The following is a 143,070-nucleotide window of genomic DNA, read 5'->3' as shown; positions in this document are numbered from 1 at the left end:
CAGATCCAAACCCCTTGGATCTTAAAACAAGGAGAAATAAACCATCCCCCCTCCTTCCTCCCACCAACTTCTGGTGAATACAGATCCAACCCCCTTGGATCTAAAAGAAGGAGAAATTAACCATTCCCCTCCTTCCTCCCACCAACTCCTGGTGAATCAAGATCCAAACTCCTTGGATCTTAAAACAAGGAAAAATCAATCAGGTTCTTAAAAATAAGGCTTTTAATTAAAGAAAAAGGTAAAAATCATCTCTGTAAAATCAGTATGGAAATTAACCTTACAGGGTAATCAAACTTAAAGAGCTCAGAGGACTCCCCTCTAGTCTTAGGTTCAAAGTACAGCAAACAAAGATAAACACTCTAGGAAAAGGTACATTTACAAGTTGAGAAAACAAAGGAAAACTAACACGCCTTGTTTGAAATAGGAGAGACTTGTTTAGAAAGATGTGGAGAACCTGGATTGATGTCTGGTCCCTCTCAGTCCCGAGGGCGAACACCCACACAAACAAAGAACACAAACAAAAGCCTTCCCCTCCCCAAGATTTGAAAGTATCTTGTCCCCTTATTGGTCCTTTAGGTCAGATGCCAGCCAGGTTACCTGAGCTTCTTAACCCTTTACAGGGAAAAGGATTTTGGAGTCTCTGGCCAGGAGGATTTCTTAGTACTGTACACAGGACAGCTGTTACCCTTCCCTTTATAGTTATGACAACCTCAAACCTTCAAAGTGTCAGGCCAGCAGCAGGACATTAGCACTTCAGGGTTTGGTTGGGTGTGGCAGTGACATCACAAAGGCCTTTTGCAGGATGTCAGCTTATTGGTCAAATGTGTTAGGGAGGTGGTGACCTCAGAGAGAGATGCTGACATCAGCCTGGCAGGACAGGAGCACAGGGCCAGGGAAACCTCAGAGACCCTGTGGCTTTGCTTCAGCAAGTCTCCTTCTCGGGGTCTTTCTTTGAGGACTGAGAGAGTATTAGGGTTCACGTACGTGAGTGCGTGCAGGAGCCTCTTTCGAGTTTTCTCCTTTCCTTTTACTGATTTTACTAGAAAACAGACGTCCCTGTTTAGAAGGTAAGAGCCTCCAAGAGGTTTTGGCAGCTGCTCAGTCTGATCCACGTGGTGCCAGCTGAATTCTAGGCATGGAAAACAGTAGTTTAAGATGGCAGAATTTTATTCCATCCCTTGGATTTTGTGCCGTAGAATCACTGGGGACATTAGGGTTTGTCCTTTTTGTTTTACCTTTTCCTCCATCCCTCCTTCCTTTCTCTTCATCTCTTACTTGTTTTGTCCTTTCTCCTGTTCCCCTCCCACCACCAGGAGTGGTGTGTGTGTCTGTGTGTGTGTGTTGGTGGGGGTGCTCATCACCTCTCCTTGTGGGAAGTTCATCGAAAACTGTGGGGTTGAAATAGTGTTTGGACTCCACTGACACTAGATGCTGCCATCCTGTGGCTTAGCATTAGTGTCTGGGATGACTTGGGTCAAGATCTCAACTTCCCCGCAACCCACTTCACTGCTGCCAGAATCCCTCCTGCCCCCCCTGCTAGAAAACCTGTCGTATGAAAAGAGATTAGAGGAGCTCGGGTTGTTTAGTCTGACAAAACGAAGGCTGAGGGGGGATATGATTGCTATCTTTAAATATATCAGAGGGATAAATACAAGGGAGGGTGAGGAATTATTTCAGCTGAGTACTAATGTGGACACGAGAACCAATGGATATAAACTGGCCATGGGGAAGTTCAGGCTTGAAATCAGACGAAGGTTTCTGACCGTCAGAGGGGTGAAATATTGGAACGGCCTTCCGAGGGAAACGGTGGGAGCAACGGACCTGTCTGGTTTTAAGATTAAGTTGGATAAGTTTATGGAGGGAATTGTTTAATGGTAAAACATAGTAGCCGAGGAAAACCAAGCAATGGTACGTAAATAGCATAATGGCAAACAAGGGTCAGGCTAGAGACTCTTGCCTACATGCTCGGGGTATTACTGATCGCCATATTTGGGGTCGGGAAGGAATTTTCCTCCAGGGTAGATTGGCTGAGCCTCTGGAGGTTTTTCGCCTTCCTCCGCAGCATGGGGCAGGGATCACTAGCAGGAGGGTCCCTGCCGATTGAAGTCACTAAAACACAGGATTGGGGACTTCAACGGCACAGTCCAGGGAAGGGTCTTGTGGCCTGCAGCATGCAGGGGGTCAGACCAGATGATCATAATGGTCCCTTCTGACCTTAAAGTCTATGAGTCTATAAGACCAAATACCATCCCTGATAGACATTGATCTAACCTACTCTTAAATATCTCAAGAGATGGAGATTCCACAACCTCCCTCGGCAATTTATTCCAGTGTTTAACCACCCTGACAGTTAGGAACTTTTTCCTAATGTCCAACCTAGACCTCCCTTGCTGAACTTTAAACCCATTGCTTCTGGTTCTATCCTTAGAGGCTAAGGTGAACAAGTTTTCTCCCTCCTCCTTATGACACCCTTTTAAATACCTGAAAACTGCTATCATGTCTCCTCTCAGTCTTCTCTTTTCCAAACTAAACAAAGCCAATTCTTTCAGCCTTCCTTCATAGGTCATGTTCTCAAGACCTTTAATCATTCTTGTTGCTCTTCTCTGGACCCTTTCCAATTTCTCCACATCTTTTTTAAAATGCGGTGCCCAGAACTGGACACAATACTCCAGCTGAGGCCTAACCAGAGCAGAGTAGAGCGGAAGAATGACTTCTCGTGTCTTGCTCACAACACACCTGTTAATACATCCCAGAATCAGGTTTGCTTTTTTTGCAACAGCATCACACTGTTGACTCATATTTAGCTTGTGGTCCACTATAACCCCTAGATCCCTTTCTGCCGTACTCCTTCCTAGACAGTCTCTTCCCATTCTGTATGTGTGAAACTGATTGTTCCTTCCTAAGTGGAGCACTTTGCATTTGTCTTTGTTAAACTTCATCCTGTTTAACTCAGACCATTTCTCCAATTTGTCCAGATCATTTTGAATTATGACCCTGTCCTCCAAAGCAGTTGCAATCCCTCCCAGTTTGGTATCATCCGCAAACTTAATAAGCGTACTTTCTATGCCAATATCTAAGTCGTTGATGAAGATATTGAACAGCGCCGGTCCCAAAACAGACCCCTGCGATACCCCACTCGTTATGGCTTTCCAGCAGGATTGGGAACTATTAATAACAACTCTCTGAGTACGGTTATCCAGCCAGTTAGGCACCCACCTTATAGTAGCCCCATCTAAATTGTATTTGCTTAGTTTATCAATAAGAATATCATGCGAGACCGTATCAAATGCCTTACTAAAGTCTAGGTATACCACATCCACAGCCTCACCCTTATCCACAAGGCTCGTTATCCTATCAAAGAAAGCTATCAGATTGGTTTGACATGATTTGTTCTTCACAAATCCATGCTGGCTGTTCCCTATCACCTTACCACCTTCCAAGTGTTTGCAGATGATTTTCTTAATTACTTGCTCCATTATCTTCCCTGGCACAGAAGTTAAACTCACTGGGGTCTGTAGTTTCCTGGGTTGTTTTTATTTCCCTTTTTATAGATGGGCACTATATTTGCCCTTTCCAGTCTTCTGGAATCTCTCCCGTCTCCCATGATTTTCCAAAGATAATAGCTAGAGGCTCAGATACCTCCTCTATTAGCTCCTTGAGTATTCTAGGATGCATTTCATCAGGCCCGGGTGACTTGCAGGCATCTAACTTTTCTAAGTGATTTTTAACTTGTTCTTTTTTTATTTTATCTGCTAAACCTACCCCCTTCCCATTAGCATTCACTATGTTAGGCATTCCTTCAGACTTCTCGGTGAAGACCGAAACAAAGAAGTCATTAAGCATCTCCGCCATTTCCAAGTTTCCTGTTACTGTTTCTCCCTCTTCACTAAGCAGTGGGCCTACCCTGTCTTTGGTCTTCCTCTTGCTTCTAATGTATTGATAAAAAGTCTTCTTGTTTCCCTTTATTCCCGTAGCTAGTTTGAGCTCATTTTGTGCCTTTGCCTTTCTAATCTTGCCCCTGCATTCCTGTGTTGTTTGCCTATATTCATCCTTTGTAATCTGTCCCAGTTGCCATTTTTATATGACTCCTTTTTATTTTTTAGATCATGCAAGATCTCATGGTTAAGCCAAGGTGGTCTTTTGCCACATTTTCTATCTTTCCTAACCAGCGGAATAGCTTGCTTTTGGGCCCTTAATAGTGTCCCTTTGAAAAACTGCCAACTCTCCTCAGTTGTTTTTCCCCTCAGTCTTGATTCCCATGGGACCTTACCTATCAGCTCTCTGAGCTTACCAAAATCTGCCTTCCTGAAATCCATTGTCTCTATTTTGCTGTTCTCCCTTCTACCCTTCCTTAGAATTGCAAACTCTATGATTTCATGATCACTTTCACCCAGGCTGCCTTCTACTTTCAAATTCTCAACGAGTTCCTCCCTATTTGTTAAAATCAAGTCTAGAACAGCTTCCCCCCAGTAGCTTTTTCAACCTTCTGAAATAAAAAGTTGTCTCCAATGCAGTCCAGGAATTTGTTGGATAGTCTGTGCCCCGCTGTGTTATTTTCCCAACATATAGCCGGATAGTTGAAGTCCCCCATCACCACCAAATCTTGGGCTTTGGATGATTTTGTTAGTTGCTTAAAAAAAGCCTCATCCACCTCTTCCACCTGGTTAGGTGGCCTGTAGTAGACTCATAGCATGTCATCTCCCTTGTTTTTTACCCCTTTTAGCCTAACCCAGAGACTCTCAACACTTCCGTCTCCTATGTCCATCTCTACCTCAGTCCAAGTGTGTACATTTTTAATATACAAGGCAACACCTCCTCCCTTTTTCCCCTGTCTATCCTTCCTGAGCAAGCTGTACCCATCCACACCAACATTCCAATCATGTGTATTATCCCACCAAGTTTCAGTGATGCCAACAATGTCATAGTTGTGTTTATTTACTAGCACTTCCAGTTCTTCCTGCTTATTCCCCATACTTCTCGCATTTGTATATAGGCATCTAAGATACTGGTTTGATGTTTCCTCCCAGTTTTGTCCTGACCCTCCTTTCCCTCTGACAATATAGCCCACACTCCCTCTCGTTTTTGACCCATCTCCCCGGTCTCCATGTTCCCCACTTACCTGTGGGCTTTGCTCACCTGTCCCGTTCGAACCTAGTTTAAAGCCCTCCTCACTAGGTTAGCCAGTCTGTGTCCAAAGGTACTAATAACTTGAGCTGTGGTTTGGAGGTGGAACAGCTGTCAAGGGCACTGAGGGGGAGATAGCAGGAGCTCATCCTTCAAGGAGGGGGGTTGGCACTGGAGGTTACTAGAAAGGACAAGAAGACTCCATTCTGGGGTTCAGGAGGTGAATTTATCCCTCAGTGGTGGGCAGGTGATGGGTGGAAGTAGTGCTGGTTCCAGGTGCCCTTAATTCCCGCTGATTCCTCGGGGCGTTTGAGTCTCTGACAGGTTCTCGTTCCCTTGCAGCAGGAGGACGTCACGGCCAAAAGTGATGCACCAGCTCCGCATCGTCCGGCACTTGCGCCAGATTCCTGAGACACTGCAGGGGCTGTGCCTCTGAGGCCATCAGCAACTCCCGCTCCCTGCTGCAGGTACTGCTCTGGCTCACTGTAAATGGGGAGCTAGTGGAAGGGGAAATGGAGCCCCCTGGCACTCACTAAAAGGGAAAGTGGTGGATTCTCCATCTCTTGATGTCATTGAAGGAAGACTAGATGCCTTTCTGGAATGTGTGTGCCCAAAAAGTAACTATTGTACTATACAGCAAGCCTATGGTATGCAAGGGGTTAGATGAGATGCTCTAAAGGTCTCTTCTGGCCATAAAGTCCCCTAATTTTGGAAACACTGAGTGTAGCATTGGGAGCAGCCTCTGATGTTTTACCGTCTAGCCGGCTTGCTTCCTAGAATGAACAGGCATTGAGTGGGGTGATCCACAGAGAGTAGCTGAAACCTTCAAAGTGTCAGGCCAGCAGCAGGACATTAGCACTTAAGGGTTTGATTGGTGGCAGTGATATCACAAAGGTCTTTTGCAGGACCTCAGCATATTGGTCAAAGGTGTTAGGGAGGTGGTAACCTCAGAGAGAGATGCTGCCATCAGCGAGGCAGTACAGGGGCGCATGGCCAGGGAAACCTCAGAGACCCCTGTGGCTTTGCTTCAGCAAGTCTCCTTCTCGAGGTTTCTCTTGAGGACTGAGAGAGTATTAGGATTCACGTATTTGAGTGAGAGCAGGAGCCTCTTTCGAGTTGTCTCCTTTCCTTTTACTGATTTTACTAGAAAACAGACGTCCCTGTTTAGAAGGTAAGAGCCTCCAAGAGGTTTTGGCAGCTGCTCAGTCTGATCCACGTGGTGCCAGCTGAATTCTAGGCATGGAAAACAGTAGTTTAAGATGGCAGAATTTTATTCCATCCCTTGGATTTTGTGCCATAGAATCACTGGGGACATTAGGGTTTGTCCTTTTTGTTTTACCTTTTCCTCCATCCCTCCTTCCTTTCTCTTCATCTCTTACTTCTTTTGTCCTTTCTCCTGTTCCCCTCCCACCACCAGGAGTGGTGTGTGTGTGTGTGTGTGTGTGTGTGTGTGTGTTGCTGGGGGTGCTCATCACCTCTCCTTGTGGGAAGTTCATCGAAAACTGTGGGGTTGAAATAGTGTTTGGACTCCACTGACACTAGATGCTGCCATCCTGTGGCTTAGCATTAGTGTCTGGGATGACTTGGGTCAAGATCTCAACTTCCCCGCAACCCACTTCACTGCTGCCAGAATCCCTCCTGCCCCCCCTGCTAGAGCCGCCTCCCTGGCCAACCTGGGTGGGGGTGGAGAACAGTGTTTTTTTCATACGTTCATAGATTCTAGGACTGGAAGGGACCTCGAGAGGTCATCGAGTCCAGTCCCCTGCCCGCATGGCAGGACCATGTAACGGACTTATTAGATAAGGGAAATGCGGTGGACCTAATATACCTAGATTTCAGTAAAGCGTTTGATACTGTACCCCATGAGGAATTATTGGTTAAACTGGAAAACATGGGGATCGATATGAAAATCCAGAGGTGGATAAAGAATTGGTTAATGGGGAGAATGCAGCGGGTCGTATTAAAGGGTGAACTGTCGGGTTGGAGGGAGGTTACTAGTGGAGTGCCTCAAGGTTCGGTTTTGGGACCCATTTTATTTAATCTATTTATAACTGACCTCGGAACCGATTGCAAGAGTGGGCTGATAAAGTTTGCGGATGATACGAAGGGGGGAGGAGTTGCAAATTCGGAGGAGGATAGGGATATTCTGCAGGGAGACTTGAATGAGCTTGTGAATTGGAGTGTCAGAAATAAGATGAAATTTAATAGTGAAAAGTGTAAGGTGATGCACTTGGGGATGACTAATAACAATTTTAGTTACAAGATGGGGACGCATTGGTTAGAAGTAACGGAAGAGGAGAAGGACCTAGGGGTCCTTGTAGACCGCAGGATGACTATGAGTCGACAATGTGACGTGGCTGTGAAAAAAGCCAATGCGGTCTTGGGATGTATTAGGCGAGGTATATCTAGTAGGGATAAGGAGGTCCTGCTTCCGTTGTATACGGCGCTGGTGAGACCTCATTTGGAGTACTGTGTGTAGTTCTGGTCTCCCATGTTAAAAAAAGATGAACTCAAATTGGAACGGGTGCAGAGAAGGGCGACTAGGATGATCAGAGGAATGGAAAACCTGTCGTATGAAAAGAGATTAGAGGAGCTCGGGTTGTTTAGTCTGACAAAACGAAGGCTGAGGGGGGATATGATTGCTATCTTTAAATATATCAGAGGGATAAATACAAGGGAGGGAGAGGAATTATTTCAGCTGAGTACTAATGTGGACACGAGAACCAATGGATATAAACTGGCCGTGGGGAAGTTCAGGCTTGAAATCAGACGAAGGTTTCTGACCGTCAGAGGGGTGAAATATTGGAACGGCCTTCCGAGGGAAACGGTGGGGGCAACGGACCTGTCTGGTTTTAAGATTAAGTTGGATAAGTTTATGGAGGGAATGGTTTAATGGTAAAACATAGTAGCCGAGGAAAACCAAGCAATGGTACGTAAATAGCATAATGGCAAACAAGGGTCAGGCTAGAGACTCTTGCCTACATGCTCGGGGTATTACTGATCGCCATATTTGGGGTCGGGAAGGAATTTTCCTCCAGGGTAGATTGGCTGAGCCTCTGGAGGTTTTTCGCCTTCCTCCGCAGCATGGGGCAGGGATCACTAGCAGGAGGGTCCCTGCCGATTGAAGTCACTAAAACACAGGATTGGGGACTTCAACGGCACAGTCCAGGGAAGGGTCTTGTGGCCTGCAGCATGCAGGGGGTCAGACCAGATGATCATAATGGTCCCTTCTGACCTTAAAGTCTATGAGTCTATAAGACCAAATACCATCCCTGATAGACATTTATCTAACCTACTCTTAAATATCTCAAGAGATGGAGATTCCACAACCTCCCTCGGCAATTTATTCCAGTGTTTAACCACCCTGACAGTTAGGAACTTTTTCCTAATGTCCAACCTAGACCTCCCTTGCTGCACTTTAAACCCATTGCTTCTGGTTCTATCCTTAGAGGCTAAGGTGAACAAGTTTTCTCCCTCCTCCTTATGACACCCTTTTAAATACCTGAAAACTGCTATCATGTCTCCTCTCAGTCTTCTCTTTTCCAAACTAAACAAAGCCAATTCTTTCAGCCTTCCTTCATAGGTCATGTTCTCAAGACCTTTAATCATTCTTGTTGCTCTTCTCTGGACCCTTTCCAATTTCTCCACATCTTTTTTAAAATGCGGTGCCCAGAACTGGACACAATACTCCAGCTGAGGCCTAACCAGAGCAGAGTAGAGCGGAAGAATGACTTCTCGTGTCTTGCTCACAACAGACCTGTTAATACATCCCAGAATCAGGTTTGCTTTTTTTGCAACAGCATCACACTGTTGACTCATATTTAGCTTGTGGTCCACTATAACCCCTAGATCCCTTTCTGCCGTACTCCTTCCTAGACAGTCTCTTCCCATTCTGTATGTGTGAAACTGATTGTTCCTTCCTAAGTGGAGCACTTTGCATTTGTCTTTGTTAAACTTCATCCTGTTTAACTCAGACCATTTCTCCAATTTGTCCAGATCATTTTGAATTATGACCCTGTCCTCCAAAGCAGTTGCAATCCCTCCCAGTTTGGTATCATCCGCAAACTTAATAAGCGTACTTTCTATGCCAATATCTAAGTCGTTGATGAAGATATTGAACAGTGCCGGTCCCAAAACAGACCCCTGCGATACCCCACTCGTTATGGCTTTCCAGCAGGATTGGGAACTATTAATAACAACTCTCTGAGTACGGTTATCCAGCCAGTTATGCACCCACCTTATAGTAGCCCCATCTAAATTGTATTTGCCTAGTTTATCAATAAGAATATAAAAAAAGCCTCATCCACCTCTTCCACCTGATTAGGTGGCCTGTAGTAGACTCCTAGCATGACATCTCCCTTGTTTTTTACCCCTTTTAGCCTAACCCAGAGACTCTCAACACTTCCGTCTCCTATGTCCATCTCTACCTCAGTCCAAGTGTGTACATTTTTAATATACAAGGCAACACCTCCTCCCTTTTTCCCCTGTCTATCCTTCCTGAGCAAGCTGTACCCATCCACACCAACATTCCAATCATGTGTATTATCCCACCAAGTTTCAGTGATGCCAACAATGTCATAGTTGTATTTATTTATTAGCACTTCCAGTTCTTCCTGCTTATTCCCCATACTTCTCGCATTTGTATATAGGCATCTAAGACCCTGGTTTGATCTTTCCTCCCAGTTTTGTCCTGACCCTCCTTTCTCTCTGACAATATAGCCCACACTCCCTCTCGTTTTTGACCCATCTCCCCGGTCTCCATGTTCCCCACTTACCTGTGGGCTTTGCTCACCTGTCCCCGTCGAACCTAGTTTAAAGCCCTCCTCACTAGGTTAGCCAGTCTGTGTCCAAAGGTACTAATAACTTGAGCTGTGGTTTGGAGGTGGAACAGCTGTCAAGGGCACTGAGGGGGAGATAGCAGGAGCTCACCCTACAAGGAGGGGGGTTGGCACTGGAGGTTACTAGAAAGGAGAAGAAGACTCCATTCTGGGGTTCAGGAGGTGAATTTATCCCTCAGTGGTCGGCAGGTGCTGGGTGGAAATACTGCTGGTTCCAGGTGCCCTTAATTCCTCCTGATTCCTCGGGGCGTTTGAGTCTCTGACAGGTTCTCGTTCCCTTGCAGCAGGAGGACGTCACGGCCAAAAGTGATGCACCAGCTCCGCATCATCCGGCACTTGCGCCAGATTCCTGAGACACTGCAGGGGCTGTGCCTCTGAGGCCATCAGCAACTCCCGCTCCCTGCTGCAGGTAGTGCTCTGGCTCACTGTAAATGGGGAGGTAGTGGAAGGGGAAATGGAGCCCCCTGGCACTCACTAAAAGGGAAAGTGGTGGATTCTCCAACTCTTGATGTCATTGATTGAAGACTAGATGCCTTTCTGGAACGTGTGTGCCCAAAAAGTAACTATTGTACTATACTGGAAGCCTAAGATATGGAGGGGCTTAGATGAGATGCTGTAAAGGTCTCTTCTGGCCAGAAAGTCTCCTACTTTTGGAAACACTGAGTGTAGTATTGGGAGCAGCCTCTGATGTTTTACTGTCTAGCCGGCTTGCTTCCTAGAATGAAGACGCATTGAGTGGGGTGATCCACACAGAGTAGCTCAAACCTCCAAAGTGTCAGGCCAGCAGCAGGATATTAGCACTTCAGGGGATGGGTGGGTGTGGCAGTGACATCACAAAGGCCTTTTCAGGACCTCAGCCTATTGGTCAAAGGTGTTAGGGAGGTGGTGACCTCAGAGAGAGATGCTCACATCAGCCAGGCAAAACAGGGGCGCAGGGCCAGGGAAACCTCAGAGACCCCTGTGGCTTTGCTTCAGCAAGTCTCCTTTTCGAGCTCTCTTTGAGGACTGAGAGAGTATTAGGGTTCACATATGTGAGTGTGAGCAGGAGCCTCTTTCGAGTTTTCTCCTTTCCTTTTACCCATTTTACTAGAAAACAGAAGTCCCTGTTGAGAAAGTAAGTGCCTCGGAGAGGTTTGTAACCTGTTCAGTCTGATCCACCTGGTGCCATCTGAATTCTAGGCATGGAAAACACTAGTTTAAGGTGGCAGAATTTTATTCCCTCCCTGGGATTTTGTCCCGTAGAATCACTGGGGATATTAGGAAAACAACAAGGAGTCTGGTGGCACCTTAAAGACTAACAGATTTATTTGGGCATAAGCTTTCGTGAGTAAAAACCTCACTTCTTCGGATGCATAGAGTGAAAGTTACAGATGCAGCCATTATATACTGACACATGGAGAGCAGGGAGTTACTTCACAAGTGGAGAACCAGTGTTGACAGGGCCAATTCAAAAATCAGGGTGGATGTAGTCCACTCCAAATAATAGATGAGGAGGTGTCAATTCCAGGAGAGGAAAAGCTGTTTCTGTAGTGAGCCAGCCACTCCCAGTCCCTATTCAAGCCCAGATTAATGGTGTTGAATTTGCAAATGAATTTTAGTTCTGCTGTTTCTCTTTGAAGTCTGTTTCTGAAGTTTTTTTGTTCAATTATAGTGTCTTTTAAATCTGTAATAGAATGACCAGGGAGATTGAAGTGTTCACATACTGGCTTATGTATGTTACCATTCCTGATGTCCGACATGGGGACATTAGGGTTTGTCCTTTTCCTTTTACCTTTTCCTCCATCCCTCCTTCCTTTCTCTTCATCTCTTACTTCTTTTGTCCTTTCTCTTGTTCCCCTCACACCACCAGGAGTGGTGTGTGTGTGTGTGTGTGTGTGTGGTGCTGATGGTTCTCTTCTCCTCCCCTTGTGGGGAGTTGATCCAAAACTGTGGGGTTGAAATAGTGCTTGTACCCCACTGACAGTAGATGCTGCCATTGTGTGACTTAGCATTAGTGTCTGGGATGACTTGGGTCAAGATCTCAACCTCCCTGCAACCCACTTCACTGCTGGGTTTGTCCTTTTCATTTTACCTTTTCCTCCATCCCTCCTTCCTTTCTCTTCATCTCTTACTTCTTTTGTCCTTTCTCTTGTTCCCCTCCCACCTAGAGGAGTGGTGTGTGTGTTGCTGGGGGTGCTCTTCACCTCCCCTTGTGTGAAATTGATCCAAAACTGTCGGGTTCAAATAGTGCTTGGACTCCACTGACACTAGATGCTGCCATCCTGTAGCTTGGCATTAGTGTCTGGGATAACTTGGGGCAAGATCTCAACTTCCCCGCAACCCACTTCACTGCTGGCAGAATCCCTCCTGCCCCCCCTGCTAGGGCCGCCTCCCTGCGCAACCTGGGTTGGGGTGGAGAAGAGGGTTCTGATAACTTGAGCTGTGGTTTGGAGGTAGAACAGCTGTCAAGGGCACTGAGAGGGAGGTAGCAGGAGCTCACCCTACAAGGTGGTGGGTTGGCACTGGAGGTTACTAGAAAGGACAAGAAGACTCCATTCTGGGGTTCAGGAGGTGAATTCATCCCTCAGTGGTGGGCAGGTAGTCAGTTTAAATACTGCTGGTTCCAGGTGCCCTTAATTCCCCCTGATTCCTCGGGGCGTTTGAGTCTCTGACAGGTTTTCGTTCCTTTGCAGGAGGAGGACGTCACGGCCAAAGTGATGCACCCGCATCATCCGCCACTTGCGCCAGGTGCCTGAGACACTGCAGGGGCTGCGCCTCTGAGGCCTTCAGCAACTCCCGCTCCCTGCTGCAGGTACTGCTCTGGCTCACTCTAAATGGGGAGCTAGTGGAAGGGGAAATGGAGCCCCCTGGCACTCACTAAAAGGGAAAGTGGTGGATTCTCCATCTCTTGATGTCATTGAATGAAGACTAGATGCCTTTCTGGAATGTGTGCGCCCAAAAAGTAACTATTGTACTATACAGGAGGCCTATGATATGCAGGGGCTTAGATGAGATGCTCTAAAGGTCTCTTGTGGCCATAAAGTCTACTAATTTTGGAAACACTGAGTGTAGTATTGGGAGCAGCGTCTGATGTTTTACTGTCTAGCTGGCTTGCTTCCTAGAATGAAGACGCATTGAGTGGGGTGATCCACAGAGAGTACCTGTGTCAAGGCTGTATCCCCACTTTGAAGTTTAGGGTACAAATGTAGGGGCCTGCATGAAAACTTCTAAGCTTAACCACCATCCCAAGGCTAATTTCCTCCCCTGGGTAGCCTTGAGAAACCTTTCACCAATTCCCTGGTGAATACAGATCCAAACCCCTTGGATCTTAAAACAAGGAGAAATTAACCATCCCCCCTCCTTCCTCCCACCAACTTCTGGTGAATCAAGATCCAAACTCCTTGGATCTTAAAACAAGGAAAAATCAATCAGGTTCTTATAAATAAGGCTTTTAATTAAAGAAAAAGGTAAAAATCATCTCTGTAAAATCAGTATGGAAATTAACCTTACAGGGTAATCAAACTTAAAGAGCTCAGAGGACTCCCCTCTAGTCTTAGGTTCAAAGTACAGCAAACAAAGATAAACACTCTAGGAAAAGGTACATTTACAAGTTGAGAAAACAAAGGAAAACTAACACGCCTTGTTTGAAATAGGAGAAACTTGTTTAGAAAGATGTGGAGAACCTGGATTGATGTCTGGTCCCTCTCAGTCCCGAGGGCGAACACCCACACAAACAAAGAACACAAACAAAAGCCTTCCCCTCCCCAAGATTTGAAAGTATCTTGTCCCCTTATTGGTCCTTTAGGTCAGATGCCAGCCAGGTTACCTGAGCTTCTTAACCCTTTAGAGGGAAAAGGATTTTGGAGTCTCTGGCCAGGAGGATTTTATAGTACTGTACACAGGACAGCTGTTACCCTTCCCTTTATAGTTATGTCAACCTCAAACCTTCAAAGTGTCAGGCCAGCAGCAGGACATTAGCACTTCAGGGTTTGGTTGGGTGTGGCAGTGACATCACAAAGGCCTTTTGCAGGATGTCAGCTTATTGGTCAAATGTGTTAGGGAGGTGGTGACCTCAGAGAGAGATGCTGACATCAGCCTGGTAGGACAGGAGCACAGGGCCAGGGAAACCTCAGAGACCCTGTGGCTTTGCTTCAGCAAGTCTCCTTCTCGGGGTCTTTCTTTGAGGACTGAGAGAGTATTAGGGTTCATGTACGTGAGTGCGTGCAGGAGCCTCTTTCGAGTTTTCTCCTTTCCTTTTACTGATTTTACTAGAAAACAGACGTCCCTGTTTAGAAGGTAAGAGCCTCCAAGAGGTTTTGGCAGCTGCTCAGTCTGATCCACGTGGTGCCAGCTGAATTCTAGGCATGGAAAACAGTAGTTTAAGATGGCAGAATTTTATTCCATCCCTTGGATTTTGTGCCGTAGAATCACTGGGGACATTAGGGTTTGTCCTTTTTGTTTTACCTTTTCCTCCATCCCTCCTTCCTTTCTCTTCATCTCTTACTTCTTTTGTCCTTTCTCCTGTTCCTCGAAAACTGTGGGGTTGAAATAGTGTTTGGACTCCACTAACACTAGATGCTGCCATCCTGTGGCTTAGCATTAGTGTCTGGGATGACTTGGGTCAAGATCTCAACTTCCCCGCAACCCACTTCACTGCTGCCAGAATCCCTCCTGCCCCCCCTGCTAGAGCCGCCTCCCTGGCCAACCTGGGTGGGGGTGGAGAACAGTGTTTTTTTCATACATTCATAGATTATCGGACTGGAAGGGACCCCGAGAGGTCATCGAGTCCAGTCCCCTGCCCGCATGGCAGGACCAAATACCATCTAGACCATCCCTGATAGACATTTATCTAACCTACTCTTAAATATCTCAAGAGATGGAGATTCCACAACCTCCCTCGGCAATTTATTCCAGTGTTTAACCACCCTGACAGTTAGGAACTTTTTCCTAATGTCCAACCTAGACCTCCCTTGCTGCACTTTAAACCCATTGCTTCTGGTTCTATCCTTAGAGGCTAAGGTGAACAAGTTTTCTCCCTCCTCCTTATGACACCCTTTTAAATACCTGAAAACTGCTATCATGTCTCCTCTCAGTCTTCTCTTTTCCAAACTAAACAAAGCCAATTCTTTCAGCCTTCCTTCATAGGTCATGTTCTCAAGACCTTTAATCATTCTTGTTGCTCTTCTCTGGACCCTTTCCAATTTCTCCACATCTTTTTTAAAATGCGGTGCCCAGAACTGGACACAATACTCCAGCTGAGGCCTAACCAGAGCAGAGTAGAGCGGAAGAATGACTTCTCGTGTCTTGCTCACAACAGACCTGTTAATACATCCCAGAATCAGGTTTGCTTTTTTTGCAACAGCATCACACTGTTGACTCATATTTAGCTTGTGGTCCACTATAACCCCTAGATCCCTTTCTGCCGTACTCCTTCCTAGACAGTCTCTTCCCATTCTGTATGTGTGAAACTGATTGTTCCTTCCTAAGTGGAGCACTTTGCATTTGTCTTTGTTAAACTTCATCCTGTTTAACTCAGACCATTTCTCCAATTTGTCCAGATCATTTTGAATTATGACCCTGTCCTCCAAAGCAGTTGCAATCCCTCCCAGTTTGGTATCATCCGCAAACTTAATAAGCGTACTTTCTATGCCAATATCTAAGTCGTTGATGAAGATATTGAACAGCGCCGGTCCCAAAACAGACCCCTGCGATACCCCACTCGTTATGGCTTTCCAGCAGGATTGGGAACTATTAATAACAACTCTCTGAGTACAGTTATCCAGCCAGTTATGCACCCACCTTATAGTAGCCCCATCTAAATTGTATTTGCCTAGTTTATCAATAAGAATATCATGCGAGATCGTATCAAATGCCTTACTAAAGTCTAGGTATACCACATCCACAGCCTCACCCTTATCCACAAGGCTCGTTATCCTATCAAAGAAAGCTATCAGATTGGTCTGACATGATTTGTTCTTCACAAATCCATGCTGGCTGTTCCCTATCACCTTACCACCTTCCAAGTGTTTGCAGATGATTTCCTTAATTACTTGCTCTAAGATACTGGTTTGATCTTTCCTCCCAGTTTTGTCCTGACCCTCCTTTCCCTCTGACAATATAGCCCACACTCCCTCTCGTTTTTGACCCATCTCCCCGGTCTCCATGTTCCCCACTTACCTGTGGGCTTTGCTCACCTGTCCCCGTCGAACCTAGTTTAAAGCCCTCCTCACTAGGTTAGCCAGTCTGTGTCCAAAGGTACTAATAACTTGAGCTGTGGTTTGGAGGTGGAACAGCTGTCAAGGGCACTGAGGGGGAGATAGCAGGAGCTCATCCTTCAAGGAGGGGGGTTGGCACTGGAGGTTACTAGAAAGGACAAGAAGACTCCATTCTGGGGTTCAGGAGGTGAATTTATCCCTCAGTGGTGGGCAGGTGATGGGTGGAAGTAGTGCTGGTTCCAGGTGCCCTTAATTCCCGTTGATTCCTCGGGGCGTTTGAGTCTCTGACAGGTTCTCATTCCCTTGCAGCAGGAGGACGTCACGGCCAAAAGTGATGCACCAGCTCCGCATCATCCGGCACTTGCGCCAGATTCCTGAGACACTGCAGGGGCTGTGCCTCTGAGGCCATCAGCAACTCCCGCTCCCTGCTCCAGGTACTGCTCTGTCTCACTGTAAATGGGGAGCTAGTGGAAGGGGAAATGGAGCCCCCTGGCACTCACTAAAAGGGAAAGTGGTGGATTCTCCATCTCTTGATGTCATTGAAGGAAGACTAGATGCCTTTCTGCAATGTGTGTGCCCAAAAAGTAACTATTGTACTATACAGCAAGCCTATGGTATGCAAGGGGTTAGATGAGATGCTCTAAAGGTCTCTTGTGGCCATAAAGTCCCCTAATTTTGGAAACACTGAGTGTAGCATTGGGAGCAGCCTCTGATGTTTTACCGTCTAGCCGGCTTGCTTCCTAGAATGAACAGGCATTGAGTGGGGTGATCCACAGAGAGTAGCTGAAACCTTCAAAGTGTCAGCCCAGCAACAGGACATTAGCACTTCCGGGGAAGGGTGGGTGTGGCAGTGTTATCACAAAGGCCTTTTGCAGGACGTCAGCCTATTGGTCAAAGGTGTTAGGGAGGTGGTGACCTCCGAGAGAGATGCTGACATCAGCCTGGCAGGACAGGAGCACAGGGCCAGGGAAACCTCAGAGACCCCTGTGGCTTTGCTTCAGCAAGTCTCCTTCTCGAGGTCTCTCTTTGAGGACTGAGAGAGTGTTAGGGTTGACGTATGTGAGTGTGAGCAGGAGCCTCTTTCGAGTTTTCTCCTTTCCTTTTGATGGATTTTACTAGAAAACAGACGTCCCTATTTAGAAGGTAAGAGCCTCCAAGAGGTTTTGGAACCTGCTCAGTCTGATCCATCTGGTGCCTGCTGAATTCTAGGCATGGAAAACAGTAGTTTAAGATGGCAGAATTTTATTCCCTCCCTGGGATTTTGTCCCGTAGAATCACTGGGGACATTAGGGTTTGTCCTTTTCGTTTTACCTTTTCCTCCATCCCTCCTTCCTTTCTCTTCATCTCTTACTTCTTTTGTCCTTTCTCCTGTTCCCCTTTCACCACCAGGAGTGGTGTGTGTGTGTGTGTGTTTGTGTGTGTGTTGCTGGGGGTGCTCTTCACCTCCCCTTGTGGGGAGTTCATCCAAAACTGTATGGTTGAAATAGTGCTTGGACTCCACTGACACTAGATGCTGCCATCCTGTGGCTTAGCATTAGTGTCTGGGATGACTTGGGGCAAGATCTCAACCTCCCCTCAACCCACTTCACTTCTGGCAGAATCCCTCCTGCCCCCCCGCTAGAGCCGCCTCGATGCCCAACCTGGTTGGGGGTACAGAAGAGGGGTCTGATAACTTGAGGTTTGGTTTGGAGGTGGAACAGCTGTGAAGAACACTGAGGGGGAGGTAGCAGGAGCTAATCCTACAAGGAGGGGGGTTGGCACTGGAGGATACTAGAAAAGACAAGAAGACTCCATTCTGGGGTTCAGGAGGTGAATTCATCCCTCAGTGGTGGGCAGGTAGTCAGTTTAAATACTGCTGGTTCCAGGTGCCCTTAATTCCCCCTGATTCCTCGGGGCGTTTGAGTCTCTGACAGGTTCTCGTTCCCTTGCAGGAGGAGGACGTCACGGCCAAAGTGATGCACCCGCATCATCCGCCACTTGCGCCAGGTGCCTGAGACACTGCAGGGGCTGCGCCTCTGAGGCCTTCAGCAACTCCCGCTCCCTGCTGCAGGTACTGCTCTGTCTCCCTGTAAATGGGGAGCTAGTGGAAGGGGAAATGGAGCCCCCTGGCACTCACTAAAAGGGAAAGTGGTGGATTCTCCATCTCTTGATGTCATTGAATGAAGACTAGATGCCTTTCTGGAATGTGTGTGCTCAAAAAGTAACTATTGTACTATACAGGAGGCCTATGATATGCAGGGGCTTAGATGAGATGCTCTAAAGGTCTCTTGTGGCCATAAAGTCTACAAATTTTGGAAACACTGAGTGTAGTATTGGGAGCAGCCTCTGATGTTTTACTGTCTAGCCCGCTTGCTTCCTAGAATGAGGATGCATTGAGTGGGGTGATCCACAGAGAGTAGCTCAAACCTTCAAAGTGTCATGCCAGTAGCAGGACATTAGCACCTTAGGGTTTGGTTGGGTGTGGCAGTGATATCACAAAGGCCTTATCCTGGACCTCAGCCTATGGGTCAAAGGTGTTAGGGAGGTGGTTACCTGAGAGAGAGATGCTGACATCAGCCAGGCAGGACAGGAGCGCAGGACCAGGGAAACCTCAGAGACCCCTTTGGCTTTGCTTTAGCAAGTCTCCTTCTCGAGGTCTCCCTTTTTAGGACTCAGAGAGTATTAGGGTTCAAGTATGTGAGTGCGAGGAGGAACCTCTTTCGAGTTTCTCCTTTTATTGATTTTACTAGAAAACAGACGTGCCTGTTGAGAAGGTAAGAACCTTGGAGAGGTTTTTAACCTGCTCAGTCTGCAGTCTGATCCATCTGTTGCCAGCTGAATTCTAGGCATGGAAAACACTAGTTCAAGGTGGCAGAATTTTATAGCCCACCTGGGATTTTGTGCCGTAGAATCACTGGGGACATTAGGGTTTGTCCTTTTCATTTTACCTTTTCCTCCATCCCTCCTTGCTTTCTCTTGTTCCCCTCCCACCACCAGGAGTGGTGTGTGTGTTTGTGTGTGTTGCTGGTGGTGCTCTTCACCTCCCCTTGTGGGAAGTTGACACTGCAAGGGCTGTGCCTCTGTGGACATCAGCAACTCCCACTCCCTGCTGCAGGTACTGCTCTGGCTCACTGTAAATGGGGTGCTAGTGGAAGGGGAAATGGAACCCCCTAGCACTCACTAAAAGGGAAAGTGGTGGATTCTCCATCTCTTGATGTCATTGAATGAAGACTAGATGCCTTTCTGGAATGTGTGTGCCCAAAGAGTAACTATTGTACTATACAGGAAGCCTATGATATGCAGGGGCTTAGATTAGATGCTCTAAAGGTCTCTTCTGACCATAAAGTCTACTAATTTTGGAAACACTGAGTGTAGCATTGGGAGCAGCCTCTGATGTTTTACTGTCTAGCCCGCTTGCTTCCTGAAATGAGGATGCATTGAGTGGGGTGATCCACAGAGAGTAGCTCAAACCTTCATAGTGTCAGGCCAGCAGCAGGACACTAGCACTTAAGGGTTTGATTGGTGGCAGTGATATCACAAAGGTCTTTTGCAGGACCTCAGCATATTGGTCAAAGGTGTTAGGGAGGTGGTAACCTCAGAGAGAGATGCTGCCATCAGCGAGGCAGGACAGGGGCGCATGGCCAGGGAAACCTCAGAGACCCCTGTGGCTTTGCTTCAGCAAGTCTCCTTCTCGAGGTTTCTCTTGAGGACTGAGAGAGTATTAGGGCTGACGTATGTGAGTGCGAGCAGGAGCCTCTTTCGAGATTTCTCCTTTCTATTTACTGATTTTACTAGAAAACAGACGTCCCTGTTAAGAAGTTAAGAGCCTCGGAGAGGTTTGTAACCTTTTCAGTCTGATCCACCTGGTGCCAGCTGAATTCTAGGCATGGAAAACACTAGCTCAAGGTGGCAGAATTTTATTCCCTCCCTGGGATTTTGTCCCGTGGAATCACTGGGGAGATTAGGTTTTGTCCTTTTCGTTTTACCTTTTCCTCCATCCCTCCTTCCTTTCTCTTCATCACTTACTTCTTTTGTCCTTTCTCCTGTTCCCCTCCCACCACCAGGAGTGTGTGTGTGTGTGTGTGTGTGTGTTGTTGGCGGTGCTCTTCACCTCCCCTTGTGGAAAGTTGATCGAATACTGTGAGGTTGAAATAGTGCTTGGACTCCACTGACACTAGATGCTCCCATCATGTGGCTTAACATTACTGTCTGCGATGACTTGGGGCAAGGTCTCAACCTCCCCGCAACGCACTTTTCTGCTTTCAGAATCCCTGCTGCCCCCCCAGCTAGATCCGCCTCCCTGCCCAACCTGGGTGGGGGTGGAGAAGAGGGTTCTGATAACTTGAGCTGTGGTTTGGAGGTGGAACAGCTGTCAAGGGCACTGAGCTGGAGGTAGCAGGAGCTCATCCTACAAGGAGTGGGGTTGACACTGGAGGTTACTAGAAAGGACAAGAAGACTCCATTCTGGGGTTGAGGAGGTGAATTGCTCAAAGGTGTTAGGGAGGTGGTGACCTCAGAGAGAGATGCTGACATGAGCCAGGCATGACAGGAGCACAGGGCCAGGGAAACCTCAGAGACCCCTGTGGTTTTGCTTTAGCAAGTCTCCTTCTCGAGGTCTCTCTTTGAGGACTGACAGAGTATTAGGGTTCACGTATGTGAGTGGGAGCAGGAGCCTCTTTCGAGTTTTCTCCTTTCCTTTTACTGATTTTACTAGAAATTAGTTAGAAGCAACAAAGCACATTTGGGGATTTTTCGATGGTTGGGGTCTCTGGTGATTGGTTCCATATAAGATGGGGAAAAAAAATGGAGTCTCCTTCCTTGGAGGTTTTTAAGGCCCGGCTTGACAAAGACCTGGCTGGGATGATTTAGCTGGGAATTGGTCCTGCTCTGAGCATGGGGTTGGACTAGATGACTTCTTGAGGTCCCTTCCAACTCTGATATTCTATGATTCTATGAAAACAGACTTCCCTGTTGAGAAGGTAAGAGCCTCCAAGAGGTTTTGGAACCTCCACAGTCTGATCCATCTGGTGCCAGCTGAATTCTAGGCATGGGAAACACTAGTTCAAGGTGGCAGAATTTTATTCCGTCCCTTGTATTTTATCCCGTAGAATCACTAGGGATATTAGCGTTTGTCCTTTTCATTTTACCTTTTCCTCCATCCCTCCTTCCTTTTTCTTCATCTCTTACTTCTTTTGTCCTTTCTCTTGTTCCCCTCCCACCACCAGGAGTGGTGCGTGTTTGTGTGTCTGTGTGTGTATTGCTGGGGGTTCTCTTCACCTCTCCTTGTGGGAAGTTCCTCTAAAACTGTGGGGTTCAAATAGTGCTTGGACTCCACTGACACTAGATGCTGCCATCCTGTGGCTTAGCATTAGTGTCTGGGACAACTTGGGGCAAGATCTGTGGTTCTAGCTAGCTTGCTTCCTAGAATAAAGACGAATTTTGTGGTGTGATCCACAGAGCGTAGCTCAAACCTTCAAAGTGTCAGGCCAGCAGCAGGACATGAGCACTTTAGGGTTTGGTTGGGTGTGGCAGTGATATCACAAAGGCTTTTTCAAGGACCTCAGCGTACTGGTCAAAGGTGTTAGGGAGGTGGTGACCTCAGAGAGAGATGCTGTCTTCAGCCAGGGAGGACAGGGGCTTACGACCAGGGAAACCTCAGAGACCCCTGTGGCTTTGCTTCAGCAAGTCTCCTTCTCAAGGTTTCTTTTTGAGGACTGAGAGAGTGTTAGGGTTGACGTATGTGAGTGCGAGCAGGAGCCTCTTTCGAGTTTTCTCCTTTCCTTTTACTGATTTTACTTGAAAATTAGAAGGTAAGAGCCTCCAAGAGGTTTTGGAACCTGCTCAGTCTGATCCATCTGGTGCCAGCTGAATTCTCGGCATGGAAAACAGTAGTTTAAGGTGGCAGAATTTTCTTCCCTCCCTGGAATTTTGTCCCGTGGAATCACTGGGGACACTAGGGTTTGTCCTTTTCGTTTTACCTTTTCCTCCATCCCTCCTTCCTTTCTCTTCATCTCTTACGTCTTTTGTCCTTTCTCTTGTTCCCCTCCCACCTCCAGGAGTGGTGTGTGTGTTGCTGGGGGTGCTCTTCACCTCCCCTTGTGGGAAGTTGATCCAAAACTGTCGGGTTCAAATAGTGCTTGGACTCCACTGACACTAGATGCTGCCATCCTGTGGCTTAGCATTAGTGTCTGGGACAACTTGGGGCAAGATCTGAACTTCCCCGCAACCCACTTCACTGCTGGCAGAATCCCTCCTGCCCCCCCTGCTACGGCCGCCTCCCTGCGCAACCTGGGTTGGGGTGGAGAAGAGGGTTCTGATAACTTGAGCTGTGGTTTGGAGGTAGAACAGCTGTCAAGGGTACTGAGGGGGAGGTAGCAGGAGCTCACCCTACAAGGTGGTGGGTTGGCACTGGAGGTTACTAGAAAGGACAAGAAGACTCCATTCTGGGGTTCAGGAGGTGAATTCATCCCTCAGTGGTGGGCAGGTAGTCAGTTTAAATACTGCTGGTTCCAGGTGCCCTTAATTCCCCCTGATTCCTCGGGGCGTTTGAGTCTCTGACAGGTTCTCGTTCCCTTGCAGCAGGAGGACGTCACGGCCAAAGTGATGCACCAACTCCGCATCATCCGGCACTTGCGCCATGTGCCTGAGACACTGCAGGGGCTGCGCCTCTGAGGCCTTCAGCAACTCCCGCTCCCTGCTGCAGGTACTGCTCTGTCTCCCTGTAAATGGGGAGCTAGTGGAAGGGGAAATGGAGCCCCCTGGCACTCACTAAAAGGGAAAGTGGTGGATTCTCCATCTCTTGATGTCATTGAATGAAGACTAGATGCCTTTCTGGAATGTGTGTGCCCAAAAAGTAACTATTGTACTATACAGGAGGCCTATGATATGCAGGGGCTTAGATGAGATGCTCTAAAGGTCTCTTGTGGCCATAAAGTCTACAAATTTTGGAAACACTGAGTGCAGTATTGGGAGCAGCCTGTGATGTTTTACTGTCTAGCCGGCTTGCTTCCTAGAATGAAGACGCATTGAGTGGGGTGATCCACAAAGAGTACCTGTGTCAAGGCTGTATCCCCACTTTGAAGTTTAGGGTACAAATGTAGGGGCCTGCATGAAAACCTCTAAGCTTAACCACCATCCCAAGGCTAATTTCCTCCCCTGGGTAGCCTTGAGAAACCTTTCACCAATTCCCTGGTGAATACAGATCCAAACCCCTTGGATCTTAAAACAAGGAGAAATAAACCATCCCCCCTCCTTCCTCCCACCAACTTCCGGTGAATACAGATCCAACCCCCTTGGATCTAAAAGAAGGAGAAATTAACCATTCCCCTCCTTCCTCCCACCAACTCCTGGTGAATCAAGATTCAAACTCCTTGGATCTTAAAACAAGGAAAAATCAATCAGGTTCTTAAAAATAAGGCTTTTAATTAAAGAAAAAGGTAAAAATCATCTCTGTAAAATCAGTATGGAAATTAACCTTACAGGGTAATCAAACTTAAAGAGCTCAGAGGACTCCCCTCTAGTCTTAGGTTCAAAGTACAGCAAACAAAGATAAACACTCTAGTAAAAGGTACATTTACAAGTTGAGAAAACAAAGGAAAACTAACACGCCTTGTTTGAAATAGGAGAGACTTGTTTAGAAAGATGTGGAGTACCTGGATTGATGTCTGGTCCCTCTCAGTCCCGAGGGCGAACACCCACACATACAAAGAACACAAACAAAAGCCTTCCCCTCCCCAAGATTTGAAAGTATCTTGTCCCCTTATTGGTCCTTTAGGTCAGATGCCAGCCAGGTTACCTGAGCTTCTTAACCCTTTACAGGGAAAAGGATTTTGGAGTCTCTGGCCAGGAGGATTTTATAGTACTGTACACAGGACAGCTGTTACCCTTCCCTTTATAGTTATGACAACCTCAAACCTTCAAAGTGTCAGGCCAGCAGCAGGACATTAGCACTTCAGGGTTTGGTTGGGTGTGGCAGTGACATCACAAAGGCCTTTTGCAGGATGTCAGCTTATTGGTCAAAGGTGTTAGGGAGGTGGTGACCTCAGAGAGAGATGCTGACATCAGCCTGGCAGGACAGGAGCACAGGGCCAGGGAAACCTCAGAGACCCGGTGGCTTTACTTCAGCAAGTCTCCTTCTCGGGGTCTTTCTTTGAGGACTGAGAGAGTATTAGGGTTCACGTACGTGAGTGCGTGCAGGAGCCTCTTTCGAGTTTTCTCCTTTCCTTTTACTGATTTTACTAGAAAACAGACGTCCCTGTTTAGAAGGTAAGAGCCTCCAAGAGGTTTTGGCAGCTGCTCAGTCTGATCCACGTGGTGCCAGCTGAATTCTAGGCATGGAAAACAGTAGTTTAAGATGGCAGAATTTTATTCCATCCCTTGGATTTTGTGCCGTAGAATCACTGGGGACATTAGGGTTTGTCCTTTTTGTTTTACCTTTTCCTCCATCCCTCCTTCCTTTCTCTTCATCTCTTACTTCTTTTGTCCTTTCTCCTGTTCCCCTCCCACCACCAGGAGTGGTGTGTGTGTGTGTGTGTGTGTGTGTGTTGCTGGGGGTGCTCATCACCTCTCCTTGTGGGAAGTTCATCGAAAACTGTGGGGTTGAAATAGTGTTTGGACTCCACTGACACTAGATGCTGCCATCCTGTGGCTTAGCATTAGTGTCTGGGATGACTTGGGTCAAGATCTCAACTTCCCTGCAACCCACTTCACTGCTGCCAGAATCCCTCCTGCCCCCCCTGCTAGAGCCGCCTCCCTGGCCAACCTGGGTGGGGGTGGAGAACAGTGTTTTTTTCATACGTTCATAGATTCTAGGACTGGAAGGGACCTCGAGAGGTCATCGAGTCCAGTCCCCCGCCCGCATGGCAGGACCATGTAACGGACTTATTAGATAAGGGAAATGCGGTAGATCTAATATACCTGGATTTCAGTAAAGCGTTTGATACTGTACCCCATGAGGAATTATTGGTTAAACTGGAAAACATGGGGATCGATATGAAAATCCAGAGGTGGATAAAGAATTGGTTAATGGGGAGAATGCAGCGGGTCGTATTAAAGGGTGAACTGTCGGGTTGGAGGGAGGTTACTAGTGGAGTGCCTCAAGGTTCGGTTTTGGGACCCATTTTATTTAATCTATTTATAACTGACCTCGGAACCGATTGCAAGAGTGGGCTGATAAAGTTTGCGGATGATACGAAGGTGGGAGGAGTTGCAAATTCGGAGGAGGATAGGGATATTCTGCAGGGAGACTTGAATGAGCTTGTGAATTGGAGTGTCAGAAATAAGATGAAATTTAATAGTGAAAAGTGTAAGGTGATGCACTTGGGGATGACTAATAACAATTTTAGTTACAAGATGGGGACGCATTGGTTAGAAGTAACGGAAGAGGAGAAGGACCTAGGGGTCCTTGTAGACCGCAGGATGACTATGAGTCGACAATGTGACGTGGCTGTGAAAAAAGCCAATGCGGTCTTGGGATGTATTAGGCGAGGTATATCTAGTAGGGATAAGGAGGTCCTGCTTCCGTTGTATACGGCGCTGGTGAGACCTCATTTGGAGTACTGTGTGTAGTTCTGGTCTCCCATGTTTAAAAAAGATGAACTCAAATTGGAACGGGTGCAGAGAAGGGCGACTAGGATGATCAGAGGAATGGAAAACCTGTCGTATGAAAAGAGATTAGAGGAGCTCGGGTTGTTTAGTCTGACAAAACGAAGGCTGAGGGGGGATATGATTGCTATCTTTAAATATATCAGAGGGATAAATACAAGGGAGGGAGAGGAATTATTTCAGCTTAGGGTACTAATGTGGACACGAGAACCAATGGATATAAACTGGCCGTGGGGAAGTTCAGGCTTGAAATCAGACGAAGGTTTCTGACCGTCAGAGGGGTGAAATATTGGAACGGCCTTCCGAGGGAAACGGTGGGGGCAACGGACCTGTCTGGTTTTAAGATTAAGTTGGATAAGTTTATGGAGGGAATGGTTTAATGGTAAAACATAGTAGCCGAGGAAAACCAAGCAATGGTACGTAAATAGCATAATGGCAAACAAGGGTCAGGCTAGAGACTCTTGCCTACATGCTCGGGGTATTACTGATCGCCATATTTGGGGTCGGGAAGGAATTTTCCTCCAGGGTAGATTGGCTGAGCCTCTGGAGGTTTTTCGCCTTCCTCCGCAGCATGGGGCAGGGATCACTAGCAGGAGGGTCCCTGCCGATTGAAGTCACTAAAACACAGGATTGGGGACTTCAACGGCACAGTCCAGGGAAGGGTCTTGTGGCCTGCAGCATGCAGGGGGTCAGACCAGATGATCATAATGGTCCCTTCTGACCTTAAAGTCTATGAGTCTATGAGACCAAATACCATCCCTGATAGACATTTATCTAACCTCCTCTTAAATATCTCAAGAGATGGAGATTCCACAACCTCCCTCGGCAATTTATTCCAGTGTTTAACCACCCTGACAGTTAGGAACTTTTTCCTAATGTCCAACCTAGACCTCCCTTGCTGCACTTTAAACCCATTGCTTCTGGTTCTATCCTTAGAGGCTAAGGTGAACAAGTTTTCTCCCTCCTCCTTATGACACCCTTTTAAATACCTGAAAACTGCTATCATGTCTCCTCTCAGTCTTCTCTTTTCCAAACTAAACAAAGCCAATTCTTTCAGCCTTCCTTCATAGGTCATGTTCTCAAGACCTTTAATCATTCTTGTTGCTCTTCTCTGGACCCTTTCCAATTTCTCCACATCTTTTTTAAAATGCGGTGCCCAGAACTGGACACAATACTCCAGCTGAGGCCTAACCAGAGCAGAGTAGAGCGGAAGAATGACTTCTCGTGTCTTGCTCACAACAGACCTGTTAATACATCCCAGAATCAGGTTTGCTTTTTTTGCAACAGCATCACACTGTTGACTCATATTTAGCTTGTGGTCCACTATAACCCCTAGATCCCTTTCTGCCGTACTCCTTCCTAGACAGTCTCTTCCCATTCTGTATGTGTGAAACTGATTGTTCCTTCCTAAGTGGAGCACTTTGCATTTGTCTTTGTTAAACTTCATCCTGTTTAACTCAGACCATTTCTCCAATTTGTCCAGATCATTTTGAATTATGACCCTGTCCTCCAAAGCAGTTGCAATCCCTCCCAGTTTGGTATCATCCACAAACTTAATAAGCGTACTTTCTATGCCAATATCTAAGTCGTTGATGAAGATATTGAACAGCGCCGGTCCCAAAACAGACCCCTGCGATACCCCACTCGTTATGGCTTTCCAGCAGGATTGGGAACTATTAATAACAACTCTCTGAGTACGGTTATCCAGCCAGTTATGCACCCACCTTATAGTAGCCCCATCTAAATTGTATTTGCCTAGTTTATCAATAAGAATATCATGCGAGACCGTATCAAATGCCTTACTAAAGTCTAGGTATACCACATCCACAGCCTCACCCTTATCCACAAGGCTCGTTATCCTATCAAAGAAAGCTATCAGATTGGTTTGACATGATTTGTTCTTCACAAATCCATGCTGGCTGTTCCCTATCACCTTACCACCTTCCAAGTGTTTGCAGATGATTTCCTTAATTACTTGCTCCATTATCTTCCCTGGCACAGAAGTTAAACTCACTGGGGTCTGTAGTTTCCTGGGTTGTTTTTATTTCCCTTTTTATAGATGGGCACTATATTTGCCCTTTTCCAGTCTTCTGGAATCTCTCCCGTCTCCCATGATTTTCCAAAGATAATAGCTAGAGGCTCAGATACCTCCTCTATTAGCTCCTTGAGTATTCTAGGATGCATTTCATCAGGCCCGGGTGACTTGCAGGCATCTAACTTTTCTAAGTGATTTTTAACTTGTTCTTTTTTTATTTTATCTGCTAAACCTACCCCCTTCCCATTAGCATTCACTATGTTAGGCATTCCTTCAGACTTCTCGGTGAAGACCGAAACAAAGAAGTCATTAAGCATCTCCGCCATTTCCAAGTTTCCTGTTACTGTTTCTCCCTCTTCACTAATCAGTGGGCCTACCCTGTCTTTGGTCTTCCTCTTGCTTCTAATGTATTGATAAAAAGTCTTCTTGTTTCCCTTTATTCCCGTAGCTAGTTTGAGCTCATTTTGTGCCTTTGCCTTTCTAATCTTGCCCCTGCATTCCTGTGTTGTTTGCCTATATTCATCCTTTGTAATCTGTCCCAGTTTCCATTTTTGATATGACTCCTTTTTATTTTTTAGATCATGCAAGATCTCATGGTTAAGCCAAGGTGGTCTTTTGCCACATTTTCTATCTTTCCTAACCAGCGGAATAGCTTGCTTTTGGGCCCTTAATAGTGTCCCTTTGAAAAACTGCCAACTCTCCTCAGTTGTTTTTCCCCTCAGTCTTGATTCCCATGGGACCTTACCTATCAGCTCTCTAAGCTTACCAAAATCTGCCTTCCTGAAATCCATTGTCTCTATTTTGCTGTTCTCCCTTCTACCCTTCCTTAGAATTGCAAACTCTATGATTTCATGATCACTTTCATGCAGGCTGCCTTCTACTTTCAAATTCTCAACGAGTTCCTCCCTATTTGTTAAAATCAAGTCTAGAACAGCTTCCCCCCAGTAGCTTTTTCAACCTTCTGAAATAAAAAGTTGTCTCCAATGCAGTCCAGGAATTTGTTGGATAGTCTGTGCCCCGCTGTGTTATTTTCCCAACATATAGCCGGATAGTTGAAGTCCCCCATCACCACCAAATCTTGGGCTTTGGATGATTTTGTTAGTTGCTTAAAAAAAGCCTCATCCACCTCTTCCACCTGGTTAGGTGGCCTGTAGTAGACTCCTAGCATGACATCTCCCTTGTTTTTTACCCCTTTTAGCCTAACCCAGAGACTCTCAACACTTCCGTCTCCTATGTCCATCTCTACCTCAGTCCAAGTGTGTACATTTTTAATATACAAGGCAACACCTCCTCCCTTTTTCCCCTGTCTATCCTTCCTGAGCAAGCTGTACCCATCCACACCAACATTCCAATCATGTGTATTATCCCACCAAGTTTCAGTGATGCCAACAATGTCATAGTTGTATTTATTTATTAGCACTTCCAGTTCTTCCTGCTTATTCCCCATACTTCTCGCATTTGTATATAGGCATCTAAGATACTGCTTTGATCTTTCCTCCCAGTTTTGTCCCGACCCTCCTTTCCCTCTGACAATATAGCCCACACTCCCTCTCGTTTTTGACCCATCTCCCCGGTCTCCATGTTCCCCACTTACCTGTGGGCTTTGCTCACCTGTCCCCGTCCAACCTAGTTTAAAGCCCTCCTCACTAGGTTAGCCAGTCTGTGTCCAAAGGTACTAATAACTTGAGCTGTGGTTTGGAGGTGGAACAGCTGTCAAGGGCACTGAGGGGGAGATAGCAGGAGCTCATCCTTCAAGGAGGGGGGTTGGCACTGGAGGTTACTAGAAAGGACAAGAAGACTCCATTCTGGGGTTCAGGAGGTGAATTTATCCCTCAGTGGTCGGCAGGTGCTGGGTGGAAATACTGCTGGTTCCAGGTGCCCTTAATTCCTCCAGATTCCTCGGGGCGTTTGAGTCTCTGACAGGTTCTCGTTCCCTTGCAGCAGGAGGACGTCACGGCCAAAAGTGATGCACCAGCTCCGCATCATCCGGCACTTGCGCCAGATTCCTGATACACTGCAGGGGCTGTGCCTCTGAGGCCATCAGCAACTCCCGCTCCCTGCTGCAGGTACTGCTCTGGCTCACTGTAAATGGGGAACTAGTGGAAGGGGAAATGGAGCCCCCTGGTACTCACTAAAAGGGAAAGTGGTGGATTCTCCATCTCTTGATGTCATTGAATGAAGACTAGATGCCTTTCTGGAATGTGTGTGCCCAAAAAGTAACTATTGTACTATACAGGAGGCCTATGATATGCAGGGGCTTAGATGAGATGCTCTAAATGTCTCTTGTGGCCATAAAGTCTACAAATTTTGGAAACACTGAGTGTAGTATTGGGAGCAGCCTCTGATGTTTTACTGTCTAGCCGGCTTGCTTCCTAGAATGAAGACGCATTGAGTGGGGTGATCCACACAGAGTAGCTCAAACCTTCAAAGTGTCAGGCCAGCAGCAGGACATTAGCACTTCCGGGGATGGGTGGGTGTGGCAGTGACATCACAAAGGCCTTTTCAGGACCTCAGCCTATTGGTCAAAGGTGTTAGGGAGGTGGTAACCTCAGAGAGAGATGCTGACATCAGCCAGGCAGGACAGGGGCTTAGGGCCAGGGAAACCTCAGAGACCCCTGTGACTTTCATAGAATCATAGAATCATAGAATATCAGGGTTGGAAGGGACCTCAAGAGGTCATCTACTCCAACCCCGTCCTCAAAGCAGGACCAATTCCCAACTAAATCATCCCAGCCAGGGCTTTGTCAAGCCGGGCCTTAAAAACCTCCAAGGAAGGAGACTCCACCACCTCCCTAGTTAACGCATTCCAGTGCTTCACCACCCTCCTAGTGAAATAGTGTTTCCTAATATCCAACCTGGACCTCCCCCACTGCAACTTGAGACCATTGCTCCTTGTTCTGTCATCTGCCACCACTGAGAACAACCGAGCTCCATCCTCTTTGGAACCCCCCTTCACGTAGTTGAAGGCTGCTATCAAATCCCCCCTCATTCTTCTCTTCTGGAGACTAAACAATCCCAGTTCCCTCAGCCTCTCCTCATAAGTCATGTGCTCCAGACCCCTAATCATTTTTGTTGCTCTCCACTGGACTCTTTCCAATTTTTCCACATCCTTCTTGTAGTGTGGGGCCTGTCGGAGAAAAACAGAGTTCTCACTATTTGTTTAGGTACAGCAAGTCAGATGCTTTATTAACTCTCACAATTGCCCAGAGGGAGAGAGCTAAGCAGGTCTCTCCCAGGTAACTAATTACAGCAAGCATTTATACCTTTCATTACAGAAATAACGAGGGACAGCTGCGTTTTGTTTCTACATAGGCCATCTTGATATCTCATTTCTTCACTTGTTTTGACTCTTGCCAACATACAATATTTTCTATACCTTATCTACACAAGGTCTTCTACACCTTATCTATACCAGGTCATAATGACTTCTTACACAGTTCTTTCTCACCCGCCTCACACATTCCTCGCTTCTACAAATCTCGCGTTATTAGGGTTACTGTTAGCCTAACTCTTGCTAACAAACTGTCATGCATTGCATCCCCTTCCTGTCAGCTCTTTCTCTGCTTCCACAGGCCCAAAACTGGACACAGTATTCCAGATGAGGCCTCACCAATGTCGAATAAAGGGGAACGATCACGTTCCTCGATCTGCTGGCAATGCCCCTACTTATACAGCCCAAAATGCCGTTAGCCTTCTTGGCAACAAGAGCACACTGTTGACTCATATCCAGCTTCTCGTCCACTGTGACCCCTAGGTCCTTTTCTGCAGAACTGCTACCTAGCCATTCGGTCCCTAGTCTGTAGCAGTGCATGGGATTCTTCCGTCCTAAGTGCAGGACTCTGCACTTGTCCTTGTTGAACTTCATCAGGTTTTTTTTGGCCCAATCCTCTAATTTGTCTAGGTCCCTCTGTATCCGATCCCTACCCTCGAGCGTATCTACCACGCCTCCTAGTTTAGTGTCATCTGCAAACTTGCTGAGAGTGCAGTCCACACCATCCTCCAGATCATTAATAAAGATATTAAACAAAACCGGCCCCAGGACCGACCCTTGGGGCACTACTCCGCTTGAAACCGGCTGCCAACTAGACATGGAGCCATTGATCACTACCCGTTGAGCCCGACGATCCAGCCAGCTTTCTATCCACCTTACAGTCCATTCATCCATCCCATACTTCTTTAACTTGGTGGCAAGAATACTGTGGGAGAGCGTATCAAAAGCTTTGCTAAAGTCAAGGAATAACACATCCACTGCTTTCCCCTCATCCACAGAGCCAGTTATCTCATCATAGAAGGCAATTAGGTTAGTCAGGCACGACTTCCCCTTGGTGAATCCATGCTGACTGTTCCTGATCACTTTCCTCTCCTCTAAGTGTTTCATCATTGATTCCTTGAGGACCTGCTCCATGATTTTTCCAGGGACTGAGGTGAGGCTGACTGGCCTGTAGTTCCCCGGATCCTCCTCCTTCCCTTTTTTAAAGATGGGCACTACATTAGCCTTTTTCCAGTCATCCGGGACCTCCCTCGATCGCCATGAGTTTTCAAAAATAATGGCTAATGGCTGTGCAATCTCATCCGCCAAGTCCTTTAGCACCTTCGGATGCAGCGCATCCAGCCCCATGGAGTTGTGCACGTCCAGTTTTTCTAAATAGTCCCGAACCACTTCTTTCTCCACAGAGGGCTGGTCACCTTCTCCCCATATTGTGCTGCCCAGTGCAGCAGTCTGGGAGCTGACCTTGTTCGTGAAGACAGAGGCAAAAAAAGCATTGAGTACATTAGCTTTTTCCACATCCTCAGTCACTAGGTTGCCTCCCTCATTCAGTAAGGGGCCCACACTTTCCTTGACTTTCTTCTTGTTGCTAACATACCTGAAGAAACCCTTCTTGTTACTCTTAACATCTCTTGCTAGCTGCAACTCCAAGTGTGATTTGGCCTTCCTGATTTCACTCCTGCATGCCTGAGCAATATTTTTATACTCCTCCCTGGTCATTTCTCCAATCTTCCACTTCTTGTAAGCTTCTTTTTTGCGTTTAAGATCAGCAAGGATTTCACTGTTTAGCCAAGCTGGTCGCCTGCCATATTTACTATTCTTTCTACACATCGGGATGGTTTGTTCCTGCAACCGCAATAAGGATTCTTTAAAATACAGCCAGCTCTCCTGGACCCCTTTGCCCTTCATGTTATTCTCCCAGGGGATCCTGCCCATCTGTTCCCTGAGGGAGTCAAAGTCTGCTTTTCTGAAGTCCAGGGTCCGTATTCTGCTGCTCTCCTTTCTTCCTTGTGTCAGGATCCTGAACTCGACCATCTCATGGTCACTGCCTCCCAGGTTCCCATCCACTTTTGCTTCCCCTACTAATTCTTCCCTGTTTGTGAGCAGCAGGTCGAGAAAAGCTCTGCCCCTAGTTGGTTCCTCCAGCACTTGCACCAGGAAATTGTGCCCTACACTTTCCAAAAACTTCCTGGATTGTCTGTGCACCGCTGTATTGCTCTCCTAGCAGATATCAGGGTGATTAAAGTCTCCCATGAGAACCAGGGCCTGCGATCTAGCAACTTCTGCTAGTTGCCAGAAGAAAGCCTCGTCCACCTCATCCCCCTGGTCTGGTGGTCTATACCAGACTCCAACCGTGACATCCCCCTTGTTGCTCACACTTCTCAACTTTATCCAGAGACTCTCAGGTTTTTCTACAGTTTCATACCGGACCTCTGAGCACTCATACTCCTCTCTTACATACAATGCAACTCCCCCACCTTTTCTGCCCTGCCTGTCCTTCCTGAACAGTTTATATCCATCCATGACAGTACTCCAGTCATGTGAGTTATCCCACCAAGTGTCTGTTATTGCTTCAGCAAGTCTCCTTCTCGAGGTCTCTCTTTGAGGACTGAGAGAGTATTAGTGTTCACATGTGTGAGTGCGAGCAGGAGCCTCTTTGGAGTTTTCTCCTTTCCTTTGACGGATTTTACTAGAAAACAGACGTCCCTATTTAGAAGGTAAGAGCCTCCAAGAGGTTTTGGAACCTGCTCAGTCTGATCCATCTGGTGCCAGCTGAATTCTAGGCATGGAAAACACTAGTTTAAGGTGGCAGAATTTTATTCCCTCTGTGGGATTTTGTCCCGTAGAATCACAGGGGACATTAGTGTTTGTCATTTTCGTTTTACCTTTTCCTCCATCCCTCCTTCCTTTCTCTTCATCTCTTACTTCTTTTGTCCTTTCTCCTGTTCACCTGCCACCACCAGGAGTGGTGTGTGTGTGTGTGTGTGTGTGTGTGTGTTGCTGGGGGTGCTCTTCACCTCCCCTTGTGGGAAGTTGATCCAAAACTGTGGGGTTGAAATAGTGCTTGAACTCCAATGACACTAGATGCTGCCATCCTGTGGCTTAGCATTAGTGTCTGGGATGATTGGGGCAAGATCTCAACCTCCCCGCAACCCACTTCACTGCTGGCAGAATCCCTCCTGCCCCCCCTGCTAGAGCCGCCTCCCTGCCCAACCTGGGTGGGGGTGGAGAAGAGGGTTCTGATAACTTGAGCTGTGGTTTGGAGGTAGAACAGCTGTCAAGGGTACTGAGGGGGAGGTAGCAGGAGCTCACCCTACAAGGTGGTGGGTTGGCACTGGAGGTTACTAGAAAGGACAAGAAGACTCCATTCTGGGGTTCAGGAGGTGAATTCATCCCTCAGTGGTGGGCAGGTAGTCAGTTTAAATACTGCTGGTTCCAGGTGCCCTTAATTCCCCCGATTCCTCGGGGGGTTTGAGTCTTTGACAGGTTCTCGTTCCCTTGCAGCAGGAGGACGTCATGGCCAGAGTGATGCACCAGCTCCGCATCATCCGGCACTTGTGCCAGGTGCCTTAGACGCTGCAGGGGCTGTGCCTCTGAGGCCATCAGCAACTCCCGCTCCCTGCTGCAGGTACTGCTCTGGCTCACTGTAAATGGGGTGCTAGTGGAAGGGGAAATGGAGCCCCCTGGCACTCAGTAAAAGGGAAAGTGGTGGATTCTCCATCTCTTGATGTCATTTCATGAAGACTAGATGCCTTTCTGGAATGTGTGTGCCCAAAAAGTACCTATTGTACTATACAGGAAGCCTATGATATGCAGGGGGTTAGATGAGATGTTCTAAAGGTCTCTTCTGGCCATAAAGTGTAGTAATTTTGGAAACACTGAGTGTAGCATTGGGAGCAGCCTCTGATGCTTTACTGTCTAGCCGGCTTGCTTCCTAGAATGAAGACGCATCGAGTGGGGTGATCCACAGAGAGTAGCTGAAACCTTCAAAGTGTCAGGCCAGCAGCAGGACATTATCACTTCAGGGGATGGGTGGGTGTGGCAGTGACATCACAAAGGCCTTTTGCAGTGTAGTAGTTCCGGGGTGGGGCTCGTCCCTTCCTGGGGTACCTGGGAGCCAGGCCGCCCCGCTACAAAGCGAATAACAGTCTAGGGCCCAGACCTTTGGGTAGGGGCTGAGCACACAATTAGCAGTTCGGCGCTCAGGCCTTTGTGCAGGGACTGAGCACACAATCAACAGTTCAGAGCTCAGGCCCTTATGCAGGGACTGAGCACACAATCAACAGCTCCGGCCCTGGGTCAGGGCGGGGAACAAACCAGTAGTCAGTCAGCGGCCCAGGCCTTGTAGCAGGAGCTGGGTCAGTTTGGGTTAGCCCAGGCCCTAGGTCAGGGCGGGGCAGCAAACCAATCGTCAGTCAGAGGCCCAGGCCCCTTGGACAAGGAGGAGGAGAGACTGCCACCCAGCACGGGGTGGCAGTGGGGAACACAGGCCCACCCACTCCACTGTGTTCCAGCCCCGGGCCCTATCCGCAGCAGTCCGTCTGCCGCGCAGTCAGTGGGGATCCTGACCGCAACACACTGACATGGGTTCGGGGTCTGCTATCCCCGGGCCACTTCCCATCTCCTCCTCCACGGGTACCTGTTCCTCCTGAGTACCGTCTGCTGGGTCGCAGATCATGGGCTCCTCCGGGCCCCGAGCAGCAGGTAGGTCTGTCACACCCTCTGGGCCCTTGGCGGGGGGAAGCTCAGACCGTTCCTCAGGATACCGGGCTCTCGGCAGGCTCAGGTCCGCGGGAGCTCGGGCACCAGCGTCTGTCCTCTCTCGCTGCCGGCCAGCTACTGAGCGCTGTGGCTTGGCCTTTATACTTCCTGTCCCGCCCCTTGACTTCTGGGGGGTGGGGACAGGCCGCGGTGGCCTTCACTTCCTGGGGCGCCTGGGAGCCAGGCCGCCCCGCTACATGCAGTATCTCAGCGTATTGGTCAAAGGTGTTAGGGAGGTGGTGACCTCAGAGAGAGATGCTGACATCAGTCAGGGGCGCAGGGCCAGGGAAACCTCAGAGACCCCTGTGGCTTTGCTTTAGCAAGTCTCCTTCTCGAGGTCTCTCTTTGAGGACTGAGAGAGTATTAGGGTTCACGTATGTGAGTGAGAGCAGGAGCCTCTTTCGAGTTTTCTCCTTCCCTTTTACTGATTTTACTAGAAAACAGACGTCCCTGTTTAGAAGGTAAGAGCCTCCAAGAGGTTTTTGAACCTGCTCAGTCTGATCCACCTGGTGCCCGTTGAATTCTAGGCATGGAAAACACTAGTTCAAGGTGACAGAATTTTGTAGTCCACACGGGATTTTGTCCCGTGGAATCACTGGGGACATTAGGGTTTGTCCTTTTCGTTTTACCTTTTCCACCATCCCTCCTTCCTTTCTCTTCATCTCTTACTTCTTTTGTCCTTTCTCCTGTTCCCCTCCCACCACCAGGAGTGGTGTGTGTGTGTGTGTGTGTGTGTGTGTGTGTGTGTGTGTGTGTGTGTGTGTGTGTGTGTGTGTGTGTGTGTGTGTGTGTGTGTGTGTGTGTGTGTGTGTGTGTGTGTGTTGCTGGGGATGATCTTCACCTCCTCTTGTGGGACGTTCATCCAAATTGTGGGGTTGAAATAGTGCTTGGACTCCACAGACACTAGATGCTGCCATCCTGTGGCTTAGCGTTAGTGTCTTGGATGACTTGGGCAAGATCTCAACCTCCCCGCAACCCACTTCACTGCTGCCAGAATCCCTCCTTCCCCGACTGCTAGACCCGCCTCCCAGCCCAACCTTGGTGGGGGTCTAGAAGAGGTTTCTGATGACTTAAGCTGTGGTTTGGAGGTGGAACAGCTGTCAAGGACACTGAGGGGGAGGTAGCAGGAGCTCACCCTAGAAGGAGGGGGATTGGCACTGGAGGTTACTAGAAAGGACAAGAAGACTCCATTCTGGGATTCAGGAGGTGAATTCATCCCTCAGTGTTGGGCAGGTGCTGAGTGGAAATACTGCTGGTTCCAGGTGCCCTTAATTCCCCCTGATTCCTCGGGGCGTTTGAGTCTGACAGGTTCTCATTCCCTTGCAGCAGGAGGGCGTCACGGCCAAAGTGAGGCACCAGCTCCGCATCATCCATCACTTGCGCCAGGTGCCTGAGACACTGCAGGGGTTGTGCCTCTGAGGCCTTCAGCAACTCCCGCTCTCTGTTGCAGGTACTGCTCTGGCTCACTGTAAATGGGGAGCTAGTGGAAGGGGAAATGGAGCCCCCTGGCACTCAGTGAAAGGGAAAGTGGTGGATTCTCCATCTCTTGAAGTCATTGAATGAAACTAGATGCCTTTCTGGAATGTTTGTGCCCAAAAAGTAACTATTGTCCTATACAGGAAGCCTATGATATGCAGGGGGTTAGATGAGATGCTCTAAAGGTCTCTTCTGGCCATAAAGTGTATTAATTTTGGAAACACTGAGTGTAGCATTGGGAGCAGCCTCTAATGTTTTACTGTCTAACCGGCTTGCTTCCTAGAATGAAGACGCATTGAGTGGGGTGATCCACAGAGAGTAGCTCAAACCTCCAAAGTGTCAGGCCAGCAGCAGGATATTAGCACTTCAGGGGATGGGTGGGTGTGGCAGTGACATCACAAAGGCCTTTTCAGGACCTCAGCCTATTGGTCAAAGTTGTTAGGGAGGTGGTGACCTCAGAGAGAGATGCTCACATCAGCCAGGCAAAACAGGGGCGCAGGGCCAGGGAAACCTCAGAGACCCCTGTGGCTTTGCTTCAGCAAGTCTCCTTCTCGAGCTCTCTTTGAGGACTGAGAGAGTATTAGGGTTCACATATGTGAGTGTGAGCAGGAGCCTCTTTCGAGTTTTCTCCTTTCCTTTTACCCATTTTACTAGAAAACAGAAGTCCCTGTTGAGAAAGTAAGTGCCTCGGAGAGGTTTGTAACCTGTTCAGTCTGATCCACCTGGTGCCATCTGAATTCTAGGCATGGAAAACACTAGTTTAAGGTGGCAGAATTTTATTCCCTCCCTGGGATTTTGTCCCGTAGAATCACTGGGGATATTAGGAAAACAACAAGGAGTCTGGTGGCACCTTAAAGACTAACAGATTTATTTGGGCATAAGCTTTCGTGAGTAAAAACCTCACTTCTTCGGATGCATAGAGTGAAAGTTACAGATGCAGGCATTATATACTGACACATGGAGAGCAGGGAGTTACTTCACAAGTGGAGAACCAGTGTTGACAGGGCCAATTCAAAAATCAGGGTGGATGTAGTCCACTCCAAATAATAGATGAGGAGGTGTCAATTCCAGGAGAGGAAAAGCTGCTTCTGTAGTGAGCCAGCCACTCCCAGTCCCTATTCAAGCCCAGATTAATGGTGTTGAATTTGCAAATGAATTTTAGTTCTGCTGTTTCTCTTTGAAGTCTGTTTCTGAAGTTTTTTTGTTCAATGATAGTGACTTTTAAATCTGTAATAGAATGACCAGGGAGATTGAAGTGTTCACTTACTGGCTTATGTATGTTACCACTCCTGATGTCCGATTTGTGTCCATTTATTCTTTTGCGGAGGGACTGTCCGATTTGGCCAATGTACATGGGAGAGGGGCATTGCTGGCACATGATGGCATATATGACATTAGTGGATGTGCAGGTGAATGAGTCCCTGATGGTGTGGCTGATGTGGTTGGGTCCTCTGATGCTGTTGCCAGAGTAGATATGGGGACAGAGTAGGCAACGAGGTTTGCTACGGGGATAGGTTCCTGGGTTGGTGTTTCTGTGGTGTGGTGTGTAGTTGCTGGTGAGTATTTGCTTCAGGTTGGGGGGTTGTCTGTAAGCGAGGACTGGCCTGCCTCCCAAGGTCTGTGAGAGTAAGGGATCATTTTCCAGGATAGGTTGTAGATCGTGGATAATGCGCTGGAGAGGTTTTAGCTGGGGGCTGTATGTGATGGCCAGTGGTGTTCTGTTATTGTCCTTGTTGGGCCTGTCCTGTAGTAGGTGATTTCTGGGTACCCGTCTTGCTCTGTCAATCTGTTTCCTCACTTCCCCAGGTGGGTATTGTAGTTTTACGAATGCTTGATAAAGATCTTGTAGGTGTTTGTCTCTGTCTGAGGGGTTGGAGCAAATTCGGTTGTATCTTAGGGCTTGGCTGTAGACAATGGATCGTGTGATGTGTCTTGGATGGAAGCCGGAGGCATGTAGGTATGTTTAGCGGTCAGTAGGTTTCCGGTATAGGGTGGTGTTTATGTGACCATCACTTATTTGTACTGTAGTGTCCAGGAAGTGGATCTCTTGTGTGGACTGGTCCAGGCTGAGGTTGATGGTGGGGTGGAAATTGTTGAAGTCCAGGTGGAATTCTTCAAGGGCCTCCTTTCCGTGGGTCCATATGATGAAGATGTCGTCAATGTAGGGCAAGTAGAGGAGGGGCACTAGGGGACGAGAGCTGAGGAAGCGTTGTTCTAAGTCAGCCATAAAAATGTTGGCATACTGTGGGGCCATGCGAGTACCCATAGCAGTGCCACTGACTTGAAGGTATAAGTTGTCCCCAAATCTGAAGTGGTTGTGGGTGAGGACAAAGTCACAAAGCTCAGCCACCAGGCTTGCTGTGGCCTCATCAGGGATACTGTTCCTGACAGCTTGTAGTCCATCCTCATGTAGAATATTGGTATAAAGTGCTTCTACATGCATGGTGGCCAGGATGGTGTTTCCAGGAAGAACATCAATGCATTGTAGTTTCCTCAGGAAGTTGGTGGTGTCTCGAAGATAGCTGGGAGTGCTGGTAGCATAGGGCCTGAGGAGAGAGGCCAAATAGCCAGATAATCCTGCCGTCAGAGTGCCAATGCCTGAGATGATGGGGCGTCCAGGGTTTCCGGGTTTATGGATCTTGGGTAGCAGATAGAATACCCCTGGTCGGGGTTCTGGGGGTGTGTCCATGTAGATTTGTTCCCGTACTATAGCTGGGAGTTTCTTGAGCAGATGGTGTAGTTTCTTTTGGTATTCCTCAGTGGGATCAGAGGATAGTGGCCTGTAGAATGTGGTCTTGGAGAGTTGCCTGGCAGCCTCCTGTTCATAATCTGACCTGTTCATTATGACTACAGCACCTCCTTTGTCAGCCCCTTTGATGATAATGTCAGAGTTGTTTCTGAGGCTGTGGATGGCATTGCGTTCTGTACGGCTGAGGTTATGGGACAAGTGATGTTGTTTGTCCACAATTTCAGCCTGTGCACGTCTGCGGAAACACTCTATGTAGAGGTCCAGTCTGTCATTTCGACCGTCAGGAGGAGTCCACGCAGAATTCTTCTTTTTGTAGTGTTGGTAGGAGGGTTCCTGTGGGTCAGTGCACTGTTCAGTGGTGCGTTGAAAATATTCCTTGAGTCGGAGACGAGGAAAGTAGGCTTCCAGATCACCGCAGAACTGTATCATGTTCGTGGGGACGGTGGGACAGAAAGAGAGTCCCCGAGATAGGACAGACTCTTCTGCTGGGCTAAGCGTGTGGTTGGAAAGATTGACAATGTTGTTAGATGAGTTGAGGGTACCATTGTTATAGCCCCTAGTGGCAGGTATTAGTTTAGATAACTTACAGTCCTTTTTCCTCTGTAGAGAAGTGAAGTGTGCATTGTAAATGGCTTGTCTCATTTTTGTAAAGTCCAGCCACGTGGAAGTTTGTGTAGAAGGCTGGTATTGTATGAGAGTCTCCAGTTCTGAGAGCTCATTCTTGATCTTCTCCTGTCTGCTGTACAGGATGCTGATCAGGTGGTTCCTCAGTTTCTTTGAGAGAGTGTGTGGCACAATCTCTCACCATACTCAGTGTAGTATGTTGATTGCAATGGATTTTTTACCTTCAGTCCTTTTGGTATGATGTCCATCTGTTTGCATTTGGAGAGGAAGATGATGTCTGTCTGTATCTGTGCAAGTTTTTTGTTGAGGTTGATGGATTTCCACTCCATACGGCTAAATTTAGTGCCTTGCATGGTGTCAAGTATCAGGGGGTAGCCATGTTAGTCTGTATCTACAAAAACAACAAGGAGTCTGGTGGCACCTTAAAGACTAACAGATTTATTTGGGCATAAGCTTTCGTGAGTAAAAACCTCACTTCTTCGGATGCATAGAGTGAAAGTTACAGATGCAGGCATTATATACTGACACATGGAGAGCAGGGAGTTACTTCACAAGTGGAGAACCAGTGTTGACAGGGCCAATTCAAAAATCAGGGTGGATGTAGTCCACTCCCAATAATAGATGAGGAGGTGTCAATTCCAGGAGAGGAAAAGCTGCTTCTGTAGTGAGCCAGCCACTCCCAGTCCCTATTCAAGCCCAGATTAATGGTGTTGAATTTGCAAATGAATTTTAGTTCTGCTGTTTCTCTTTGAAGTCTGTTTCTGAAGTTTTTTTTGTTCAATGATAGTGACTTTTAAATCTGTAATAGAATGACCAGGGAGATTGAAGTGTTCACATACTGGCTTATGTATGTTACCATTCCTGATGTCCGACATGGGGACATTAGGGTTTGTCCTTTTCCTTTTCCCTTTTCCTCCATCCCTCCTTCCTTTCTCTTCATCTCTTACTTCTTTTGTCCTTTCTCTTGTTCCCCTCACACTACCAGGAGTGGTGTGTGTGTGTGTGTGTGTGTGTGTGTGTGGTGCTGATGGTTCTCTTCTCCTCCCCTTGTGGGGAGTTGATCCAAAACTGTGGGGTTGAAATAGTGCTTGGACCCCACTGACAGTAGATGCTGCCATTGTGTGACTTAGCATTAGTGCCTGGGATGACTTGGGTCAAGATCTCAACCTCCCTGCAACCTACTTCACTGCTGTCAGAATCCCTCCTGCACAGCCTCTTAGAGCCGCCTCCCAGCCCAACCTGTGTCGGGGTGGAGAAGAGGGTTCTGATGACTTGAGCTGTGGTTTGGAGGTGGAATATCTGTGAAGGGCACTGAGCAGGAGGTAGCAGGAGCTCACCCTACAAGGAGGGGGGTTGGCTCTGGAGGTTTCTAGAAAGGAGAAGAAGACTCCATTTTGGGGTTCAGGAGGTGAATTCATCTCTCATTGATGGGCAGGTGCTGGGTGGAAATGCTGCTGGTTCCAGGTTCCCTTAATTCCCCCTGATTCCTCGGGGCGTTTGAGTCTCTGACAGGTTCTCGTTCCCTTGCAGCAGGAGGACGTCACGGCCAAAATGATGCACCAGCTCCGCATCATCCTGCACTTACGCCACGTGCCTGAGACACTGCAGGGGCTGCGCCTCTGAGGCCTTCAGGAACTCCCGCTCCCTGCTGCAGGTACTGCTCTGGCTCACTGTAAATGGGGAGCTAGTGGAAGGGGAAATGGAACCCCCTGGCACTCACTAAAAGGGAAAGTGATGGATTCTCCATCTCTTAATGTCATTTAATTTAGACTAGATACCTTTCTGGAATGTTTGTACCCAAAAAGTAACTATTGTACTATACAGGAAGCCCATGATATGCAGGGGCTTAGATTAGATGCTCTAAAGGTCTCTTCTGGCCATAAAGTGTAGTAATTTTGGAAACACGGAGTGTAGCATTGGGAGCAGCCTCTGATGTTTTATTGTCTAGCCGGCTTGCTTCCTAGAATGAAGACCCATTGAGTGGGGTGATTCACACAGAGTAGCTCAAACCTTCAAAGTGTCAGGCCAGCAGGAGGACATTAGCACTTCAGGGTTTGGTTGGGTGTGGCAGTGACATCACAAAGGCCTTTTGCAGGACGTCAGCTTATTGGTCAAATGTGTTAGGGAGGTGGTGACCTCAGAGAGAGATGCTGACATCAGAGAGAGATGCTGACATGAGGGCCAGGGAAAGCTCAGAGACCCCTCTGGCTTTGCTTCAGCAAGTCTCCTCCTTGAGGTCTCTCTTTGAGGAAAGTAAGTGCCTCGGAGAGGTTTGTATCCTGTTCAGTCTGATCCACCTGGTGCCAGCTGAATTCTAAGCATGGAAAACACTAGTTCAAGCTGGCAGAATTTTATTCCCTCCCTGTGATTTTGTCCCGTAGAATCACTGGGGACATTAGTGTTTGTCCTTTTCATTTTACCTTTTCCTCCCTCCCTCCTTCCTTTCTCTTCATCTCTTACTTCTTTTGTCCTTTCTCCTGTTCCCCTCCCACCACCGGGAGTGGTTTGTGTGTGTGTGTGTGTTTGTGTGTTGCTGGGGGTGCTCTTCACCTCCCTTTGTGGGGAGTTCATCCAAACCTGTGTGGTTGAAATAGTGCTTGGACTCCACTGACACTAGATGCTGCCATCGTGTGGATTATCATTGGTGTCTGGGATGACTTGGGGCAAGATCTCAACCTCCCCGGAACCCACTTCACTGCTGGCAGAATCCCTCCTGCCACCCCTGCTAGAGCCACCTCCCTGGCCAACCTGGGTGGGGGTGGAGAAGAGGGTTCTGATAACTTGAGCTGTGGTTTGGTGGTGGAACATCTGTCAAGGGCACTGAGAGGGAGGTAGCAGCAGCTCACCCTTCAAGGAGGGGATTTGGCACTGGAGGTTACTAGAAAGGACAAGAAGACTCCATTCTGGGGTTCAGGAGGTGAATTCATCCCTCAGTGGTGGGCAGGTGCTGAGTGGAAATACTGCTGGTTCCCGGTGTCCTTAATTCCCCCTGATTCCTCGGGGCGTTTGAGTCTCTGACAGGTTCTCGTTCCCTTGCAGCAGGAGGACGTCACGGCAAAAGTGATGCACCCGCATCATCCGCCACTTGCGCCAGGTGCCTGAGACACTGCAGGGGCTGCGCCTCTGAGGCCTTCAGCAACTCCCGCTCCCTGCTGCAGGTACTGCTCTGTCTCCCTGTAAATGGCGAGCTAGTGGAAGGGGAAATGGAGCCCCCTGGCACTCACTAAAAGGGAAAGTGGTGGATTCTCCATCTCTTGATGTCATTGAATGAAGACTAGATGCCTTTCTGGAATGTGTGCGCCCAAAAAGTAACGATTGTACTATACAGGAGGCCTATGATATGCAGGGGCTTAGATGAGATGCTCTAAAGGTCTCTTGTGGCCATAAAGTCTACAAATTTTGGAAACACTGAGTGTAGTATTGGGAGCAGCCTGTGATGTTTTACTGTCTAGCCGGCTTGCTTCCTAGAATGAAGACGCATTGAGTGGGGTGATCCACAGAGAGTACCTGTGTCAAGGCTGTATCCCCACTTTGAAGTTTAGGGTACAAATGTAGGGGCCTGCATGAAAACTTGTAAGCTTAACCACCATCCCAAGGCTAATTTCCTCCCCTGGGTAGCCTTGAGAAACCTTTCAGCAATTCCCTGGTGAATACAGATCCAAACCCCTTGGATCTTAAAACAAGGAGAAATAAACCGTCCCCCCTCCTTCCTCCCACCAACTTCTGGTGAATACAGATCCAACCCCCTTGGATCTAAAAGAAGGAGAAATTAACCATTCCCCTCCTTCCTCCCACCAACTCCTGGTGAATCAAGATCCAAACTCCTTGGATCTTAAAACAAGGAAAAATCAATCAGGTTCTTAAAAATAAGGCTTTTAATTAAAGAAAAAGGTAAAAATCATCTCTGTAAAATCAGTATGGAAATTAACCTTACAGGGTAATCAAACTTAAAGAGCTCAGAGGACTCCCCTCTAGTCTTAGGTTCAAAGTACAGCAAACAAAGATAAACACTCTAGTAAAAGGTACATTTACAAGTTGAGAAAACAAAGGAAAACTAACACGCCTTGTTTGAAATAGGAGAGACTTGTTTAGAAAGATGTGGAGAACCTGGATTGATGGGTCCCTCTCAGTCCCGAGGGCGAACACCCACACAAACAAAGAACACAAACAAAAGCCTTCCCCTCCCCAAGATTTGAAAGTATCTTGTCCCCTTATTGGTCCTTTAGGTCAGATGCCAGCCAGGTTACCTGAGCTTCTTAACCCTTTACAGGGAAAAGGATTTTGGAGTCTCTGGCCAGGAGGATTTTATAGTACTGTACACAGGACAGCTGTTACCCTTCCCTTTATAGTTATGACAACCTCAAACCTTCAAGGTGTCAGGCCAGCAGCAGGACATTAGCACTTCAGGGTTTGGTTGGGTGTGGCAGTGACATCACAAAGGCCTTTTGCAGGATGTCAGCTTATTGGTCAAATGTGTTAGGGAGGTGGTGACCTCAGAGAGAGATGCTGACATCAGCCTGGCAGGACAGGAGCACAGGGCCAGGGAAACCTCAGAGACCCTGTGGCTTTGCTTCAGCAAGTCTCCTTCTCGGGGTCTTTCTTTGAGGACTGAGAGAGTATTAGGGTTCATGTACGTGAGTGCGTGCAGGAGCCTCTTTCGAGTTTTCTCCTTTCCTTTTACTGATTTTACTAGAAAACAGACGTCCCTGTTTAGAAGGTAAGAGCCTCCAAGAGGTTTTGGCAGCTGCTCAGTCTGATCCACGTGGTGCCAGCTGAATTCTAGGCATGGAAAACAGTAGTTTAAGATGGCAGAATTTTATTCCATCCCTTGGATTTTGTGCCGTAGAATCACTGGGGACATTAGGGTTTGTCCTTTTTGTTTTACCTTTTCCTCCATCCCTCCTTCCTTTCTCTTCATCTCTTACTTCTTTTGTCCTTTCTCCTGTTCCTCGAAAACTGTGGGGTTGAAATAGTGTTTGGACTCCACTGACACTAGATGCTGCCATCCTGTGGCTTAGCATTAGTGTCTGGGATGACTTGGGGCAAGATCTCAACCTCCCCTCAACCCACTTCACTTCTGGCAGAATCCCTCCTGCCCCCCCGCTAGAGCCGCCTCGATGCCCAACCTGGTTGGGGGTGCAGAAGAGGGTTCTGATAACTTGAGGTTTGGTTTGGAGGTAGAACAGCTGTCAAGGGTACTGAGGGGGAGGTAGCAGGAGCTCACCCTACAAGGTGGTGGGTTGGCACTGGAGGTTACTAGAAAGGACAAGAAGACTCCATTCTGGGGTTCAGGAGGTGAATTCATCCCTCAGTGGTGGGCAGGTAGTCAGTTTAAATACTGCTGGTTCCAGGTGCCCTTAATTCCCCCTGATTCCTCGGGGCGTTTGAGTCTCTGACAGGTTCTCGTTCCCTTGCAGGAGGAGGACGTCACGGCCAAAGTGATGCACCCGCATCATTCGCCACTTGCGCCAGGTGCCTGAGACACTGCAGGGGCTGCGCCTCTGAGGCCTTCAGCAACTCCCGCTCCCTGCTGCAAGTACTGCTCTGTCTCCCTGTAAATGGCGAGCTAGTGGAAGGGGAAATGGAGCCCCCTGGCACTCACTAAAAGGGAAAGTGGTGGATTCCCCATCTCTTGATGTCATTGAATGAAGACTAGATGCCTTTCTGGAATGTGTGCGCCCAAAAAGTAACTATTGTACTGTACAGGAGGCCTATGATATGCAGGGGCTTAGATGAGATGCTCTAAAGGTCTCTTGTGGCCATAAAGTCTACAAATTTTGGAAACACTGAGTGTAGTATTGGGAGCAGCCTGTGATGTTTTACTGTCTAGCCGGCTTGCTTCCTAGAATGAAGACGCATTGAGTGGGGTGATCCACAGAGAGTACCTGTGTCAAGGCTGTATCCCCACTTTGAAGTTTAGGGTACAAATGTAGGGGCCTGCATTAAAACTTGTAAGCTTAACCACCATCCCAAGGCTAATTTCCTCCCCTGGGTAGCCTTGAGAAACCTTTCAGCAATTCCCTGGTGAATACAGATCCAAACCCCTTGGATCTTAAAACAAGGAGAAATAAACCGTCCCCCCTCCTTCCTCCCACCAACTTCTGGTGAATACAGATCCAACCCCCTTGGATCTAAAAGAAGGAGAAATTAACCATTCCCCTCCTTCCTCCCACCAACTCCTGGTGAATCAAGATCCAAACTCCTTGGATCTTAAAACAAGGAAAAATCAATCAGGTTCTTAAAAATAAGGCTTTTAATTAAAGAAAAAGGTAAAAATCATCTCTGTAAAATCAGTATGGAAATTAACCTTACAGGGTAATCAAACTTAAAGAGCTCAGAGGACTCCCCTCTAGTCTTAGGTTCAAAGTACAGCAAACAAAGATAAACACTCTAGGAAAAGGTACATTTACAAGTTGAGAAAACAAAGGAAAACTAACACGCCTTGTTTGAAATAGGAGAGACTTGTTTAGAAAGATGTGGAGAACCTGGATTGATGTCTGGTCCCTCTCAGTCCCGAGGGCGAACACCCACACAAACAAAGAACACAAACAAAAGCCTTCCCCTCCCCAAGATTTGAAAGTATCTTGTCCCCTTATTGGTCCTTTAGGTCAGATGCCAGCCAGGTTACCTGAGCTTCTTAACCCTTTACAGGGAAAAGGATTTTGGAGTCTCTGGCCAGGAGGATTTTATAGTACTGTACACAGGACAGCTGTTACCCTTCCCTTTATAGTTATGACAACCTCAAAACTTCAAAGTGTCAGGCCAGCAGCAGGACATTAGCACTTCAGGGTTTGGTTGGGTGTGGCAGTGACATCACAAAGGCCTTTTGCAGGATGTCAGCTTATTGGTCAAATGTGTTAGGGAGGTGGTGACCTCAGAGAGAGATGCTGATATCAGCCAGGCAGGACAGGGGCCCAGGGCCAGGGAAACCTCAGAGACCCCTGTGGCTTTGCTTCAGGAAGTCTCCTTCTCGAGGTCTCTCTTTGAGGACTGAGAGAGTATTAGGGTTCACATATGTGAATGCGAGGAGGAACCTCTTTCGAGTTGTTTCCTTTCCTTTTACTGATTTTACTAGAAAACAGACGTCCCTGTTGAGAAAGTAAGTGCCTCGGAGAGGTTTGTAACCTGTTCAGTCTGATCCACCTGGTGCCAGCTGAATTCTAGGCATGGAAAACAGTAGTTTAAGATGGCAGAATTTTATTTCATCCCTTGGATTTTGTGCCGTAGAATCACTGGGGACATTAGGATTTGTCCTTTTTGTTTTACCTTTTCCTCCATCCCTCCTTCCTTTCTCTTCATCTCTTATTTCTTTTCTCCTTTCTCCTGTTCCTCAAAAACTGTGGGGTTGAAATAGTGTTTGGACTCCACTGACACTAGATGCTGCCATCCTGTGGCTTAGCATTAGTGTCTGGGATGACTTGGGGCAAGATCTCAACTTCCCCTCAACCCACTTCACTGCTGCCAGAATCCCTCCTGCCCCCCCTGCTAGAGCCGCCTCCCTGGCCAACCTGGGTGGGGGTGGAGAACAGTGTTTTTTTCATACATTCATAGATTCTAGGACTGGAAGGGACCTCGAGAGGTCATCGAGTCCAGTCCCCTGCCCGCATGGCAGGACCAAATACCATCTAGACCATCCCTGATAGACATTTATCTAACCTACTCTTAAATATCTCAAGAGATGGAGATTCCACAACCTCCCTCGGCAATTTATTCCAGTGTTTAACCACCCTGACAGTTAGGAACTTTTTCCTAATGTCCAACCTAGACCTCCCTTGCTGCAGTTTAAACCCTTTGCTTCTGGTTCTATCCTTAGAGGCTAAGGTGAACAAGTTTTCTCCCACCTCCTTATGACACACTTTTAAATACCTGAAAACTGCTATCATGTCTCCTCTCAGTCTTCTCTTTTCCAAACTAAACAAAGCCAATTCTTTCAGCCTTCCTTCATAGGTCATGTTCTCAAGACCTTTAATCATTCTTGTTGCTCTTCTCTGGACCCTTTCCAATTTCTCCACATCTTTTTTAAAATGCGGTGCCCAGAACTGGACACAATACTCCAGCTGAGGCCTAACCAGAGCAGAGTAGAGCGGAAGAATGACTTCTCGTGTCTTGCTCACAACACACCTGTTAATACATCCCAGAATCAGGTTTGCTTTTTTTGCAACAGCATCACACTGTTGACTCATATTTAGCTTGTGGTCCACTATAACCCCTAGATCCCTTTCTGCCGTACTCCTTCCTAGACAGTCTCTTCCCATTCTGTATGTGTGAAACTGATTGTTCCTTCCTAAGTGGAGCACTTTGCATTTGTCTTTGTTAAACTTCATCCTGTTTAACTCAGACCATTTCTCCAATTTGTCCAGATCATTTTGAATTATCTGTCACCCTGTCCTCCAAAGCAGTTGCAATCCCTCCCAGTTTGGTATCATCCGCAAACTTAATAAGCGTACTTTCTATGCCAATATCTAAGTCGTTGATGAAGATATTGAACAGCGCCGGTCCCAAAACAGACCCCTGCGATACCCCACTCGTTATGGCTTTCCAGCAGGATTGGGAACTATTAATAACAACTCTCTGAGTACGGTTATCCAGCCAGTTATGCACCCACCTTATAGTAGCCCCATCTAAATTGTATTTGCCTAGTTTATCAATAAGAATATCATGCGAGACCGTATCAAATGCCTTACTAAAGTCTAGGTATACCACATCCACAGCCTCACCCTTATCCACAAGGCTCGTTATCCTATCAAAGAAAGCTATCAGATTGGTTTGACATGATTTGTTCTTCACAAATCCATGCTGGCTGTTCCCTATCACCTTACCACCTTCCAAGTGTTTGCAGATGATTTCCTTAATTACTTGCTCCATTATCTTCCCTGGCACAGAAGTTAAACTCACTGGGGTCTGTAGTTTCCTGGGTTGTTTTTATTTCCCTTTTTATAGATGGGCACTATATTTGCCCTTTTCCAGTCTTCTGGAATCTCTCCCGTCTCCCATGATTTTCCAAAGATAATAGCTAGAGGCTCAGATACCTCCTCTATTAGCTCCTTGAGTATTCTAGGATGCATTTCATCAGGCCCGGGTGACTTGCAGGCATCTAACTTTTCTAAGTGATTTTTAACTTGTTCTTTTTTTATTTTATCTGCTAAACCTACCCCCTTCCCATTAGCATTCACTATGTTAGGCATTCCTTCAGACTTCTCGGTGAAGACCGAAACAAAGAAGTCATTAAGCATCTCCGCCATTTCCAAGTTTCCTGTTACTGTTTCTCCCTCTTCACTAAGCAGTGGGCCTACCCTGTCTTTGGTCTTCCTCTTGCTTCTAATGTATTGATAAAAAGTCTTCTTGTTTCCCTTTATTCCCGTAGCTAGTTTGAGCTCATTTTGTGCCTTTGCCTTTCTAATCTTGCCCCTGCATTCCTGTGTTGTTTGCCTATATTCATCCTTTGTAATCTGTCCCAGTTTCCATTTTTGATATGACTCCTTTTTATTTTTTAGATCATGCAAGATCTCATGGTTAAGCCAAGGTGGTCTTTTGCCACATTTTCTATCTTTCCTAACCAGCGGAATAGCTTGCTTTTGGGCCCTTAATAGTGTCCCTTTGAAAAACTGCCAACTCTCCTCAGTTGTTTTTCCCCTCAGTCTTGATTCCCATGGGACCTTACCTATCAGCTCTCTGAGCTTACCAAAATCTGCCTTCCTGAAATCCATTGTCTCTATTTTGCTGTTCTCCCTTCTACCCTTCCTTAGAATTGCAAACTCTATGATTTCATGATCACTTTCACCCAGGCTGCCTTCTACTTTCAAATTCTCAACGAGTTCCTCCCTATTTGTTAAAATCAAGTCTAGAACAGCTTCCCCCCAGTAGCTTTTTCAACCTTCTGAAATAAAAAGTTGTCTCCAATGCAGTCCAGGAATTTGTTGGATAGTCTGTGCCCCGCTGTGTTATTTTCCCAACATATAGCCGGATAGTTGAAGTCCCCCATCACCACCAAATCTTGGGCTTTGGATGATTTTGTTAGTTGCTTAAAAAAAGTCTCATCCACCTCTTCCACCTGGTTAGGTGGCCTGTAGTAGACTCCTAGCATGACATCTCCCTTGTTTTTTACCCCTTTTAGCCTAACCCAGAGACTCTCAACACTTCCGTCTCCTATGTCCATCTCTACCTCAGTCCAAGTGTGTACATTTTTAATATACAAGGCAACACCTCCTCCCTTTTTCCCCTGTCTATCCTTCCTGAGCAAGCTGTACCCATCCACACCAACATTCCAATCATGTGTATTATCCCACCAAGTTTCAGTGATGCCAACAATGTCATAGTTGTGTTTATTTATTAGCACTTCCAGTTCTTCCTGCTTATTCCCCATACTTCTCGCATTTGTATATAGGCATCTAAGATACTGGTTTGATCTTTCCTCCCAGTTTTGTCCTGACCCTCCTTTCCCTCTGACAATATAGCCCACACTCCCTCTCGTTTTTGACCCATCTCCCCGGTCTCCATGTTCCCCACTTACCTGTGGGCTTTGCTCACCTGTCCCGTTCGAACCTAGTTTAAAGCCCTCCTCACTAGGTTAGCCAGTCTGTGTCCAAAGGTACTAATAACTTGAGCTGTGGTTTGGAGGTGGAACAGCTGTCAAGGGCACTGAGGGGGAGATAGCAGGAGCTCATCCTTCAAGGAGGGGGGTTGGCACTGGAGGTTACTAGAAAGGACAAGAAGACTCCATTCTGGGGTTCAGGAGGTGAATTTATCCCTCAGTGGTGGGCAGGTGATGGGTGGAAGTAGTGCTGGTTCCAGGTGCCCTTAATTCCCGCTGATTCCTCGGGGCGTTTGAGTCTCTGACAGGTTCTCCTTCCCTTGCAGCAGGAGGACGTCACGGCCAAAAGTGATGCACCAGCTCCGCATCGTCCGGCACTTGCGCCAGATTCCTGAGACACTGCAGGGGCTGTGCCTCTGACGCCATCAGCAACTCCCGCTCCCTGCTGCAGGTACTGCTCTGGCTCACTGTAAATGGGGAGCTAGTGGAAGGGGAAATGGAGCCCCCTGGCACTCACTAAAAGGGAAAGTGGTGGATTCTCCATCTCTTGATGTCATTGAAGGAAGACTAGATGCCTTTCTGGAATGTGTGTGCCCAAAAAGTAACTATTGTACTATACAGCAAGCCTATGGTATACAAGGGGTTAGATGAGATGCTCTAAAGGTCTCTTCTGGCCATAAAGTCCCCTAATTTTGGAAACACTGAGTGTAGCATTGGGAGCAGCCTCTGATGTTTTACCGTCTAGCCGGCTTGCTTCCTAGAATGAACAGGCATTGAGTGGGGTGATCCACAGAGAGTAGCTGAAACCTTCAAAGTGTCAGGCCAGCAGCAGGACATTAGCACTTAAGGGTTTGATTGGTGGCAGTGATATCACAAAGGTCTTTTGCAGGACCTCAGCATATTGGTCAAAGGTGTTAGGGAGGTGGTAACCTCAGAGAGAGATGCTGCCATCAGCGAGGCAGTACAGGGGCGCATGGCCAGGGAAACCTCAGAGACCCCTGTGGCTTTGCTTCAGCAAGTCTCCTTCTCGAGGTTTCTCTTGAGGACTGAGAGAGTATTAGGATTCACGTATTTGAGTGAGAGCAGGAGCCTCTTTCGAGTTGTCTCCTTTCCTTTTACTGATTTTACTAGAAAACAGACATCCCTGTTTAGAAAGTAAGAGCCTCCAAGAGGTTTTGGCAGCTGCTCAGTCTGATCCATCTGGTGCCAGCTGAATTCTAGGCATGGAAAACACTAGTTCAAGGTGGCAGAATTTTAATCCCTCCCTGTAATTTTGTCTGGTAGAATCACTGGGGACATTAGGGTTTGTCCTTTTCGTTTTACCTTTTCCTCCATCCCTCCTTCCTTTCTCTTTATCTCTTACTTCTTTTGTCCTTTCTCTTGTTCCCCTCCCACCACCAGGAGTGGTGTGTGTGTGTGTGTGTGTGTGTGTGTGTGTGTGTGTGTGTGTGTGTTGCTGGGGGTGCTCTTCACCTCCCCTTGTTGGGAGTTGATCCAAAACTGTATGGTTGAAATAGTGCTTGGACTCCACTGACACTAGATGCTGCCATCGTGTGGTTTAGCATTAGTGTCTGGGATGACTTGGGGCAAGATCTCAACCTCCCCACAACCCACTTCACTGCTGCCAGAATCCCACCTGCCCCCCCTGCTAGAGCCGCCTCCCTGCCCAACCTGGGTGGGGGTGGAGAAGAGGGTTCTGATAACTTGAGCTGTGGTTTGGAGGTGGAACAGCTGTCAAGGGCACTGAGGGGGAGGTAGCAGGAGCTCACCCTACAAGGACGGGGGTTGGCACTGGAGATTACTAGAAAGGAGAAGACGACTCCATTCTGGGGTTCAGGAGGTGAATTCATCCCTCAGTGGTGGGCAGGTGCTGGGTGTAAATACTGCTGGTTCCAGGTGTCCTTAATTGCCCCTGATTCCTCGGGGCATTTGAGTCTCTGACAGGTTCTCGTTCCCTTGCAGGAGGAGGACGTCACGGCCAAAGGGATGCACCAGCTCCGCATCATCCGGCACTTACACCATGTGCCTGAGACACTGCAGGGGCTGTTCCTCTGAGGCCTTAGCAACTCCCTCTCCCTGCTGCAGGTACTGCTCTGGCTCACTGTAAATGGGGAGCTAGTGGAAGGGGAAATGGAGCCCCCTGGCACTCACTAAAAGGGAAAGTGGTGGGTTCTCCATCTCTTGATGTCATTGAATGAAGACTAGATGCCTTTCTGGAATGTGTGTGCCCAAAAAGTAACTATTGTACTATACAGGAGGCCTATGATATGCAGGGGCTTAGATGAGATGCTCTAAAGGTCTCTTGTGGCCATAAAGTCTACAAATTTTGGAAACACTGAGTGTAGTATTGGGAGCAGCCTGTGATGTTTTACTGTCTAGCTGGCTTGCTTCCTAGAATGAAGACGCATTGAGTGGGGTGATCCACAGAGAGTACCTGTGTCAAGGCTGTATCCCCACTTTGAAGTTTAGGGTACAAATGTAGGGGCCTGCATGAAAACCTCTAAGCTTAACCACCATCCCAAGGCTAATTTCCTCCCCTGGGTAGCCTTGAGAAACCTTTCACCAATTCCCTGGTGAATACAGATCCAAACCCCTTGGATCTTAAAACAAGGAGAAATAAACCATCCCCCCTCCTTCCTCCCACCAACTTCTGGTGAATACAGATCCAACCCCCTTGGATCTAAAAGAAGGAGAAATTAACCATTCCCCTCCTTCCTCCCACCAACTCCTGGTGAATCAAGATTCAAACTCCTTGGATCTTAAAACCAGGAAAAATCAATCAGGTTCTTAAAAATAAGGCTTTTAATTAAAGAAAAAGGTAAAAATCATCTCTGTAAAATCAGTATGGAAATTAACCTTACAGGGTAATCAAACTTAAAGAGCTCAGAGGACTCCCCTCTAGTCTTAGGTTCAAAGTACAGCAAACAAAGATAAACACTCTAGTAAAAGGTACATTTACAAGTTGAGAAAACAAAGGAAAACTAACACGCCTTGTTTGAAATAGGAGAGACTTGTTTAGAAAGATGTGGAGAACCTGGATTGATGTCTGGTCCCTCTCAGTCCCGAGGGCGAACACCCACACAAACAAAGAACACAAACAAAAGCCTTCCCCTCCCCAAGATTTGAAAGTATCTTGTCCCCTTATTGGTCCTTTAGGTCAGATACCAGCCAGGTTACCTGAGCTTCTTAACCCTTTAGAGGGAAAAGGATTTTGGAGTCTCTGGCCAGGAGGATTTTATAGTACTGTACACAGGACAGCTGTTACCCTTCCCTTTATAGTTATGACAACCTCAAACCTTCAAAGTGTCAGGCCAGCAGCAGGACATTAGCACTGCAGGGTTTGGTTGGGTGTGGCAGTGACATCACAAAGGCCTTTTGCAGGATGTCAGCTTATTGGTCAAATGTGTTAGGGAGGTGGTGACCTCAGAGAGAGATGCTGACATCAGCCTGGCAGGACAGGAGCACAGGGCCAGGGAAACCTCAGAGACCCGGTGGCTTTGCTTCAGCAAGTCTCCTTCTCGGGGTCTCTCTTTGAGGACTGAGAGAGTATTAGGGTTCACGTACGTGAGTGCGTGCAGGAGCCTCTTTCGAGTTTTCTCCTCTCCTTTTACTGATTTTACTAGAAAACAGACGTCCCTGTTTAGAAGGTAAGAGCCTCCAAGAGGTTTTGGCAGCTGCTCAGTCTGATCCACGTGGTGCCAGCTGAATTCTAGGCATGGAAAACAGTAGTTTAAGATGGCAGAATTTTATTCCATCCCTTGGATTTTGTGCCATAGAATCACTGGGGACATTAGGGTTTGTCCTTTTTGTTTTACCTTTTCCTCCATCCCTCCTTCCTTTCTCTTCATCTCTTACTTCTTTTGTCCTTTCTCCTGTTCCCCTCCCACCACCAGGAGTGGTGTGTGTGTGTGTGTGTGTGTGTTGCTGGGGGTGCTCATCACCTCTCCTTGTGGGAAGTTCATCGAAAACTGTGGGGTTGAAATAGTGTTTGGACTCCACTGACACTAGATGCTGCCATCCTGTGGCTTAGCATTAGTGTCTGGGATGACTTGGGTCAAGATCTCAACTTCCCCGCAACCCACTTCACTGCTGCCAGAATCCCTCCTGCCCCCCCTGCTAGAGCCGCCTCCCTGGCCAACCTGGGTCGGGGTGGAGAACAGTGTTTTTTTCATACGTTCATAGATTCTAGGACTGGAAGGGACCTCGAGAGGTCATCGAGTCCAGTCCCCTGCCCGCATGGCAGGACCATGTAACGGACTTATTAGATAAGGGAAATGCGGTGGACCTAATATACCTGGATTTTCGTAAAGCGTTTGATCCTGTACCCCATGAGGAATTATTGGTTAAACTGGAAAACATGGGGATCGATATGAAAATCCAGAGGTGGATAAAGAATTGGTTAATGGGGAGAATGCAGCGGGTCGTATTAAAGGGTGAACTGTCGGGTTGGAGGGAGGTTACTAGTGGAGTGCCTCAAGGTTCGGTTTTGGGACCCATTTTATTTGATCTATTTATAACTGACCTCGGAACCGATTGCAAGAGTGGGCTGATAAAGTTTGCGGATGATACGAAGGTGGGAGGAGTTGCAAATTCGGAGGAGGATAGGGATATTCTGCAGGGAGACTTGAATGAGCTTGTGAATTGGAGTGTCAGAAATAAGATGAAATTTAATAGTGAAAAGTGTAAGGTGATGCACTTGGGGATGACTAATAACAATTTTAGTTACAAGATGGGGACGCATTGGTTAGAAGTAACGGAAGAGGAGAAGGACCTAGGGGTCCTTGTAGACCGCAGGATGACTATGAGTCGACAATGTGACGTGGCTGTGAAAAAAGCCAATGCGGTCTTGGGATGTATTAGGCGAGGTATATCTAGTAGGGATAAGGAGGTCCTGCTTCCGTTGTATACGGCACTGGTGAGACCTCATTTGGAGTACTGTGTGTAGTTCTGGTCTCCCATGTTTAAAAAAGATGAACTCAAATTGGAACGGGTGCAGAGAAGGGCGACTAGGATGATCAGAGGAATGGAAAACCTGTCGTATGAAAAGAGATTAGAGGAGCTCGGGTTGTTTAGTCTGACAAAACGAAGGCTGAGGGGGGATATGATTGCTATCTTTAAATATATCAGAGGGATAAATACAAGGGAGGGAGAGGAATTATTTCAGCTGAGTACTAATGTGGACACGAGAACCAATGGATATAAATTGGCCGTGGGGAAGTTCAGGCTTGAAATCAGACGAAGGTTTCTGACCGTCAGAGGGGTGAAATATTGGAACGGCCTTCCGAGGGAAACGGTGGGGGCAACGGACCTGTCTGGTTTTAAGATTAAGTTGGATAAGTTTATGGAGGGAATGGTTTAATGGTAAAACATAGTAGCCGAGGAAAACCAAGCAATGGTACGTAAATAGCATAATGGCAAACAAGGGTCAGGCTAGAGACTCTTGCCTACATGCTCGGGGTATTACTGATCGCCATATTTGGGGTCGGGAAGGAATTTTCCTCCAGGGTAGATTGGCTGAGCCTCTGGAGGTTTTTCGCCTTCCTCCGCAGCATGGGGCAGGGATCACTAGCAGGAGGGTCCCTGCCGATTGAAGTCACTAAAACACAGGATTGGGGACTTCAACGGCACAGTCCAGGGAAGGGTCTTGTGGCCTGCAGCATGCAGGGGGTCAGACCAGATGATCATAATGGTCCCTTCTGACCTTAAAGTCTATGAGTCTATAAGACCAAATACCATCCCTGATAGACATTTATCTAACCTCCTCTTAAATATCTCAAGAGATGGAGATTCCACAACCTCCCTCGGCAATTTATTCCAGTGTTTAACCACCCTGACAGTTAGGAACTTTTTCCTAATGTCCAACCTAGACCTCCCTTGCTGCACTTTAAACCCATTGCTTCTGGTTCTATCCTTAGAGGCTAAGGTGAACAAGTTTTCTCCCTCCTCCTTATGACACCCTTTTAAATACCTGAAAACTGCTATCATGTCTCCTCTCAGTCTTCTCTTTTCCAAACTAAACAAAGCCAATTCTTTCAGCCTTCCTTCATAGGTCATGTTCTCAAGACCTTTAATCATTCTTGTTGCTCTTCTCTGGACCCTTTCCAATTTCTCCACATCTTTTTTAAAATGCGGTGCCCAGAACTGGACACAATACTCCAGCTGAGGCCTAACCAGAGCAGAGTAGAGCGGAAGAATGACTTCTCGTGTCTTGCTCACAACAGACCTGTTAATACATCCCAGAATCAGGTTTGCTTTTTTTGCAACAGCATCACACTGTTGACTCATATTTAGCTTGTGGTCCACTATAACCCCTAGATCCCTTTCTGCCGTACTCCTTCCTAGACAGTCTCTTCCCATTCTGTATGTGTGAAACTGATTGTTCCTTCCTAAGTGGAGCACTTTGCATTTGTCTTTGTTAAACTTCATCCTGTTTAACTCAGACCATTTCTCCAATTTGTCCAGATCATTTTGAATTATGACCCTGTCCTCCAAAGCAGTTGCAATCCCTCCCAGTTTGGTATCATCCGCAAACTTAATAAGCGTACTTTCTATGCCAATATCTAAGTCGTTGATGAAGATATTGAACAGCGCCGGTCCCAAAACAGACCCCTGCGATACCCCACTCGTTATGGCTTTCCAGCAGGATTGGGAACTATTAATAACAACTCTCTGAGTACGGTTATCCAGCCAGTTATGCACCCACCTTATAGTAGCCCCATCTAAATTGTATTTGCCTAGTTTATCAATAAGAATATAAAAAAAGCCTCATCCACCTCTTCCACCTGATTAGGTGGCCTGTAGTAGACTCCTAGCATGACATCTCCCTTGTTTTTTACCCCTTTTAGCCTAACCCAGAGACTCTCAACACTTCCGTCTCCTATGTCCATCTCTACCTCAGTCCAAGTGTGTACATTTTTAATATACAAGGCAACACCTCCTCCCTTTTCCCCCTGTCTATCCTTCCTGAGCAAGCTGTACCCATCCACACCAACATTCCAATCATGTGTATTATCCCACCAAGTTTCAGTGATGCCAACAATGTCATAGTTGTATTTATTTATTAGCACTTCCAGTTCTTCCTGCTTATTCCCCATACTTCTCGCATTTGTATATAGGCATCTAAGACCCTGGTTTGATCTTTCCTCCCAGTTTTGTCCTGACCCTCCTTTCTCTCTGACAATATAGCCCACACTCCCTCTCGTTTTTGACCCATCTCCCCGGTCTCCATGTTCCCCACTTACCTGTGGGCTTTGCTCACCTGTCCCCGTCGAACCTAGTTTAAAGCCCTCCTCACTAGGTTAGCCAGTCTGTGTCCAAAGGTACTAATAACTTGAGCTGTGGTTTGGAGGTGGAACAGCTGTCAAGGGCACTGAGGGGGAGATAGCAGGAGCTCACCCTACAAGGAGGGGGGTTGGCACTGGAGGTTACTAGAAAGGAGAAGAAGACTCCATTCTGGGGTTCAGGAGGTGAATTTATCCCTCAGTGGTCGGCAGGTGCTGGGTGGAAATACTGCTGGTTCCAGGTGCCCTTAATTCCTCCTGATTCCTCGGGGCGTTTGAGTCTCTGACAGGTTCTCGTTCCCTTGCAGCAGGAGGACGTCACGGCCAAAAGTGATGCACCAGCTCCGCATCATCCGGCACTTGCGCCAGATTCCTGAGACACTGCAGGGGCTGTGCCTCTGAGGCCATCAGCAACTCCCGCTCCCTGCTGCAGGTACTGCTCTGGCTCACTGTAAATGGGGAGGTAGTGGAAGGGGAAATGGAGCCCCCTGGCACTCACTAAAAGGGAAAGTGGTGGATTCTCCAACTCTTGATGTCATTGATTGAAGACTAGATGCCTTTCTGGAACGTGTGTGCCCAAAAAGTAACTATTGTACTATACTGGAAGCCTAAGATATGGAGGGGGTTAGATGAGATGCTGTAAAGGTCTCTTCTGGCCAGAAAGTCTCCTACTTTTGGAAACACTGAGTGTAGTATTGGGAGCAGCCTCTGATGTTTTACTGTCTAGCCGGCTTGCTTCCTAGAATGAAGACGCATTGAGTGGGGTGATCCACACAGAGTAGCTCAAACCTTCAAAGTGTCAGGCCAGCAGCAGGACATTAGCACTTCCGGGGATGGGTGGGTGTGGCAGTAACATCACAAAGGCCTTTTCAGGACCTCAGCCTATTGGTCAAAGGTGTTAGGGAGGTGGTGACCTCAGAGAGAGATGCTCACATCAGCCAGGCAAAACAGGGGCGCAGGGCCAGGGAAACCTCAGAGACCCCTGTGGCTTTGCTTCAGCAAGTCTCCTTCTCGAGCTCTCTTTGAGGACTGAGAGAGTATTAGGGTTCACATATGTGAGTGTGAGCAGGAGCCTCTTTCGAGTTTTCTCCTTTCCTTTTACCCATTTTACTAGAAAACAGAAGTCCCTGTTGAGAAAGTAAGTGCCTCGGAGAGGTTTGTAACCTGTTCAGTCTGATCCACCTGGTGCCATCTGAATTCTAGGCATGGAAAACACTAGTTTAAGGTGGCAGAATTTTATTCCCTCCCTGGGATTTTGTCCCGTAGAATCACTGGGGATATTAGGAAAACAACAAGGAGTCTGGTGGCACCTTAAAGACTAACAGATTTATTTGGGCATAAGCTTTCGTGAGTAAAAACCTCACTTCTTCGGATGCATAGAGTGAAAGTTACAGATGCAGGCATTATATACTGACACATGGAGAGCAGGGAGTTACTTCACAAGTGGAGAACCAGTGTTGACAGGGCCAATTCAAAAATCAGGGTGGATGTAGTCCACTCCAAATAATAGATGAGGAGGTGTCAATTCCAGGAGAGGAAAAGCTGTTTCTGTAGTGAGCCAGCCACTCCCAGTCCCTATTCAAGCCCAGATTAATGGTGTTGAATTTGCAAATGAATTTTAGTTCTGCTGTTTCTCTTTGAAGTCTGTTTCTGAAGTTTTTTTGTTCAATGATAGTGACTTTTAAATCTGTAATAGAATGACCAGGGAGATTGAAGTGTTCACATACTGGCTTACGTATGTTACCATTCCTGATGTCCGACATGGGGACACTAGGGTTTGTCCTTTTCATTTTACCTTTTCCTCCATCCCTCCTTCCTTTCTCTTCATCTCTTACTTCTTTTGTCCTTTCTCTTGTTCCCCTCCCACCTACAGGAGTGGTGTGTGTGTTGCTGGGGGTGCTCTTCACCTCCCCTTGTGTGAAATTGATCCAAAACTGTCGGGTTCAAATAGTGCTTGGACTCCACTGACACTAGATGCTGCCATCCTGTAGCTTGGCATTAGTGTCTGGGATAACTTGGGGCAAGATCTCAACTTCCCCGCAACCCACTTCACTGCTGGCAGAATCCCTCCTGCCCCCCCTGCTAGGGCCGCCTCCCTGCGCAACCTGGGTTGGGGTGGAGAAGAGGGTTCTGATAAGTTGAGCTGTGGTTTGGAGGTAGAACAGCTGTCAAGGGCACTGAGAGGGAGGTAGCAGGAGCTCACCCTACAAGGTGGTGGGTTGGCACTGGAGGTTACTAGAAAGGACAAGAAGACTCCATTCTGGGGTTCAGGAGGTGAATTCATCCCTCAGTGGTGGGCAGGTAGTCAGTTTAAATACTGCTGGTTCCAGGTGCCCTTAATTCCCCCTGATTCCTCGGGGCATTTCAGTCTCTGACAGGTTTTCGTTCCTTTGCAGGAGGAGGACGTCACGGCCAAAGTTATGCACCCGCATCATCCGCCACTTGCGCCAGGTGCCTGAGACACTGCAGGGGCTGCGCCTCTGAGGCCTTCAGCAACTCCCACTCCCTGCTGCAGGTACTGCTCTGTCTCCCTGTAAATGGCGAGCTAGTGGAAGGGGAAATGGAGCCCCCTGGCACTCACTAAAAGGGAAAGTGGTGGATTCTCCATCTCTTGATGTCATTGAATGAAGACTAGATGCCTTTCTGGAATGTGTGCGCCCAAAAAGTAACTATTGTACTATACAGGAGGCCTATGATATGCAGGGGCTTAGATGAGATGCTGTAAAGGTCTCTTGTGGCCATAAAGTCTACTAATTTTGGAAACACTGAGTGTAGTATTGGGAGCAGCGTCTGATGTTTTACTGTCTAGCTGGCTTTCTTCCTAGAATGAAGACGCATTGAGTGGGGTGATCCACAGAGAGTACCTGTGTCAAGGCTGTATCCCCACTTTGAAGTTTAGGGTACAAATGTAGGGGCCTGCATGAAAACTTCTAAGCTTAACCACCATCCCAAGGCTAATTTCCTCCCCTGGGTAGCCTTGAGAAACCTTTCACCAATTCCCTGGTGAATACAGATCCAACCCCCTTGGATCTTAAAACAAGGAGAAATTAACCATCCCCCCTCCTTCCTCCCACCAACTTCTGGTGAATCAAGATCCAAACTCCTTGGATCTTAAAACAAGGAAAAATCAATCAGGTTCTTATAAATAAGGCTTTTAATTAAAGAAAAAGGTAAAAATCATCTCTGTAAAATCAGTATGGAAATTAACCTTACAGGGTAATCAAACTTAAAGAGCTCAGAGGACTCCCCTCTAGTCTTAGGTTCAAAGTACAGCAAACAAAGATAAACACTCTAGTAAAAGGTACATTTACAAGTTGAGAAAACAAAGGAAAACTAACACGCCTTGTTTGAAATAGGAGAGACTTGTTTAGAAAGATGTGGAGAACCTGGATTGATGTCTGGTCCCTCTCAGTCCCGAGGGCGAACACCCACACAAACAAAGAACACAAACAAAAGCCTTCCCCTCCCCAAGATTTGAAAGTATCTTGTCCCCTTATTGGTCCTTTAGGTCAGATGCCAGCCAGGTTACCTGAGCTTCTTAACCCTTTAGAGGGAAAAGGATTTTGGAGTCTCTGGCCAGGAGGATTTTATAGTACTGTGCACAGGACAGCTGTTACCCTTCCCTTTATAGTTATGACAACCTCAAAGCTTCAAAGTGTCAGGCCAGCAGCAGGACATTAGCACTTCAGGGTTTGGTTGGGTGTGGCAGTGACATCACAAAGGCCTTTTGCAGGATGTCAGCTTATTGGTCAAATGTGTTAGGGAGGTGGTGACCTCAGAGAGAGATGCTGACATCAGCCTGGCAGGACAGGAGCACAGGGCCAGGGAAACCTCAGAGACCCTGTGGCTTTGCTTCAGCAAGTCTCCTTCTCGGGGTCTTTCTTTGAGGACTGAGAGAGTATTAGGGTTCATGTACGTGAGTGCGTGCAGGAGCCTCTTTCGAGTTTTCTCCTTTCCTTTTACTGATTTTACTAGAAAACAGACGTCCCTGTTTAGAAGGTAAGAGCCTCCAAGAGGTTTTGGCAGCTGCTCAGTCTGATCCACGTGGTGCCAGCTGAATTCTAGGCATGGAAAACAGTAGTTTAAGATGGCAGAATTTTATTCCATCCCTTGGATTTTGTGCCGTAGAATCACTGGGGACATTAGGGTTTGTCCTTTTTGTTTTACCTTTTCCTCCATCCCTCCTTCCTTTCTCTTCATCTCTTACTTCTTTTGTCCTTTCTCCTGTTCCTCGAAAACTGTGGGGTTGAAATAGTGTTTGGACTCCACTAACACTAGATGCTGCCATCCTGTGGCTTAGCATTAGTGTCTGGGATGACTTGGGTCAAGATCTCAACTTCCCCGCAACCCACTTCACTGCTGCCAGAATCCCTCCTGCCCCCCCTGCTAGAGCCGCCTCCCTGGCCAACCTGGGTGGGGGTGGAGAACAGTGTTTTTTTCATACATTCATAGATTATCGGACTGGAAGGGACCTCGAGAGGTCATCGAGTCCAGTCCCCTGCCCGCATGGCAGGACCAAATACCATCTAGACCATCCCTGATAGACATTTATCTAACCTACTCTTAAATATCTCAAGAGATGGAGATTCCACAACCTCCCTCGGCAATTTATTCCAGTGTTTAACCACCCTGACAGTTAGGAACTTTTTCCTAATGTCCAACCTAGACCTCCCTTGCTGCACTTTAAACCCATTGCTTCTGGTTCTATCCTTAGAGGCTAAGGTGAACAAGTTTTCTCCCTCCTCCTTATGACACCCTTTTAAATACCTGAAAACTGCTATCATGTCTCCTCTCAGTCTTCTCTTTTCCAAACTAAACAAAGCCAATTCTTTCAGCCTTCCTTCATAGGTCATGTTCTCAAGACCTTTAATCATTCTTGTTGCTCTTCTCTGGACCCTTTCCAATTTCTCCACATCTTTTTTAAAATGCGGTGCCCAGAACTGGACACAATACTCCAGCTGAGGCCTAACCAGAGCAGAGTAGAGCGGAAGAATGACTTCTTGTGTCTTGCTCACAACACACCTGTTAATACATCCCAGAATCAGGTTTGCTTTTTTTGCAAGAGCATCACACTGTTGACTCATATTTAGCTTGTGGTCCACTATAACCCCTAGATCCCTTTCTGCCGTACTCCTTCCTAGACAGTCTCTTCCCATTCTGTATGTGTGAAACTGATTGTTCCTTCCTAAGTGGAGCACTTTGCATTTGTCTTTGTTAAACTTCATCCTGTTTAACTCAGACCATTTCTCCAATTTGTCCAGATCATTTTGAATTATGACCCTGTCCTCCAAAGCAGTTGCAATCCCTCCCAGTTTGGTATCATCCGCAAACTTAATAAGCGTACTTTCTATGCCAATATCTAAGTCGTTGATGAAGATATTGAACAGCGCCGGTCCCAAAACAGACCCCTGCGATACCCCACTCGTTATGGCTTTCCAGCAGGATTGGGAACTATTAATAACAACTCTCTGAGTACAGTTATCCAGCCAGTTATGCACCCACCTTATAGTAGCCCCATCTAAATTGTATTTGCCTAGTTTATCAATAAGAATATCATGCGAGACCGTATCAAATGCCTTACTAAAGTCTAGGTATACCACATCCACAGCCTCACCCTTATCCACAAGGCTCGTTATCCTATCAAAGAAAGCTATCAGATTGGTTTGACATGATTTGTTCTTCACAAATCCATGCTGGCTGTTCCCTATCACCTTACCACCTTCCAAGTGTTTGCAGATGATTTCCTTAATTACTTGCTCTAAGATACTGGTTTGATCTTTCCTCCCAGTTTTGTCCTGACCCTCCTTTCCCTCTGACAATATAGCCCACACTCCCTCTCGTTTTTGACCCATCTCCCCGGTCTCCATGTTCCCCACTTACCTGTGGGCTTTGCTCACCTGTCCCCATCGAACCTAGTTTAAAGCCCTCCTCACTAGGTTAGCCAGTCTGTGTCCAAAGGTACTAATAACTTGAGCTGTGGTTTGGAGGTGGAACAGCTGTCAAGGGCACTGAGGGGGAGATAGCAGGAGCTCATCCTTCAAGGAGGGGGGTTGGCACTGGAGGTTACTAGAAAGGACAAGAAGACTCCATTCTGGGGTTCAGGAGGTGAATTTATCCCTCAGTGGTGGGCAGGTGATGGGTGGAAGTAGTGCTGGTTCCAGGTGCCCTTAATTCCCGCTGATTCCTCGGGGCGTTTGAGTCTCTGACAGGTTCTCCTTCCCTTGCAGCAGGAGGACGTCACGGCCAAAAGTGATGCACCAGCTCCGCATCATCCGGCACTTGCGCCAGATTCCTGAGACACTGCAGGGGCTGTGCCTCTGAGGCCATCAGCAACTCCCGCTCCCTGCTGCAGGTACTGCTCTGGCTCACTGTAAATGGGGAGCTAGTGAAAGGGGAAATGGAGCCCCCTGGCACTCACTAAAAGGGAAAGTGGTGGATTCTCCATCTCTTGATGTCATTGAAGGAAGACTAGATGCCTTTCTGCAATGTGTGTGCCCAAAAAGTAACTATTGTACTATACAGCAAGCCTATGGTATGCAAGGGGTTAGATGAGATGCTCTAAAGGTCTCTTCTGGCCATAAAGTCCCCTAATTTTGGAAACACTGAGTGTAGCATTGGGAGCAGCCTCTGATGTTTTACCGTCTAGCCGGCTTGCTTCCTAGAATGAACAGGCATTGAGTGGGGTGATCCACAGAGAGTAGCTGAAACCTTCAAAGTGTCAGCCCAGCAACAGGACATTAGCACTTCCGGGGAAGGGTGGGTGTGGCAGTGTTATCACAAAGGCCTTTTGCAGGACGTCAGCCTATTGGTCAAAGGTGTTAGGGAGGTGGTGACCTCCGAGAGAGATGCTGACATCAGCCTGGCAGGACAGGAGCACAGGGCCAGGGAAACCTCAGAGACCCCTGTGGCTTTGCTTCAGCAAGTCTCCTTCTGGAGGTCTCTCTTTGAGGACTGAGAGAGTGTTAGGGTTGACGTATGTGAGTGTGAGCAGGAGCCTCTTTCGAGTTTTCTCCTTTCCTTTTGACGGATTTTACTAGAAAACAGACGTCCCTATTTAGAAGGTAAGAGCCTCCAAGAGGTTTTGGAACCTGCTCAGTCTGATCCATCTGGTGCCAGCTGAATTCTAGGCATGGAAAACAGTAGTTTAAGATGGCAGAATTTTATTCCCTCCCTGGGATTTTGTCCCGTAGAACCACTGGGGACCATTAGGGTTTGTCCTTTTCGTTTTACCTTTTCCTCCATCCCTCCTTCCTTTCTCTTCATCTCTTACTTCTTTTGTCCTTTCTCCTGTTCCCCTTTCACCACCAGGAGTGGTGTGTGTGTGTGTGTGTTTGTGTGTGTGTTGCTGGGGGTGCTCTTCACCTCCCCTTGTGGGGAGTTCATCCAAAACTGTATGGTTGAAATAGTGCTTGGACTCCACTGACACTAGATGCTGCCATCCTGTGGCTTAGCATTAGTGTCTGGGATGACTTGGGGCAAGATCTCAACCTCCCCTCAACCCACTTCACTTCTGGCAGAATCCCTCCTGCCCCCCCGCTAGAGCCGCCTCGATGCCCAACCTGGTTGGGGGTGCAGAAGAGGGTTCTGATAACTTGAGGTTTGGTTTGGAGGTGGAACAGCTGTGAAGAACACTGAGGGGGAGGTAGCAGGAGCTAATCCTACAAGGAGGGGGGTTGGCACTGGAGGATACTAGAAAGGACAAGAAGACTCCATTCTGGGGTTCAGGAGGTGAATTCATCCCTCAGTGGTGGGCAGGTAGTCAGTCTAAATACTGCTGGTTCCAGGTGCCCTTAATTCCCCCTGATTCCTCGGGGCGTTTGAGTCTCTGACAGGTTCTCGTTCCCTTGCAGGAGGAGGACGTCACGGCCAAAGTGATGCACCCGCATCATCCGCCACTTGCGCCAGGTGCCTGAGACACTGCAGGGGCTGCGCCTCTGAGGCCTTCAGCAACTCCCGCTCCCTGCTGCAGGTACTGCTCTGTCTCCCTTCAAAGTGTCAGGCCAGTAGCAGGACATTAGCACCTTAGGGTTTGGTTCGGTGTGGCAGTGATATCACAAAGGCCTTATCCTGGACCTCAGCCTATGGGTCAAAGGTGTTAGGGAGGTGGTTACCTGAGAGAGAGATGCTGACATCAGCCAGGCAGGACAGGAGCGCAGGACCAGGGAAACCTCAGAGACCCCTTTGTCTTTGCTTTAGCAAGTCTCCTTCTCGAGGTCTCCCTTTTTAGGACTCAGAGAGTATTAGGGTTCAAGTATGTGAGTGCGAGGAGGAACCTCTTTCGAGTTTCTCCTTTTATTGATTTTACTAGAAAACAGACGTGCCTGTTGAGAAGGTAAGAACCTTGGCGAGGTTTTTAACCTGCTCAGTCTGCAGTCTGATCCATCTGTTGCCAGCTGAATTCTAGGCATGGAAAACACTAGTTCAAGGTGGCAGAATTTTATAGCCCACCTGGGATTTTGTGCCGTAGAATCACTGGGGACATTAGGGTTTGTCCTTTTCATTTTACCTTTTCCTCCATCCCTCCTTGCTTTCTCTTGTTCCCCTCCCACCACCAGGAGTGGTGTGTGTGTTTGTGTGTGTTGCTGGGGGTGCTCTTCACCTCCCCTTGTGGGAAGTTGACACTGCAAGGGCTGTGCCTCTGTGGACATCAGCAACTCCCACTCCCTGCTGCAGGTACTGCTCTGGCTCACTGTAAATGGGGTGCTAATGGAAGGGGAAATGGAACCCCCTGGCACTCACTAAAAGGGAAAGTGGTGGATTCTCCATCTCTTGATGTCATTGAATGAAGACTAGATGCCTTTCTGGAATGTGTGTGCCCAAAGAGTAACTATTGTACTATACAGGAAGCCTATGATATGCAGGGGCTTAGATTAGATGCTCTAAAGGTCTCTTCTGACCATAAAGTCTACTAATTTTGGAAACACTGAGTGTAGCATTGGGAGCAGCCTCTGATGTTTTACTGTCTAGCCCGCTTGCTTCCTAGAATGAGGATGCATTGAGTGGGGTGATCCACAGAGAGTAGCTCAAACCTTCATAGTGTCAGGCCAGCAGCAGGACACTAGCACTTAAGGGTTTGATTGGTGGCAGTGATATCACAAAGGTCTTTTGCAGGACCTCAGCATATTGGTCAAAGGTGTTAGGGAGGTGGTAACCTCAGAGAGAGATGCTGCCATCAGCGAGGCAGGACAGGGGCGCATGGCCAGGGAAACCTCAGAGACCCCTGTGGCTTTGCTTCAGCAAGTCTCCTTCTCGAGGTTTCTCTTGAGGACTGAGAGAGTATTAGGGCTGACGTATGTGAGTGCGAGCAGGAGCCTCTTTCGAGATTTCTCCTTTCTATTTACTGATTTTACTAGAAAACAGACGTCCCTGTTAAGAAGTTAAGAGCCTCGGAGAGGTTTGTAACCTTTTCAGTCTGATCCACCTGGTGCCAGCTGAATTCTAGGCATGGAAAACACTAGCTCAAGGTGGCAGAATTTTATTCCCTCCCTGGGATTTTGTCCCGTGGAATCACTGGGGAGATTAGGTTTTGTCCTTTTCGTTTTACCTTTTCCTCCATCCCTCCTTCCTTTCTCTTCATCACTTACTTCTTTTGTCCTTTCTCCTGTTCCCCTCCCACCACCAGGAGTGTGTGTGTGTGTGTGTGTGTGTGTGTTGTTGGCGGTGCTCTTCACCTCCCCTTGTGGAAAGTTGATCGAATACTGTGAGGTTGAAATAGTGCTTGGACTCCACTGACACTAGATGCTCCCATCATGTGGCTTAACATTACTGTCTGCGATGACTTGGGGCAAGGTCTCAACCTCCCCGCAACGCACTTTTCTGCTTTCAGAATCCCTGCTGCCCCCCCAGCTAGATCCGCCTCCCTGCCCAACCTGGGTGGGGGTGGAGAAGAGGGTTCTGATAACTTGAGCTGTGGTTTGGAGGTGGAACAGCTGTCAAGGGCACTGAGCTGGAGGTAGCAGGAGCTCATCCTACAAGGAGTGGGGTTGACACTGGAGGTTACTAGAAAGGACAAGAAGACTCCATTCTGGGGTTGAGGAGGTGAATTGCTCAAAGGTGTTAGGGAGGTGGTGACCTCAGAGAGAGATGCTGACATGAGCCAGGCATGACAGGAGCACAGGGCCAGGGAAACCTCAGAGACCCCTGTGGTTTTGCTTTAGCAAGTCTCCTTCTCGAGGTCTCTCTTTGAGGACTGACAGAGTATTAGGGTTCACGTATGTGAGTGGGAGCAGGAGCCTCTTTCGAGTTTTCTCCTTTCCTTTTACTGATTTTACTAGAAATTAGTTAGAAGCAACAAAGCACATTTGGGGATTTTTCGATGGTTGGGGTCTCTGGTGATTGGTTCCATATAAGATGGGGGAAAAAAATGGAGTCTCCTTCCTTGGAGGTTTTTAAGGCCCGGCTTGACAAAGACCTGGCTGGGATGATTTAGCTGGGAATTGGTCCTGCTCTGAGCATGGGGTTGGACTAGATGACTTCTTGAGGTCCCTTCCAACTCTGATATTCTATGATTCTATGAAAACAGACTTCCCTGTTGAGAAGGTAAGAGCCTCCAAGAGGTTTTGGAACCTCCACAGTCTGATCCATCTGGTGCCAGCTGAATTCTAGGCATGGGAAACACTAGTTCAAGGTGGCAGAATTTTATTCCGTCCCTTGTATTTTATCCCGTAGAATCACTAGGGATATTAGCGTTTGTCCTTTTCATTTTACCTTTTCCTCCATCCCTCCTTCCTTTTTCTTCATCTCTTACTTCTTTTGTCCTTTCTCTTGTTCCCCTCCCACCACCAGGAGTGGTGTGTGTTTGTGTGTCTGTGTGTGTATTGCTGGGGGTTCTCTTCACCTCTCCTTGTGGGAAGTTCCTCTAAAACTGTGGGGTTGAAATAGTGCTTGGACTCCACTGACACAAGATGCTGCCATCCTGTGGCTTAGCATTAGTGTCTGGGATGACTTGGGGCAAGATCTCAACCTCCCCTCAACCTCTTCACTTCTGGCAGAATTCCTTCCGGCCCCCCCGCTAGAGCCGCCTCCATGCCCAACCTGGTTGGGGGTGGACAAGAGGGTTCTGATAACTTGAGGTTTGGTTTGGAGGTGGAACAGCTGTCAAGAACACTGAGTGGGAGGAAGCAGGAGCTCATCCTTCAAGGAGGGGGGTTGGCACTGGAGGTTACTAGAAAGGACAAGAAGACTCCATTCTGGGGTTCAGGAGGTGAATTCATCCCTCAGTGGTGGGCAGGTGCTGAGTGGAAATACTGCTGGTTCCAGGTGCCCTTAATTCCCCCTGATTCCTCGGGGCGTTTCAGTCTCTGACAGGTTCTCGTTCCCTTGCAGGAGGAGGACGTCACGGCCAAAGTGATGCACCCGCATTATCCGCCACTTGCGCCAGGTGCCTGAGACACTGCAGGGGCTGCGCCTCTGATGCCTTCAGCATCTCCTGCTCCCTGCTGCAGGTACTGCTCTGTCTCCCTGTAAATGGCGAGCTAGTGGAAGGCGAAATGGAGCCCCCTGGCACTCACTAAAAGGGAAAGTGGTGGATTCTCCATCTCTTGATGTCATTGAAGGAAGACTAGATGCCTTTCTGGAATGTGTGTGCCCAAAAAGTAGCTATTGTACTATACAGGAGGCCTATGATATGCAGGGGCTTAGATGAGATGCTCTAAAGGTCTCTTGTGGCCATAACGTCTACAAATTTTGGAAACACTGAGTGTAGTATTGGGAGCAGCCTCTGATGTTTTACTGTCTAGCTAGCTTGCTTCCTAGAATGAAGACGAATTTTGTGGTGTGATCCACAGAGCGTAGCTCAAACCTTCAAAGTGTCAGGCAAGCAGCAGGACATGAGCACTTTAGGGTTTGGTTGGGTGTGGCAGTGATATCACAAAGGCTTTTTCAAGGACCTCAGCATACTGGTCAAAGGTGTTAGGGAGGTGGTGACCTCAGAGAGAGATGCTGTCTTCAGCCAGGGAGGACAGGGGCTTACGACCAGGGAAACCTCAGAGACCCCTGTGGCTTTGCTTCAGCAAGTCTGCTTCTCGAGGTTTCTTTTTGAGGACTGAGAGAGTATTAGGGTTCACGTATTTAAGTGCGAGCAGGAGCCTCTTTCGAGTTTTCTCCTTTCCTTTTACTGATTTTACTTGAAAATTAGAAGGTAAGAGCCTCCAAGAGGTTTTGGAACCTGCTCAGTCTGATCCATCTGGTGCCAGCTGAATTCTCGGCATGGAAAACAGTAGTTTAAGGTGGCAGAATTTTCTTCCCTCCCTGGAATTTTGTCCCGTAGAATCACTGGGGACACTAGGGTTTGTCCTTTTCGTTTTACCTTTTCCTCCATCCCTCCTTCCTTTCTCTTCATCTCTTACTACTTTTGTCCTTTCTCTTGTTCCCCTCACACCACCAGGAGTGGTGTGTGTGTGTGTGTGTGTGTGTGTGTGTGTGTGTGTGTGTGTGTGTGTGTGTGTGTGTGTGTGTGTGTGTGTGTGTGTGGTGCTGTTGGTTCTCTTCACCTCCCCTTGTGGGGAGTTGATCCAAAACTGTGGGGTTGAAATAGTGCTTGGACCCCACTGACAGTAGATGCTGCCATTGTGTGACTTAGCATTAGTGTCTGGGATGACTTGGGTCAAGATCTCAACCTCCCTGCAACCCACTTCACTGCTGTCAGAATCCCTCCTGCACACCCTGTTAGAGCCGCCTCCCAGCCCATCCTGTGTCGGGGTGGAGAAGAGGGTTCTGATGACTTTAGCTGTGGTTTGGAGGTGGAATGTCTGTGAAGGGCACTGAGCAGGAGGTAGCAGGAGCTCACCCTACAAGGAGGGGGGTTGGCTCTGGAGGTTTCTAGAAAGGACAAGAAGACTCCATTGTGGGGTTCAGGAGGTGAATTCATCTCTCATTGATGGGCAGGTGCTGGGTGGAAATACTGCTGGTTCCAGGTTCCCTTAATTCCCCCTGATTCCTCGGGGCCTTTGAGTCTCTGACAGGTTCTCGTTCCCTTGCAGCAGGAGGACGTCAGGGCCAAAATGATGCACCAGCTCTGCATCATCCTGCACTTACGCCACGTGCCTGAGACACTGCAGGTGCTGCGCCTCTGAGGCCTTCAGGAACTCCCGCTCCCTGCTGCAGGTACTGTTCTGGCTCACTGTAAATGGGGAGCTAGTGGAAGGGGAAATGGATCCCCCTGGCACTCACTAAAAGGGAAAGTGATGGATTCTCCATCTCTTAATGTCATTTAATTTAGACTAGATACCTTTCTGGAATGTTTGTGCCCAAAAAGTAACTATTGTACTATACAGGAAGCCCATGATATGCAGGGGCTTAGATTAGATGCTCTAAAGGTCTCTTCTGGCCATAAAGTGTAGTAATTTTGGAAACACGGAGTGTAGCATTGGGAGCAGCCTCTGATGTTTTATTGTCTAGCCGGCTTGCTTCCTAGAATGAAGACGCATTGAGTGGGGTGATCCACACAGAGTAGCTCAAACGTTCAAAGTGTCAGGCCAGCAGGAGGACATTAGCACTTCAGGGTTTGGTTGGGTGTGGCAGTGACATCACAAAGGCCTTTTGCAGGACGTCAGCTTATTGGTCAAATGTGTTAGGGAGGTGGTGACCTCAGAGAGAGATGCTGACATCAGAGAGAGATGCTGACATGAGGGCCAGGGAAAGCTCAGAGACCCCTCTGGCTTTGCTTCAGCAAGTCTCCTCCTTGAGGTCTCTCTTTGAGGAAAGTAAGTGCCTCGGAGAGGTTTGTATCCTGTTCAGTCTGATCCACCTGGTGCCAGCTGAATTCTAGGCATGGAAAACACTAGTTCAAGGTGGCAGAATTTTATTCCCTCCCTGTGATTTTGTCCCGTAGAATCACTGGGGACATTAGTGTTTGTCCTTTTCGTTTTACCTTTTCCTCCCTCCCTCCTTCCTTTCTCTTCATCTCTTACTTCTTTTGTCCTTTCTCCTGTTCCCCTCCCACCACCGGGAGTGGTTTGTGTGTGTGTGTGTGTGTGTGTGTTTTGCTGGGGGTTCTCTTCACCTCCCTTTGTGGGGAGTTCATCCAAACCTGTGTGGTTGAAATAGTGCTTGGACTCCACTAACACTAGATGCTGCCATCGTGTGGATTAGCATTGGTGTCTGGGATGACTTGGGGCAAGATCTCAACCTCCCCGCAACCCACTTCACTGCTGGCAGAATCCCACCTGCCACCACTGCTAGAGCCGCCTCCCTGGCCAACCTGGGTGGGGGTGGAGAAGAGGGTTTTGATAACTTGAGCTGTGGTTTGGTGGTGGAACAGCTGTCAAGGGCACTGAGAGGGAGGTAGCAGCAGCTCACCCTTCAAGGAGGGGATTTGGCACTGGAGGTTACTAGAAAGGACAATAAGACTCCATTCTGGGGTTCAGGAGGTGAATTCATCCCTCTGTGGTGGGCAGGTGCTGAGTGGAAATACTGCTGATTCCCGGTGCCCTTAATTCCCCCTGATTCCTCGGGGCGTTTGAGTCTCTGACAGGTTCTCGTTCCCTTGCAGCAGGAGGACGTCACGGCCAAAGCTATGCACCAGCTCCGCATCATCCATCACTTGCGCCAGGTGCCTGAGACACTGCAGGGGCTGTGCCTCTGAGGCCATCAGCAACTCCCGCTCCCTGCTGCAGGTACTGCTTTGGTTTACTGTAAATGGGGAGCTAGTGGAAGGGGAAATGGAGCCCCCTGGCACTCACTAAATGGGAAAGTGGTGGATTCTCCATCTCTTGATGTCATTGAATGAAGACTAGATGCCTTTCTGGAATGTGTTTTCTAAGAAAGTAACTGTTGTGCTCTACAGGAAGCCTATGATATGCAGGGGGTTAGATGAGATGCTCTAAAGGTCTCTTGTGGCCATAAAGTCTCCTAATTTTGGAAACACTGAGTGTAGCATTGGGAGCAGCCCCTGATGTTTTAGTGTCTAACCGGCTTGCTTCCTAGAATGAAGACGCATTGAGTGGGGTGATCCACACAGAGTAGCTCAAACCTTCAAAGTGTCAGGCCAGCAGCAGGACATTAGCACTTCCGGGGATGGGTGGGTGTGGTAGTAACATCACAAAGGCCTTTTCAGGACCTCAGCCTATTGGTCAAAGGTGTTAGGGAGGTGGTGACCTCCGAGAGAGATGCTGACATCAGCCAGGCAGGACAGGAGCTTAGGGCCAGGGAAACCTCAGACACCCCTGTGGCTTTCATAGAATCATAGAATCATAGAATATCAGGGTTGGAAGGGACCTCAAGAGGTCATCTAGTCCAACCCCCTCCTCAAAGCAGGACCAATTCCCAACTAAATCATCCCAGCCAGGGCTTTGTCAAGCCGGGCCTTAAAAACCTCCAAGGAAGGAGACTCCACCACCTCCCTAGGTAACGCATTCCAGTGCTTCACCACCCTCCTAGTGAAATAGTGTTTCCTAATATCCAACCTGGACCTCCCCCACTGCAACTTGAGACCATTGCTCCTTGTTCTGTCATCTGCCACCACTGAGAACAACCGAGCTCCATCCTCTTTGGAACCCCCCTTCACGTAGTTGAAGGCTGCTATCAAATCCCCCCTCATTCTTCTCTTCTGGAGACTAAACAATCCCAGTTCCCTCAGCCTCTCCTCATAAGTCATGTGCTCCAGACCCCTAATCATTTTTGTTGCTCTCCGCTGGACTCTTTCCAATTTTTCCACATCCTTCTTGTTGTGTGGGGCCTGTCGGAGAAAAACAGAGTTCTCACTATTTGTTTAGGTACAGCAAGTCAGATGCTTTATTAACTCTCACAATTGCCCAGAGGGAGAGAGCTAAGCACGTCTCTCCCAGGTAACTAATTACAGCAAGCATTTATACCTTTCATTACAGAAATAACGAGGGACACCTGCGTTTTGTTTATACATAGGCCATCTTGATATCTCATTTCTTCACTTGTTTTGACTCTTGCCAACATACAATATTTTCTATACCTTATCTACACAAGGTCTTCTACACCTTATCTATACCAGGTCATAATGACTTCTTACACAGTTCTTTCTCACCCGCCTCACACATTTCTCGCTTCTACAAATCTCGCGTTATTAGGGTTACAGTTAGCCTAACTCTTGCTAACGAACTGTCATTCATTGCATCCCCTTCCTGTGAGCTCTTTCTCTGCTTCCACAGGCCCAAAACTGGACACAGTATTCTAGATGAGGCCTCACCAATGTCGAATAAAGGGGAACGATCACGTTCCTCGATCTGCTGGCAATGCCCCTACTTATACAGCCCAAAATGCCGTTAGCCTTCTTGGCAACAAGAGCACACTGTTGACTCATATCCAGCTTCTCGTCCACTGTGACCCCTAGGTCCTTTTCTGCAGAACTGCTACCTAGCCATTCGGTCCCTAGTCTGTAGCAGTGCATGGGATTCTTCCGTCCTAAGTGCAGGACTCTGCACTTGTCCTTGTTGAACTTCATCAGGTTTTTTTTGGCCCAATCCTCTAATTTGTCTAGGTCCCTCTGTATCCGATCCCTACCCTCTAGCGTATCTACCACGCCTCCTAGTTTAGTGTCATCTGCAAACTTGCTGAGAGTGCAGTCCACACCATCCTCCAGATCATTAATAAAGATATTAAACAAAACCGGCCCCAGGACCGACCCTTGGGGCACTACTCCGCTTGAAACCGGCTGCCGACTAGACATGGAGCCATTGATCACTACCCGTTGAGCCCGACGATCCAGCCAGCTTTCTATCCACCTTACAGTCCATTCATCCAGCCCATACTTCTTTAACTTGGTGGCAAGAATACTGTGGGAGAGCGTATCAAAAGCTTTGCTAAAGTCAAGGAATAACACATCCACTGCTTTCCCCTCATCCACAGAGCCAGTTATCTCATCATAGAAGGCAATTAGGTTAGTCAGGCACGACTTCCCCTTGGTGAATCCATGCTGACTGTTCCTGATCACTTTCCTCTCCTCTAAGTGTTTCATCATTGATTCCTTGAGGACCTGCTCCATGATTTTTCCAGGGACTGAGGTGAGGCTGACTGGCCTGTAGTTCCCCGGATCCTCCTCCTTCCCTTTTTTAAAGATGGGCACGACATTAGCCTTTTTCCAGTCATCCGGGACCTCCCTCGATCGCCATGAGTTTTCAAAAATAATGGCTAATGGCTGTGCAATCTCATCCGCCAAGTCCTTTAGCACCCTCGGATGCAGCGCATCCAGCCCCATGGAGTTGTGCACGTCCAGTTTTTCTAAATAGTCCCGAACCACTTCTTTCTCCACAGAGGGCTGGTCACCTTCTCCCCATATTGTGCTGCCCAGTGCAGCAGTCTGGGAGCTGACCTTGTTCGTGAAGACAGAGGCAAAAAAAGCATTGAGTACATTAGCTTTTTCCACATCCTCGGTCACTAGGTTGCCTCCCTCATTCAGTAAGGGGCCCACACTTTCCTTGACTTTCTTCTTGTTGCTTACATACCTGAAGAAACCCTTCTTGTTACTCTTAACATCTCTTGCTAGCTGCAACTCCAAGTGTGATTTGGCCTTCCTGATTTCACTCCTGCATGCCTGAGCAATATTTTTATACTCCTCCCTGGTCATTTCTCCAATCTTCCACTTCTTGTAAGCTTCTTTTTTGCGTTTAAGATCAGCAAGGATTTCACTGTTTAGCCAAGCTGGTCGCCTGCCATATTTACTATTCTTTCTACACATCGGGATGGTTTGTTCCTGCAACCGCAATAAGGATTCTTTAAAATACAGCCAGCTCTCCTGGACCCCTTTGCCCTTCATGTTATTCTCCCAGGGGATCCTGCCCATCTGTTCCCTGAGGGAGTCAAAGTCTGCTTTTCTGAAGTCCAGGGTCCATATTCTGCTGCTCTCCTTTCTTCCTTGTGTCAGGATCCTGAACTCGACCATCTCATGGTCACTGCCTCCCAGGTTCCCATCCACTTTTGCTTCCCCTACTAATTCTTCCCTGTTTGTGAGCAGCAGGTCGAGAAAAGCTCTGCCCCTAGTTGGTTCCTCCAGCACTTGCACCAGGAAATTGTGCCCTACACGTTCCAAAAACTTCCTGGATTGTCTGTGCACCGCTGTATTGCTCTCCTAGCAGATATCAGGGTGATTAAAGTCTCCCATGAGAACCAGGGCCTGCGATCTAGCAACTTCTGCTAGTTGCCAGAAGAAAGCCTCGTCCACCTCATCCCCCTGGTCTGGTGGTCTATACCAGACTCCAACCACGACATCCCCCTTGTTGTTCACACTTCTCAACTTTATCCAGAGACTCTCAGGTTTTTCTACAGTTTCATACCGGACCTCTGAGCACTCATACTCCTCTCTTACATACAATGCAACTCCCCCACCTTTTCTGCCCTGCCTGTCCTTCCTGAACAGTTTATATCCATCCATGACAGTACTCCAGTCATGTGAGTTATCCCACCAAGTCTCTGTTATTGCTTCAGCAAGTCTCCTTCTCGAGGTCTCTCTTTGAGGACTGAGAGAGTATTAGTGTTCACATGTGTGAGTGCGAGCAGGAGCCTCTTTGGAGTTTTCTCCTTTCCTTTGACGGATTTTACTAGAAAACAGACGTCCCTATTTAGAAGGTAAGAGCCTCCAAGAGGTTTTGGAAGCTGCTCAATGAGGTCCATCTGGTGCCAGCTGAATTCTAGGCATGGAAAACACTAGTTTAAGGTGGCAGAATTTTATTCCCTCTGTGGGATTTTGTCCCGTAGAATCACAGGGAACATTAGTGTTTCTCATTTTCGTTTTACCTTTTCCTCCATCCCTCCTTCCTTTCTCTTCATCTCTTACTTCTTTTGTCCTTTCTCCTGTTCACCTGCCACCACCAGGAGTGGTGTGTGTGTGTGTGTGTGTGTGTGTGTGTGTTGCTGGGGGTGCTCTTCACCTCCCCTTGTGGGAAGTTGATCCAAAACTGTGGGGTTGAAATAGTGCTTGAACTCCAATGACACTAGATGCTGCCATCCTGTGGCTTAGCATTAGTGTCTGGGATGATTGGGGCAAGATCTCAACCTCCCCGCAACCCACTTCACTGCTGGCAGAATCCCTCCTGCCCCCCCTGCTAGAGCCGCCTCCCTGCCCAACCTGGGTGGGGGTGGAGAAGAGGGTTCTGATAACTTGAGCTGTGGTTTGGAGGTAGAACAGCTGTCAAGGGTACTGAGGGGGAGGTAGCAGGAGCTCACCCTACAAGGTGGTGGGTTGGCACTGGAGGTTACTAGAAAGGACAAGAAGACTCCATTCTGGGGTTCAGGAGGTGAATTCATCCCTCAGTGGTGGGCAGGTAGTCAGTTTAAATACTGCTGGTTCCAGGTGCCCTTAATTCCCCCTGATTCCTCGGGGGGTTTGAGTCTTTGACAGGTTCTCGTTCCCTTGCAGCAGGAGGACGTCATGGCCAGAGTGATGCACCAGCTCCGCATCATCCGGCACTTGTGCCAGGTGCCTTAGACACTGCAGGGGCTGTGCCTCTGAGGCCATCAGCAACTCCCGCTCCCTGCTGCAGGTACTGCTCTGGCTCACTGTAAATGTGGTGCTAGTGGAAGGGGAAATGGAGCCCCCTGGCACTCAGTAAAAGGGAAAGTGGTGGATTCTCCATCTCTTGATGTCATTTCATGAAGACTAGATGCCTTTCTGGAATGTGTGTGCCCAAAAAGTACCTATTGTACTATACAGGAAGCCTATGATATGCAGGGGGTTAGATGAGATTTTCTAAAGGTCTCTTCTGGCCATAAAGTGTAGTAATTTTGGAAACACTGAGTGTAGCATTGGGAGCAGCCTCTGATGCTTTACTGTCTAGCCGGCTTGCTTCCTAGAATGAAGACGCATCGAGTGGGGTGATCCACAGAGAGTAGCTGAAACCTTCAAAGTGTCAGGCCAGCAGCAGGACATTAGCACTTCAGGGGATGGGTGGGTGTGGCAGTGACATCACAAAGGCCTTTTGCAGTGTAGTAGTTCCGGGGTGGGGCTCGTCCCTTCCTGGGGTACCTGGGAGCCAGGCCGCCCCGCTACAAAGCGAATAACAGTCTAGGGCCCAGACCTTTGGGTAGGGGCTGAGCACACAATTAGCAGTTCGGCGCTCAGGCCTTTGTGCAGGGACTGAGCACACAATCAACAGTTCAGAGCTCAGGCCCTTATGCAGGGACTGAGCACACAATCAACAGTTCCGGCCCTGGGTCAGGGCGGGGAACAAACCAGTAGTCAGTCAGCGGCCCAGGCCTTGTAGCAGGAGCTGGGTCAGTTTGGGTTAGCCCAGGCCCTAGGTCAGGGCGGGGCAGCAAACCAATCGTCAGTCAGAGGCCCAGGCCCCTTGGACAAGGAGGAGGAGAGACTGCCACCCAGCACGGGGTGGCAGGGGGGAACACAGGCCCACCCACTCCACTGTGTTCCAGCCCCGGGCCCTATCCGCAGCAGTCCGTCTGCCGCGCAGTCAGTGGGGATCCTGACCGCAACACACTGACATGGGTTCGGGGTCTGCTATCCCCGGGCCACTTCCCATCTCCTCCTCCATGGGTACCTGTTCCTCCTGAGTTCCGTCTGCTGGGTCGCAGATCATGGGCTCCTCCGGGCCCCGAGCAGCAGGTAGGTCTGTCACACCCTCTGGGCCCTTGGCGGGGGGAAGCTCAGACCGTTCCTCAGGATACCGGGCTCTCGGCAGGCTCAGGTCCGCAGGAGCTCGGGCACCAGCGTCTGTCCTCTCTCGCTGCCGGCCAGCTACTGAGCGCTGTGGCTTGGCCTTTATACTTCCTGTCCCGCCCCTTGACTTCCGGGGGGTGGGGACAGGCCGCGGTGGCCTTCACTTCCTGGGGCGCCTGGGAGCCAGGCCGCCCCGCTACATGCAGTATCTCAGCGTATTGGTCAAAGGTGTTAGGGAGGTGGTGACCTCAGAGAGAGATGCTGACATCAGTCAGGGGCGCAGGGCCAGGGAAACCTCAGAGACCCCTGTGGCTTTGCTTTAGCAAGTCTCCTTCTCGAGGTCTCTCTTTGAGGACTGAGAGAGTATTAGGGTTCACGTATGTGAGTGAGAGCAGGAGCCTCTTTCGAGTTTTCTCCTTCCCTTTTACTGATTTTACTAGAAAACAGACGTCCCTGTTTAGAAGGTAAGAGCCTCCAAGAGGTTTTTGAACCTGCTCAGTCTGATCCACCTGGTGCCCATTGAATTCTAGGCATGGAAAACACTAGTTCAAGGTGACAGAATTTTGTAGTCCACACGGGATTTTGTCCCGTGGAATCACTGGGGACATTAGGGTTTGTCCTTTTCGTTTTACCTTTTCCACCATCCCTCCTTCCTTTCTCTTCATCTCTTACTTCTTTTGTCCTTTCTCCTGTTCCCCTCCCACCACCAGGAGTGGTGTGTGTGTGTGTGTGTGTGTGTGTGTGTGTGTGTGTGTGTTGCTGGGGATGATCTTCACCTCCTCTTGTAGGAAGTTCATCCAAAACTGTGGGGTTGAAATAGTGCTTGGAATCCACAGACACTAGATGCTGCCATCCTGTGGCTTAGCGTTAGTGTCTTGGATGACTTGGGCAAGATCTCAACCTCCCCGCAACCCACTTCACTGCTGCCAGAATCCCTCCTACCCCCACTGCTAGACCCGCCTCCCAGCCCAACCTTGGTGGGGGTCTAGAAGAGGTTTCTGATGACTTAAGCTGTGGTTTGGAGGTGGAACAGCTGTCAAGGACACTGAGTGGGAGGTAGCAGGAGCTCACCCTAGAAGGAGGGGGATTGGCACTGGAGGTTACTAGAAAGGACAAGAAGACTCCATTCTGGGATTCAGGAGGTGAATTCATCCCTCAGTGTTGGGCAGGTGCTGAGTGGAAATACTGCTGGTTCCAGGTGCCCTTAATTCCCCCTGATTCCTCGGGGCGTTTGAGTCTGACAGGTTCTCATTCCCTTGCAGCAGGAGGGCGTCACGGCCAAAGTGAGGCACCAGCTCCGCATCATCCATCACTTGCGCCAGGTGCCTGAGACACTGCAGGGGTTGTGCCTCTGAGGCCTTCAGCAACTCCCGCTCTCTGTTGCAGGTACTGCTCTGGCTCACTGTAAATGGGGAGCTAGTGGAAGGGGAAATGGAGCCCCCTGGCACTCAGTGAAAGGGAAAGTGGTGGATTCTCCATCTCTTGAAGTCATTGAATGAAACTAGATGCCTTTCTGGAATGTTTGTGCCCAAAAAGTAACTATTGTCCTATACAGGAAGCCTATGATATGCAGGGGGTTAGATGAGATGCTCTAAAGGTCTCTTCTGGCCATAAAGTGTATTAATTTTGGAAACACTGAGTGTAGCATTGGGAGCAGCCTCTAATGTTTTACTGTCTAACCGGCTTGCTTCCTAGAATGAAGACGCATTGAGTGGGGTGATCCACAGAGAGTAGCTCAAACCTCCAAAGTGTCAGGCCAGCAGCAGGATATTAGCACTTCAGGGGATGGGTGGGTGTGGCAGTGACATCACAAAGGCCTTTTGCAGGAGCTCAGCCTATTGGTCAAAGTTGTTAGGGAGGTGGTGACCTCAGAGAGAGATGCTCACATCAGCCAGGCAAAACAGGGGCGCAGGGCCAGGGAAACCTCAGAGACCCCTGTGGCTTTGCTTCAGCAAGTCTCCTTCTCGAGCTCTCTTTGAGGACTGAGAGAGTATTAGGGTTCACATATGTGAGTGTGAGCAGGAGCCTCTTTCGAGTTTTCTCCTTTCCTTTTACCCATTTTACTAGAAAACAGAAGTCCCTGTTGAGAAAGTAAGTGCCTCGGAGAGGTTTGTAACCTGTTCAGTCTGATCCACCTGGTGCCATCTGAATTCTAGGCATGGAAAACACTAGTTTAAGGTGGCAGAATTTTATTCCCTCCCTGGGATTTTGTCCCGTAGAATCACTGGGGATATTAGGAAAACAACAAGGAGTCTGGTGGCACCTTAAAGACTAACAGATTTATTTGGGCATAAGCTTTCGTGAGTAAAAACCTCACTTCTTCGGATGCATAGAGTGAAAGTTACAGATGCAGGCATTATATACTGACACATGGAGAGCAGGGAGTTACTTCACAAGTGGAGAACCAGTGTTGACAGGGCCAATTCAAAAATCAGGGTGGATGTAGTCCACTCCAAATAATAGATGAGGAGGTGTCAATTCCAGGAGAGGAAAAGCTGCTTCTGTAGTGAGCCAGCCACTCCCAGTCCCTATTCAAGCCCAGATTAATGGTGTTGAATTTGCAAATGAATTTTAGTTCTGCTGTTTCTCTTTGAAGTCTGTTTCTGAAGTTTTTTTGTTCAATGATAGTGACTTTTAAATCTGTAATAGAATGACCAGGGAGATTGAAGTGTTCACTTACTGGCTTATGTATGTTACCACTCCTGATGTCCGATTTGTGTCCATTTATTCTTTTGCGGAGGGACTGTCCGATTTGGCCAATGTACATGGGAGAGGGGCATTGCTGGCACATGATGGCATATATGACATTAGTGGATGTGCAGGTGAATGAGTCCCTGATGGTGTGGCTGATGTGGTTGGGTCCTCTGATGCTGTTGCCAGAGTAGATATGGGGACAGAGTAGGCAACGAGGTTTGCTACGGGGATAGGTTCCTGGGTTGGTGTTTCTGTGGTGTGGTGTGTAGTTGCTGGTGAGTATTTGCTTCAGGTTGGGGGGTTGTCTGTAAGCGAGGACTGGCCTGCCTCCCAAGGTCTGTGAGAGTAAGGGATCATTTTCCAGGATAGGTTGTAGATCGTGGATAATGCGCTGGAGAGGTTTTAGCTGGGGGCTGTATGTGATGGCCAGTGGTGTTCTGTTATTGTCCTTGTTGGGCCTGTCCTGTAGTAGGTGATTTCTGGGTACCCGTCTTGCTCTGTCAATCTGTTTCCTCACTTCCCCAGGTGGGTATTGTAGTTTTACGAATGCTTGATAAAGATCTTGTAGGTGTTTGTCTCTGTCTGAGGGGTTGGAGCAAATTCGGTTGTATCTTAGGGCTTGGCTGTAGACAATGGATCGTGTGATGTGTCTTGGATGGAAGCCGGAGGCATGTAGGTACGTATAGCGGTCAGTAGGTTTCCGGTATAGGGTGGTGTTTATGTGACCATCACTTATTTGTACTGTAGTGTCCAGGAAGTGGATCTCTTGTGTGGACTGGTCCAGGCTGAGGTTGATGGTGGGATGGAAATTGTTGAAGTCCAGGTGGAATTCTTCAAGGGCCTCCTTTCCGTGGGTCCATATGATGAAGATGTCGTCAATGTAGCGCAAGTAGAGGAGGGGCACTAGGGGACGAGAGCTGAGGAAGCGTTGTTCTAAGTCAGCCATAAAAATGTTGGCATACTGTGGGGCCATGCGAGTACCCATAGCAGTGCCACTGACTTGAAGGTATAAGTTGTCCCCAAATCTGAAGTGGTTGTGGGTGAGGACAAAGTCACAAAGCTCAGCCACCAGGCTTGCTGTGGCCTCATCAGGGATACTGTTCCTGACAGCTTGTAGTCCATCCTCATGTAGAATATTGGTATAAAGTGCTTCTACATGCATGGTGGCCAGGATGGTGTTTCCAGGAAGAACATCAATGCATTGTAGTTTCCTCAGGAAGTTGGTGGTGTCTCGAAGATAGCTGGGAGTGCTGGTAGCATAGGGCCTGAGGAGAGAGGCCAAATAGCCAGATAATCCTGCCGTCAGAGTGCCAATGCCTGAGATGATGGGGCGTCCAGGGTTTCCGGGTTTATGGATCTTGGGTAGCAGATAGAATACCCCTGGTCGGGGTTCTGGGGGTGTGTCCATGTAGATTTGTTCCCGTACTATAGCTGGGAGTTTCTTGAGCAGATGGTGTAGTTTCTTTTGGTATTCCTCAGTGGGATCAGAGGATAGTGGCCTGTAGAATGTGGTCTTGGAGAGTTGCCTGGCAGCCTCCTGTTCATAATCTGACCTGTTCATTATGACTACAGCACCTCCTTTGTCAGCCCCTTTGATGATAATGTCAGAGTTGTTTCTGAGGCTGTGGATGGCATTGCGTTCTGTACGGCTGAGGTTATGGGACAAGTGATGTTGTTTGTCCACAATTTCAGCCTGTGCACGTCTGCGGAAACACTCTATGTAGAGGTCCAGTCTGTCATTTCGACCGTCAGGAGGAGTCCACGCAGAATTCTTCTTTTTGTAGTGTTGGTAGGAGGGTTCCTGTGGGTCAGTGCACTGTTCAGTGGTGCGTTGAAAATATTCCTTGAGTCGGAGACGAGGAAAGTAGGCTTCCAGATCACCGCAGAACTGTATCATGTTCGTGGGGACGGTGGGACAGAAAGAGAGTCCCCGAGATAGGACAGACTCTTCTGCTGGGCTAAGCGTGTGGTTGGAAAGATTGACAATGTTGTTAGATGAGTTGAGGGTACCATTGTTATAGCCCCTAGTGGCAGGTATTAGTTTAGATAACTTACAGTCCTTTTTCCTCTGTAGAGAAGTGAAGTGTGCATTGTAAATGGCTTGTCTCATTTTTGTAAAGTCCAGCCACGTGGAAGTTTGTGTAGAAGGCTGGTATTGTATGAGAGTCTCCAGTTCTGAGAGCTCATTCTTGATCTTCTCCTGTCTGCTGTACAGGATGCTGATCAGGTGGTTCCTCAGTTTCTTTGAGAGAGTGTGTGGCACAATCTCTCACCATACTCAGTGTAGTATGTTGATTGCAATGGATTTTTTACCTTCAGTCCTTTTGGTATGATGTCCATCTGTTTGCATTTGGAGAGGAAGATGATGTCTGTCTGTATCTGTGCAAGTTTTTTGTTGGGGTTGATGGATTTCCACTCCATACGGCTAAATTTAGTGCCTTGCATGGTGTCAAGTATCAGGGGGTAGCCATGTTAGTCTGTATCTACAAAAACAACAAGGAGTCTGGTGGCACCTTAAAGACTAACAGATTTATTTGGGCATAAGCTTTCGTGAGTAAAAACCTCACTTCTTCGGATGCATAGAGTGAAAGTTACAGATGCAGGCATTATATACTGACACATGGAGAGCAGGGAGTTACTTCACAAGTGGAGAACCAGTGTTGACAGGGCCAATTCAAAAATCAGGGTGGATGTAGTCCACTCCCAATAATAGATGAGGAGGTGTCAATTCCAGGAGAGGAAAAGCTGCTTCTGTAGTGAGCCAGCCACTCCCAGTCCCTATTCAAGCCCAGATTAATGGTGTTGAATTTGCAAATGAATTTTAGTTCTGCTGTTTCTCTTTGAAGTCTGTTTCTGAAGTTTTTTTTGTTCATGATAGTGACTTTTAAATCTGTAATAGAATGACCAGGGAGATTGAAGTGTTCACATACTGGCTTATGTATGTTACCATTCCTGATGTCCGACATGGGGACATTAGGGTTTGTCCTTTTCCTTTTCCTCCATCCCTCCTTCCTTTCTCTTCATCTCTTACTTCTTTTGTCCTTTCTCTTGTTCCCCTCACACCACCAGGAGTGGTGTGTGTGTGTGTGTGTGTGTGTGTGTGTGTGTGTGTGTGTGTGTGTGTGTGTGTGTGTGTGTGTGTGTGTGTGTGTGTGTGTGTGTGTGTGTGGTGCTGATGGTTCTCTTCTCCTCCCCTTCTGGGGAGTTGATCCAAAACTGTGGGGTTGAAATAGTGCTTGGACCCCACTGACAGTAGATGCTGCCATTGTGTGACTTAGCATTAGTGTCTGGGATGACTTGGGTCAAGATCTCAACCTCCCTGCAACCTACTTCACTGCTGTCAGAATCCCTCCTGCACAGCCTCTTAGAGCCGCCTCCCAGCCCAACCTGTGTCGGGGTGGAGAAGAGGGTTCTGATGACTTGAGCTGTGGTTTGGAGGTGGAATATCTGTGAAGGGCACTGAGCAGGAGGTAGCAGGAGCTCACCCTACAAGGAGGGGGGTTGGCTCTGGAGGTTTCTAGAAAGGAGAAGAAGACTCCATTTTGGGGTTCAGGAGGTGAATTCATCTCTCATTGATGGGCAGGTGCTGGGTGGAAATACTGCTGGTTCCAGGTTCCCTTAATTCCCCCTGATTCCTCGGGGCATTTGAGTCTCTGACAGGTTCTCGTTCCCTTGCAGCAGGAGGACGTCACGGCCAAAATGATGCACCAGATCCGCATCATCCTGCACTTACGCCACGTGCCTGAGACACTGCACGGGCTGCGCCTCTGAGGCCTTCAGGAACTCCCGCTCCCTGCTGCAGGTACTGCTCTGGCTCACTGTAAATGGGGAGCTAGTGGAAGGGGAAATGGAGCCCCCTGGCACTCACTAAAAGGGAAAGTGATGGATTCTCCATCTCTTAATGTCATTTAATTTAGACTAGATACCTTTCTGGAATGTTTGTACCCAAAAAGTAACTATTGTACTATACAGGAAGCCCATGATATGCAGGGGCTTAGATTAGATGCTCTAAAGGTCTCTTCTGGCCATAAAGTGTAGTAATTTTGGAAACACGGAGTGTAGCATTGGGAGCAGCCTCTGATGTTTTATTGTCTAGCCGGTTTGCTTCCTAGAATGAAGACCCATTGAGTGGGGTGATTCACACAGAGTAGCTCAAACCTTCAAAGTGTCAGGCCAGCAGGAGGACATTAGCACTTCAGGGTTTGGTTGGGTGTGGCAGTGACATCACAAAGGCCTTTTGCAGGACGTCAGCTTATTGGTCAAATGTGTTAGGGAGGTGGTGACCTCAGAGAGAGATGCTGACATCAGAGAGAGATGCTGACATGAGGGCCAGGGAAACCTCAGAGACCCCTCTGGCTTTGCTTCAGCAAGTCTCCTCCTTGAGGTCTCTCTTTGAGGAAAGTAAGTGCCTCGGAGAGGTTTGTATCCTGTTCAGTCTGATCCACCTGGTGCCAGCTGAATTCTAAGCATGGAAAACACTAGTTCAAGGTGGCAGAATTTTATTCCCTCCCTGTGATTTTGTCCCGTAGAATCACTGGGGACATTAGTGTTTGTCCTTTTCGTTTTACCTTTTCCTCCCTCCCTCCTTCCTTTCTCTTCATCTCTTACTTCTTTTGTCCTTTCTCCTGTTCCCCTCCCACCACCGGGAGTGGTTTGTGTGTGTGTGTTTGTGTGTGTGTTGCTGGGGGTGCTCTTCACCTCCCCTTGTGGGGAGTTCATCCAAAACTGTATAGTTGAAATAGTGCTTGGACTACACTGACACTAGATGCTGCCATCGTGTGGTTTAGCATTAGTGTCTGGGATGACTTGGGGCAAGATCTCAACCTCCCCGCAACCCACTTCACTGCTGCCAGAATCCCACCTGCCCCCCCTGCTAGAGCCGCATCCCTGCCCAACCTGGGTGGGGGTGGAGAAGAGGGTTCTGATAACTTGAGCTGTGGTTTGGAGGTGGAACAGCTGTCAAGGGCACTGAGGGGGAGGTAGCAGGAGCTCACCCTACAAGGACGGGGGTTGGCACTGGAGATTACTAGAAAGGACAAGAAGACTCCATTCTGGGGTTCAGGAGGTGAATTCATCCCTCAGTGGTGGGCAGGTGCAGGGTGTAAATACTGCTGGTTCCAGGTGTTCTTAATTGCCCCTGATTCCTCGGGGCATTTGAGTCTCTGACAGGTTCTCGTTCCCTTGCAGGAGGAGGACGTCACGGCCAAAGTGATGCACCCGCATCATCCGCCACTTGCGCCAGGTGCCTGAGACACTGCAGGGGCTGCGCCTCTGAGGCCTTCAGCAACTCCCGCTCTCTGTTGCAGGTACTGCTCTGTCTCCCTGTAAATGGCGAGCTAGTGGAAGGGGAAATGGAGCCCCCTGGCACTCACTAAAAGGGAAAGTGGTGGATTCTCCATCTCTTGATGTCATTGAATGAAGACTAGATGCCTTTCTGGAATGTGTGTGCCCAAAAAGTAACTATTGTACTATACAGGAGGCCTATGATATGGAGGGGGTTAGATGAGATGCTCTAAAAGTCTCTTCTGGCCATAAAGTGTAGTAATTTTGGAAACACTGAGTGTAGCATTGGGAGCAGCCTCTGATGCTTTACTGTCTAGCCGGCTTGCTTCCTAGAATGAAGACGCATCGAGTGGGGTGATCCTCAGAGAGTAGCTGAAACCTTCAAAGTGTCAGGCCAGCAGCAGGACATTAGCACTTCAGGGGATGAGTGGGTGTGGCAGTGACATCACAAAGGCCTTTTGCAGTGTAGTAGTTCCGGGGTGGGGCTCGTCCCTTCCGGCCAGTCCTCCTCAGGATACCGGGCTCTCGGCAGGCTCAGGTCCGCGGGAGCTCGGGCACCAGCGTCTGTCCTCTCCCGCTGCCGGCCAGCTACTGAGCGCTGTGGCTTGGCCTTTATACTTCCTGTCCCGCCCCTTGACTTCCGGGGGGTGGGGACAGGCCGCGGTGGCCTTGACTTCCTGGGGCACCTGGGAGCCAGGCCGCCCCGCTACATGCAGTATCTCAGCATATTGGTCAAAGGTGTTAGGGAGGTGGTGACCTCAGAGAGAGATGCTGACATCAGTCAGGCAGGACAGGGGCGCAGGGCCAGGGAAACCTCAGAGACCCCTGTGGCTTTGCTTTAGCAAGTCTCCTTTTCGAGGTCTCTCTTTGAGGACTGAGAGAGTATTAGGGTTCACGTATGTGAGTGCGAGCAGGAGCCTCTTTCGAGTTTTCTCCTTTCCTTTTACTGATTTTACTCGAAAACAGACGTCCCTGTTTAGAAGGTAAGAGCCTCCGAGAGGTTTTTGAACCTTCTCAGTCTGATCCACCTGGTGCCCGTTGAATTCTAGGCATGGAAAACACTAGTTCAAGGTGACAGAATTTTGTAGTCCACACGGGATTTTGTCCCGTTGAATCACTGGGGACATTAGGGTTTGTCCTTTTCATTTTACCTTTTCCACCATCCCTCCTTCCTTTCTCTTCATCTCTTACTTCTTTTGTCCTTTCTCCTGTTCCCCTGCCACCACCAGGAGTGGTGTGTGTGTGTGTGTGTGTGTGTGCGTGTTGCTGGGGGTGATCTTCACCTCCTATTGTGGGAAGTTGATCCAAAACTGTGGGGTTGAAATAGTGCTTGGACTCCACTGACACAAGATGCTGCCATCCTGTGGCTTAGCATTAGTGTCTGGGATGACTTGGGGAAGATCTCAACCTCCCCTCAAACCACTTCACTTCTGGCAGAATCCCTCCTGCCCCCCTGCTAGAGCAGCCTCCCTGGCCAACCTGGGTGGGGGTGGAGAACAGGGTTCTGATAACTTGAGGTGTGGTTTGGAGGTGGAACAGCTGTCAAAAACACTGAGCGGGAGGTAGCAGGAGCTAATCCTACAAGGAGGGGGGTTGGCACTGCAGGATACTAGAAAGGACAAGAAGACTCCATTCTTGGGTTCAGGAGGTGAATTCATCCCTGAGCGGTGGGCAGGTGCTGGGTGGAAATACTACTGGTTCCAGGTGCCCTTAATTCCCCCTGATTCCTCGGGGCGTTTGAGTCTCTGACAGGTTCTCATTCCCTTGCAGCAGGAAGACGTCACGGCCAAAGGGATGCACCAGCTCGGAATCATCCGGCACTTGCGCCAGGTGCCTGAGACACTGAAGGGGCTGTTCCTCTGAGGCCTTCAGCAACTCCCGCTCCCTGCTGCAGGTACTGCTCTGGCTCACTGTAAATGGGGAGCTAGTGGAAGGGGAAATGGAGCCCCCTGGCATTCACTAAAAGGGAAAGTGTTGGATTCTCCATCTCTTAATGTCATTGAATGAAGACTAGATGCCTTTCTGGAATGTGTGTGCCCAAAAAGTAACTCTTGTACTATACAGTAGGCCTATGATATGCAGCGGGTTAGATTAGATGCTCTAAAGGTCTCTTCTGGCCATAAAGTCTACAAATTTTGGAAACACTGAGTGTAGTATTGGGAGCAGCCTCTGATGTTTTACTGTCTAGCCGGCTTGCTTCCTAGAATGAAGACGCATTGAGTGGGGTGATCCACAGAGAGTACCTGTGTCAAGGCTGTATCCCCACTTTGAAGTTTAGGGTACAAATGTAGGGGCCTGCATGAAAACTTCTAAGCTTAACCACCATCCCAAGGCTAATTTCCTCCCCTGGGTAGCCTTGAGAAACCTTTCAGCAATTCCCTGGTGAATACAGATCCAAACCCCTTGGATCTTAAAACAAGGAGAAATAAACCATCCCCCCTCCTTCCTCCCACCAACTTCTGGTGAATACAGATCCAACCCCCTTGGATCTAAAAGAAGGAGAAATTAACCATTCCCCTCCTTCCTCCCACCAACTCCTGGTGAATCAAGATCCAAACTCCTTGGATCTTAAAACAAGGAAAAATCAATCCGGTTCTTAAAAATAAGGCTTTTAATTAAAGAAAAAGGTAAAAATCATCTCTTTAAAATCAGTATGGAAATTAACCTTACAGGGTAATCAAACTTAAAGAGCTCAGAGGACTCCCCTCTAGTCTTAGGTTCAAAGTACAGCAAACAAAGATAAACACTCTAGGAAAAGGTACATTTACAAGTTGAGAAAACAAAGGAAAACTAACACGCCTTGTTTGAAATAGGAGAGACTTGTTTAGAAAGATGTGGAGAACCTGGATTGATGTCTGGTCCCTCTCAGTCCCGAGGGCGAACACCCACACAAACAAAGAACACAAACAAAAGCCTTCCCCTCCCCAAGATTTGAAAGTATCTTGTCCCCTTATTGGTCCTTTAGGTCAGATGCCAGCCAGGTTACCTGAGCTTCTTAACCCTTTACAGGGAAAAGGATTTTGGAGTCTCTGGCCAGGAGGATTTTATAGTACTTGAGGACTGTACACAGGACAGCTGTTACCCTTCCCTTTATAGTTATGACAACCTCAAACCTTCAAAGTGTCAGGCCAGCAGCAGGACATTAGCACTTCAGGGTTTGGTTGGGTGTGGCAGTGACATCACAAAGGCCTTTTGCAGGATGTCAGCTTATTGGTCAAAGGTGTTAGGGAGGTGGTGACCTCAGAGAGAGATGCTGACATCAGCCTGGCAGGACAGGAGCACAGGGCCAGGGAAACCTCAGAGACCCGGTGGCTTTGCTTCAGCAAGTCTCCTTCTCGGGGTCTCTCTTTTAGGACTGAGAGAGTATTAGGGTTGACGTACGTGAGTGCGTGCAGGAGCCTCTTTCGAGTTTTCTCCTTTCCTTTTACTGATTTTACTAGAAAACAGACGTTCCTGTTTAGAAGGTAAGAGCCTCCAAGAGGTTTTGGCAGCTGCTCAGTCTGATCCATCTGGTGCCAGCTGAATTCTAGGCATGGAAAACAGTAGTTTAAGATGGCAGAATTTTATTCCATCCCTTGGATTTTGTGCCGTAGAATCACTGGGGACATTAGGGTTTGTCCTTTTTGTTTTACCTTTTCCTCCATCCCTCGTTCCTTTCTCTTCATCTCTTATTTCTTTTGTCCTTTCTCCTGTTAGCCTCCCACCACCAGGAGTGGTGTGTGTGTGTGTGTTGCTGGGGGTGCTCTTCACTTCCCCTTGTGGGAAGTTGATCCAAAACTGTGGGGTTGAAATAGTGGTTGAACTCCAATGACACTAGATGCTGCCATCCTGTGGCTTAGCATTAGTGTCTGGGATGACTTGGGGCAAGATCTCAACTTCCCCGCAACCCACTTCACTGCTGCCAGAATCCCTCCTGCCCCCCCGCTAGAGCCGCCTCCCTGGCCAACCTTGGTGGGGGTGGAGAACAGTGTTTTTTTCATACATTCATAGATTATCGGACTGGAAGGGACCTCGAGAGGTCATCGAGTCCAGTCCCCTGCCCGCATAGCAGGACCAAATACCATCTAGACCATCCCTGATAGACATTTATCTAACCTACTCTTAAATATCTCAAGAGATGGAGATTCCACAACCTCCCTCGGCAATTTATTCCAGTGTTTAACCACCCTGACAGTTAGGAACTTTTTCCTAATGTCCAACCTAGACCTCCCTTGCTGTAGTTTAAACCCATTGCTTCTGGTTCTATCCTTAGAGGCTAAGGTGAACAAGTTTTCTCCCTCCTCCTTATGACACCCTTTGAAATACCTGAAAACTGCTATCATGTCTCCTCTCAGTCTTCTCTTTTCCAAACTAAACAAACCCAATTCTTTCAGCCTTCCTTCATAGGTCATGTTCTCAAGACCTTTAATCATTCTTGTTGCTCTTCTCTGGACCCTTTCCAATTTCTCCACATCTTTTTTAAAATGCGGTGCCCAGAACTGGACACAATACTCCAGCTGAGGCCTAACCAGAGCAGAGTAGAGCGGAAGAATGACTTCTCGTGTCTTGCTCACAACACACCTGTTAATACATCCCAGAATCAGGTTTGCTTTTTTTGCAAGAGCATCACACTGTTGACTCATATTTAGCTTGTGGTCCACTATAACCCCTAGATCCCTTTCTGCCGTACTCCTTCCTAGACAGTCTCTTCCCATTCTGTATGTGTGAAACTGATTGTTCCTTCCTAAGTGGAGCACTTTGCATTTGTCTTTGTTAAACTTCATCCTGTTTAACTCAGACCATTTCTCCAATTTGTCCAGATCATTTTGAATTATGACCCTGTCCTCCAAAGCAGTTGCAATCCCTCCCAGTTTGGTATCATCCGCAAACTTAATAAGCGTACTTTCTATGCCAATATCTAAGTCGTTGATGAAGATATTGAACAGCGCCGGTCCCAAAACAGACCCCTGCGATACCCCACTCGTTATGCCTTTCCAGCAGGATTGGGAACTATTAATAACAACTCCCTGAGTACGGTTATCCAGCCAGTTATGCACCCACCTTATAGCAGCCCCATCTAAATTGTATTTGCCTAGTTTATCAATAAGAATATCATGCGAGACCGTATCAAATGCCTTACTAAAGTCTAGGTATACCACATCCACAGCCTCACCCTTCTCTACAAGGCTCGTTATCCTATCAAAGAAAGCTATCAGATTGGTTTGACGTGATTTGTTCTTCACAAATCCATGCTGGCTGTTCCCTATCACCTTACCACCTTCCAAGTGTTTGCAGATGATTTCCTTAATTACTTGCTCCGTTATCTTCCCTGGCACAGAAGTTAAACTCACTGGTCTGTAGTTTCCTGGGTTGTTTTTATTTCCCTTTTTATAGATGGGCACTATACTTGCCCTTTTCCAGTCTTCTGGAATCTCTCCCGTCTCCCATGATTTTCCAAAGATAATAGCTAGAGGCTCAGATACCTCCTCTATTAGCTCCTTGAGTATTCTAGGATGCATTTCATCAGGCCCTGGTGACTTGCAGGCATCTAACTTTTCTAAGTGATTTTTAACTTGTTTTTTTTTTATTTTATCTGCTAAACCTACCCCCTTCCCATTAGCATTCACTATGTTAGGCATTCCTTCAGACTTCTCGGTGAAGACCGAAACAAAGAAGTCATTAAGCATCTCCGCCATTTCCAAGTTTCCTGTTACTGTTTCTCCCTCTTCACTAAGCAGTGGGCCTACCCTGTCTTTGGTCTTCCTCTTGCTTCTAACGTATTGATAAAAAGTCTTCTTGTTTCCCTTTATTCCCGTAGCTAGTTTGAGCTCATTTTGTGCCTTTGCCTTTCTAATCTTGCCCCTGCATTCCTGTGTTGTTTGCCTATATTCATCCTTTGTAATCTGTCCCAGTTTCCATTTTTTATATGACTCCTTTTTATTTTTTAGATCATGCAAGATCTCATGGTTAAGCCAAGGTGGTCTTTTGCCACATTTTCTATCTTTCCTAACCAGCGGAATAGCTTGCTTTTGGGCCCTTAATAGTGTCCCTTTGAAAAACTGCCAACTCTCCTCAGTTGTTTTTCCCCTCAGTCTTGATTCCCATGGGACCTTACCTATCAGCTCTCTGGGCTTACCAAAATCTGCCTTCCTGAAATCCATTGTCTCTATTTTGCTGTTCTCCCTTCTACCCTTCCTTAGAATTGCAAACTCTATGATTTCATGATCACTTTCACCCAGGCTGCCTTCTACTTTCAAATTCTCAACGAGTTCCTCCCTATTTGTTAAAATCAAGTCTAGAACAGCTTCCCCCCTAGTAGCTTTTTCAACCTTCTGAAATAAAAAGTTGTCTCCAATGCAGTCCAGGAATTTGTTGGATAGTCTGTGCCCCGCTGTGTTATTTTCCCAACATATAGCCGGATAGTTGAAGTCCCCCATCACCACCAAATCTTGGGCTTTGGATGATTTTGTTAGTTGCTTAAAAAAAGCCTCATCCACCTCTTCCACCTGGTTAGGTGGCCTGTAGTAGACTCCTAGCATGACATCTCCCTTGTTTTTTACCCCTTTTAGCCTAACCCAGAGACTCTCAACACTTCCGTCTCCTATGTCCATCTCTACCTCAGTCCAAGTGTGTACATTTTTAATATACAAGGCAACACCTCCTCCCTTTTTCCCCTGTCTATCCTTCCTGAGCAAGCTGTACCCATCCACACCAACATTCCAATCATGTGTATTATCCCACCAAGTTTCAGTGATGCCAACAATGTCATAGTTGTATTTATTTATTAGCACTTCCAGTTCTTCCTGCTTATTCCCCATACTTCTCGCATTTGTATATAGGCATCTAAGATACTGGTTTGATCTTTCCTCCCAGTTTTGTCCTGACCCTCCTTTCCCTCTGACAATATAGCCCACACTCCCTCTCGTTTTTGACCCATCTCCCCGGTCTCCATGTTCCCCACTTACCTGTGGGCTTTGCTCACCTGTCCCGTTCGAACCTAGTTTAAAGCCCTCCTCACTAGGTTAGCCAGTCTGTGTCCAAAGGTACTAATAACTTGAGCTGTGGTTTGGAGGTGGAACAGCTGTCAAGGGCACTGAGGGGGAGATAGCAGGAGCTCATCCTTCAAGGAGGGGGGTTGGCACTGGAGGTTACTAGAAAGGACAAGAAGACTCCATTCTGGGGTTCAGGAGGTGAATTTATCCCTCAGTGGTGGGCAGGTGATGGGTGGAAGTAGTGCTGGTTCCAGGTGCCCTTAATTCCCGCTGATTCCTCGGGGCGTTTGAGTCTCTGACAGGTTCTCGTTCCCTTGCAGCAGGAGGACGTCACGTCCAAAGTGATGCACCAGCTCCGCATCATCCGGCACTTGCGCCAGATTCCTGAGACACTGCAGGGGCTGTGCCTCTGTGAACATCAGCAACTCCTGCTCCTTGCTGCAGGTACTGCTCTGGCTCACTGTAAATGGGGTGCTAGTGGAAGGGGAAATGGAGCCCCCTGGCACTCACTAAAAGGGAAAGTGGTGGACCCCTGTGGCTTTGCTTCAGCAAGTCTCCTTCTCGAGGTCTCTCTTTGAGGACTGAGAGAGTGTTAGGGTTGACGTATGTGAGTGCGAGCAGGAGCCTCTTTCGAGTTTTCTCCTTTCCTTTTACTGATTTTACTAGAAAACAGACGTCCCTGTTAGAATCATAGAATCATAGAATATCAGAGTTGGAACGGACCTCAAGACGTCATCTAGTCCAACCCCCTGATCAAAGCAGGACCAATTCCCAGCTAAATCATCCCAGCCAGGGCTTTGTCAAGCCGGGCCTTAAAAACCTCCGAGGAAGGAGACTCCACCACCTCCCTAGGTAACGCATTCCAGTGTTTCACCACCCTCCTAGTGAAATAGTTTTTCCTGATATCCAACCTGGACCTCCCCCACTGCAACTTGAGACCATTCCTCCTTATTCTGTCATCTGCCACCACTGAGAACAGCCGAGCTCCATCCTCTTTGGAACCCCCCTTCACGTAGTTGAAGGCTGCTATCAAATCCCCCCTCATTCTTCTCTTCTGGAGACTAAACAATCCCAGTTCCCTCAGCCTCTCCTCATAAGTCATGTGCTCCAGACCCCTAATCATTTTTGTTGCCCTCCGCTGGACTCTTTCCAATTTTTCCTCATCCTTCTTGTAGTGTGGGTCCCCAAACTGGACACAGTATTCCAGATCAGGCCTCACCAATGTCGAATAAAGGGGAACGATCACGTTCCTCGATCTGCTGGCAATGCCCCTACTTATACAGCCCAAAATGCCGTTAGCCTTCTTGGCAACAAGAGCACACTGTTGACTCATATCCAGCTTCTCATCCACTGTGACCCCTAGGTCCTTTTCTGCAGAACTGCTACCTAGCCATTCGGTCCCTAGTCTGTAGCAGTGCATGGGATTCTTCCGTCCTAAGTGCAGGACTCTGCACTTGTCCTTGTTGAACCTCATCAGGTTTTTTTCGGCCCAATCCTCTAATGTGTCTAGGTCCCTCTGTATCCGATCCCTACCCTCGAGTGTATCTACCACGCCTCCTAGTTGAGTGTCACCTGCAAACTTGCTGAGAGTGCAGTCCACACCATCCTCCAGATCATTAATAAAGATATTAAACAAAACCGGCCCCAGGGGCGACCCTTGGGGCACTCCGCTTGAAACTGGCTGCCAACTAGACATGGAGCCATTGATCACTACCCGTTGAGCCCGACGATCCAGCCAGCTTTCTATCCAGCTTACAGTCCATTCATCCAGCCCATACTTCTTTAACTTGGCGGCAAGAATACTGTGGGAGACGTATGTGAGTGCGAGCAGGAGCCTCTTTCGAGTTTTCTCCTTTTATTGATTTTACTAGAAAACAGACGTGCCTGTTGAGAAGGTAAGAGCCTTGGAGAGGTTTTTAACCTGCTCAGTCTGATCCATCTGGTGCCAGCTGAATTCTAGGCATGGAAAACACTAGTTCAAGGTGGCAGAATTTTATAGCCCACCTGGGATTTTGTGCCGTAGAATCACTGGGGATATTAGGGTTTGTCCTTTTCGTTTTACCTTTTCCTCCATCCCTCCTTCCTTTCTCTTGTTCCCCTCCCACCACCAAGAGTGGTGTGTGTGTGTGTGTTGCTGGGGGTGCTCTTCACCTCCCCTCGTGCGAAGTTGACACTGCAAGGGCTGTGCCTTTGTGAACATCAGCAACTCCTACTCCCTGCTGCAGGTACTGCTCTGGCTCACTGTAAATGGGGTGCTAGTGGAAGGGGAAATGGAGCCCCCTGGCACTCACTAAATGGGAAAGTGGTGGATTCTCCATCTCTTGATGTCATTGAATGAAGACTAAATGCCTTTGTGGAATGTTTCTGCCCAAAAAGTAACTATTGTCCTATACAGGAAGCCTATGATATGCAGGGGCTTAGATGAGATGCTCTAAAGGTCTCTTGTGGCCATAAAGTCTCCTAATTTTGGAAACACTGAGTGTAGCATTGGAAGCAGCCTCTGATGTTTTACCGTCTAGCCGGATTGCTTCCTAGAATGAAGACGCATTGAGTGGGGTGATCCACAGAGAGTAGCTCAAACCTTCAAAGTGTCAGGCCAGCAGCAGGACATTAGCACTTCCGGGGATGGGTGGGTGTGGCAGTGACATCACAAAGGCCTTTTCAGGACCTCAGCGTATTGGTCAAAGGTGTTAGGGAGGTGGTGATCTCCGTGAGAGATGCTGACATCAGCCAGGCAGGACAGGGGCGCATGGCCAGGGAAACCTCAGAGACCCCTGTGGCTTTGCTTCAGCAAGTCTCCTTCTCGAGGTTTCTCTTGAGGACTGTACACAGGACAGCTGTTACCCTTCCCTTTATAGTTATGACAACCTCAAACCTTCAAAGTGTCAGGCCAGCAGCAGGACATTAGCACTTCAGGGTTTGGTTGGGTGTGGCAGTGACATCACAAAGGCCTTTTGCAGGATGTCAGCTTATTGGTCAAATGTGTTAGGGAGGTGGTGACCTCAGAGAGAGATGCTGACATCAGCCTGGCAGGACAGGGGCGCATGGCCAGGGAAACCTCAGAGACCCCTGTGGCTTTGCTTCAGCAAGTCTCCTTCTCGAGGTTTCTCTTGAGGACTGAGAGAGTATTAGGATTCACGTATTTGAGTGAGAGCAGGAGCCTCTTTCGAGTTGTCTCCTTTCCTTTTACTGATTTTACTAGAAAACAGACATCCCTGTTTAGAAAGTAAGAGCCTCCAAGAGGTTTTGGAACCTGCTCAGTCTGATCCATCTGGTGCCAACTGAATTCTGGGCATGGAAAACACTAGTTCAAGGTGGCAGAATTTTAATCCCTCCCTGTGATTTTGTCTGGTAGAATCACTGGGGACATTAGGGTTTGTCCTTTTCGTTTTACCTTTTCCTCCATCCCTCCTTCCTTTCTCTTTATCTCTTACTTCTTTTGTCCTTTCTCTTGTTCCCCTCCCACCACCAGGAGTGGTATATGTGTGTGTGTGTGTGTTGCTGGCCAAACTAAAAGCAGAAGAAAATGAAAGAAAACATCAGAGACTGCATCAATTAACAAAACTCAAGACACAGCAGAGAAAAAGAGAAGAAAAAGCCATCCTCCAGATCATTAATAAAGATATTAAACAAAACCGGCCCCAGGACCGACCCTTGGGGCACTACTCCGCTTGAAACCGGCTGCCAACTAGACATGGAGCCATTGATCACTACCCGTTGAGCCCGACGATCCAGCCAGCTTTCTATCCACCTTACAGTCCATTCATCCATCCCATACTTCTTTAACTTGGTGGCAAGAATACTGTGGGAGAGCGTATCAAAAGCTTTGCTAAAGTCAAGGAATAACACATCCACTGCTTTCCCCTCATCCACAGAGCCAGTTATCTCATCATAGAAGGCAATTAGGTTAGTCAGGCACGACTTCCCCTTCGTGAATCCATGCTGACTGTTCCTGATCACTTTCCTCTCCTCTAAGTGTTTCATAATTGATTCCTTGAGGACCTGCTCCATGATTTTTCCAGGGACTGAGGTGAGGCTGACTGGCCTGTAGTTCCCTGGATCCTCCTCCTTCCCTTTTTTAAAGATGGGCACGACATTAGCCTTTTTCCAGTCATCCGGGACCTCCCTCGATCGCCATGAGTTTTCAAAAATAATGGCTAATGGCTGTGCAATCTCATCCGCCAAGTCCTTTAGCACCCTTGGATGCAGCGCATCCAGCCCCATGGAGTTGTGCACGTCCAGTTTTTCTAAATAGTCCCGAACCACTTCTTTCTCCACAGAGGGCTGGTCACCTTCTCCCCATATTGTGCTGCCCAGTGCAGCAGTCTGGGAGCTGACCTTGTTCGTGAAGACAGAGGCAAAAAAAGCATTGAGTACATTAGCTTTTTCCACATCCTCGGTCACTAGGTTGCCTCCCTCATTCAGTAAGGGGCCCACACTTTCCTTGACTTTCTTCTTGTTGCTAACATACCTGAAGAAACCCTTCTTGTTACTCTTAACATCTCTTGCTAGCTGCAACTCCAAGTGTGATTTGGCCTTCCTGATTTCACTCCTGCATGCCTGAGCAATATTTTTATACTCCTCCCTGGTCATTTCTCCAATCTTCCACTTCTTGTAAGCTTCTTTTTTGCGTTTAAGATCAGCAAGGATTTCACTGTCTAGCCAAGCTGGTCGCCTGCCATATTTACTATTCTTTCTACACATCGGGATGGTTTGTTCCTGCAACCGCAATAAGGATTCTTTAAAATACAGCCAGCTCTCCTGGACCCCTTTGCCCTTCATGTTATTCTCCCAGGGGATCCTGCCCATCTGTTCCCTGAGGGAGTCAAAGTCTGCTTTTCTGAAGTCCAGGGTCCGTATTCTGCTGCTCTCCTTTCTTCCTTGTGTCAGGATCCTGAACTCGACCATCTCATGGTCACTGCCTCCCAGATTCCCATCCACTTTTGCTTCCCCTACTAATTCTTCCCTGTTTGTGAGCAGCAGGTCAAGAAAAGCTCTGCCCCTAGTTGGTTCCTCCAGCACTTGCACCAGGAAATTGTGCCCTACACGTTCCAAAAACTTCCTGGATTGTCTGTGCACCGCTGTATTGCTCTCCTAGCAGATATCAGGGTGATTAAAGTCTCCCATGAGAACCAGGGCCTGCGATCTAGCAACTTCTGCTAGTTGCCAGAAGAAAGCCTCGTCCACCTCATCCCCCTGGTCTGGTGGTCTATAGCAGACTCCAACCATGACATCCCCCTTGTTGCTCACACTTCTCAACTTTATCCAGAGACTGTCAGGTTTTTCTGCAGTTTCATACCAGAGCTCTGAGCAGTCATACTCCTCTCTTACATACAACGCAACTCCCCCACCTTTTCTGCCCTGCCTGTCCTTCCTGAACAGTTTATATCCATCCATGACAGTACTCCAGTCATGTGAGTTATCCCACCAAGTCTCTGTTATTCCAATCACATCATAGTTCCCTGACTGTGCCAGGACTTCCAGTTCTCCCAGCTTGTTTCCCAGGCTTCTTGCATTTGTGTATAGGCACTTAAGATAACTCATCGATCGTCCCTCATTCTCAGCATGAGACAGGAGTCCTCCCCCCTTGCGCTCTCCTGCTTGTGCTTCCTCCCAGGATCCCATTTCCCCACTTACCTCAGGGCTTTGGTCTCCTTCCCCCGGTGAACCTAGTTTAAAGCCCTCCTCACTAGGTTAGCCAGCCTGCTGACGAAGATGCTCTTCTCTCTCTTCGTTAGGTGGAGCCCGTCTCTGCCTAGCACTCCTCCTTCTTGGAACACCATCCCATGGTTGAAGAATCCAAAGCCTTCTCTCCAACACCACCTGTGTAGCCATTCGTTGACTTCCACGATTCGACGGTCTCTACCCCGGCCTTTTCCTTGCACAGGGAGGATGGACGAGAACACCACTTGCGCCTCAAACTCCTTTATCCTTCTTCCCAGAGCCACATAGTCTGCAGTGATCCGCTCAAGGTCATCTCTGATCGCTCACCTTCCACATCACCGTCTTCTTAAGAACTTCCTCAACTGTTGCAGGAACTACTCAGAGAAACCTGCAGATGTAAGCCTCAGTGAGCTCTCCCCAAGCGAACTCCCAGTCAAACTCCCGCTCTTAGCCTCTGCTGTTCGCCGCTCCTTCTCCAAGTCTCTCTTTGAGGACTGAGAGAGTATTAGGGTTCACGTATTTGAGTGCGAGCAGGAGCCTCTTTCGAGTTTTTTCCTTTCCTTTTACTGATTTTACTAGAAAACAGACGTCCCTGTTGAGAAGGTAAGAGCCTCCAAGAGGTTTTGGAACCTGCTCAGTCTGATCCATCTGGTGCCAGCTGAATTCTAGGCATGGAAAACACTAGTTTAATGTGTCAGAATTTTATTCCCTCCCTGGGATTTTGTCCCGTAGAATCACTGGGGACATTAGGGTTTGTCCTTTTCGTTTTACCTTTTCCTCCATCCCTCCTTCCTTTCTCTTCATCTCTTACTTCTTTTGTCCTTTCTCCTGTTCCCCTCCCACCACCTATTAGAGGGGCGGATTATACCCATCAGTAGTATGTCCTGGATCTCCCTTTGTATAGCAGTTTTGTCATGAGGTGACTCCTGGTAGGGTGGGGTTCTAATTGGGTGAGCATTACCTGTGTTAATGGAGTGGTATGCCCGTTCGGTCCGTTTTGGAGTGGCTGAGAAAATTGGTGCAAAGCTTGTGCACAGCTCCTTGATCTGCTGTCGCTGCAGACGTCCAAGGGTCGTGGAGAGGTTCACCTCTTCTACGCCACCATCCTTTTTTTCTTCGTAATAGACACCTTTAGGCCACTTTGCGTTATTTGTTTTCTGGGCTGTAAACTGGCAAACGTTTAATTTTTTGGAATAAAAGGGCTTAAGAGAATTAACATGGTATACCTTGGGCTTTATGTTGGAGGTGGGGGAGGCTATGAGATAATTAACAGCTCCTAGGCGCTCCTGGACCGCGAATGGTCCTTTCCACGACGCTTCCATTTTATGGGCCTGGAGCGCCTTTAAGACCATGACTTGGTTTCCTACTTTGAAGGACCGTTCTCTGGAATGTTTATCATACCAGGCCTTTTGCTCTTTCTGAGCATTTTTTAGGTTTTCTTTAGCAAGGGCTAAAGAGTGTCGGAGGGTGCTTTGTAGGTTGCTTACAAAGTTTAGAATGTTAGTTCCTGGAGAAGGCGTAAGCCCCTCCCATTGCTGTTTCACCAACTGTAATGGCCCCTTAACCTCGCGGCCATACACAAGTTCAAATGGTGAAAACCCTAAAGTGGGATGTGGTACAGCCCTGTAGGCGAAAAGCAACTGCTGCAACACTAGGTCCCAATTATTGGAGTGTTCATTTATGAATTTACATATTATGGCCCCCAAAGTTTTATTAAACCTCTCCACCAGGCCATTGGTTTTATGGTTGTAAGGGGTGGCAACCAAGTGATTCACCCCATGAGCTTCCCACAGGTTTTTCATGGTCCCTGCCAGGAAATTAGTTCCCGAATCTGCAAGGATGTTGGAGGGCCAATCTACCCCGGCAAAAATGTCTGTTAATGCCTGGCACACACTTTTAGCCCTGGTGTTGCTTAAGGGTACTGCTTCCGGCCATCGGGTAACAAAATCCATGAAAGTCAGTACGTACTGCTTTCCTTTGGGTGTCTTTTTGGGAAAAGGACCCAGAATATTCACAGCTACGTGCTGAAATGGGACCTTAATTATGGGTAGTGGCTGGAGAGGGGCTTTAACCTGGTCTTGGGGCTTTTCCACTCGTTGGTACACCTCACAAGACCGGACATAATTAGCAACGTCCTTGCCCATTCCCTCCCAGTGGAAGGACTTCCCCAACCGGTCCTTGGTTCTGTTCACCCCAGAATGGCCACTGGGATGATCGTGGGCTAAGCTCAAGAGCTTTACCCGATACTTAGTGGGAACTACCAACTGTCTTTGAGGATGCCAGTTTTTCTGGTGCCCACCAGAAAGAGTCTCCTTGTATAAAAGTCCTTGTTCTATAACAAACCGGGATCGGTTAGAAGAGCTGAGAGGCGGTGGGGTGCTCCACGCCGCCGCCCAAACTTTCTGAAGGCTGTTATCTGCTTCCTGCTCGGCCTGGAACTGTTTCCTTGATGCTGGAGACATCAGTTCCTCCTTGGATTGTGGACTGGGGCTTGGTCCCTCTGGAAGTGATGCAGGTGCTGGGGCTGTTTCCATTGACTGTGATCCGCTGTCCACTGGTGCACTATGTGGTATCTCAGGCTCTGGCTGAGCCTCTTGGGTAGGGTTATCTGCTGCTTCCGCCAGGTCAGGCTCGCTGGTGCCCTCTGGCGTTGGAGTTGTAGACGGGTTTGCAAGCGCTGGACTCAGTGCTGGCAATGGTCCTGGTGCTGGTTGCGTTGCCAGTTCCGGTTCTGGGACTGGCTTTGGCTGGGTCTCTGGGATTGGATTCACTACGGCTGTTGCAGTCGTTGGCAGGGGATCCGGTTCCACCACCTTTGTCTGGGTCTCTGGTAACACAGCCGGGGCCCTGGTGGACGGCTCAGGAACAGGGATGGGGGTGAAAGCTTGCTTAGCCTTTGCTACTTCCAGTTCATGCTTCCTTTCTTTTTCTCTCTCCTCCATCTCTTTTTTTTTTCAGCTCCATTTCTTTTTCTTTCAACTTCATCTCTCTCTTGTGGGCCTCCTCTTTGGCTTTTTCTTCTCTTTTTCTCTGCTGTGTCTTGAGTTTTGTTAATTGAAGCAGTCTCTGATGTTTTCTTTCATTTTCTTCTGCTTTTAGTTTGGCCAGTTCTATTTTTTTAGCTACTTCTTTGGTAGTCATTTTCCTGTTTTCTTGTGCTGGGTCACCCCCTCTGCAGTTGACTGAAACTGGGAAGCTCTCAGCTCTGGCTGCTGCTGAGTTAAGAGAGACTTTCTAACTAGCTACTCCCGAGGATGTAAAAAGAAAAAAAAACCAATTCAGCTTGTAAATTCCTTTTACCCTGTCGTTTGCTCATTTGAACACTTCTCTTAACAAAGGACCTTGTTAAAAAAACTTAACACCTCTGCCTTCAGGCAAGGAGAGAGAAGATATGCATCTATCTCCAGCTCTGCTTTTCAAGCAGCTAGAAAGAAAAAAAAATCTCACTGGCTTTGGGTTTAAAATGATCCCACCGCTACCACCATGTCAAGGCTGTATCCCCACTTTGAACTTTAGGGTACAAATGTAGGGGCCTGCATGAAAACTTCTAAGCTTAACTACCAGCTTAGCTCTGGTCCGCTGCCACCATCCCAAGGCTAATTTCCTTCCCTGGGCAGCCTTGAGAGACCTTCACCAATTCCCTGGTGAATACAGATCCAAACCCCTTGGATCTTAAAACAAGGAGAAATTAACCATTCCCACTTCTTTCTCCCACCAACTCCTGGTGAATACAGATCCAACCCCCTTGGATCTAAAACAAGGAAAAAATCGATCAGGTTCTTAAAAAGAAGGTTTTTAATTAAAGAAAAAGGTAAAAATCATCTCTGTAAAATCAGTATGGAAATAACCATACAGGGTAATCAAACTTAAAGAGCTCAGAGGACTCCCCTCTAGTTTTAGGTTCAAAGTACAGCAAACAAAGATAAACACTCTAGTAAAAGGTACATTTACATGTTGAGAAAACAAAGGAAAACTAACACGCCTTGCCTGGCTATTTACTTAGAAGTTAGAAATAGGAGAGACTTGTTTAGAAAGATGTGGAGAACCTGGATTGATGTCTGGTCCCCCTCAGTCCCGAGAGCGAACGCACAACCAAAACAAAGAACACAAACAAAAGCCTCCCCCCCCCACGGCCAAAGTGATGCACCAGCTCCGCATCATCTGGCACTTGTGCCAGGTGCCTGAGACACTGCAGGGGCTGTTCCTCTGAGGCCTTAGCAACTCCCACTCCCTGCTGCAGGTACTGCTCTGGCTCCCTGTAAATGGCGAGCTAGTGGAAGGGGAAATGGAGCCCCCTGGCACTCACTAAAAGGGAAAGTGGTGGATTCTCCATCTCTTGATGTCATTTAATCAAGACAAGATGCCTTTCTGGAATGTGTGTGCCCAAAAAGTAACTATTGTACTATACAGGAAGCATATGATATGCAGGGGCTTAGATTAGATGCTCTAAAGGTCTCTTCTGCCCATCAAGTCTACTAATTTTGGAAACACTGAGTGTAGCATTGGGAGCAGCCTCTGATGTTTTACTGTTTGGCCGGCTTGCTTCGTAGAATGAAGACGCATGGAGTGGGGTGATCCCCAGAGAGTAGCTCAAACCTTCATAGTGTCAGGCCAGCAGCAGGACATTAGCACTTCAGGGGATGGTTGGGTGTGACAGTGACATCACAAAGGACTTTTGCAGGAGCTCAGCCTATTGGTCAAAGTTGTTAGGGAGGTGGTGACCTCAGAGAGAGATGCTGACATCAGCCAGGCATGACAGGAGCACAGGGCCAGGGAAACCTCAGAGACACCTGTGGCTTTGCTTCAGCAAGTCTCCTTCTCGAGGTCTCTCTTTGAGGACTGAGAGAGTATTAGGGCTGACGTACGTGAGTGCGAGCAGGAGCCTCTTTCGAGATTTCTCCTTTCTCTTTACTGATTTTACTAGAAAACAGACGTCCCTGTTAAGAAGGTAAGAGCTTCGGAGAGGTTTGTAACCTTTTCAGTCTGATCCCCCTGGTGCCAGCTGAATTCTAGGCATGGAAAACACTAGCTCAAGGTGGCAGAATTTTATTCCCTCCCTGGGATTTTGTCCCGTGGAATCACTGGGGACATTAGGTTTTGTCCTTTTCGTTTTACCTTTTCCTCCATCCCTCCTTCCTTTCTCTTCAACTCTTACTTCTTTTGTCCTTTCTCCTGTTCCCCTCCCACCACCAGGAGTGGGGTGTGTGTGTGTTGCTGGGGGTGCGCTTCACCTCCCCTTGTGGAAAGTTGATCCAATACTGTGAGGTTGAAATAGTGCTTGGACTCCACTGACACTAGATGCTCCCATCCTGTGGCTTAACATTACTGTCTGGGATGACTTCGGGCAAGGTCTCAACCTCCCCGCAACGCACTTTTCTGCTTTCAGAATCCCTGCTGCCCCCCCTCCTAGATCCGCCTCCCTGCCCAACCTGGGTGGGGGTGGAGAAGAGGGTTCTGATAACTTGAGCTGTGGTTTGGAGGTGGAACAGCTGTCAAGGGCACTGAGCGGGAGGTAGCAGGAGCTCATCCTACAAGGAGTGGGGTTGGCACTGGAGGTTACTAGAAAGGTCAAGAAGATTCCATTCTGGGGTTGAGGAGGTGAATTGCTCAAAGGTGTTAGGGAGGTGGTGACCTCAGAGAGAGATGCTGACATGAGCCAAGCAGGACAGGGGGGCAGGGCCAGGGAAACCTCAGAGACCCCTGTGATTTTGCTTCAGCAAGTCTCCTTCTCGAGGTCTCTCTTTGAGGACTGACAGAGTATTAGGGTTCACGTATGTGAGTGGGAGCAGGAGCCTCTTTCGAGTTTTCTCCTTTCCTTTTACTGATTTTACTAGAAATCAGTTAGAAGCAACAAAGCACATTTGGTGATTTTTTGATGGTTGGGGTCTCTGGTGATTGGTTCCATATAAGATGGGGAAAAAAATGGAGTCTCCTTCCTTGGAGGTTTTTAAGGCCCGGCTTGACAAAGCCCTGACTGGGATGATTTAGCTGGGAATTGGTCCTGCTCTGAGCAGGGGGTTGGACTAGATGCCCTCTTGAGGTCCCTTCCAACTCTGATATTGTATGATTTTATGATTCTATGAAAACAGACTTCCCTGTTGAGAAGGTAAGAGCCTCCAATAGGTTTTGCAACCTCCACAGTCTGATCCATCTGGTGCCAGCTGAATTCTAGGCATGGAAAACACTAGTTCAAGGTGGCAGAATTTTATTCCGTCCCTGGGATTTTATCCCGTAGAATCACTAGGGATATTAGCGTTTGTCCTTTTCATTTTACCTTTTCCTCCATCCCTCCTTCCTTTCTCTTCATCTCTTACTTCTTTTGTCCTTTCTCTTGTTCCCCTCCCACCACCAGGAGTGGTGTGTGTGTGTGTCTGTGTGTGTATTGCTGGGGGTTCTCTTCACCTCTCCCTGTGGGAAGTTCCTCTAAAACTGTGGGGTTGAAATAGTGCTTGGACTCCACTGACACAAGATGCTGCCATCCTGTGGCTTAGCATTAGTGTCTGGGATGACTTGGGGCAAGATCTCAACCTCCCCTCAACCCACTTCACTTCTGGCAGAATCCCTCTTGCCCCCCCGCTAGAGCCGCCTCCATGCCCAACCTGGTTGCGGGTGCAGAAGAGGGTTCTGATAACTTGAGGTTTGGTTTGGAGGTGGAACAGCTGTCAAGAACACTGAGTGGGAGGAAGCAGGAGCTCACCCTAGAAGGAGGGGGGTTGGCACTGGAGGTTACTAGAAAGGACAAGAAGACTCCATTCTGGGGTTCAGGAGGTGAATTTATCCCTCAGTGGTGGGCAGGTGATGGGTGGAAGTAGTGCTGGTTCCAGGTGCCCTTAATTCCCGCTGATTCCTCGGGGCGTTTGAGTCTCTGACAGGTTCTCGTTCCCTTGCAGCAGGAGGACGTCACGGCCAAAGTGATGCACCAGCTCCGCATCATCCGGCACTTGTGCCAGGTGCCTGAGACACTGCAGGGGCTGTGCCTCTGAGGCCATCAGCAACTCCCGCTCCCTGCTGCAGGTACTGCTCTGGCTCACTGTAAATGGGGAGCTAGTGGAAGGGGAAATGGAACCCCCTGGCACTCACTAAAAGGGAAAGTGGTGGATTCTCCATCTCTTGATGTCATTGAATGAAGACTAGATGCCTTTCTGGAATGTGTGTGCCCAAAGAGTAACTATTGTACTATACAGGAAGCCTATGACATGCAGGGGCTTAGATTAGATGCTCTAAAGGTCTCTTGTGGCCATAAAGTCTACTAATTTTGGAACCACTGAGTGTAGCATTGGGAGCAGCCTCTGATGTTTTACTGTCTATCCCACTTGCTTCCTAGAATGAAGACGCATTGAGTGGGGTGATCCACAGAGAGTAGCCCAAACCTTCATAGTGTCAGGCCAGCAGCAGGACATTAGCACTTAAGGGTTTGATTGGTGGCAGTGATATCACAAAGGTCTTTTGCAGGACCTCAGCATATTGGTCAAAGGTGTTAGGGAGGTGGTAACCTCAGAGAGAGATGCTGCCATCAGCGAGGCAGGACAGGGGCGCATGGCCAGGGAAACCTCCGAGACCCCTGTGGCTTTGCTTCAGCAAGTCTCCTTCTCGAGGTTTCTCTTGAGGACTGAGAGAGTGTTAGGATTCACGTATTTGAGTGAGAGCAGGAGCCTCTTTCGAGTTGTCTCCTTTCCTTTTACTGATTTTACTAGAAAACAGACATCCCTGTTTAGAAAGTAAGAGCCTCCTAGAGGTTTTGGAACCTGCTCAGTCTGATCCATCTGGTGCCAGCTGAATTCTAGGCATGGAAAACACTAGTTCAAGGTGGCAGAATTTTAATCCCTCCCTGTAATTTTGTCTGGTAGAATCACTGGGGACATTAGGGTTTGTCCTTTTCGTTTTACCTTTTCCTCCATCCCTCCTTCCTTTCTCTTTATCTCTTACTTCTTTTGTCCTTTCTCTTGTTCCCCTCCCACCACCAGGAGTGGTATATGTGTGTGTGTGTGTGTGTGTGTGTGTGTGTGTGTGTGTGTGTGTGTGTGCTGGGGGTGCTCTTCACCTCCCCTTGTTGGGAGTTGATCCAAAACTGTATGGTTGAAATAGTGCTTGGACTCCACTGACACTAGATGCTGCCATCGTGTGGTTTAGCATTAGTGTCTGGGATGACTTGGGGCAAGATCTCAACCTCCCCGCAACCCACTTCACTGCTGCCAGAATCCCACCTGCCCCCCCTGCTAGAGCCGCCTCCCTGCCCAACCTGGGTCGGGGTGGAGAAGAGGGTTCTGATAACTTGAGCTGTGGTTTGGAGGTGGAACAGCTGTCAAGGGCACTGAGGGGGAGGTAGCAGGAGCTCACCCTACAAGGACGGGGGTTGGCACTGGAAATTACTAGAAAGGAGAAGACGACTCCATTCTGGGGTTCAGGAGGTGAATTCCTCCCTCAGTGGTGGGCAGGTGCTGGGTGTAAATACTGCTGGTTCCAGGTGTCCTTAATTGCCCCTGATTCCTCGGGGCATTTGAGTCTCTGACAGGTTCCTCTTCCCTTGCAGGAGGAGGACGTCTCGGCCAAAGGGATGCACCAGCTCCGCATCATCCGGCACTTACGCCATGTGCCTGAGACACTTCCGGGGCTGTTCCTCTGAGGCCTTAGCAACTCCCTCTCCCTGCTGCAGGTACTGCTCTGGCTCACTGTAAATGGGGAGGTAGTGGAAGGGGAAATGGAGCCCCCTGGCACTCACTAAAAGGGAAAGTGGTGGATTCTCCAACTCTTGGTGTCATTGATTGAAGACTAGATGCCTTTCTGGAACGTGTGTGCCCAAAAAGTAACTATTGTACTATACTGGAAGCCTATGATATGGAGGGGGTTAGATGAGATGCTGTAAAGGTCTCTTCTGGCCAGAAAGTCTCCTACTTTTGGAAACACTGAGTGTAGTATTGGGAGCAGCCTCTGATGTTTTACTGTCTAGCTAGCTTGCTTCCTAGAATGAAGACGAATTTTGTGGTGTGATCCACAGAGCGTAGCTCAAACCTTCAAAGTGTCAGGCCAGCAGCAGGACATGAGCACTTTAGGGTTTGGTTGGGTGTGGCAGTGATATCACAAAGGCTTTTTCAAGGACCTCAGCGTACTGGTCAAAGGTGTTAGGGAGGTGGTGACCTCAGAAAGAGATGCTGTCTTCAGCCAGGGAGGACAGGGGCTTACGACCAGGGAAACCTCAGAGACCCTTGTGGCTTTGCTTCAGCAAGTCTCCTTCTCGAAGTTTCTTTTTGAGGACTGAGAGAGTGTTAGGGTTGACGTATGTGAGTGCGAGCAGGAGCCTCTTTCGAGTTTTCTCCTTTCCTTTTACTGATTTTACTTGAAAATTAGAAGGTAAGAGCCTCCAAGAGGTTTTGGAACCTGCTCAGTCTGATCCATCTGGTGCCAGCTGAATTCTCGGCATGGAAAACAGTAGTTTAAGGTGGCAGAATTTTATTCCCTCCCTGGAATTTTGTCCCGTAGAATCACTGGGGACACTAGGGTTTGTCCGTTTCATTTTACCTTTTCCTCCATCCCTCCTTCCTTTCTCTTCATCTCTTACTTCTTTTGTCCTTTCTCTTGTTCCCCTCCCACCACCAGGAGTGGTGTGTGTGTTGCTGGGGGTGCTCTTCACCTCCCCTTGTGGGAAATTGATCCAAAACTGTCGGGTTCAAATAGTGCTTGGACTCCACTGACACTAGATGCTGCCATCCTGTGGCTTAGCATTAGTGTCTGGGATAACTTGGGGCAAGATCTCAACTTCCCCGCAACCCACTTCACTGCTGGCAGAATCCCTCCTGCCCCCCCTGCTAGGGCCGCCTCCCTGCGCAACCTGGGTTGGGGTGGAGAAGAGGGTTCTGATAACTTGAGCTGTGGTTTGGAGGTAGAACAGCTGTCAAGGGTACTGAGGGGGAGGTAGCAGGAGCTCACCCTACAAGGTGGTGGGTTGGCACTGGAGGTTACTAGAAAGGACAAGAAGACTCCATTCTGGGGTTCAGGAGGTGAATTCATCCCTCAGTGGTGGGCAGGTAGTCAGTTTAAATACTGCTGGTTCCAGGTGCCCTTAATTCCCCCTGATTCCTCGGGGCGTTTGAGTCTCTGACAGGTTCTCGTTCCTTTGCAGGAGGAGGACGTCACGGCCAAAGTGATGCACCCGCATCATCCGCCACTTGCGCCAGGTGCCTGAGACACTGCAGGGGCTGCGCCTCTGAGGCCTTCAGCAACTCCCGCTCCCTGCTGCAGGTACTGCTCTGTCTCCCTGTAAATGGCGAGCTAGTGGAAGGGGAAATGGAGCCCCCTGGCACTCACTAAAAGGGAAAGTGGTGGATTCTCCATCTCTTGATGTCATTGAATGAAGACTAGATGCCTTTCTGGAATGTGTGTGCCCAAAAAGTAACTATTGTACTATACAGGAGGCCTATGATATGCAGGGGCTTAGATGAGATGCTGTAAAGGTCTCTTGTGGCCATAAAGTCTACTAATTTTGGAAACACTGAGTGTAGTATTGGGAGCAGCGTCTGATGTTTTACTGTCTAGCCGGCTTGCTTCCTAGAATGAAGACGCATTGAGTGGGGTGATCCACAGAGAGTACCTGTGTCAAGGCTGTATCCCCACTTTGAAGTTTAGGGTACAAATGTAGGGGCCTGCATGAAAACTTCTAAGCTTAACCACCATCCCAAGGCTAATTTCCTCCCCTGGGTAGCCTTGAGAAACCTTTCACCAATTCCCTGGTGAATACAGATCCAAACCCCTTGGATCTTAAAACAAGGAGAAATAAACCATCCCCCCTCCTTCCTCCCACCAACTTCTGGTGAATACAGATCCAACCCCCTTGGATCTAAAAGAAGGAGAAATTAACCATTCCCCTCCTTCCTCCCACCAACTCCTGGTGAATCAAGATTCAAACTCCTTGGATCTTAAAACAAGGAAAAATCAATCAGGTTCTTAAAAATAAGGCTTTTAATTAAAGAAAAAGGTAAAAATCATCTCTGTAAAATCAGTATGGAAATTAACCTTACAGGGTAATCAAACTTAAAGAGCTCAGAGGACTCCCCTCTAGTCTTAGGTTCAAAGTACAGCAAACAAAGATAAACACTCTAGGAAAAGGTACATTTACAAGTTGAGAAAACAAAGGAAAACTAACACGCCTTGTTTGAAATAGGAGAGACTTGTTTAGAAAGATGTGGAGAACCTGGATTGATGTCTGGTCCCTCTCAGTCCCGAGGGCGAACACCCACACAAACAAAGAACACAAACAAAAGCCTTCCCCTCCCCAAGATTTGAAAGTATCTTGTCCCCTTATTGGTCCTTTAGGTCAGATGCCAGCCAGGTTACCTGAGCTTCTTAACCCTTTACAGGGAAAAGGATTTTGGAGTCTCTGGCCAGGAGGATTTTATAGTACTGTACACAGGACAGCTGTTACCCTTCCCTTTATAGTTATGACAACCTCAAACCTTCAAAGTGTCAGGCCAGCAGCAGGACATTAGCACTTCAGGGTTTGGTTGGGTGTGGCAGTGACATCACAAAGGCCTTTTGCAGGATGTCAGCTTATTGGTCAAATGTGTTAGGGAGGTGGTGACCTCAGAGAGAGATGCTGACATCAGCCTGGCAGGACAGGAGCACAGGGCCAGGGAAACCTCAGAGACCCGGTGGCTTTGCTTCAGCAAGTCTCCTTCTCGAGGTCTTTCTTTGAGGACTGAGAGAGTATTAGGGTTCACGTACGTGAGTGCGTGCAGGAGCCTCTTTCGAGTTTTCTCCTTTCCTTTTACTGATTTTACTAGAAAACAGACGTCCCTGTTTAGAAGGTAAGAGCCTCCAAGAGGTTTTGGCAGCTGCTCAGTCTGATCCACGTGGTGCCAGCTGAATTCTAGGCATGGAAAACAGTAGTTTAAGATGGCAGAATTTTATTCCATCCCTTGGATTTTGTGCCGTAGAATCACTGGGGACATTAGGGTTTGTCCTTTTTGTTTTACCTTTTCCTCCATCCCTCCTTCCTTTCTCTTCATCTCTTACTTCTTTTGTCCTTTCTCCTGTTCCCCTCCCACCACCAGGAGTGGTGTGTGTGTGTGTGTTGCTGGGGGTGCTCATCACCTCCCCTTGTGGGAAGTTCATCGAAAACTGTGGGGTTGAAATAGTGTTCGGACTCCACTGACACTAGATGCTGCCATCCTGTGGCTTGGCATTAGTGTCTGGGATGACTTGGGGCAAGATCTCAACTTCCCCGCAACCCACTTCACTGGGTTGCGGGGCCATCAGCAACTCCCGCTCCCTGCTGCAGGTACTGCTCTGGCTCACTGTAAATGGGGAGCTAGTGGAAGTGGAAATGGAGCCCCCTGGCACTCACTAAATGGGAAAGTGGTGGATTCTCCATCTCTTGATGTCATTGATTGAAGACTAGATGCCTTTCTGGAATGTGTGTGCCCAAAAAGTAACTATTGTACTATACAGGAAGCCCATGATATGCAGGGGGTTAGATGCGATGCTCTAAAGGTCTTTTCTGGCCATAAAGTCTACTAATTTTGGAAACACTGAGTGTAGCATTGAGAGCAGCCTCTGATGTTTTACCGTCTAGCCGGCTTGCTTCCTAGAATGAAGACGCATTGAGTGGGGTGATCTGTAGAGAGTAGCTCAAACCTTCAAAGTGTCTGTTCAGCAGCAGGTGATTAGCACTTCACGGGATGGGTGGGTGTGGCAGTGACATCACAAAGGCCTTTTGCAGGACCTCAGCCTATTGGTCAAAGGTGTTAGGGAGGTGGTGACCTCAGAGAGAGATGCTGACATCAGCCAGGCAGGACAGGCGCGCAGGACCAGGGAAACCTCAGAGACCCCTGTGGCTTTGCTTCAGCAAGTCTCCTTCTCGAGGTCTCTCTTTGAGGCCTAAGAGAATATTAGGGTTCACGTATTTGAGTGCGAGCAGGAGCCTCTTTCGAGTTTTCTCCTTTCCTTTTACTGATTTTACTAGAAAACAGATGTCCCAGTTTACAAGGTAAGAGCCTCCAAGAGGTTTTGGAACCTACTCAGTCTGATCCATCTGGTTGGGGAGGGCGTTGGGGGGACAAGGAGAAGGATAGGTCAGGGATTCTGAGGGGGCAGTTGGGGGGCAGGAAGTGGGTGGGGGTCAGATAGGGGGCAGGGCCAGGCTGTTTGGGGAGGCACAGCCTTCCCTACCCTAAAGCTCATTCAGCAGTTGGAGGCTTGCAGACAGCTATTTAACACAATGAGTCAAGCTGTTTTTTTTCCCTTAGGGCTACCATCCCTTTCACTTCTCAAATGGTGTCCCTAGCCTCTGTTTGTCAGAGGGTGGAGATGGATGGCAGGAGAGAGATCACTTGATCATTACGTGTTAGGTTCACTTCCTCTGGGGCACTTGGCATTGGCCACTGTCGGTAGACAGGATACTGGGCTGGACGGACCTTTGGTCTGACCCAGTACGGCCTTTCTTATGTTCTAATCTAAATGAACCCAAAGTTCTGGAGACAGATATGAGTCAAGGAAGCCAGCAGAGTATCAGAAACCTGGAAGAATCTCTGACTGGATGGGCTCAGGCGTTTGGTCACAAGCTGAGGTGGTTCAAAAGTTTTAGATTTTTTTTAAGCAGAATTTTTTATTGTTTCTTTAAACAATCAAACACAGCAAGCAGCAAATATTTGGCCACACATTTCTGAAACCCCAAACCATGTTCAGGTTTTGGCAGACTAATTTCAGCTTTTCAATTAAAAAAAAACCACAACAAATTTTGAAGGAAAGCAGACATTGTCCGTGATTTTTTCTGCTTTTTAAAAACCCCTAAGTTTTCGATCCAAAAAAAGTTTTGACGGAAAATATTTTCCCAACCCTTTTAGTGCCTTTTAGCACTAGCTGATGCTGAGAACCAGTGATACCTTGTAAAGGTGACTTGAAAAGAAGTTTTCTCAAAACTGAGTTTGTGCTGAGATGTGGAAGGTTTTTAAATGTTTATTTTTCCCAGGGCCACCCGGGGGGTGGGGGGAGGCAAATGGGGCAATTTGCCCCATGGCCACAGGGGTCCCCACGAGAATATAGTATTCTATAGTATTGCAACTTTTTTTTATGGAAGGGGCCCCCAAAATTGCTTTGCCCCAGGCCCCCTGAATCCTCTGGGCGGCCCTGAACTTACCTTGGTGTCTTGTGGCTCTGCTCCTCCCTGAAACAAGGAGAAAGTGAGCGATGAGAACTCCCCTGAACATAGACACTCTGAATAGTATGCACTTTCAGTCTATATTAGGAATTAATGAGATTTACAAAATTTGGGCAGGATCGCGGTACAAACAAACAAGCAGAAATGAATAGACAGTAAATAACCTGGGAGCTTCTACTCTAACACTCAAATAAAGTCCTTAAAAATATGTTTCAGTCAATCTCTATTCAGAGCCTTCTCAAATTTAAATAGTGGGAGTTGGGTACCGAAGTGTCCCTTGTTCCCATGAAAATCCTTCCCTTCAAAGCATCTCAAACTGACAACTCTGTTAACTTTGTGTCAGGTTTAATATTAGAAAAAACACACACTAGACGAATGTGTTATATAAATATTAAACCAAACCAAACCACTAAATATCTGAAATTTCAACTAAATTTCCAATCCTATCCTTCCCCCAGCTGGTACATTCCTGACCCCTAATATGAACACGTATGGGTATGTTATAAATATTACAAGTCAAGAACATTCTCACAGTATGTAACACACACAGCTGCTTTCGACAGAACCCCCAACCTCAACACCTAACAAGAGGCAAGATAAATAAAAATCAGATAAACTGTATGGGTTTTATCTTGACCTGCATTCTGATTACCAAGAATCTTCACTCCCCAGGAATGAAGATTATTTAGATAGAATCAATAATACAGAATACGCCATATAAAGCAATTCAGAATCACCATTTACCCTGACTCAATACTTTAAGGAGAAGAACACTCTGATGGCTTGGATACCATCTGCCAAGACATTGTATCTTATCGGATTCAGTGTTGTTGAAAGCTATGACACTGATAGAAATAGAGCAGACATTTGTCTGACACTTCATCGAGAGGCCTTCGGGAGCCACTGAAGGAAGATCAGTCAATAGGCAGACAAATGTAACTGGGGCCGAGCTGTGCACCCAGCAGGCCAAACATGGTTCCCCACACACCTGGAAATGTGAGTTACGGGGAGGCAATGCGGGGTAATCACGATGGACAAGGAAGCTTTCCTCACCAAGTGAATGATGGACATCGTACTGGAAAAGGGGGAGGGAGGGATGCTGATGCTCTGTGTAATTCAAAACTGAGTAGGCTAATGTACATTCATGCCTGGCAATAACTGAGGGAACATTGTTAGGGGGCTTATTCCTTCACCCTCTCACTTCCCTGGTCCTTCTCGCATGAACAGAGAGTAACAATACCCAAAGTCCGAAGGTGCAAACAATTCGATGAACTTCCAGGAAGCATGATTCCAGTTTCCTTCTCAATCCAAGATACGCAACTTCAGCTACGTGAATAGCATAGCTGAAGTCGAAGTATCTTGGATCGAATTACCTGGGGTCCAGACAGCACGGGATCGGTGGCCGTCGCTCCCCCGTCAACTGCACTACCGCCGCTCACTCTGGTGGAGTTCCGGAGTCGACGGTGTGCACGTTCGGGGATCGATATATCGATCCCAGATAAATCGATTGCTACCCGCCGATACGGCGCGTAGTGAAGACGTACCCTAGTGTCCCCCTTCCCAGCTCTGACACCACAGAGCCTTGCCTGTGTCCCTGTTCCTGTTCCCATTCCCTGTTCCCATTCCTGCCCTTAGCAAAACATGATCCCAATTCCCCCACCCACAGTCTCTGTTCCCATTCCCCCCTACTTCCTGATTGACTGCAGACTATATAGTAAAACTTGAGTTCTGCTTAGCTAGGGTTACCATATTTCAGCAAGCAAAACAGAGGACGGGAGGAGCCCCGCCCCTGCCCCTCCCACCCCCCACCCCCCAGAACCCTCAACCCTCCCCCCGTTCCTTGTCCCCTGACTGCCCCCTCCTGGGACCCCTGCCCCTAACTGCCCCCCAGGACTCCACCCCCTATCTAAGCCTCCCTGCCTCTTGTCCCCTGACTGCCCCAACCCTTATCCACACCCCCACCCCCAGACAGACCCCTGGGACTCCCACGCCCCATCCAACCACTCCCCACCCCCTGACAGCCCCCCCCCAGAACTCCCAACCCATCTAAACCCCTCTGCTCCCTGTCCCCTGACTGCTCCGATCCCTCTCCCCACTCCTGCTCCCTGACAGCTCCCCCCCAGAACTCCCAACCCCCCACCCCTCCCGCTCCTTGTCCCCTGACTGCCCCCTCCTGGGACCCCTGCTCCTAACTGCCCTCCAGAACCCCACCTCCTACCTAAGCCTCCCTGTTCCTTATCCCCTAACTGCTCCTTCCTAAGACCCCCCCCCAACTGCCCCCCAGGACCCTACCCCCTACCTGTACCCTGACTGCCCAAAACTTTCTCCACTCCCCCCAAAAAGCCCCCCCCGAACTCCCGACCCCCCCCCCCGTTTCTTGACTGCCCCCTCCAGAACCTCCCTGCCCCTTCTCCTGCCCCCCTGGCCCCCTTACCCTGCTGCTCAGAACAGGGTGTTGGGCTCTGCGCGAGCCGGAGATGTGGCTGCGCTCCCCAGCACAACACACAACACGGTCCCTGGCCCTGCACAGTGCTGCTGGAGCCGGGCGCGGGGCTGCCGGGGAGGAGCTGCCGGCTCAGAATGCAGGGAGGGAGGGAGGAGGAGGAGCTCTTCTACAGCTGCTCCGGAGTCCAGCCCGTGACTTTCCTGCAGCCCTCCCAGCCGCTCGCTCTGCTCTGCCGGGGGGGGAGAGGGGGGGGGGAAATCCCGGACATTTTGAGTGATTTACAAATTCCCCCCGGACGCTATTTTTAGCACAAAAAGGAGGACATGTCCGGGTAAATCCGGACGAATGGTAACCCTAGCCGACCCAGGCTGGAGACGCGCCTCCTCCCCCCACACCCTCCTTACCTGCTTCAGGCTTCCCGTGAATCAAATATTCGTGGGAAGCAGGGGAGGGGGCGGAGTTGGGGCGGGGACTTTGGGGAAGGGGCAGAGTTGGGGCGGGGGGGCATGGGCGGGGCCCCGTGGAGTGTCCTCCTTTTGGAGGCTCAAAATATGGTAACCCTAGGGTCGGCCCGCCCAGCACTGCCAGTCCCCGGCCCGGCCCCCAGCCGAGCACCTCCGGCCCGCCCAGCACTGCCGGCCCCCGGCCGAGCACCTCCGGCCCGCCCAGCACTGCCGGCCCCCGGCCGAGCACCCCCGGCCCAGCCTCGCCGACCGCCGTCCCCCGAGCCCCCGGCCCGGCCGACCTCCGTCCCCCAAGCCCCCGGCCCGGCCTGGCCGACCTCCGTCCCCCGAGCCGCCGGCCCCCGAGCCCCCGGCCCGGCACCGCTGGCTCCCGAGCCCCCGGCCCGGCACCGCTGACCGCCGGCCGCCGGCCCGCATGTCCCGATTTTCCCGGACATGTCCGGCTTTTGGGAATTTCCCCCCGGACGGGGATTTGGAGCCCAAAAAGCCGGACATGTCCGGGAAAATCCAGACGTATGGTAACCCTACTCTATGCACGGTAAGAGAAGGGACAAAGGAAGCAGCCATTAAACAGAAGACTAGATCCTGGATGAAATTTGGCCAGTAAGACTGTTGAGAGCTTTGCTTTGAATGTAACACAATTTGTTAAGTTAGGCGCCAATTGTGTTTTATCGTCATTTTTCTTCTAACCATTTTGGACGTTTATGCCTCCTTACTTGTATTCACTTAAAATCACTCTCTTTGTAGTTAATAAACTTGTTTAATTGTTATATCTAATCGAGTGTGATTAAATTGAAGTGTCTGGGAAACTCAATTTGGTGTAACAAATTGTGCATATTATTTCTTTTAAAGAAATATGGACTTTTTATGAATTTGTCTTGTGCAGAGAGGGCTTGGCATTACAGGACAGATATTGCTGGGGGAACACCCTGAAATATAACCAAGGTGTGGCTGGCTGGTAGGATTGCCAAATTTCTAATCACACAAAACAGAACACCTCTGCCCTGTCCTCTCTCTTCTTCGAGGCCCCGCCTATGCCCTGCTCCTTCTCCGAGGCCCCGCCTCTGCTTGCTTCATGCCCCTCTCCAATCGTTGCTCACTCTTCTTCACCCTCATTCACTTTCACCGGGCTGGGGCAGAGGATTGGAGGGGGAGGCGAGGACTCTGGCCTGGGGGGTGCAGGCTCTGGGGTGGGGCCAGGGATGAGGGGTGCGGGGTTCCAGCTGCAGTTACTGCAGCTGCGAGGAAGCAGCTGCCAAGACCCTGCAGCCTCTGGGCACATGGGTGGTCCTGCAGCTCTACACATTGGTCACTGTACCCTCTACACATTGGAGCACTTAGGGGCCACAGGGACTTAGTGGCCACTTCTAGGAGCCACGTGGCGGTGGGGCAGGCAAGGAGCCTGCCTTAGTCCCAAGCCCCTGCTGCACCGCCGACTGGACTTTTAACAGTCCACCAGAGCCACCAGGGGCCCTTTTCGACCAGGCGTTCTGGTGGAAAACTGGATGCCTGGCAACCCTACTGGCTGGCTGCTGCACACACACAGACGTAGCTGGGAGGGACTTGCATGCTGGAGGCTGTTTGTGAGCAGTCCTGACTGGTGCGTACAGCAGCAAAGCAGTGAAAAGGGAACCCCAGGTTAGGGGGAAAGGGTGACACAGCTACGCACTAGTCTAGATTGTCCCCTGGGTATGTCACACCTGCCTTCTGCAGGGTTTTGTGACTCACAGTCTAAGGCGTCAGTCTCTCCCCCATTTGTTGTGCAGGAGCTCAGGCGCCTAACTCAGGCTTTGTGAATCCCAGTGATTTTTCTAGGTGCCTAGAAGTGAAGTGTTGTGACGCTCAGCATCACTGTGCCTAACTCCTGTTGTGTATTCAGACCGTCGGGCCAACGTCCCTTTGTGGAGCTGGGCCTAATCTCATTTTGTAATGGCAACACAATATCATAATCTTGTGCTTAGAGTTTAGACATGGAGCCCTGGGTGAACTTGATTTTCTCTGTGAACTGCTGCATGTGAATCAGATTAAAGCAAAGTGGCAGCACATCACAAGTCAAATCAGCTTTAAGGAAACCCACGAAACCAAAAGAAGGGGTTACTCTCCTGTGCAGTAACTGTAGTTCTTCTAGAGGGTGTGTCCCTAGGGGTGCACCACACTGGGCCTGCGTGTGCCCCTTGTGCCCTGCATCTAGGCCAGTGGCTCTCAAACTTTTGTACTGGTGACCCCTTTCACATAGCAAGCTTCTGAGTGCGACCCCCTCCCCTATAAATTAAAATTTATTTTTTTTAAATTAACCATTATAAATGCTGGAGGCAAACCGGGATTTGGGGTGGAGGTTGACAGCTCACGACCTCCCATGTAATAACCTCGCGACTCCCTGAGGGGTCCTGACCCCAGTTTGAGAACCCCTGGTCTAGGCCATATCAGGCTGCATGGCCAAACAGTCCGCTGAGTTTCTTCTGCACCACCAAGTCTGAGCAGAAACTCTGAAGCAGAGGGGAGGCGGACGGGTAGTGGGGCATCCAGAGGGGGACACATCTCAAAGAACTACAGTTACTACACAGGGGGAGTAACCCCTTTTTCTTCTTCAAGTCCTATCCCTACTACCGCTCAGGGTGATTTCTGAGCAGTATCCCCAGTAGGAGGAAGAAGCTTTGGAATGGAGTCCAGAACAGAAGAGAAAATTGCGTTGCTGACTGCAGCATCAGACCTGGAGACATCGACTAATGCATAGTGTCTAGCGAAAATATCTACTGAAGACCACATATCGGTCCTGCAGCTGTCTGAAATGGGCACATTTTAAAGTAGATCTATAGATGTAGACTGTGATCTGGTTGAATGTGCCAAAATACTGATAGGGAGTGTAATGGCGACAGCTTGGTATCAAGTTGTGATTCAAAAGTCTCTGGATGGAAATGACAAATCCCTTAAATCTATCTGCAATCAAAATGAATAGTCTATTGGATTTGTGAAATGGTTTAGTTCTGTCGAGGTAGAAGGCTTCTGCCCTCCTGACATCTGGAGTGTGGAGAACTGTCTCCTGGTGGGAAGTATGTGGTTTTGGGAAGAAAACTGGCAGCTATATGGTCTGATTCAGGTGAAAATTGGAAGTCACGTTAGGGAGAAAGCTGGGATGCAGTCGGAAGGAGACCTTCTCCTTGTGAAACATTGAAAGGGGGTGTGGGGAGGGGCTGCCATGAATGCACCAATCTCGCTGACTCTGTGAGCTGAGGTATAAGTATGAAAGGGATTTTTGAGCCATTGGTGATCCACTGAATCTCTGTTTGTTTGCAGGAGTGTAGATGCCCAAAGTGCATAATATGGTCCTGGAATCTTTAAGGGGATTTAATGACTTGTCAGTGTTCTCTGCAAACAACTTTCATCTGCCAAATTGAAGAGCCTCAACTGTATTCTGAATTTCCCTGGGGAAGCCAGACAATATCAGCCAGGAAGCCCGGCACAGAACTGCCGCCACAGAGATGCAGTGTCTGTATCATCAAGAGCTGCCTGCAAAGACATTCTTGCCAACAACTGACCCTCAGCAACAATTGCCTGGAATTGTTCTCTTTGATCCGAGTGAAGGCATTCAATAAATGACTCAAATTATGTATAGTTGGTAAAGTATTTGGCCATAAATGCTGGGTAATTTGCATAGAGGAATTGCAGCATAGCTGATGAATAGGCCTTCCAGCCTAGTGGGGTCCAGATGCTTTTGGTCTCTGTCATATGGGGTGGATTTGTAATGGTGTTCACCACATCAACAAAGAGAGGTTGGAAAACAGCAATTCAGAGTCCTTGGAGGGGACATAGTATTATTTGTTAGCCCTCCTACAAGTGGGTGTCACCGTAGCTGGGATTTGCCAGATGGTTCTAGTGGGTTCCCATAGAGCCTCATTAATGGGAAAGGTGACTCCTGATGGCGTCACAGAGTGCAGAATATCCAGCAGCTTGTGTTGGAGTTCTCCAAGTTCTTCCAGTGGTATCTGCAGATTCTGGCACTGGCTTAATGTGGTCCTGGAACTGGCAAAAATCATGAACTAGCAGAAAGGCATCAGGGCCTCATCTGGGAAGGAGGTCTGAGATGTGGCTTCTTTGTCTGCCCTGGACTGCTGTTCCTGAAATGTTTCCTCTTGCTGCTGGGGAGGGGAAGTTTGGGTCTCCCTGTCATCCCAATGGGATGGGGCTGGGACCTAGAGAACTGCTGACAATAGGCAGTATAGGGATTCCAATATGTCCCTTGAGGCCATTACTGGGAAGGGGGTAGCATCCGGAGCTGCTCCCACCAGGATCGATGAGGTCCCAAAACATCTCCCCTGCCCCTTCGGGAAAGGGGTGTGTGTGTGTGAGGATGCTTTGGAGAACCTTGCACAAAAAGAGAGGAGGTAGACGGAAGGTCATCTGGAGCAGCTCCCAGAGAATGGGACTGGCGGGACAATGGCACCGGGGAGGCAAAGGGATCTGGAGATGGGGGATTCTCGATACCGAAAGGTGCTCTGTGGCTGCTACCAACAGAGACTGAGGTTCAGCACTCATCACCAATTCCTTTTGTAGTCTGACGTCCTGAGGTACCGAGAGCTTTTGTGGTACCGAGAGGTGTCTGTCCTTTTCTGATGGCAATGGAGTCCTGGGGTGCCACGGGGCTGGTGCAGATGAGGTTGAAGGCTTTCATGGTACCTCAGCAGTTGGTAAGGATATTGAGAGTGGAGTCTGAGATGACAGTACTGCTCCTTCTTGTTTGGTGCTACCAGGGTCTTCCCAGAGCTCTGGTTGGACTTAGAATCGTGGCATTTTCCCATGTCCACCATATTGGAGGAGCCTCTTCCACCTTGAGGAAAACCTCTCAGAGGCTGTAGATCTGGCTGGAGTGAATTCTTTTTGTGGAGGAACCCCTGGGAAGGGCACTAGATTTGCTCTTCTGGGAGACTTCAGAGGAAGGCTCTGAGAATTTCTCCTTCCCAGAAGAATGCTGAGCTGAGGTGGAAGGGCCCTATTTGCCCCTGGTAACTGACGTCCAGGGGTTTCCTGACCTGACTCAGGAGCAGGCTGGAGGGAATTCTCCATCATAAGGTGTCAAAGTTTGACTGCCTGGTTCTTCCCAGCCCTATAGTTCAGGCCTAGGCATACATTGCACTTCTGCAGCATGTATGATTCACCCAGGCATCTTTACAAGAGAGGCAGCATTTGAGCTGAATGAAGCGGACATGCCCCTTACAGGGGAGTCTGTGATGGATCCCGCACTTTCTCTTCTTGTGAGGGTGTTCAGGGCGCCATTTCTCACCCCGATCTGGGGTATTAACTGTCCCACTAGTATCCCAGAAAAGGGAGTGGAGAGGGAGGGACCCCAGCCCGACCTCTACTCCGGGTCCCAGCCCAGGGGCCCTTGGTATAGTGGCAAACCACTTGAACTAGTGATTCCTTCCCCTGGGCTACTTTCCTCTCTGGCCCTTCAGCTTGTGGAGCTTCCTGCCCTCTCTCTGCTTGGGCTAAGTTTCTCCCAACCCCTTGTGTCTGTGGAGTTCCTCTGCTCGGTACAAGCTGGGTTTCCCTTTACCAAGGGTCTTGGGCTTCTGGCCCGCCACTGCACTTTTCCAAACTCTCCTCTGCTTCCCTCCAAACTGCTCTCCTTCAAACTGCTCTCTGCTCCAACAACAAAGCACTCTGCTTCAGTTCCTCCAACTGTCTGATTGAAGCAGGGGGGTTTTTATCAGGTGACTGGCTTCAGGTGCTCTAATTGGTCTAATTGGCTTCAGGTGCACTAATTAAACTGTAGCAGCGTCTCTTCCCTCTACAGGAAATATGGTTCTCAACATCCTGGGGCTTCCATATAGCCCATCTATCACTCTCCTGCTGCCATCTGGCCATGCTGTATCACAATATATATACCTTTATTTTCTATCAAATGGAGAACAAATACCTAACAAACTGACTAATAAAAAGATACAAGCTACTGTGGTAGATCAGAAGCAGATATACTTGGGGGATGGTTTGCACGCGCAACCTGATATTGCCTTGTCAAGGCTGATTCCCCATTCCGGCACTTTGAGTGCAGAGGGTGGGGGCCCGCAAGGATTTTAAAAGTTAATACTGGCCACTCCAGGCTTCTAAACTCCCAAGGTTACAGTTTCTCTCTGACCTTGGCTTGGTAAACACTGCCATCAACCAAATGCAAAACCCTTTTTGGAACCCAAGAAGACACCCTTGGGAATTCCTTCTGGTGAGGTACCCTCAAGCCCTTTCACCTCCGCCCCCTTTGGGGAAGAGCTGAGAAAGAAAACAAAGGAAATTAGCTGTTGCCACCAGTTAATTAAACATGTGCACAAATCTCTTAGGACACCAAAAATCCAATCATGTGCTATACAACAGCGCTTCTGGGATTATCCGTTTCAGTCTAACATCTCTTTCTACCTTCTTCAGACTCACTCTTTTCAGCCGCCTCTATGAATTTCTCTTTTCTAAAGTCTTTGTAGTCTTCTTTGATCTTCACACAAATTCCTTTGCACAGTGTTCTGTATTCTTTGCCCATTTTTCCTTCTAATTTCATGCGCACCGTCCTTGCCATCAGATTCACAATTTCCTCACTGATCCTCTGCTTGCATCCCAACATTTTCAATGCTTTTCCCTTCTTAGCTGCTGAGATTAGCTGTGAGATAAACTATTCAGAGGCCTCATCGATGTCCTTGTTGACCTTTATACTCAAGGTTCATTTCACTCACTTCCTGTACAAATGCCTCTTCGTTGAAGTGCCATTTTTGCTTCAGTTTCTGGCTATCTCTCAACTTCATAGACATTGTCAACACATATTTTGAGCGGAACATATTTTGAGCGGGCTGATCCTGTGAAAATGATTCGTTCTCGTATTGTCGCTACATCATTAAAGATTCTTCTGGTATCCGTCTTTATATAATCAATCTGATTCTGTGCGACTCCATCCAGATGTTTCCTTGTCCACTGCCGACAAGGTTCTTTTTCAAATATTGTGTTCATTATGTGGAGATGGTTTGCCTCTCCGAATGCAACCAGACAATCATTTCTTACACCTTTACTGAATTTTCTCACATACTTTTCTTTTTCAATCTTTTTTCCACTTACTATTGCATTGAAGTCCCCTTGGATAATTGTGTAGGTGGATCTTTTCTGCATTACCTCCTCCAGCTCTTCGTAGATATGGTCCATTTCTTCATCTTCCTCTTGCTGCGTGGGAGCATACACCTGAATAATTTGAATCGTTCTCCTTCATTTTATCTGAAGCGTGAGACCTGCTATTTGGGGTGACACGATGTTGCCGCTAACTATCCTTGGAACTGTTTCTTTCCTGACAATGACTCCTACACCGCCAATCCTTGCTCTATTGTCAAGTGATCTTCCTAGGAATACTTGCTCTCAGCTTTTCCATTGTGCAATGAGGTCTTTTATTCTTGTGTCAGAGGGGTAGCCGTGTTAGTCTGGATCTGTAAAAAGCAACAAAGAGTCCTGTGGCACCTTAAAGACTAACAGATGTAGTGGAGCATAAGCTTTTGTGGGTGAATGCCCACTTCATCAGATGCATGTCTTTTATTCTTGTTTCACATAACCCTATGACCTCGGCTTTTATTGATTTTCTGACTTCAATGTAAATGTCGATATATGAATCGGATGACAGTGTTCTTGTGTTGTGACTTGCAACAAATAGTTAGACTAGCCTCTGTTTTTCGTCCTGTGTTATCCCAGGTCAGGCTGACGCATGAGTCTGAGCTGTTTTCCAGTTTATTCTGCATTGTGTGGCTTGTTTGGCAGGAGAATCTTGCAGCAGTGCATTCGGGGTGCCAACCCTTGTGTCCTGTAGCTGCGGTACCCCCTCCACTTTGGCCAGGTTGCCCTAGCTTAATAGAGGTATGGTCAGACTACCTACTACCTTGGAGGCTAGCTCAACACCATCTCAGCTTGGTAAGACCTGCCACAGCATATGCTCTGCCGTACTTCAAACCCCTTTCACCCTCACACCAATGCTGAAGTAGGGAGGCAGGATTTTGGGGGGGGGGGGCCCTCATGCCCTTCCCAAATGGGAGAGTTTAATTCTCAGCACTCTACATTCAGCATTTTCTGCTTTGCTGTCAAGAGGACCCCTGCCCCCAACACAGACAGACAAACTTAACGGTGCCCCCTTCAATCCCTGCCCTCAGTGGTCCCTCAGGGAGATTGCATTACTTTACCCTCCCTCCACCTCTGCCAACCAGCATCAAGTATCTCCCAGCTCAATGGTGCTACTCAGGCACCGCCAGGGTCCATGGGATGTTATGAATGGGAGCACTGATCTGGAGCTCAGTAAGGCACAGAGACAAGGGCAGTTAGGTGGAGGAGCTGTGAGGTGCTGCCATATTCCCAGTTCCTATTGCCATCCTCACAGGGGCAGAATCGCTACTGGTCCCCCAGAATAGCTGTGTCTCATTTATGATGATAAACAGATATCTGCCTACACTATCCGCAAATCCTGAACCAGCAATCACAGTCCTCGGTAAACACCCACATCAGGAATGTGACAGAGCAATGAATATATGAGAGCAGGTGAGGGACTGAGATGTGGCACATTGAACAAACGGGAAATTGATGGAGAATACTTAGAAAATCGTGACAGTGACGCCACCTGCCAGTCCCAACCTTTTCCCAGCTGGTACAATCCTGTCCCAGCTGGGGACACATGTGGGTATGTTATAAATACTGCAGTAAGGAACATCCTCACAGTATGTAAGACACACGCCGCTGCTTTCACCAAACGCCAACCTCCTCCCCTGAGAAGAACCGACGTTCATCCAGAGCCAAAGGAATAAACTTGAAGGATGTTTTGCCCCTACCACAAAAGGAGATTGGATCTGACCTGGGTTTGGTGGTGTTGAAAACTGTTAGACAAGTGGGGAAATGCTTGGCCTAGACTGGGAGAGACTGGCCAGTTGTCTCACAGTTCATGGAAAGGCCTTCAAGGGCCCTAGTGCAGAGAGCCTTTAACAGGCAATAAATGTCATTGGGGCCCAGGGTGCGTATCATTCCTGGATCCCCACACGGGATGACAGACACCTGGAAATGTGAGTTACAGGAGATGGACTGGGAACAGTCACAGTCTAGACAGGGGAGTGCTCTGAAACAGACTGAACGATGGACCACCCCTTCATATGGGAAGAGGGAGGGATTCATTCTCTTCTGAACAGAGTGTAGCTGTGCAAATATTGTCTGGATGCCTTGAGTAACTCCATGGTCAATAGGCTAATGCAGATTCACTCCTGGCCAGAACTCAGAGGCATCCCAAACAAAGAGTGTAGAGACAGGGCCCTAGCCCAGAGAACTGGCTCAACTGCCAGTCCCTCAGAGAACTGACACAAGCTACTGAATCTCTTGGAGGCTAACGCTGAAGGCGCGAAGCTCTGAGATGAGGGCAGCTGTAATCCAGTATCTCCAAAGATGGGCTTTTATTCTTCAGCTTTCACCTCATTATCTAGTCCTCCTGGCCTCATTAGGCTGCTGTAGTGACTCTCCAGACTGAAGGTGTGTGAAGCACTTGGAGCTTCCTGTAATAATCTATGAATACTTAAGGCCCTTCGGTTTTAGTTTTTCAAATTTTTTTTAATTGCCTGGGTTTTACAAAAGCTGTTATTCAGTTTTTACTATTTTCATCCAATTTTTGGACCTCTCCAGTATATGAAAATACAGATTATGTTAAGAACAGCCAATACATTATATTAGATAAATGTGTTTATGTCAATAACAAATTAGCCTAAATGGAAAGGTGATGCTGTCTGTTAAAATAAGGCAATGTAGTGGAAGATCTACACACACACACGCATCCACATATGTAAGCAGGGTCTGAATGAATTCCCGACAGCTAGCTGGGAGTGGGAGAGAGTTCAGGAAAAAACTGTTTACATGAACACACCTAGGCTATGGCTACACTGGCGCTTTACAGCGCTGCAACTTTCTCGCTCAGGGGTGTGAAAAAACACCCCCCTGAGTGCAGCAAGTTACAGCGCTGTAAAATGCCAGTGTAAACAGTGCCCCATCACTGGGAGCCGCGCTCCCAGCGCTGTAAGCTAATCCCCTTGGGGAGGTGGAGTACCTGCAGTGGTGGGAGAGCTCTCTCCCAGTGCTGGCGCCGCGACCACACTCGCACCTCAAAGCGCTGCCGTGGGAGCGCTCCTGCAGCGGCGCCTTGGAGTTTCGAGTGTAGCCATGCCCCTACTCTGCCTAGATATACAGCAGATGGAGCTGTGTTGCTCAAATAAATCAACTTTGGCTGGTGCTGGGTTACAAATCACTCTAGTACTGAATGAAGGAGTAGTGAAATATTGTTTCAATGATGTCATTATTGTAGGAACAACGGGGAGCAGAACTGTGCTTAACCTGTCCCAAATGAGGGGGGTCACCATCAGCTGACCAGCTTGTTAAGCCAGGGCCTGGAATGCCAGAGGCCTATGAAAGTAAGGGGGGACAGATGTACCAATCAGGAAGTGTGGAGTCTTCTTAAGGGTCTCTGGTCTGGTTTAACCTGTTCCTCCCCACTGTTCAAAGAGAGAGCTAAATAGACTTCATTAGGAGCCCCTTCGTTATTTTAAAATCTCAGTTGGAGCTGAAATCAGTTGTGGTTGGGCAGTGTCTCTGCCCACCCTGCTAAGAGCTAAAAATCACTGAGAGCTAAAATTGCTTGTGGTGGGACCGTGTTTGTGCCCAGAGCTGAAAATCACTAAGAGACTGACCTGCAGACGTCACAGCATGAGAGGCAGGTGGCAGTAGAAGGTGACTGACAGTCAGCTGGCGAGGTGGCAATTGGCAGAGCCCGGAGGTGAGGCGCAGTGACGAAGAAGAGCGGGGCACCAATCGGCTGTCAATGCAGCTGGCAAAGAGGAGCGGCACGCAAGTGCTCGGGCAACAGAGCGAGTAATGTGCCTCTTTTACCCGCGCCCTCCACCCAGGGTGGGAGGTGAATTCTGCAGATGCACCTCTGGACTCTGGGTCTGCACTGTAAGGCCTGGTCCACATTGGGGGACGGGGGGTCGATCTAAGATACGGAACTTCAGCTACGAGAATAGTGTAGCTGAAGTCGACATATCCTAGATCAACTTAGAATTACTTCGCGTCCTTGCGGCGCGGGATCGATGGCCGCGGCTCCCCCGTCGACTTTGCTTCCGCCTCTCGCCAAGCTGGAGTTCAGCAGTCGACGGGAGAACAATCAGGGATCAATTTATCATGTCTATACTACACACGATAAATCAATCCCCGATACATCGATTGCTACCCGCTGAGCCGGCGGGTAGTGTGGTGTGCAGAAAAGGGACGGACACGTGAAAGGGACTTTTGGGTTGCTGGACTTAAGAACCTGAGGGAGAAGGACACAGCCCAACTTATTTGTAGGTGGGTCTTTTGCTCATGGTTTATGTTATGAACCCTCCATTTTCCCAAATTAATGCTGAGTTACTTCCCTCCTTTCATTAAAAGTTTGTCTGCTACACTCAGACTCTGTTTGTGAGAGGGGCAGTATTTCCTCTAGAGGTGCCCAGGTCACTGGGTGGAGGCTCAAACCAGTTTTGTGTTGTATTGACTGGCAGAAGGGTTCCACTTGCATACTTGTACATACTAGTTGCTTTAAGACTGAGCCGATCACAACACATCTTCTAATCTTCTCTTGCTCTGGCCATCCTTCGCCATGTTTGTCCATAGGTCCTTGTTAAGAAATCATCCCACCGGAGGCCAATCGCATGGCTGTTTCAGTTCTCGCGGATGCCACTCAGATATAGCTGCAGTCCATCTGTTGTCACTGAGTCAGGCCACATGTCCCGCCCACCGCATTTTGTGGAGCTTGCTTTTGACAACATCTCAGACTCCAGACTGCTGCCTAATTATTTCATTGGGGATGCGATTGCGGAGCGAAATGCCCAAAAATGTTCATTCCATTGCCCTCTGTGTGACAGACAGTTGATATTTTTCAGTCTTCATCAGCGACCGTGTTTCGCTGCCATATAGCATCGCTGGAAGCACGGTCAAGTTAAAAAGATTTGCACGAGTTGTTTTGCTGATCTTTCCTTGGAAGATGTCCCTGATGTCGTTGAATGTGCACCATCCAGCTTTTTTTCCTGCGCGACAGTTTGCCTTTCTGATCGTGGCGCATCTTGACTTCCTGGCCCAAATAAACGTATTTGTCAGCCTCTTGGATCTGCTCTTCTCCCTGAGTAATTTGGGTTCTTGGCAGAACATCTGATCTCATATATTTTGTTTTCGACTGGTTCATTTTTAATCCTATTTGACTACTTTTCGCAGTCAGTTCTTTAAGCATTCTCTCAAGCTGGACTGTATTTTCAGCTATCAGCTAAATACAGTTATTAAATACATTAAAGCATTAAACTGTTTTTACTTTCAATACTCTGACTTTTCTTCTGTCCTCCCGGCCCCCATTATTGTCCCAGGAAACTGTGAAGTTATTTTTTTTGCACCAATTTTCACCCACTTTTACATTAAATAAATTCCCAGGACATTTTAAAATAAAAACTGAAAATGAGAGGCCTTGTGAATACTGTGTTTTGGCCAGTGTACTGTGATTTTTACTGTGTGATGATATCGATTTAGTGTAAGAAGAAATTACTCATCTTGTGCAGTAACGATGGTTCTTCGAGATGTGTGTCCCTGTGGGTGCTCCACTCTAGGTGTCGGTGCGTCTGTGCGCTGGAGATCAGAGATTTCTCGCAGCAGTACTGGGTAGGGGGAAGGGCAGCCACTGGCACCTCCTATAGCGTGCGCCCCCCTGACTGTCCCCTCAGTTCCTTCTCTACTGGAAGTAGATGAGAGGAGAGTGGGTAGTGGAATACCCACAGGGACACACAACTCAAAGAACCATAGTTATTGCACATGGTGAGTAACTTCTTCTTCTTCATCGAGTGGTGTCCCTGTGGGTGCGCCACTCAAGGTGCTTGTAAAGCAGTACCCCTCCAGGGTGGTAGGGGTTAGGAGTTATGTATAAGTGTGTTATGAGAGCATTGTAAGGCCAACAATAGAGTCTGAGACTAGGCCTTGGGTGATAGCGTAATGCTTTACAAAAGTGAGCTCCGATGTCCAGGTTGCAGCTCTACAAACATCTATTAAGGGGACATTGTTCAAGAGTGCAATCGATGTCACCGTGGCTCGCGTTGAGTGGGATCTGATGCCCACGGTGGGTTCTTTGTGATGCAGGTGGTAGCAAGTTTGAATACAGGTAGAGACCCATTTTAGACAGTCTCTGCGTCGATATTGTAGAGCCCTTGGAGCACTCTGCTGTAGAGACGAATAGTCTTGGTGACTTGCGAAATGGTTTAGTTCTGTCCAAGTAGAAGGCTACAGCCAGTCTGACATCCAGCATGTGCAATGTTGCTTCTCGGGAGTCATTATGTGGCTTGGGCTGGAAGGCAGGTAAGTGTATGGTTTGGGTAATATGAACATTTGTAGCCACTTTGGGCAAGAATTTTGGGTGAGGACATGACATGATTTTGTCTTTGGTAAATACAGTGTACAGTCATTCAGTCATCAATGCTCCTATTTTGCTGACACGTCTGGCAGACGTGATTGCCACTAGTAATACGACCTTCAGTGACACGTGAAGGAGCGAGTAGGTTGTTAGAGGCTCAAAGGGTGGTCTTGTGAAACATTTGAACACAAGATTGAGAGCCCATGGTGGTGCAGGTTGGTGTACTTCTGGGTACATGTTCTGTATACCTGCTAGAAAGCACCGTGTAATCGGGTGAATGAATATTGAAGCCCCTTCTCTCTGTTCATGGAGGGCCGTAATGGCAGCGAGGTGTACTTTAATAGAGCTTATGGCTAACCCCGTTTCCTTCATTTCTAGTAGGTAGCCTAGGATCATCGATAGAAGCGCCTTGGTTGCATCCAGCTGTCATTGGTGACACCAAAGGGAGAATCTTCTTCACTTGTGGCAGTAAGTATTGTTAGTGGTGAGGCAACTTTTTTTTACCTATTTTACTTTCTCCGAACAGTTCAATTCCCCATGTTGGAACCAAAGAGGAGCCACGCTTTGAGATGGAGTTTCGCTGGGTCTGGATGGAGCGTCAGGCCCTTGTTCTGGGACAGGAAGTCCATCTGGAAAGGCAGCAGTTGTGGGGCACAGACTGCTAGACGTGAGAGGTACGGAAACCAAGTCTGTCTGGGCCATGTGGGGACAATGAGAATGATGTATGCGGTGTCGAGTCGTATCTTGCGGATGACCCATGGGATCAGTGGTAACGGCGGGAAGACATACATGAGTGACACATTCCATGGGATGAGGAAGGCATTCCATGCCCTGGAGCAAAATAGTGGACATTTGTGATTTGTTGCTGAGGCGAAAAGGTCGATTACTGGGTGACCCCATTTTCGGAATAGTGTGTTGAGAACCCTGTTGTGGATTTCCCACTCGTGTTCCTGTGAGAAGTGCCTGCTGAGGTTGTCGGCTGTAGTGTTTTGGCACCTTGGTAGGTATGATGCTGTGATGTTTATATTGTTGCGGATGCAGAAGCTCCATAAATTCATGGCTTTTACACATAGCGAGTGAGACCTGGCTCCTCCTTGGCGATTGATATAAAACATGCACTCCACATTGTCGGTGAGAATAGAGATTGAGGGTTCATGTGTGAGTGGAAGGAAGTGTCGGCATCCATTGTGTACCGTCCAGAGTTCCAGGAGATTGAAATGTAGGTGATTTTCCATCGCAGACAACTTGCCTTGTACATTGTGATGACCCAAGTGGGTACCCCAACCCATCAGGTAGGTGTGACAGATTGGATCACAGAAAACTCCCTTAGGACTTGCCAACCAATGTGCCAAGACTTTCCTGCCCTGACAGCTTAGGACTCCAGCACCCTGTCTTGTTGAGCCAGACATGCCAGTCTGCTCCAACACAGACCCAGGGTCTGAATTACTTGCCCCAGAGCTGCAGACTTAACTGAAAGAAACTTACAGAAGTGCTCCTGTCTTTACCACTCAGATGCCAAAGTGCCAATGCGGTCCAAACCCCAAATAAATCCATTTTACCCTGTATAAAATGTATACAGGGTAAACTCATAAATTGTTCGCCTCTATAACACTGATAGAGAGATATGCACAGCTGTTTGCCCCCCAGGTATTAATACATACTCTGAGTTAATTAATAAGTACAAAGTGATTTTATTAAATACAGAAAGTAGGATTTAAGTGGTTCCAAGTAGTAACAGAGAGAACAAAGTCAATTTCCAAGCAAAATAAAATAGAACACGCAAGTCTATGTCTAAGAAATCTGAATACAGATGAAACCTCACCAGTTTCAATAAGCTTCCTTTTACAGACTAGTCTCCTTCTAGTCTGGGTCCAACAATCATTCTCACCCCCTGTAGTTACTGTCCTTTGTTCCAATTTCTTTCAGGTATCCTTGGGAGTAGAGAGGCTCTCTCTTTAGCCAGCTGAAGACAAAATTGAGGGGTCTCCCAAAGGCTTAACTAGACTTTCTCTTGTGGGGGGAGACCCCCTTCCTCTCTCCTATGCAAAATCCAGCTCCAAGATGGAGTTTTGGAGTCACATGGGCAAGTCACATGTGCATTCATGACTGAATTTCTTACCAGACAAGCCACATTCCTGGGAAAGCTTCAATGTGGATTGGCATCTTCGAGTTCGTTGTTGGCTTAAGTGGTTCTTGATTGGGCATTTAATTTGCACATTCCCTTCTCAATAGAAATCAAGCAAGTATACCGCCAATATTCCTAACTTCAAGTACAAAAATGATACATGCATACAAATAGGATTAATAGATTGTGTCGATCATAACCTTTACAGAGATATGTTACATGACATATGTAGCATAAAACATATTCTAGTTATGTCATATATACATTCATAAGCATATTCCATAAAGCCTTATAGGGGGCACTGTCACGGGAGGCATCTGTTGTAATAGTCACTGATGCGGGGGGTGTCTTGTTGAAAGGGAATCCCGGAGCATACATTCCCTGGCTGTGTCCACCATTGTAGGGTGAGGATAATATTTGGTGGTAGTGTCACACATCTGTTGAGATAGTGTTTGCTGGGTGCATAGACCATGTTCAACCAGTGCTGCAGACAGCGTATATGGAGTCTGGCATACTTTACTACGAAAGTTGTAGCTGACATATGTCCCAGAATCTGAAGGCATGTCCTCACTGAAGTTTGTGGTCTGATGATCACCGTGTAAATAAGATTGGTCAATGCAGTGAAACTGTGGTTTGGCAATATTGCCTTGGCTTGTATGGAGTCTAGGTCGGCTACAATAAACTCCAATTGCTGGGTTGGTTCCAGGGTGGATTTCTTTTCGTTCATCTGTAGATCTAGTTGGTGAACCGGGTCTATTGTGGTCTTCAGCATGCCTGCCGTTTCTTCTCGGTTTGCACCTCTGAGAAGACAATCATCCAAATAGGGAAAGATTATGACTCCATTGTGTCATAAATGTGCTGCTACTACCAGAGCGTTTTTGAGACTACGCAGGGAACAGTGGACAGTCCGAAGGGAAAGACCCTGTATTGGTAGTGATTGGGTCCGCCTGTGAACCTCAGGAACCATCTGTGGGCAGGATGTATTGTAATATGGAAGTATGCATCTTGGAGGTTAAGGGCTGCAAACCATCTAGCGCTGGGATTATTGTGGCCAGAGTGATCATTTTTGTACCTGTGGTTGCATACGAACCTGTTGAGTTTTCGGAGATCTAAGATTGGTCTCCATCCCCTCCTTTCTTCTCTGTCAGGAAATATTTGGAATAAGAACCCCTCCCTTGGTATTGATGTGGTGCTGGTTCTACAGCACCCAGCAGTAGGAGGTAGTCTACTTCCTGTTGTAGAAGGTGATCGTGATAGGGGTCCCTGAAGAAGGATGGGATACGAGGGAGGGTAGGGGGAATGGCTGTGAAAGGACTGGTGTAGCCGGATTGTATGATCTCCAAAACCCATTGATCTGTGGTTATCGCAGCTGAGGCATGGTAAAATGGGCATAGGCGGTGACCAAAACTGTGGAATGGGGTATCTGTTGGCACTAGAGATATGGGAGGTGGTGCATACCCTCGACCAAGACCTCAAAATTGTGGCTTAGATGTAAATGGACGGGTGGACGAGGTCTGGTTCTGTGTAGCTCGTCATCTCTGAGCCCGTTGTTTGGGTCTGTTCTGAGTGAAGTATCGTGGTTGTTGACGGTTAAATGAGGTGTCTCGTGACCTGGTTTGGTGTAAAGTGAGGGCGTTTGTCAGGCGGTGGGTGTTTGCCTAGTGTATGCAGCATTGTTCAGAAGGCCTTCATGGTATGGAGACGAGAATAGTTTATCCCTATCGAAGGGGAGGTCCTCCACTTTTAGCTGTAGTTCTTTTGGAATTCCCAAAGTCTGCAACCATGATGTTCTTCTCATAACCACAGCTGTTGTGGTTCTTTAGGCAGCTATGTCCGCTACATCCATTGATCCATTGATATTAACTGACCCTCGTTGATAATGGCGTTGAGTTGAGGACGTTTATGCTTGGGGAGGTCTTCCACGAGCTCTTGTATTTTACCATAGTTAGAGTAGTCGTAATTTGCTAGTAGAGCAGAATAGTTAGCAACTCTAAGCAGAAGAGTGGCTGACGAGTAAACTTTCCGCCCAAAGAGGTTCAATCTCTTGTGTTCTTTATCTGGCAGTGAGGAGCGTAAATGAGGCTGTTTGCTACACTGATTAGCAGCCTCTACTACTAGAAAGCAGGCTTGATGGTGTGAAAACAAAAATTCCATGTCTTTGGCTGGAACGAAGTATTTTCTGTCAGATCTTTTGTTAGTCGGGGATACCGATGCCACTGTTTGCCATATTACCTCCGCAGGCTCTATTATAGCCTCTTCAATGGGGAGGGCAATCTTGGTCAATGATGCTGGTTGTAAGTTTTTTAACAACCTATGTTGTTTCTTCTGCACCTCATGTAAGGAAATTTCTTGGCTATTTGCTACTCTTTTGAAGAGTTCTTGGAACTGTTTCAGGTCATCTGGTGTCGTAGGGATAGACGGCGTCACCGCTTTGTCTGGTGCAGAAGATGAGTAAGGGGCAGGTGGTGAATCATCCGGGTCTGCCTGAGATAGTATTTCTTCTCTTCTATCTCTGTCTCAGGAGGGTAAGAGGTTTCTCTGTGTGGTAATGATGGATGTACTCTGGAACCTCCTGTTGCTGGGGAAGGATAGGGGATCTGGTATGTGGGCCAAGGACCCCATTGTGGCCATTGCATGGGGTAAGGTGGTAATGGGTAAGGCTACTGCTGTGCATACCAGGGCAGTGAATGCTCGGAGGAATGAGGCTTAGGCTTTCCATTCCATGTAGGTCTCATCTCTGATGGGGATGAGCGTTGTCCTGAACATATCCTTCCTCACCACTATGCATGGTGCAGGAGATAAAGGATGGTACCATGCTATGTAGCTCGGGGTGTGTTCGGTGTCGAGCAGTGGCGACTGTGGTGCCGAAGAAACTGCTATGTGAGCAGGACACAGGAGTTGCGCTGGTCCCGCCTTGGGGTTGCAGTCAACTGTTGGAGCACTGACCGGTGCTGGATTCAGCTTGTTAGGCGGTAGCAAGTCTTGTATCGGTGCCGGTGGCAGCAGAATTGATCGCAGTGCCGCTGCCTGTGCCGCGCTCTGCCCCGGGGTGGCTTCCTGTTGTTTGTCCTTCGAGTTTGGAGATGACCATGACATCACTGGTTGGTTTGGTTTCTGGGAACACGTGAGTGGCTGATCAGGTCAATTAGAGCTTTGAACTGTCTATGGCAAACTGAACAAGAAATGCCACTGTGAGTAACTAGATTAACAATGGACATGCTGCTCTTACGAGAGTTACCTTGCTGGCACTTCTGCTCCGCCTCAGCAGTTCTCCTCTGCTCATAGACGGTAGCTCCAGAATGCATGAGACTTCACCAGGTAGAACGAGCATGAGCGAGATCTTCCCAAAACTCTGGGTCAATGTTGAAACACCTCAAGGATAATTTGAGGGAATCTTTGAAACTTTTATTCTGGCCTCCCTGAGAGCACTTTCTCTCCTTTAACTCACCATAAAAGATCTTCTCTGACAATGACTCATCTGACAGTCTGGTGACATGGCCTGCCCATCTCCCCTGTGATTTCATGCTTGGAGTGCCTACCCATCTGAGAACCTCAATATCTGGAACGTTGTCTTACCATCTTATCCTCATCAGTTTCCTCAGACAGCCCATGTGAAAGTAATTCAGGTACACTGTCCAGGTTTTGCATGGATACCTCAGAGTTGGCAACATGATGACTTTGTAGATGTTCAGTTTTGTTTGTTGGCTAATGTCTCTGTGCTCCCAAAGGCTACACTTGCTTTGTCAATTCTGGTGTTGGTTTAATTATCCATGTGAACTTCACACAACAGTGCACTGCCCAGATAGCTGAACTTGTCCACTGCCCGGAGGGCTTGGCCATTCACTGTAATAGCAGGCCCTATATCAGGCTTTCCTGGTGCAGCAGGCTGGACATCACTTTTCTCTTCTTGATGTTGATTGTGAGACCAAAAGTGTCACAGGCTGAAGAGAACTAGTCCACACTTTGCTACACGTCAGACTCAAATCTGGCATTCAGGGAACAGTCATCAGCAAACAGATCATGAACAGCCACTTCCTGTACCTTTGGCTTTGCCTGTAGTTTCCTCAGATTGAAGAGTTTCCCATCAGTCCGGTATCTGATGCCAATCCAGACGTCACAGTCACCAAACGCATCTGTAATATGCCAGAAAACATCATACTGAAGAGCGCTGGTGCCAGCACACAGCCCTGCTTGACTCCCTTGGTGACTGGGAATGGTTCAGATGACTCACCATCTTCCACAGCACGAGCCATCATGAAATTGATGAACCACTGCAATGAATTTCTCTGGGAAACTGAATTTTGCCATGATTTTCCAAAGGCCCTCCCGACTGACTGCATCCAATGCTTTGTCAGGTCAATGAAAGTGTAGCGGGGTGGTTACCTCGCTCCTGCCCTGAAGGGCTTAAAACAGCCCAAGGGGAAGGGTTGTGGCTGGGAGGTGCTAAGCTGGGCTGATTGGGAAGCAGCTGCAGCTGGGCCACACCCCAATCAGGCCTCATCTGGCCCTATATAAAAAGGCTATGAGCCAGAGGCCAAGCAATCTCTCTCTGCCTTCAGAGGGAGAAGGGCCTGGCTGCAGTGAGCTAGAGACAGAGTACCTGAGTGGAGCAGGGCTGGGGACAGGCTGAGGAGCTGGGGATCTCCAGCCTGGAAAGCCCCAGGCTGCGGCCTAGTAGGAGGCCAAGGAGTACTGGGGGTTGCAGAGGGCAGCCCAGGGGTAGGCCCAGGCAGCAGGTCCAAACCTAACCTTGCCTGAGATGAGTGGCCTATACTGCAGTCTGCCCCAGGGAGCGGGGGCTAGTTGGTGACTGGCAGTGGCCTTATTCGGAGGCAAGGTAAGGCTAGTGGGTGGGCGTTCCCCGGGGAGGGGAGACCCTAGTACTGAGGGGTGTACTGCCAGGGGGCAGCACCCCAGATAAAAGGGCACCAGTGTCCGGGAAGGACACGGGGGCCAAAGGACAGGCGGATCACCGGCCTGCAGAGGGTGCTCTGGGCTGGAAATCGAGCTAATTCCCAGAAGAGACCAGCAGGAGGCGCCGCAGGGGTGAGTCCGCCCCTCTACAGAAAGTCATATACAGGTTGGAGTTCTGTTCCTGACATTTCTCCTGAAGTTGAGACGCAGCAGACACCATATCTGTGGTTCCGCACCTTTTTCTGAAGCCACACTGACACGCAGGCAGGAGCCCTTGTTCAAGGCAATTCTGGCAAGAATTTTGCTGGATCTTGATAAGGAGATGCCCTAACAGTTGTTGCAGGTCTGTCTGTTATCTTTCCACTTGTACAAGTGGACAATAGATGCAGCCTTTTGTTCCTGGGGTATAGTTTTAGAGCCCACATTGACTGGAAAAATTCAGTCAGTTTCAGAGCCATGTGCAAGCCTCTGACCTTGTAGACTTCTGCTGGTATCACTTCTGCTCCAGGTTCTTTACCATTTGACAGCAGGTCAATTGCTTTCGCAGTTTCAGTCAGTAAGAGATATGGTGATATCAAACTGGGGCAGTCGATCAATTGCCTCCTCACTTACAGATTGTTGATTGAAAAAAAATCACTGGTCTGTTGGTATAAGGAGGCACCATTATCCCTATTTGGTGTATGGTGTGTAATTCCCCTGCGAATCTAGCGCCAAAACTGATCTTTCAATTTGCAAATCTCAAAATGAATGTTTTAATATTCCCCCCAAAAAGGCTTTTTTTTGTTCTCCACTGAAACAATGATAAAAAACAACATGAAGTCATGAAATGTTTTGGTTGACCCAAATATGCATTTTCATACAAAAAATATTTCAAGGGAAAAATGAAACAATGGCAGAAAAGTGCATTCCAAAACCAGAAAACCAACAAACAAAGAAACATATGACAATTACTAGTGTTTGACTTTGCAAAAATTTGAAAATCGTACAGAGTGAGAGGGCAGGGAACGGACCACTATACTACAACTTCATAACAGCTAACAGACATTAGTAATTTTTTTTCTCTTTTAGAGGAAATTCTTGCTGAAATTTTTAAGTTCCATTTTCCCTCTTCCTTCTTCCATAGTCCCCTGAAACACCTCCCACTAAGGGACGGGGCTTCCCTCGCCCATGACCCTCCCACCCAACAAAGACTCCTACTGTGACTCCCTTTCCTATGCTTCCCTCTCCCAACTCCCCCAGCCCATCACACCTCTCTGCCTCCAAGTTCTATCGTCATCCCCACAGCCAATGACTTCTCCCTGCCTCCCCTGGATCCCACCGGATCACACGGCATATTGAAGACAGGTGTGTTTTAAACCACTGATTGTAAATCTGTCCCTCTCTTTCACAAGCCCAGCACATTGTGTTCAACAGTTGGACTATCGCCATGAACATGGCAGAATGAAAGCTCATAATTTGCCTTTTTTTCTTCCTCTGTGTGATCTGAAATGAAGACAAAGGTAATTTCTGGGACCAAAGGGGTGTGTTCAAGGGAGAAGCAAAGGCTACTGCTGGAGAATCCTTCTGGCTGCAGGGGCTTGGAAAGTTTTCCTGCTTTCATCTTCCTCATGCCCATGTGGTAGGCAAGGAGGTTACATGGGTTGTTTCCCCTGTGGCCAGGGGCACTCTGCTTGAGTCTCACCCCTTGCACCATCTTCTTTTGTTGCTTCTCAAGATCGCCTCTCCCACCAGAACAATGAAGAGCCTGATCAAACATTGTGACAACAAAATCAGCTGCCTCAATTGTGCTCCAACCATGTCATCCCCTCCCTACTCAAATCCCTCCCCTGGCTCCTTCTCTACTTCTGCAAAAATTATAGCTTTTCCTCAACTTCAAGGCTCAACACCCAGGAACTGCATACTTTGTCAGAGGGGCTGCTCTACTGCCCTGGGGTTTGTGGGCTGTTCCACAACCTCAGCCAGAGGGGAATTAATTCAAACTGGAAAGGTGCAGAGATGGGCTCCCAGGATGATCAGAGACATGGAGTGACTGTCTAAGGGCTGGTCTACATTGTGGGGGGGATCGATCCAAGATACGCAACTTCAGCTACGCGAATATCTTGGATCGAAGTATCTTGGATCAAATTACCTGGAGTCCAGACAGCGCGGGATCGACGGCCGCGGCTCCCCCGTCGACTGCGCTATCGCCGCTCGCTCTGGTGGAGTTCCGGAGTCGACGGTGAGCGCGTTTGGGGATCGATATATCGCGTCTTAACGAGACGCGATATATCGATCCCGGATAAATCAATTGCTACCCACCAATACGGCGGGTAGTGAAGACGTACCTTTAGGAGAGGAGACTAAAAGAACTGAGCTTGATTTACCTAGCAAAGGAAGGGCTGAGAGGGGATGTGCTAGCTCTGTGTAAATGTACTGGGGAAGAGAACACCAGAGAGGGAGAGGAGGAACTGGAGTTAATGAACAAATTTGTCAAAAGAATAAATGGAGTATAACTGGCCCTGAATGAAATTCAGGCTGGAAACTGAAGCTTTGTGCCCATCTAGAAAGCTGGCTAGATCGTCGGGCTCAACAGGTAGTGATCAACGGCTCCATGTCGGTCCTGGGGCAGGTTTTGTTCAATATCTTCATTAATGGTCTGGAGGATGGCATGGACTGCACTCTCAGCAAGTTTGCAGATGACACTAAACTGGGAGGAGTGGTAGATAAGCTGGAGGGTAGGGATAGGATACAGAGGGACCTAGAGAAATTAGAGGATTGGGCCAAAAGAAACCTGATGAGGTTCAACAAGGACAAGTGCAGAGTCCTGCACTTAGGACGGAAGAATCCCATGCACTGCTACAGACTAGGAACTGAGTGGCTAGGCAGCAGTTCTGCAGAAAAGGACCTAAGGGTTACAGTGGACAAAAAGCTGGATATGAGTCAACAGTGTGCCCTTGTTGCCAAGAAGGCTAACGGCATTTTGGGCTGTATAAGTAGGGGCATTGCCAGCAGATCGAGGAACGTGATCGTTCCCCTCTATTCGACATTGGTGAGGCCTCATCTCGAGTACTGTGTCCAGTTTTGGGCCCCACACTACAAGAAGGATGTGGAAAAATTGGAAAGAGTCCAGCGGAGGGCAACAAAAATGATTAGGGGGCTGGAGCACATGACTTATGAGGAAAGGCTGAGGGAACTGGGATTGCTTAGTCTGCAGAAGAGAAGAATGAGGGGGGATTTGATAGCAGCCTTCAACTACCTGAAGGGGGGTTCCAAAGAGGATGGAGCTCGGCTGTTCTCAGTGGTGGCAGATGACAGAACAAGGAGCAATGGTCTCAAGTTGCAGTTGGGGAGGTTTAGGTTGGATATTAGGAAACACTATTTCACTAGGAGGGTGGTGAAGCACTGGAATGGGTTACCTAGGGAGGTGGTGGAATCTCCTTCATTAGAGGTTTTTAAGGTTAGGCTTGACAAAGCCCTGGCTGGGATGATTTAGTTGGGAATTGGTCCTGCTTTGAGCAAGGGGTTGGACTAGATGACCTTCTGAGGTCCCTTCCAACCCTGATATTCTAGGATTCTATGATCAGAGGAGGGAGATTCTGGAGCAGCGTCCCCGCAGGAGTTGTGGGGTAAGCAACAGAATGAGTTGGAAAATGGAATTTGATAAGTTTCTGAGCATGGTTATCATAGAATCATAGAAGATTAGGGTTGGAAGAAACCTCAGGAGGTCATCTAGTCCAACTCCCTGCTCAAAGCAGGACCAACACTAACTAAATCATCCCAGCCAGGGCTTTGTCAAGGCGGAACTTAAAAACCTCTAAGGAAGCAGATTCCACCACCTCCCTTGGTAATCCATTCCAGTGCTTCACCACCTTCCTAGTGAAACAGTGTTTCCTAATATCCAACCTAAACCTCCTCCACTGCAACTTGAGACCATTGCTCCTTGTTCTGTCATCTACCACCCCTGAAAATAGCCTAGTTCCATCCTCTTTGGAACCCCCCCTTCAGATAGTTGAAGGCTGCTATCAAATCCCCCTCACTCTTCTCTTCTGCAGATTAAACAAGCCCAGGTCCCTTAGCCTCTCCTCGTAAGTCATGTGCCCCAGCTCTCTGATTCTTTTTGTTGCCCTCTCCAGGACTCTTTCCAATTTGTCCACATCCTTCTTGTGGTGTGGGGCTGAAAACTGGACACAGTATTCCAGATGAGGCCTCATCAATGCTGAATAGAGGGGAATGATCGCATCCCTCAATCTGCTGGCAATGCTCCTAGTTATACAGCCCAAAATGCTGTTAGCCTTCTTGGCAACAAGGGCACATTGTGGACTCAATTCCAGTTTCTCGTCCACTGTAACCCCTAGGTCCTTTTCTGCTGAACTGCTGTCTAGCCATTTGGTCCCTAGTCTGTAGCAGTGCTTGGTATTCTTCCGTCCTAAGTGCAGGACTCTGCACTTGTCATTGTTGAACCTCATCAGATTTCTTTTGGTCCAATCCTCCAATATCTCTAGGTCCTTCTGTATCCTATCCCTACCCTCCAGAGTATCTACCTATCCCCCCAGCTTAGTGTCATCCATGAACTTGCTGAGTGTGCAATCCAGACCATCATCCATATCATTAATGAGGATACTAAACAAAACCTGCCCCAGGACCAACCCCTGGGGCACTCCACATTTGCTACCGGCTGCCAAATAGACACTACCTGTTAAGCCCGACAATCCAGCCAGCTTTCTATCCACCTTATTGTCCATATATCCAATCCATACTTTTTTAACTTGCTGGCAAGACTACTGTGGGAGACTGTATCAAAAGCTTTGCTAAAGTCAAGCTATATCACGTCCACTGATTTCCCCATATCCACAGAGCCATTTATCTTATCATAGAAGGCAATCAGGTTGACTTGCCTTTGGTGAATCTATGTTGACTGTTCCTGATAACCTTCCTCTCCTCCAAGTGCTTCAAAATTGATTCCTTCAGGACCTACTCCATGATTTTTCCAGGTAGTGAGGTGAGACTGACCACCTGTAGTTCCCCGGGTTCTCCTTCTTCCCTTTTTTAAAGATGGGCACTATAGTTGCCTTTTTCCAATCATTCTAATCACTGAGGAGGAGGCGGTGCCCCTCTGATCACTGATAGCCCAGTTAATAAGTCACTCAGAAGAACTGCAGGCAGCCCAGCTTTGAATCCCTCCTCTCCCCTTTCCTAGGCAAGTGACCTAACTGCAGGGCTGCGGGCTCTTCTAAGGGGGTGCTTTGCAATCTCTCCTGTCGAAGCTATCCTTGTATAAATAATTAAATAGCCATATGCACAGAGTCTGAGACCCAGATGTGCAGCCCTCCCTGGTGAGCATCCTAGTCCCTGGCCTACAGAGCCATTTGCACTTGCTTTCTGGCCCAATTAGTATTAAATATTAGGGTTTTCGGTATTTTTGTAAGTCTTCTCTAAAATATATTAAGTATTTAAGTATACAAGTGTGATATCCATGCTATAGTTAAGGTTCAGGTTTCAGTTACCTGCTGAACCCTGAAAAACTGTTTTGAGCAGTTTCAGAGACTCTGAGGGGCTCTCAGTTCTCTAATAGTCCATTACTTAAGGAGAGTCTGTTTTCAGTTGACAGTTTTAACTTCTGTATCCAGCTTCACTTTCTGAAGCTGTCTCATCGCATAGCAGTAGATCTTGATATTAAACTGTCCATAAGTTGTTTTCTTTTTTAATTTAATGCATTTAACTGAACTGAAATATCCTCCCTTGTGCTGCTTTCACCTATTCCTGGAATGAGAGCAGAAGAATACTGGAGAGTTATACTAATGTAAATCCATACCAAGTGCTGACTACAGGGCGGAGATCAAAATCCCCTTAAAGAATAATAAACACACAGTGTTGTTAAAAAGGCAGCA

At 48.2% G+C, this 143,070-nt stretch overlaps 1 long non-coding RNA gene across 2 annotated transcripts; it reads left to right on the top strand.

The window, feature by feature from the left end:
• Positions 1–34,545: 34,545 nt before the first annotated feature.
• On the top strand, positions 34,546–120,314 carry LOC135977718 (uncharacterized). Of its 2 annotated transcripts, XR_010595137.1 has the most exons (15): positions 34,546–34,669; positions 37,129–37,252; positions 42,182–42,305; positions 43,691–43,809; positions 58,771–58,895; positions 77,787–77,910; positions 80,303–80,426; positions 85,413–85,536; positions 86,922–87,040; positions 88,788–88,911; positions 94,309–94,432; positions 106,543–106,666; positions 108,183–108,305; positions 109,770–109,888; positions 120,006–120,314. It is a non-coding gene; the product is annotated as an uncharacterized LOC135977718 (long non-coding RNA). The 2 variants fall into 2 exon arrangements; XR_010595138.1 differs by lacking the exon at positions 80,303–80,426.
• Positions 120,315–143,070: the final 22,756 nt, after the last annotated feature.

This window comes from Chrysemys picta, unplaced genomic scaffold (assembly GCF_011386835.1).
Source record: "Chrysemys picta bellii isolate R12L10 unplaced genomic scaffold, ASM1138683v2 scaf18, whole genome shotgun sequence".
In the NCBI taxonomy this organism is placed as follows: Eukaryota; Metazoa; Chordata; order Testudines; family Emydidae; genus Chrysemys; species Chrysemys picta.
This window is presented reverse-complemented; position numbering and strand designations above follow the sequence as displayed.